We start from the raw sequence: 116208 nt of genomic DNA on the forward strand, positions 1-116208 counted from the left end.
GGACCCTCGTGCACTGTCGATGGGGACGCAGCCTGGTGCAGCCACTGTGGAAACCAGTATGGAGGGTCCTCAAAACTGAAAACTGAGACTGCCTATGACCCGGCTATTCCACTTCTTGGTATACACTCAAAGAAACCCAAAACACTAAATTCAAAAGAATAGATGTGCCCCTGTGTTCTCTGCAGCATTAGTTCCAATAGCCTAGCTATGAAAGCAACCCAAGTGCCCAGCTATAGATGAGTGGGTTAAAAGGCTGTGGTACATTTACACAAGGGGGATATTAGTAAAAATGAATGAAATCTTACCACTTGCCAACAGCATGGGTGCACCTAGAGGGTGTTATGCTATGAAGTCAGTCAGACCGAGAAAGACAAATACCATGTGATTTCACTTATATGTGGAAGCTGAAGAATAAAATAAACAAACAAAATAGAAATGGACTCACAGATACAGAGACCACACTGATGGCTGCCAGAGCGGAGGAGGCGTGGGGACTGGGAGAAAAAGGTAAAGGGACTAAGAAGTACTAATTGTAGTTTCAAAACAGTCAAAGGGACATAAAGTACAGCGTGGGGAACGTAGTCAACAATATTATAATAACTATGGTGCCAGGTGGGTAGTGGCAATATTGGGAGGATCACTTCATAAAGTACATGACTGTCCAACCAGTATGCCATGCACAAAATAATATTGAATGTAAATTGTAATTGAAAAACAAAAATTTAAAAAGAAAATAAATACTGTCTTAACTACTGTATCAAAGCTCAAAACCAGTAAGAAAGATCCTGAAGCAAACAACAGGCATTTGTTTACTTAAACTTAATTCTAAAAATTACAGTTTCAACACAAAGTATTTATTTGATGTCATTTAATTCTAGGTAATGAATTGCAACTTGAAATTTCAACACAAAATATTTCTTTTATAGCATTTATTCTACGTAGTTCCCTATCACTCTTTATTCTCTGGGTTTAAAAACTTTATGGTTAAACATCTGAATTTTAGAGAAAACACACACAGTGACAGGTAGTTTGACGCGCGGGCGCAATAATTCCTTAAAATCATGACACTGCTCAAACAGCAGCAAAAGTAGAGAAAATGGTGACTTTCTAAGGATAAAGGTATACCTTACGTTTATAAGAAAATGTCACATTATTATCCTATTATTATTGATCAACATTCACACATTTATATGTATATATATCCACATACATTATGTATACACAGTTATAGATTCATATATCTAGGTGTGTGATAGGTATTTGCATATTCATGTGAACACCTATGCGTATTTATTTGATTTGCTCTCACCATCAAGAGAGATTTTTAAATGGAGATGAAAAGAATACTGTATCATGAGCAATTCAAATCTGAAACGTTAGAGATGTCAGGAAGTTGTAGATCGCTAGGTAACGTATGAATCATAGGAAGGGGAGACTGATACTTTTAGATCAAAAAGTGACCCACGCAGTTCACCATGTCTTTAACTTCATGCTCTTAATTCCACTACATAAAAGAATTTAAGGCTGCATTTTTCAAACCCATTCAATTCATGGTCACAGACACTTAAAATCATAGAGGGGCAGGGACCTGAGAAGTCACTGTGCCCTAACCCTCTGATGTTATGGATCAGGAAACTGAGACCCACAGTACAGGTAGTTTGTTCTGTGCTGGAAGTACGTGCATAGCTGGCGAAAGCAAACCGTTTCTCCTGTTCCAATCAGGGATCTACGTCACCAGACAGACCCAGTCAGTGGATTCTCCACTCTGACTCCCTCTCCTGTGATGCAGGTCACTGGATGTGCTGCATCTACTTGGGGGCCTTTTGGGGCACGTTTGTGGGGCCTGAGAACAAGAGGAACAGACACAAATGTGATGATGCTCAGTCTGCCTGCTCTCTGTGGGTAATGAAGTCATTTGTCTCTGATTCAGGAGTCTCATGTCTTCTGCCAGACTCTCTGAACCAGTAACAAGCTATCTTATTAGCTTGTAAGGAGGATAAAATCAAATGCCAGGCCTGATATACACCTCACAGGAAAAAAAGGGGGGGAGGGATTGTGACCTCTTCTATTTTAAGTAAAAATGTCTGAAGCACTTGCATTATTTCTTTGGTAAATGTTGGTAGAATTCACCAATAAAGCTACTTGAGACTCAAGTTTTACTCATGGGAAGATTTTAATGATAAATTCAACTCCATTTGTGTGGGACTATATTCAGATTTTCTATTATGTCAATTGTGGTAATTTGTGTTTTTCAAGGAATTTGTCCATTTCATCAAAAGTGTCATATATATTGGCATAAAGTTATTCATAATATTACCTTATTATCCCTTTAATATCCATAATATATAATTTAAAAACCAAACTCTCCTTTTATTCCTGAAAGTGATATTTTTGGTTTTCTTTCCCATTTCAATCTAGCTAGAGTTTGACCGATTTTATTAACCTTTCCAGGTAACTTTTGGTTTTGTTGATTTTTATCCATTACGTGCTTTATATTTCTTGATTTCCACTCATATTTATAACTTTTGTCCTTTTATAGATCCTTGTCTTTTCCTAGTTTCTTAAGATGTAAATGGAGAGTAATCTTAAATCTTTTCTTTCTTAATTTGGGAATTTGCCTTTAAGTACTGCTTTAGCAACATCCCACAATTTCCATTGCCTACATTTTCATTACAATTCTACTCAAAGTAGGTTTTCATTTTCTTCGAGATTTTTTTCCTTTGTCCTGTTTGTTATGCAGAAAGGAGTTTTTAAACTTTCAAGTGTTCGGGCTTGTCTAGTTATGTTATTGATTTCTAATTTAAGTCTGCTTTTATCAGTTATGCTTTCAAACATCAAACCTCTGAAAGTTATTAACTAGGTTTCACTTCCCATCGCCTGGCTTACCTTGGACATTTCACCACCTGCCCTTGGTAAGGATATTGAAGCGCAGCTGCATTGGTCTGTTTTTCCTGTTTGTTCTACCAGTGCTGGCGCTGGGCTCTTTGGTATCAGCATAGTTTATTCTTCAGGGTTCAGTTCTCGGGGCTACCACATGAAGAGCGATGTCGGGTTGCTTTTAACTTTGTACCCAGATTTTGCAGCCGAACGTATCTAGCCTTTCTGCACGCAGCAATAATTGGGTGGCGCGGCTGTCATTGTTGTTTTGAGAAGTGTGGAGAAATGAGCTCTTGGGGTGTCATTATTCCTGGAAAACACCGATTCTATTCTGAACAAATCTGCTAACGAAGCAGAAGGCCCGAAGGCGTGGTGTTCCTGAGAACTGCCTTGTCGTGCACAGGACTCCGTGGGGACGGCCCCGTGGGGACGGCCCCGTGGGCACTGCCCCGGGAGGCGCTGTCGTGGTAACCAGAAGTCCTCCAAGTCTGTTTTCTCTCTTTGAAATATCGCTACTTGGACCAAAATGAAACATTAAGCCAGGCTCTACCGAGGAAGAATGCTGACTGTCCTTCTGTAACACAATCAACTTCCTACGCGGTTCGAAAGCCACTACCAGGTGAAATGTGTGCACAAGTATTCCCCTGTCTGGAATGTGCCATGAGCTTCCGCCGCGCCTCTGCCTCTCCTGTCGGAGTGAAGTCATGCGCACCCCCTTTCTGTGGGGGAGTCTCGGTTCCAACGTGCAGTGCTAATCCCTTTGCATTAGCATCCAACTCAGAAGCAAGTTCCAACAGGCAAGTGCAGAGGAATTAAAACCATGTATAATCAGGCGGTCACATAAAGGTCTGCTGAGGCTAACTTCCACCTCGAAAACGGACGAATCCACCTAGGAGACGGCCCAGGAAGCCCTGGCCCAGTTCACACACGAATACGGTGCAGAGTTTCTCTGCTCTGCTCATTTGAGTTAGAATATTCTGTGAAGGTGAGTGCATGAGTGTGCGAGTGCATGGGTGTGTACACACACACTAGCAGTTTCCAACTGCTTCATAAATGCAGTCAGAGGAATAGAAAGCCCCCAGGTTTCAGTATTTAGCAAGTAAGGGAAAAGTCCAGAATTTTAAACGTTTAATAGCTTTGGGTCTGATAAACCTTTCAAGTCCAAGAGATTAATAACAGAAAGTAAAGCTTATTATGGCTTAATCACTAGTCCAAACTGGGTCCAAGCCAATAATAATTAGATCCGAAATGCCAAAGAATCCTTTTTGAGGCTTAACAGATACACTCTGAACCTTGTCTGCATAAAATGAACAATATCAAAATCCCGTCCTTGTTTTTATTCTTGGGTTTCAAGACATTTACAAATTACCTAAGACTGAGATTTTCTGTTGGCTTCAGTCACTGATTAAAATTATCTGCCAAAATTTGGGGCAAGAAACAATCTTATGTTTGGCTGATGAAACAGACCCTTCTGCTCTGTTAGCAAATCCATTTTAGTGTATTATAACCACTGTGTCCTCATTAAGACATTACATACAATAGATGGGCCTCAATTACCTCCTCGATGCCTACTGGTCTGTTGCGTAGGGATGGACACACACAAAGCTGCCAAGTTATCTCCCAGGTATGTAAATGTGACTGAGAAGGCCAGACCATGCCCAGCTGTCTTAAACAAGCTCCCTGTATTTATATCTGACCTTTGGCTAATGAGTTAACCTGCTTCTATACGGTCTGTCAAGCCCAGGATTGAGGAGCTCTGCTACTCTGCACACCTTTGATTGCTTCCTGCTGGCAAGGCCCATCTGTGGCTGTCACTCACAGCTATCAAGTCCACTGTGGCCTACCCAAATCACGCCTGGACACGACCAAGCCCAGCCTGGAAAGTCCGCAGAGTAGATAACATGACATAATGACATAATTCATCCACTTCTGTTTTAAACTCCAGGTCCAGGCTCAGGCTCAAGACCCGTCCTGCGAGCCAAAAGGAGTCGGCCTGGTCTCTGCTGTTCTTGGCAGGCCCTGCCTGCCGCCCTGCCCCTGGCTTCCACTTCCCCAATGCCTTGCTGGCCCTAAAACAAGCACACAGCATTAATGTCTTGAGAGTGGGCCAGTTACTCATTATGTGAAACCAGCAATCATTAAAAATAACGACGAGTCTGCAAGTAAAAAGATTTCAAACCTCTTCTAGTCTTGGTCTTGGTCTAAAATGACTAAGTCCCTGCCTGAGACGACAGCTGAAAGCTATTAAGATTTCTGTTCTCAGCTTTTATTTCTTAAGGGGATCTCCTCACTAAACTACCCCCAACGCCCACCCCCATTCTGACCCAATCAAGGCAGGTAATAGTTGCTCCTTTGCCTCAGATGGGAATTCTGCATTTTTAAAATTATGTTTTTTATTGATTTTTTAGAGAGAGAGGAAGGGAGAGAGAGATAGAAACATTGATGTGAGAGAGAGACATCAATAGGCTGCCTCCTGCACATCCCCTCCTGGGGGTGGAGCCTGAAACCTGGGCATGTGCCCTGACCAGGAATCAAACCAGGACCTCTCAGTCCATGGGGTGACACTCAGCCCACTGAGCCACACCAGCTGGGCAGGAAGTCTGCATTTTTTTTTTTTAACATTACGTGTTTTTTCTTAACATTTTTTTAAATTGATTTTAGAGAGAGAGGAAGGGAGAGAGAGATAGAAACATTGAGGACAGAGAACATCAATGGCTGCCTCTTGCATGCCCCCAATGGGGACCGGGCCCACAACCTGGGCATGTGCCCTGACCAGGAATCAAACCAGCGACCTCTTGGTGCAGGGTCGATGCTCAACCACTGAGCCACACTGGCTGGGCAGTTCTGCATTTCTGAAGAATGATCACGGTGCTGCATCTTCTTGCTGGAACACATGTGGTCCCCACCAGCAACCTAATGTGTATAGTGACTGCCTTCTGAGACCCAATTCCTTTTTGCCTTTCCATGTGCCCAATAAAGATTGTTCATGCTGACATATTTTGATTCTTTCCATGAATAATCTGACAGGAATTGTGAGGGAAACTGTCTTCGACATGGTTGGCAACCAAAATGACAAGGCCACATAAACAAAAACACAAAGCAAATACACAAAAGCACCAGTGTTCTGAATCCTTTCCGAAATTGCCAAATACTAGGAATTTCAAAAGTCTGCTGTGAAACTTGAGAGCTCACTTATCTTATGATGAATTGTGGAAAATATTTAACTGACTCAGCTTCCTCTAGAAAATACCATCACACAGCTTTGTGATCCCTCCTTTTCTTCCTTGCTGACTAAATACCTCAGTCAGTGAAAACAGGGTCCTTTCAGGTTGATAAGCGAGATTCTAACAGGTAGATAACTACCTATAAAAACGTTTCCAGAAAAAACAGGAATGTACAAGCCATTTTATGAGCTTAATATCTTGACATTAAAATTGGATAAGGACAATATTAAAAAAAAGGAATATAAATAGGTTTAGTCCATATTGAATAGGTGAGAAAATGCTAATTAAAATATTAACCAAATGAATTCAAAATCTGTTCAGAATTATACTGAATAAATTGGTAGGAATTATCTCAGGAATGCTACAATGATTTATGGATCATAGCTCCATCAGTGCAATTCATCATAATATTGGACTAAAAAAATATTATCTTAGTAGATGGAGCAAAAGTATTTAATACATTTTACACTTATTTAGTGAAAGAACAAAAGAAACAGTAAGAAAACAGGAAGCAATCTTTAAGGTGATAAAACATTTTAAAAGGCTCAGCTAGATAGTGTTTATTCAAGAAATGTTGAACTAAACAAGGCAGAGATGTCTTATATCACACTATTATTTATTACAGTACTGAAGGCCTAGCCAACACAATATGACAAGGAAAATAATTAGCGATGATGAGAATTGGAAAGGAAGAGATAAAACTGTCATTATTTATAAATGATAACACTATCTCCATAGAAAACCCAAGAGAATGAACAAATTAGCGTAAATTAGTGTATCTAATAAAAGTGTTAAGTGAAATTGCCTGATACAGATAAACTTTAAAGACTAACACTACTAGTCTCAAAATATAGGTTCCTCTGACAGTTGATAAATAAGAATTTAAAACACATGTAATACTTATTGTTGAAAAGCAAGACAACTTATTTTATGAGCCTAGTATAACCCCAATATTTATTTATAAACTGCAATTATGTATGTTAAATGCAACATAGTGCAAAATTTCCTGGGGTCCAAATCTCAGTTATCTGAATACCTGTGTGAATTTAGGCAGGTTACATAACTGCTCTGCCTCATGTTCCTTATCTGTAAAATGATGACGATGAAGAAGATGATGATGATAATGATGATGATACTTACCACTTAGGATGTTGTGAGGTTTAAGTGACTACTTAAAAAGCATTGAATAGCAACTAGCACAAGGTTAGTGTCTCATAAAAATTGGCAGCTATTCTCCTTCTTATAGAACTGATATAGTAATACATTAGGTGTTATCTGCTTAAAATTTTAAAAGGCATATGTAGAAGTGCTAATATCTTCTTCTCTTCCCTGATTGGGTGTACACACTTCGCACTGGAGTCCAGTGCCTTACACAGTAAAAAAACTACAGATATAATAGAAGATAATATACCACTCGAAATTTCAACCCAAACTAATTGTTAATAAATTTTTTATTAATTTTTTAGAGAGAGAGATAGAAACATCGATGTGAGAGAGAAATATCAGTTGGCTGCCTCCTGCACACCCCCTACTGGACATCTAGCCTGCAACCTGGTATGTGGCCTGACCAGGAATCAAACTCAGACCTCTCAGGCCATGGGAGGACGCTGAATCCACTGAGCCACACCCACCAGGCCCAAACTAATAGTTGATAAATAAATAAACTAATAGAAAAAAATGCAGGAGGATTTTCATGACATTGAGATAATCTTGGATTTGGGGAGGAATACAAATCATAATGTAAAATATAGATAAATTTAAATAAATCAAAAGTGAAACGTTCAAGAGAGAACAAGTTAGCTGGTGTATGACAAACTGGGAAAGAAAATTAGCATTATACAAGGGATTATTGTCTGGAATATAACAAGAACTCATACAAATCAATACATTAATTATCAATTTCAAGGGAACATGATATTTAAAAAAAAATTTTTCTTCTGTGATCGCTGTTGTATCTCTGTGTATCTCTGTATTATCTGTGGTCAGATAAGGGCCTGGACCATTGACACCTCCTTACTGTTATTCTGCCTTAAGATTAACTTCCCATCTTTCGCATCCTCCAAAACAGATATTATTAACTTCCTACTGCCGCTGTGACAAATGACCACACATTTAGTGGCCTCCAACTACACACATTTACTCTCTGAGTGTTCTGGAGGTCAGGGTCCAAAACCAGGCTGACTGGCCTGAAGTGAAGGTGTCCGCAGGCGGGCTCCTCCTGGAGCTTCGAGGTTCTGGGCCACCCCCACTCCGTGGCTCATGGCTCCCTCTTCATCACGGGTGTCAACGTAGCTTCACTGCATCTGCTTCATGACTCTGCTTCTGTCTCTGACCCTCCTGCCTCTGTCCTATCGGGAACCTTGTGACTACACTGAGCCCATCTGGATAATCCAGAATAGTGTCCTCTGCTAGTAATCCTTAACACAGTCATACCTGCGGTGTCCCTTTGGCCACGTAAGGTAACATATTCATAAGTTCCGGGGATCAGAGTGCACACATATTTTTTTGGGGGGGTGGCATTATCCAGACCACCACACCTGGGTTTCTCAGCCTCAGCACGACCGGCACTTTTATCTGGGCAACTGTTTGCTACAGTGGCACGTGCTGTACGCTGTAAGACATTTAGAAGGACAGGTGCCCATCCGATGCCACTAGCGCCTCTTCTCCTAGTTGTGACCAAATGTCACCAAGAGGTTGAGAAACACTGCTTTATACTTTCTGTTGGTCATTTAATAAAGGAAATTATGTCACTGCCCCGCACAGAATTCTTTGTTTCCCCCATCACTTTCAACATAACATCGAAGCTCAGCGCATCATCTTGGACTTGCCATGACCTCTTGGCCCCCTCTGCCCTCCCCCCTGGCCTCCTGGCCTCCAGATGTTCTTACATTTCCCCAGAAGCGGGAGTTCTCCCACACCTCCTCACGTTGTAAATACTTCCCCCATCTTCCAGAAAACCCTCTTCTGTTCTACACGTGGTGAACTTTTACTCTCTCTTCAAAGTTCAGCTGAGATGTCTGAGAGCCCAGATCACCTCCCGGGTCTGCTCGGAGGACCGTGAGCTACCTCTGTCAGAGTGCCGGTGTCTACTTCCTCTTCCCGTGAGCCACCCCTGTCGGAGTGCCGGTGTCTACTTCCTCCTTCCCGTGAGCCACCCCTGTCGGAGTGCCGGTGTCTACTTCCTCCTTCCCGTGAGCCACCCCTGTCGGAGTGCCGGTGTCTACTTCCTCCTTCCCGTGAGCCACCCCTGTCGGAGTGCCGGTGTCTACTTCCTCTTCCCGTGAGCCACCCCTGTCGGAGTGCCGGTGTCTACTTCCTCCTTCCCCTGAGCCACCCCTGTCGGAGTGCCGGTGTCTACTTCCTCCTTCCCGTGAGCCACCCCTGTCGGAGTGCCGGTGTCTATTTCCTCTTCCCGTGAGCCACCCCTGTCGGAGTGCCGGTGTCTACTTCCTCCTTCCCCTGAGCCACCCCTGTCGGAGTGCCGGTGTCTACTTCCTCTTCCCGTGAGCCACCCCTGTCGGAGTGCCGGTGTCTACTTCCTCCTTCCCCTGAGCCACCCCTGTCGGAGTGCCGGTGTCTACTTCCTCCTTCCCCTGAGCGACCCCTGTCGGAGTGCCGGTGTCTACTTCCTCCTTCCCCTGAGCCACCCCTGTCGGAGTGCCGGTGTCTACTTCCTCCTTCCCCTGAGCCACCCCTGTCGGAGTGCCGGTGTCTATTTCCTCTTCCCCTGAGCCACCCCTGTCGGAGTGCCGGTGTCTACTTCCTTCTTCCCCTGAGCCACCCCTGTCGGAGTGCCGGTGTCTACTTCCTCCTTCCCGTGAGCCACCCCTGTCGGAGTGCCGGTGTCTACTTCCTCCTTCCCGTGAGCCACCCCTGTCGGAGTGCCTGTGTCTATTTCCTCTTCCTGTGAGCCACCCCTGTCGGAGTGCCGGTGTCTACTTCCTCCTTCCCCTGAGCGACCCCTGTCGGAGTGCCGGTGTCTACTTCCTCCTTCCCCTGAGCCACCCCTGTCGGAGTGCCGGTGTGTACTTCCTCCTTCCCGTGAGCCACCCCTGTCGGAGTGCCGGTGTGTACTTCCTCCTTCCCGTGAGCCACCCCTGTCGGAGTGCCGGTGTCTACTTCCTCCTTCCCCTGAGCCACCCCTGTCGGAGTGCCGGTGTCTACTTCCTCCTTCCCCTGAGCCACCCCTGTCGGAGTGCCGGTGTCTACTTCCTCTTCCCGTGAGCCACCCCTGTCGGAGTGCCGGTGTCTACTTCCTCTTCCCGTGAGCCACCCCTGTCGGAGTGCCGGTGTCTACTTCCTCTTCCCGTGAGCCACCCCTGTCGGAGTGCCGGTGTCTACTTCCTCCTTCCCCTGAGCCACCCCTGTCGGAGTGCCGGTGTCTACTTCCTCCTTCCCGTGAGCCACCCCTGTCGGAGTGCCGGTGTCTACTTCCTCCTTCCCCTGAGCCACCCCTGTCGGAGTGCCGGTGTCTACTTCCTCCTTCCCCTGAGCCACCCCTGTCGAGTGCCGGTGTCTACTTCCTCTTCCCGTGAGCCACCCCTGTCGGAGTGCCGGTGTCTACTTCCTCCTTCCCCTGAGCCACCCCTGTCGGAGTGCCGGTGTCTACTTCCTCCTTCCCCTGAGCCACCCCTGTCGGAGTGCCGGTGTCTACTTCCTCCTTCCCCTGAGCCACCCTGTCGGAGTGCCGGTGTCTACTTCCTCTTCCCGTGAGCCACCCCTGTCGGAGTGCCGGTGTCTACTTCCTCTTCCCGTGAGCCACCCCTGTCGGAGTGCCGGTGTCTACTTCCTCTTCCCGTGAGCCACCCCTGTCGGAGTGCCGGTGTCTACTTCCTCTTCCCGTGAGCCACCCCCTGTCGGAGTGCCGGTGTCTACTTCCTCTTCCCGTGAGCCACCCCTGTCGGAGTGCCGGCGTCTACTTCCTCCTTCCCGTGAGCCACCCCTGTCGGAGTGCCGGCGTCTACTTCCTCCTTCCCCTGAGCCACCCCTGTCGGAGTGCCGGCGTCTACTTCCTCCTTCCCGTGAGCCACCCCTGTCGGAGTGCCGGTGTCTACTTCCTCCTTCCCCTGAGCCACCCCTGTCGGAGTGCCGGTGTCTACTTCCTCTTCCCCTGAGCCACCCCTGTCGGAGTGCCGGTGTCTACTTCCTCCTTCCCGTGAGCCACCCCTGTCGGAGTGCCGGTGTCTACTTCCTCCTTCCCCTGAGCCACCCCTGTCGGAGTGCCGGTGTCTACTTCCTCCTTCCCGTGAGCCACCCCTGTCGGAGTGCCGGTGTCTACTTCCTCCTTCCCGTGAGCCACCCCTGTCGGAGTGCCGGTGTCTACTTCCTCTCCCGTGAGCCACCCCTGTCGGAGTGCCGGTGTCTACTTCCTCTTCCCGTGAGCCACCCCTGTCGGAGTGCCGGTGTCTACTTCCTCCTTCCCCTGAGCCACCCCTGTCGGAGTGCCGGTGTCTACTTCCTCCTTCCCCTGAGCGACCCCTGTCGGAGTGCCGGTGTGTACTTCCTCCTTCCCGTGAGCCACCCCTGTCGGAGTGCCGGTGTCTACTTCCTCCTTCCCCTGAGCCACCCCTGTCGGAGTGCCGGTGTCTACTTCCTCCTTCCCGTGAGCCACCCCTGTCGGAGTGCCGGTGTCTACTTCCTCTTCCCGTGAGCCACCCCTGTCGGAGTGCCGGTGTCTACTTCTTCCTTCCCCTGAGCCACCCCTGTCGGAGTGCCGGTGTCTACTTCCTCCTTCCCCTGAGCGACCCCTGTCGGAGTGCCGGTGTCTACTTCCTCCTTCCCCTGAGCCACCCCTGTCGGAGTGCCGGTGTCTACTTCCTCCTTCCCCTGAGCCACCCCTGTCGGAGTGCCGGTGTCTATTTCCTCTTCCCCTGAGCCACCCCTGTCGGAGTGCCAGTGTCTACTTCCTCCTTCCCCTGAGCCACCCCTGTCGGAGTGCCGGTGTCTATTTCCTCTTCCCCTGAGCCACCCCTGTCGGAGTGCCGGTGTCTACTTCCTCCTTCCCGTGAGCCACCCCTGTCGGAGTGCCGGTGTCTACTTCCTCCTTCCCGTGAGCCACCCCTGTCGGAGTGCCGGTGTCTACTTCCTCCTTCCCCTGAGCCACCCCTGTCGGAGTGCCGGTGTTTATTTCCTCCTTCCCCTGAGCTACCTCTGTCGGAGTGCCGGTGTCTATTTCCTCTTCCCGTGAGCTACTTTCTCTCTTTCATCCGTATCCACGGACCTAGCGCTCTTCCTGCAACATATCAGTTGCTCAGATCGTTTTTTGAATGAATGTGCAATGGTGGATGTCATGCCTTGACTTGAATGAGACAGATGAAAATGTTACTTCAAGATATTAACCAAAAATAACTTGCTTTTCTATTTCAAAATAGAAAAAAAAAAAAATACAAGAATTCTTCCATCCTCTCTGATGGAGAGAACTCCTCACAAAAAGAATATTTTGGATCTTCTGTGAGTGTCTAATAACTATTTAGTTATTATTTTCCCCAAAATTAAGTTCATGCTCAGATACTACCTTTACTTACTTACTATGTTTAAATTAAAATCTGAATTAGAGCCCGGACAGTGTAGCTCAGTGGATTGAGCATTGCCCCATGGACTGAGAGGTCCTGGTTCAATTCCTGGTCAGGGCACAAGCCTGGGTTGCAGGCTCGATCCCCAGAAGGGGGCGTGCAGGAGGCAGCTGATGGATGTTTCTATCGCTCTCTTTTCCTCTCTCTCAAAATATATTAAAAAAAAAACATTTAAAGAATGAACTCCCTTCCACATAGGATCTGGCCAGAGCCAGCTGGGACGAAAGCCTGGCCACCTATGCCACAGCTCTCCGAAGGGCTGGGCACGTCGGGGCAGCAGTCTGCCACCTAGGAGGCCCGGGCTGACGCGGCCATTGGGATTTTGACTTTGCAGGCAGCAAACTGTGACCTGGCTCTTCCAGCCTTCACAATGAACTAATGCTACTGCTTTGCAAAGTCTCAACATCTGGCATATGCTTCCAACAACCCAAGTGTCCAAACGGATTCTGTTGCTGTGCATTATATTCTTCTTCGGGTAGGCTATCATGAAGCTTCTCTTCATGGGTAGAAGCTGGAGACTAGTAACCACCACCGAAAACACCTGCATGTAGGGTTCACTCCCGACTGTCTCCTCTACTCAGAGCTCAAGTTCAGAGGGTGCTGGGGGACAACGTATGCATGTTCTCTCTCTCCTTGTTAAATATATTCAGGCAATGCATGCAAAACACAGAAATGAAAGAATTTCCCCCTGTGACATTTTTATCATTCCAGCTTTAAAAAATCTGTCTACAGACCTTTTAAGGAGAAGGGTTAAAACAAAGTATCATTATCCAAAATATGTGAACACTTAATATACTAAAGGGAGGTTTCTAGATTGTCTCTGATTCCCTGCAAGGCTGCCTGAAAGGTCGTTTTCCCTCGAAACCACCATTTCTTAAGTTGTTGCTAAAAATACTTGGTTGGTAACATAATTGATGTTGCTGAAAATATTTGGCTAAGACCATAGCATGCCTGATTGAATCAGAACCCCATGACCCTGAGCAAGTTACCTAACCTCTCCCTGCCCCAGTTCCTTCATTTGTACAACAAAGATAAGAATAGGACTAACCTCAGAGGACTGTTGTAAGGATGAAAAGAGTCTGTATTTCAAAACACTTTAAACGTTGCCTGGCACATGGAAGCACTAAATAAGTATCTGGGATTATTATTAGTGAGAACAGAAATTGTGAACTCAGGACTCTTCGAAGTATTAAAAATTCAACATGGTGTAAGAAACTCCTCACATACCACGAGCAACTGTGATCCAGCTATTTCTTAATGAAGAATGAGCAAATAACAGATTCCACCTGCAGAGGAGGTTCCTAATGTGAATGATGTTCTGAATTTCAGTTTTAGTAAATAAGTATCATGAGCTCTGGGGCTCGGGGTCCCTACACGAGCTCAAAAGTTGCACTGGCTGCCTATCATGCCAGGAAAATGAAGTCTAGTCTTCCTTATCCTGTTCTCCACGGTGTGGTCCTCAGGAACCTTTCCAATGGTATGCTCCCCTGCTGACATCTTTGCTTTTATCATCACGTCTCAAGTACATCACATATTTTCCTGTGTTCCTCTTGGTTTAGAATATCCTCAGCTGACCTTCCTACGTGCCTAGGGCCCCCACTTCCTTCAGGATTCGCTCAGTTCCCACCTCTTCTCTGAGCCTCTCAATTCATAAGAATTATATTAAAGATGTGAGAAAAAGGTATTTGGAGACAGAAAGGTCCATTTTTTTTTCAATCTTAACAATCATAATCAACAAGTATTTTTCGAACATGTATTATGTGCGGTCTCCTGGCTGCTACGAGAAGTGTAAAGATGAACAGGACACTCTTCCGCCTTCAAGGAACGAGAATCTAGTCCAATGGGAGACAAGTATGTGACACTTACTCTAAAACAGACTAATTCTGACTGTATCTGAAAGGCTACTTAGATGATGTGCATTCAATTAGGAATTAAAAATTGGGAGAACTGCCCGGCTGGCGGGGCTCAGTGGTTGAGTGTCGACTCCTGCACCAAGAGGTCTCTGGTTTGATTCCCAGTCAGGGCACATGCCCAGGTTGTGGGCCCGATCTCCAGTGGGGGGCATGCAGGAGGCAGCCAGTCGATGTTCTCTCTCATCGATGCTTCTCTCTCTCTCCTTCTCCCTTCCTCTCTCTAAAAATTAATAAATAAATAAATAAATAAATAAATAAATAAAAATTGGGAGAATTTCAGTGAACTGGGACGAAGAGGAGGTTTTAAAAAGGTGGTAATTTTTGTTTCTTGGTCTAAGCCTAGCTGAAAATACCAAGAGTTCACACCAAGGTAGGATTGCTTGCTGTGGTGAGGCAACTCTTTTTACAGACACTAGAGAAGCACAATGCATGTGATTCTGCTCGTAATTGGATGTAAGGAAGGATAAGAAAGAGACGTATCAAAAAAACTCAGAGGCTTGTCCCATATAAACAAAATCTGGCTTGACCTTTCGGACACATCAGTGATATCTCTTAATGTCTCCAATGCTACTCCCCAACTCTTCCTCAGCTCTTTGGGGAGTGGTAAATCTAATTCTACTTAAAGATTATATTTGATCCAAATGCAACACTACACGACACTTAAAGAGAAATGAGAAGTCCATGATGAATCAGATTAATGAAGATTGTGGTGGTTTTAAAATACATTCACAAGTAATTTGACACTCCTCCCCTCAAGGGGTCAAGCTTGATTCTCCACCCCCTTTATGGATTCTACTGAACGGAGTCCTGAAGGTGTGGGTGTGTCATTTCTGAGACTAGGTAATTAAGGAAACAACAGCTTTCTCCTTGCCTTTTTCTTGAATCACACACTCTGGGGGGAGTCAGCAGCCACTTCATAACAACAGCCAAGTAAGCCAGTAGAGAGACCCTCAGATGAGAAACCGCGGCCTCCTGCCAACAGCTACACGGGTGCGCCATCTTACAAGTGGATGTTGTAGGGTTAGATGCCAGCAGCCAGGCTAACATCTGACTGCCACTGCCTGAGAACCTGAGCCACCCAGCCCAACCCCTGCCGAGCTCCTGCCCTGCAGAAACCTAGAAATAACAAATGAGATCGTGCTAAGTAGCAAAATATAATCAAAAAGTAGAAGTGAATAAGGTGTAGGGGGCTTTTTTCCATCAAAGCACAGAGATTATGACTGAATTTGGGTTGGAGGGAGAAGGATTGTTTCTTGATTATTTAGTCAGTGGATCTAGAAGAGTACATGACAGTTGAACAAGGGAATAAAGTACACAGAGCCCTAAACCAGATCCAGCTAACTTTAACCATTAACTTCTTGCCACAGAGGAAGACTTAATACTTTTCAAATTTTTAAATGCAAGTCTTTAGTATATTCTAATTCAAGTCTCAGGTTTAACTACAGCACTGTGATATGTTCATTAAATCACTGATAAATTGGCATTCTGGCCCTGGTCGGTTTGGCTAAGCAGTTAGAGCGTCCGGCCTGCGGTCCAGAGAGGCCTGGGTTCGGTTCCCATTAAGGGCATGTGCCTCGGTGCAGTTTGTCCCCGGTCCTGGTTGGGTCTTGCGGGTGGTAACCACTCGATGTGTCCCTTTCACATCGATGTTTCTCTCTCTCTCTCTCATTTCTTCTCTCTCCTTCCCACTCTATCTGAACAAAAAACGAAAAAATGTCCTCGGGTGAGGATAAAAAATAAATAAATAAATACATTGGCATTCTGTTTTAATGTGCTATATTTACTTTTCAAAAAGGAACAGATTTTTCATTATTTACCAAGTTGTATGGGGTCACTAGCTGCATACATTTATATGTATGCATCTTTGTGAAAATGTAAATAGGTATGCATTGCCCTCAAATTTACATAGAGCCCTGCATTTTACAAAGCAACTTCAAAGCACAGTCACCTCGGACATCCTGTAACAGGACAGCTGCCCGAATCTGGGCAGGGCTCACGTAGCTATGTAGAAATAAAGAGGTTTTAATATAGACACTAAAATATATTTGGTATATAAAGCCATCTTTTCTAAGTCATGCTGAACCACCAGGAGAAAAAACAAACGCTGAGTGTCCTAAAAACCCTCCTCTGAGTCCCCCTCCTCCCTGCCGGTCCTGATAGGGCAAAGGGAAACCAGAGGCCTGCCATTCTGGACAAGCTTGGATTTCAGGGCAGAGGAGGGGACCAGGTCACAAAATGTGCATGTACTGAGTGGCTCAAGGATAAGGGCAAAACTCAGAGCGAAGAAAATAAAGTTCATGCGTCTGAGGTCCCAGTTGTCTCAGTTTTTACACTTTAGTCCTGTTGTTTGGTTTCTACTCACCGGTCTGTCCTGTATCTGCCATTATAAGCCCACATCCTGAGCCTAAGAGGCGACTCAATGCGCTTGCGCTGCAGGGGCCCCGCCCACATCCGCGAGCAGCCTACCGGGCGAGGCCTGGGCGGAGTCTGGGAGTGCGGGGGCGGAGCCAGGCGGGGCCTGGGCGGGGTCGGGCTGGGGCTTGGGCGGGTCTGAGCGTGCGGGGGCGGAGCCAGGCGGGGCCTGGGCGAGGCCGGGCTGGGGCTTGGGCGGGGTCTGGGGCGGGGCGGGGTCTGGGGCGGGGCGGGGCGGGGCGGAGCCTGGGGCGCGGGAGATTCGAACTTCTCTCTGCGGAGCCCGTACCCGCTCAAAGCTTAAACTGTGCAGCAGTTCTCCCCTGAGTCCTCGCGCTGGGGCCCAGTGCAGGCTGGAGAGATGGTGGAAGGACCGGGCTGTACTCTGTACGGAGAGAAGATTCGGGCGCGCTTGCGCCGGGGCCAGGCGGTGATGGACGTGCGGGGCAGCGCCCTGCCGAGCCTGGTGGGCCCCGGCCTGCCGCACGCTGCCTCGGGGGCGGCGGAGCCCTCCCAGGTGAGCTGCTCCTGTAACTTGCTGTGGGGTCAGAGGGGAAAATGGGGTAGAGACCTCGCCAGGTTTCCAGGGCCCACAGGGTCATCTCTTCGCCCTGGGCCTGGCTCCCTAGATTCTCCCCCACCCCTCCCCGTTTCCCAGTTTATCTAACTTTATGGGAGGGAGGAGTAGGTGCTGGCGCACCTGCGTAGTAGCGAACTACTGAGGGCTAAGGCTGCCAGGGGTGCCCAGTCAGGAGTTACTCCATGCCACCTTGTCACCTTGCTTAATTCCTTTACAACCCAGCAAAAGAGGGCTTCCCTTTGTCTGCAGCTGCATTTTCTGTCCTCAACGTCATCAGATTTCTGCAACCTGTGACACTTTTTCATCATTGTTTTAATGTAATTTTATTGTTGAAAGTATTACAGATGTCCCCCTTTTTTCCCCATTGACCCCTTCCTTCCCGCTCCCACCCTCTCCTGCCATCCCCTGCCTAGTGTCCATGTTGTGCATATATGCATATATGTTCTTTGGCTTCTCTCTTCCCTCCCCTCCCACCCCCATCCCTCTGAGGTTTGTCCGTCTGTCCCCTACATCCATGATTCTGGATCTATTTGGTCCCACAACTGAGATCATGTGATACTTGTCTTTCTCCGACTGACTTATTTCACTCAGCATAATACTCTCCAGGTCCCTCCACGTCGTCTCAAAGGGTAAGAGATCCCTCTTTCTTACAGCTGCATGGTGTTCCATTGTGTACATGTACCACAGCTTTTTTATCCACTCATCTACTGATGGACACTTGGGCTGTTTCCAGATCATCACATTTTCAAGACAACCTTTTAGCACAAAATTGTAGCTTCTCGAATGTCTAAAATGCTGCAATTGGTAAATGTATCACAACTAATTGATCATTTAAAACAGCACAGAGAAAATACAGCACTAACCTTCCACTCAGTGTCATCACCTGATTTGTAGCACAGCTTCTTGCCACTCAGGCACTCGTTGCCGTCGGTGCAGTGTGCGTTTGGAGAGTTGAGAACTTGCACTGAAACATTCTGATTAAGCCGTCACGCTGTAAAAGCCACGTGGGTGTCCAGACGATTCCGTTTCACGGATGCATGCAGCATTGTGCTGGACTTCACTTTTCCTGCAAAGCTTCCGCGTAGCCTTTGGTCCTGCAAGAAAACCTTGCCTGCTATGAAATTAGCCTATGCATACAACTTGAAAGACATGAGGTGCTAAGTCTGAGAAAATACATTTTTCAAACTTGGAAAAATAATGTTTCTCATCTTCCAGTTGCCCTTGTATTTTATTTATTTTGACTTTATGTGTCAATAAGTAGTCTTTAGCTAGTCTCTTATTACAGTGCTTCTCAAAATCTTTTCAGGGTGTCACGTCGATGGATCTTGTGTGGTCTCTTAAACATATTAAAATTTTCTTATAAGAAATTACTCATTCAACAAAATTTTGAATATTTAAGGCACTGGGGGAACCGAAGCCAGCTCTTACCCTCGTGAGGCCTATACTTTAGTTGGGAAGATACACAGACATACATTAAATAAGAACATAAGTATACATTGGTAAATTTTCTGAAGGACAGAAACATGGTTCTTCTGTAAGGAGTTATAGGAAAGTCAGGGAAGGCTTTGCTGAGAAAGTAACAAGCTGGGGGCCGGGGCGGATATGTACACCTGAGTTGGAGGGTGGCCCGCAGGAGAACATTCAGGCAGAATGATAGCAAAGGAAGAGAGCTTTGAATACAGTATACAAGGGAATGAACAAAAACCAGTGCGGCTGGAAAAGGGAGAATGCGATGGAAGGAAAGTGATATAAAATAAGACAGGATTGGGGTGGGTAGGTAGGAGCCAGACGCCAGAGATCTTTGTAGATCTGGGTGGGGACTTTGTATTTTTCTTGGACCTAGTGGAGTCTTTGAAGTGTGGTAAGATCCACTTATACTTGGAAGAGATCCCTGGACCTGGGAAAGAAAAATAAAAGACTAGAGGAAACCTCAGTAGATACTGTTCCCTTAGTAGTCAAGGGCTGCAGGAATCTGGACAAGAGTGCTGGAGGTGGAAAGGAAGAGCGGGGAACAGAATCATGTCTCAGAGTAAAGGCAATAAGACTAGGCAACGGACGTGGCATGAATATATTGATGGACACCATGGTTTACATTATCTAACAGCAATGCAGTTTGTGTAAGGTTTTATGCCAGTCCCTGCTGTGAGAATCCAACTTAATGTATTAAAGAGAGATCACCTCATTGGTATTTGGGCCACAATAACATGAACATTTTCTCTAAGGGTGTTTTGACTGTCTCTAGTGGCAAGGCATAGAGAGAGTGCTTTTCAAGAACGCTTCTATTTTCTTTGGTTGATGAGAAATAATAAACCTGTGATAGAGGATTAACCTGATTCTACAGATAAGGAAAGTGAGGCTCTGAGTGAATTTAAGGACGTTGCCCAAGATCACATGCCTAGTGAGGGGTTGACCGTGGTTTTTGCTTTCCTTTCTTTTATGCTCCAAAGCCGACACTCTTACCCACAGCTTCTCTCAGTTCAAAAAGATTCGGTAGGAAAACGGCTCATTCAATGGCAGGAACATCACGTTGGTCGGTATGTAGTGGTGATTATTTATTAACTAGAGAAATGAGACCTTGGGTTTTTGGCTGTGTCTGCCACCATTTTTAGTTTGCTTCCATGTAGTTAATTCTCTTATCTACTTTGCTAATTCTCTTCTGATGCCTTCCATTCCTGTGCCCCGGTTGGGCAATCATTAACATCACTTGGGAGCAGTACAAATCAGCTGCACCCCCTTCTGTGAAGAGCCCTGCACTTAAAGCTGTTATGTTTCATACCTTGGCATAAAGAGGTAAACACTGGGGTAAGTCTATTGGAACCACAGACCTATTTAATGCCAGTTATATGGGAAATTAATTTGAAAATCATAGGAATTTATGTGATTTGTGGTTATTTGGAAAGTTCTAAAAGCATAGGTTGCCATGGTTTCACTTTCTGTGCCTTTGGTCTAAAGAAATAATAATCTTTGTGCTCTGGCTGGTGTCGCTCAGTTGGTTGAGTGCCATCCAGTGCACCAAAAAAGGTTACGGGTTCGATTCCCTGCCGGCACAATTGTGGGTTCAATTGTGGGTTCAGTCCCTGGTCGGGGTGCATACAGGAGGCAGCCATCGATGTTTCTCTTTCCCTCTCCATTCCTCTCTCTTTAAAATCAATAAAAACAGCCTGGCTGGTGTGGCTAAGTGGTTGAGTGTTCTCTCTCGTCAATGTTCCCCTCTCTAAAATTGATAAAGGAGAAAAAATTTAAATCAATAAAATTATATTTAAAAAAATTTTTTAAATAATAATCTTTGTAGCCCTGGCCGGTTTGGCTCAGCGGTTAGAGCGTCCGCCTGCGGTCCCGAGAGACCCAGGTTCGGTTCCCGCTAAGGGCATGTACCTCGGTTGCAGTTTGTCCCCGGTTCTGGTCAGTCGTGTGGATGGCAGCCACTCGATGTGTCCCTTCACGTCAATGTTTCTCTCTCTCTCTGTTCCTCTTTCCCCCTCCTACTCTACCTGAACAAAAAATGGAAAAATGTCCTTGGGTAAGGATAAAATAAATAAATAAATAAATAATAATAATCTTTGTAAACATGAAGGGTCTTTTGCATTTTAGAGGGTTGTTGGGTTCATAGCAAATTTCACCAAAATACGGTGGGTTGGCACAGGCTTCCGACGTGATCATCACTGTCACTGTGATCTCAGATCTCCTTGGCATTTATATCAGAGAGCTAAAGCTATTTTACTATTTCTGCTACTGGCTTGTGATCTTTAGTTTTACAAGACAGTATTTAAAAATAAGTTTATAAGTGCATAGTATATCCTTCCCATTGCAGTAAACATGAAAGCAATACCAAGGAGAGTTAAAGAAATATAAATAAGTGATTCAAACTTCAGATAGTCATTGTACCAAAAAAAAAACACCCCACACTTACTGCCTCTTTGCTCTGTCCTTGGCTCCAGTTTGAAGTTCATAGAGCACACGCTTTCATGTGTGTCTCCTCGGGACAATGATCCTGCTTTTGAAGAAGAGAGCCTAGCTGTGGAGGGCCCCAGCATCTGCTGGCCGTGCAGGCGCTGTGTGAGTTCCCCGAGTGTGGTCCACTGTCTTGTCAGCATACAAGTGTGCTCCTGTGTAAACACGTTGCATAACGCTCTGTGGGAGCTCGTGGGCCTCATGCTGAGAAGCCATATTAGGATCTAAATGAACCTGTCTGGTTAATAAGGTGTGAAGAGTCAACCCTTCCATTTTAATTTGTTGGGTAGATACAATGTTTTAGTGATTCAGTGTGTAATCTGCGTATGTTTTCAGTCTCATTTCACGAAACAGGATGTACAACAGTGTTTATGGACAAGACGTCATTTCATTTGAAACAGTATCCTCTGGCCATTGTCAGTCAGGAAGATTTCATACCCGTGTTTGATACACTAGCTAGTCATATTTACGTTTACATGTCCTTTACAGTTTCATGAGCAGAGTAGGCACTTACTAAACCTTTGAGTGGATGGCGGAGAGCAAAGGTCCGAATCGTGCCAAGTGGTTAAGGAGTGAGAAACAAGTTCAGTTCGGAATCTGTCCTTGTGAGTCTGCGTCATTGTTATGTGTGTTACAGGGAAATTCCTGCCACAACAAAATGAAGATGCCACATAGTCTCCTCCTTCCTTCCCCTTTTTCATAGTGGGGGGGGTGGTCATAGCTCATGTTATTGCCGTTATATGAAGGAATGAACTCATCCACAGAGATTCATTTTCCAGCTGAATGAAATGTATTCCTTTACATCCAAGGGGGTTTTAAAATTGTAGAGAACATGCATGATATACTCCCTCACCTTCTTAAACGGCCACTGATGATTGCTTTCCCTTAATGACTGGGGTCCATTAAGATCGGCATTTAGCATTCGTTATATAGAATCAGGGAACGAGGTCAGCTCACAGATGAAACCGGGAGGTGATTTCCCGGGCCGGTTGAGCTTCCGTCTAACAGGACACAGTCCGTATGATGTCGAGAAGAGAACATCTGATCATCTGGTTTTTGAATCCCAGCCCCCTGGTTACTTCCTTATCCGGAGGTGCCTATGCTCGCATCTTTGCTTATCTACTCAGGATCAGATGGGGGCATCGGAGACTGTCAGCTCAGTGCCCAGGAAAGGACCCCTCCTGGCGGTTCCTTTTCCTCCCATATCTGGGCTTTCTCTGGAGCCGGCTGCCTGAGGGGCACCCTGTTCCGTTGGGCCGTTGGTGATCATTGGGCCGTTGGTGATCAGTGATGGGTTCTGCTCTCACACTGAGCACGAAGCATCTGCCCGGGGTAAGCGTGTCAGGCTCCCTCCCGCAAAGCTGCACGCCCCCTTCATGAATGAGCCGCAGGCCCTCTATTTTGTGGTTAGAGACTTTTTAACACATTAGACTCTGATGGTTTAAATAGGTAGGTAAGTGACCTCTGATTAAGAGGAGTGTTGTGTTGGACATTCTTTTCTAAGTAGGAAGAAAGGAGAAGAAGCTGGGAAGGCAAACGTGGTCTGTTGTTCCCTCTGTGGGGACGAGATGCCCTGGCGCCGAGATGCTTGTCCATGGCAAAGCTGCCCTGAAGTTGGGTCCTGAAGCCTTCCTGTTCCCTCCACCGTGGGTGGGCCGGGCAGGCGGTTCCCAGCGCAGTGAGGCGCTGTCTCTGAAGATCCACGTGGGTTTGACGGTTTCATAGGACCGAGCCACTTGAAAATGGGGAGGCGACCCCTTCTCAATCAAACTTAAAATTGTGGCAAAGGAAATTTTTGCCTCTATTTCCGGAAAGAAAGAAAAAAAGATGAAATGTTGAAATACTATAGTAACAGGACTGCGAGGGTCGACGTGAGAAAGTCAGGTGTGTATCGGGCTACTCTGTGCGGTCACCGCACAGACGACAGGCTTGTGGGCGGTCACTCCTGAACGGGGCGGCGGAGCTTCTACCAGGAGGCGATTCTACCCAGCGCCAGTGGGTGTGAATCTCAGGCTTACTGTAAACCTTGCCTGCTTCGGACAGAACCAGCGGAATAAACCACCGCTGCTGTGCCAGATTTCCCCTAAAATGGAGTTTTTAAAAGTAAAAAACAGTTAAAAATATATGCAGGTGCCCGACATGGTCAGCCATAAACTGAACATGTTGTTTTGTCCAAGGCATGTTACGCAGAGCCCATGATTTTAGCTCATGTGCTGGGAGTCAGGTGACCGGTCCGGGGCCAGTGTGACAGACAGCTGAGTACGATCTCTATGCACCGATTCCTCAACACCAAAGTGAAGTGCTGGGACAGATGTGTTTAAAGTGACCATTTTAATGCTAAGTAAACATCTCATTAAAACCAGGACGTGCTGCCCTGGCCCCTGTGGCTCAGTGGTTAGAGTGTCGGCCTGCACACAGAAGGGTTGCAGGTTCAATTCTTGGTCGAGGGCAGGTACCTGGGTGGCATGTTCCGTCCCCAGCCCCAATAGGGGCACGTGCAGAAGGCAACCTATCAATGTGTCTCTCTCACACTGATGTTTCTCTCTCTTTGTCCCTCCCCTCCACACCGCCGTTCTATTCTCTCTCTAAGAAGAAAAAAAAAACTGAATGGAAAAAATATCCTCGGGTGAGGATTAACCAAAAAAAAAAAAAAAATCCAGAGCATGCTGGGACTGATTGCTGAAAATGCATCAGTGCCTTCCTAAACCTTCCCACAAAGTTCTCTTTACTCTACGGGAAATTCTGGTAAATAGAATAGTTTACTTCCATCCAGCTTTTGATAGTCAGGAGAATGTGTTCCTCTTGTATTTAAACCGCACTGCACTGCAGGTAGTTAGAAGACAAGAGACCTGGCCGTTCATACTTTTCAAAGCAGATACAGCAGATGGTACAGTAGACGTTTTCGCCAATAAATCTTGGGTTGGTGAAGGGAGACAGATGGTGGCAGGGAGACAGCAGGCCTGTGTTTATTTTATTTTATTTTATTTTATTTTAATCCTCACCTGAAGACATTTTTGCATTCATCTTCAGATGGAGCGAGAGGGAGGAAGAGAGGGAGAGAAACATCGATGTGAGAGAGACACATGAACTGGCTGCCACCCACACGACCCCAACCGGGGCTGGGGACAAACCGCAACTGAGGTCCGTGCCCTTAGCGGGAACCGAACGCGGGGCTCTCTGGACCGCAGGCTGACACTCTAACCGCTGAGCCAAACCGGCCAGGGTTTTAAAGCCACACTAGGATTTAGGAGTGACAGGAGGAGGGATCTGATTACTGACCTGCAGGCACTGAGGGGGGCTCTTGGTCCTTTTCATCATTACTGCCCCAAGGGGCTTATGGGCACAGGAGGGGGAAGCGAGTCACAGACAGCGTCATTCAGCAGGTAAGGACTGTGTCAGGGCTTGTGATAAACCCTGAGCCAGAAGGGAAACCTCCAGACCATTCTGCTGCCCAGGTGGGGACTTTCTACCACCACGAGAATCACAGACTGTGAGTAAGCAAGAGGTTATTAAATGCTAAAATTTCATTTGAATTCCCAAGCACCTCACTGGGTGTTGAGAAACTCGTTCAAACCACGGTCACCCAGCATCTGTAGCTGGAACAGCTTCGGCTGCACTGAAGTCGCTGATAATGTCAGGTCTCTAGGTTTCCAGACTATTTCTCTACCTGTGACGGTTCCTCCACTTACCCTTCTGCCGGCATCTGAGTTGAAGGTAGAAGTCACCTGCATCAGGCCATAAACATCTCTTTCCAGTATCGTGCAGCCTTTAATTCCACAGCCATTTCAACATTTCTTGTTTTGATGGCGTAATGCACATTATTTTTAATTGTGGAGAATAGGGTAACACACCAATAAAAGAAGTAAGACGTGTATTACACCTTGAAGGATTTGGTTTTCGGTTCCTTGGAGGCTCTGTCAGCCAGGACAATGCATTTCATTTTTCACTGACAGCTGTGCAGAGACTCAGCGATCTCATGCATTTTGAGTCTACTGACCTTTGTGTGTTTGGATTCTTCCCGCGTCGCACCACAGAATTTATGTACAAGGGCAGGCGCCCAGCTCCGTTAACACGCGGTCCAGTGACTGAAGTTTTGGAGGGCTGGCCTCTGAGACTCTTATTCTAAGTAGCCACATTGTTCGGGTAGAGCCACTCGACTTTCTAAAATCTTTGACAGCTGACAATATGGAGAGTGTATAGGTGTTTGCTCCAGGACAATTCTGATGCCTGGAGGGAGGAACCCTGGGTGTAAACACTGTTCCCTAACGTACCGCTCAGCACGTTACAGAGGCTGATAGTCTGTGCCCGTCAGATGTGGAGCCCAGGTTCCCACTGCGGGTTCTGGGTTCTGCGCAGTTCTGAGGCAGGGTCTGGGGGCCTGGTTCAGCGCATGGAGACCCCCGGAGAAAGTCCAGGTGCGTGCAGGGTTGGCTGGACTTGAATTTCTTCCTGATAGACACTCTTAGGAGCCCAGAACACTTAACTTTTTGGACAAGGAAAAGGTAGAGGTTTTCATTAAGGACGCTTTTTTTTTTTTTACTGTTTTTTTTTCTGTTTCTTTCCATTCATTGTTCTCTTCTGAAACGTACGTCGTGTGTTGATTTAAGGAAGAGGGGCACAGGGAAATTTGATGCGCATTGTCCTGTTAAATATTTTGTTTAGCCCGTGAAAACGAAATCCCGTGTTGTATGGCTGCTGAGTTCAATGTGGGTGTCTGGGTAACAGGGTAGCTTTAAGTGGTCCAGTCCAGTTGCCGAGTGGTGAGTACGCGTCCGTATGGAACGGAAACTTCCACCCCCAGTGATCTGGGTTTCAGAACCTAGAATACAATACAGAGTCGAGAATGTTGGCCCTCGTGAGCACAAGGTCGTGTGGGCAAGTCCAGAGGGCACTGCCTTCAGGGAGGTGAACACTGAGCTGTGGGCCTCGGGCTGAGGTGAGGGACCCGGACGCCCAGCGTGGTCCTGCGCAGAGAGTTTGGGCAGAGCCTCTGACACCCTGTGTGAGAGGCCGTCGGTCTCACTTGGGAAGGATGAGTCTGGAGGTGCGGTGTCGGAGTCTGGCAAAGCTGAGCCCTGTTTTATATGCTACATAGAACCTTAGGTAATCTGGGGTCCCATGGCCACCTTGCTCTTAGTTGATGACCTTCATTTACTTTACGGAGAAAATCTAGTGAACCGCAGGAGAATTTGCACAGCCAACCTGCCTGCCTACCAGCCCCTGTCCCTGTACACTCTGCCTTCCTCCCTGATACTCGGGATGGACTGTCCGCATTCCCATCAAGCCCCACAGGCCACGCGGTCCCGGCACCGTCTCTTCCTGCCTGTCAAAGACATGCTCCAGCTGTTCCCCTTCCGCGTGATTAACGCTTTCCTCTCTGCGAATGTTTCCCATCAAGGTAGAGCTGTATCCCATCTTACTATTATTTTTTAAAAATATTTTTTCTTTATTGATTTTAGAGAGAGAGGAAAGGAGAGGGAGAGAGAGATAGTAACACTGATGAGAGAGAACATCGACTGGCCGCCTCCTGCACGCCCCCCACTGGGGATCAGGCCCTCAACCTGGGCGTGTGCCCTGACCAGGAATCGAACCGGCGACCTCTTGGTGCAGGGTGGATGCTCCACCACTGAGCCACACTGGCCGGGCTGGACGTATCCCATCCTAAAGCAACAGCAGCACTCTGGGCTCCACTTCCCCTCAGGTGCTGCCCATTCTGTGTGGTGCTTGACAGCACCCGTGTTCACCCTGCCTCGCTGACTGACCTCTTGTTGCCTCTAACCCACCCAGGAAGGCTTTGCCTGCTCACTTCTCCATAACTCTTACCATAAATCCCCTCTGCTTGGCGACCCCCAGCGTCGGGTCTCCGTCTTCCTCCTCTCTGGGTATCTGTAGTACTTGCCACGTCTGTTCCCTGACTGTGTTTCCTTGGCTTCTAGGACACCGCTCGTCCTTGGATTTGCTCCGACCTTGCTGGCTGCCTCCTTTGTTGGTTCCTCCCTCCCTCTCGTCTCCCCAACACCGTAAGACTGTGTCCTAGACCAGTTCTTGGGCTCCTTCTCTTCTTTATCGGTAGTAACTCTTGCCGATTTCATCCAAAAGCGCTGGAAGCCATTTGCATGCTGATCGATAGACAGATGTGTATCTCCAGCCTAGATCTCTCTCCTGGTCTCCAGGTACGTTCAGCTGCCTCCTCAACGTCTCCGCCTCCATGTCCACAGACATCTCAGCCTAAACTGGTCTAAAACCAAATCCCAGCCCTGGCCGGTTGCTCAGTGGCTAGATCATCGACCTGTGGTCCAGAGAGACCCGGGTTCGGTTCCCGCTAAGGGCATGGGCCTTGGTTGCGGTTTGTCCCCGGCCCTGGTTGGTCATGCGGGTGGCAGCCACTCGATGTGTCCCTTTCACGTCGATGTTTCTCTCTCTCTCTTTCTCCCTCCCTCTCTGTCTGAACAAAGAATGGAAAAATGTCCTTGGGGGAGGATAAAAAAAAATCAAATCAAATAAAACCGAATCCCAAACCTTCCTCTCCCTCCCCGTCCCCCCCGTTCTGCCCGAATCGTCTTCATCTCGTCGACACCACAGCTGCCTTTCCCGTTGTTCAGGACTAACATCTGTTCGCGCACCAGCTGACCTTCCTCGGTCCAGTTCCCGAACTCATCCGGAGCCTGGCCTCCTTCACCTTGTCCGCCAGCAGCCTCTGCCGCTGCGATCCTGGCCCAGACCTTCTCCTCTTGTCTGATGCTCAGAGGCTTCGAGTTCTTTTCCTGCTTCTGCCCTTGACCCCTGAGCCAGAATTCTGCCCCGCAGCGAGAAGGGCGCTCACAGAAGTAACGTCGAGTTCTTTTCCTGCTTCTGCCCTTGACCCCTGAGCCAGAATTCTGCCCCGCAGCGAGAAGGGCGCTCACAGAAGTAACGTGGATCGTATCTCTTCTCCACCTCATTTCTGCCCGAGGAAAAGCCAGTCCTTAGAGTGGACCTACTTGGGCACGTGATCTGATTCTTTCTACGTCAGACTTCACCTGTCTGCCGTCTTCCCGGTCCTGAGTGTCCCGGCCGCCCTGCCTGCTCGGTCCTCAGTGCACAGGAGACTCCGCCCGGAGGCTGTGCACGGATGGCCCTTCCCGGTGCCCGGAGGGGCTCAGGGCTCCTCCCAGTCTTGCTCAGGTATCGCTTTCCCAGTGCGGTTAGCGCTGCCCCGCGACAGTGCAGCCTGCTGCGCCCTCATCTCCACCTTGCTCCTCCCAGGCTCTTTCCCAAACATCCTGTCACTGTTTACTGTTTCCGCTCTCCCCGGTGGGACACAAACTTTCCGAAGCAGCAGAGTTTCGCTGTCTGTCTTTTCTAGCACAAGGCCTCAGACACCGTGGAAGGGCAGACATTGTGGCCGGTCGGTGAGCTGGTTGAACAGTGGAGCGAATGCAATTCGACAGCCATGGATGGTGCATGTTTAACCAGCAGGGGTGTCTTTCCAGATGGCTCACAGCACCTCTGCCGTTGGAGAGCTGTCGCCTGTGAGAGTCTTAAGCTCGGTGGTGTGGGTTCTTGTCGAAGGTAATCATGGAGCCTGTGAGCAGACTCCACATGAGACAGCAGGGACCCCTTGACTGTGCTGCTAGGTGTTGCGACAGCACCGTTGATTTCAAAGTCACCTTGTCTGCCTCTGCCAGGAGCCATCGTAAAACACAACAAGCCGGAATTTAGTGGAGGAAAAGAAGTCAGAGCCGGGAACAGAAGTAGTGCAGGGGGACAGTCCAGTCACGAGGTTTCCCACTGGGGGGCCCAGCAAGGGGGCAGCTGGATCTAGGGCCAGTACAGTGAGGAACAGTGAGCAGCAGCCAACAGAGGTTTACATTGGCCCATTAGATCCTGCATTGCAGTGTTCGCTGGGTGGACGGCTGTGACGGTCACAGTGTGACCCGAGTGTTCTGTTCCGTAGCATGTGTAACATAGCAGGTTAAGGCAGGTCAGTGCCCTGGAAGGAAGCAGGGCCAGGTTCCAAGGCGCTGAGAAAAGACAGCTCGCACACCAGGTTCTCCCGTGCACAGTGTAGGAGAGAGCACACCAGGTTCTCCTGTGCACACCAGGTTCTCCCGTGCACAGCGAAGGAGAGAGCACACCAGGTTCTCCCGTGCACAGCGAAGGAGAGAGCACACCAGGTTCTCCCGTGCACAGCGAAGGAGAGAGCACGCCAGGTTCTCCCGTGCACAGCGAAGGAGAGAGCGCGCCAGGTTCTCCCGTGCACAGCGAAGGAGAGAGCACACCAGGTTCTCCTGTGCACAGTGTAGGAGAGAACGCGCCAGGTTCTCCCGTGCACAGCGAAGGAGAGAGCGCGCCAGGTTCTCCCGTGCACAGCGAAGGAGAGAGCGCGCCAGGTTCTCCCGTGCACAGCGAAGGAGAGAGCACACCAGGTTCTCCTGTGCACAGTGTAGGAGAGAGCACACCAGGTTCTCCCGTGCACAGTGTAGGAGAGAGCACGCCAGGTTCTCCCGTGCACAGCGAAGGAGAGAGCACGCCAGGTTCTCCCGTGCACAGCGAAGGAGAGAGCACACCAGGTTCTCCCGTGCACAGAGCACACCAGGTTCTCCCGTGCACAGCGAAGGAGAGAGCACACCAGGTTCTCCCGTGCACAGAGCACACCAGGTTCTCCCGTGCACAGCGAAGGAGAGAGCACACCAGGTTCTCCCGTGCACACAGCACACCAGGTTCTCCCGTGCACAGCGAAGGAGAGAGCACGCCAGGTTCTCCCGTGCACAGCGAAGGAGAGAGCACGCCAGGTTCTCCCGTGCACAGTGTAGGAGAGAGCACGCCAGGTTCTCCCGTGCACAGCGAAGGAGAGAGCACACCAGGTTCTCCCGTGCACAGCGAAGGAGAGAGCACACCAGGTTCTCCCGTGCACAGTGTAGGAGAGAGCACGCCAGGTTCTCCCGTGCACAGCGAAGGAGAGAGCACGCCAGGCTCTCCCGTGCACAGCGAAGGAGAGAGCACGCCAGGCTCTCCCGTGCACAGCGAAGGAGAGAGCACGCCAGGCTCTCCCGTGCACAGCGAAGGAGAGAGCACACCAGGTTCTCCCGTGCACAGAGCACGCCAGGTTCTCCCGTGCACAGCGAAGGAGAGAGCACACCAGATTCTCCCGTGCACAGCGAAGGAGAGAGCACACCAGGTTCTCCCGTGCACAGCGAAGGAGAGAGCACACCAGGTTCTCCCGTGCACAGTGTAGGAGAGAGCACACCAGGTTCTCCCGTGCACAGTGTAGGAGAGAGCACGCCAGGTTCTCCCGTGCACAGCGAAGGAGAGAGCACGCCAGGTTCTCCCGTGCACAGTGTAGGAGAGAGCACGCCAGGCTCTCCCGTGCACAGCGAAGGAGAGAGCTCGCCAGGTTCTCCCGTGCACAGCGAAGGAGAGAACACACCAGGCTCTCCCGTGCACAGCGAAGGAGAGAGCACGCCAGGTTCTCCCGTGCACAGCGAAGGAGAGAGCACGCCAGGTTCTCCCGTGTACAGCGAAGGAGAGAGCACGCCAGGTTCTCCCGTGCACAGCGAAGGAGAGAGCACACCAGGTTCTCCCGTGCACAGAGCACGCCAGGTTCTCCCGTGCACAGCGAAGGAGAGAGCACACCAGGTTCTCCCGTGCACAGTGTAGGAGAGAGCACACCAGGCTCTCCCGTGCACAGCGAAGGAGAGAGCACGCCAGGCTCTCCCGTGCACAGTGTAGGAGAGAGCACACCAGGTTCTCCCGTGCACAGCGAAGGAGAGAGCACACCAGGTTCTCCCGTGCCAGCGAAGGAGAGAGCACGCCAGGTTCTCCCGTGCACAGCGAAGGGAGAGCACGCCAGGCTCTCCCGTGCACGCGAAGGAGAGAGCACACCAGGTTCTCCCGTGCACAGAGCACGCCAGGTTCTCCCGTGCACAGCGAAGGAGAGAGCACACCAGGTTCTCCCGTGCACAGCGAAGGAGAGAGCACGCCAGGCTCTCCCGTGCACAGCGAAGGAGAGAGCACACCAGGTTCTCCCCGTGCACAGAGCACGCCAGGTTGTCTCCCGTGCACAGCGAAGGAGAGAGCACACCATATTCTCCCGTGCACAGCGAAGGAGAGAGCACACCAGGTTTCTCCCGTGCACAGCGAAGGAGAGAGCACACCAGGTTCTCCCGTGCACAGTGTAGAGAGAGCACACCAGGTTCTCCCGTGCACGTGTAGGAGAGAGCACGCCAGGTTCTCCCGTGCACAGCAAAGGAGAGAGCACGCCAGGTTCTCCCGTGCAACAGGCTCTCCCGTGCACAGCGAGGAGAGCTCGCCAGGTTCTCCCGTGCACAGGTAGGAGAGAGCACGCCAGGTTCTCCCGTGCACAGCGAAGGAGAGAGCACGCCAGGCTCTCCCGTGCACAGCGAAGGAGAGAGCACGCCAGGTTCTCCCGTGCACAGCGAAGGAGAGAGCACGCCAGGCTCTCCCGTGCACAGCGAAGGAGGAGAGCACACCAGGTTCTCCCGTGCACAGAGCACGCCAGGTTCTCCGTGCACAGCGAAGGAGAGAGCACACCAGGTTTCTCCCGTGCACAGTGTAGGAGAGAGCACACAGGTCTCTCCCGTGCACAGCGAAGGAGGAGAGCACGCCAGGTTCTCCCGTGCACAGTGTAGGAGAGAGCACCCAGGTTCTCCCGTGCCCAGCGAAGGAGAGAGCACGCCAGGCTCTCCACGTGCACAGCGAAGAGAGAGCACACCAGTTCTCCCGTGCACAGCGAAGGAGAGAGCACGCCAGGTTCTCCGGCACAGCGAAGGAGAGAGCACGCCAGGTTCTCCCGTGCACAGTGAAGGAGAGAGCACACCAGGTTCTCCCGTGCACAGCGAAGGAGAGAGCACGCCAGGTTCTCCCGTGCACAGCGAAGGAGAGAGCACGCCAGGTTCTCCCGTGCACAGTGAAGGAGAGAGCACGCCAGGTTCTCCCGTGCACAGTGTAGGAGAGAGCACGCCAGGTTCTCCCGTGCACAGCGTAGGAGAGAGCACCAGGTTCTCCCGTGCACAGCGAAGGAGAGAGCACGACCAGGTTCTCCCGTGCACAGCGAAGGAGAGAGCACGCCAGGTTCTCCCGTGCACAGCGAAGGAGAGAGCACACCAGGTTCTCCCGTGCACAGCGAAGGAGAGAGCACACCAGGTTCTCCTGTGCACACCGTCTCGTGAAGAGAGCGCACGCCAGGTTCTCCGTGCACAGCGAAGGAGCGAGCACGCCAGGTTCTCCCGTGCACAGCGAAGGAGAGAGCACGCCAGGTTCTCCCGTGCACAGCGAAGGAGGAGAGCACGCCATGGTTCTCCCGTGCACAGCGAAGGAGAGAGCACGCCAGGTTCTCCCGTGCACAGCGAAGGAGAGAGCACGCCAGGTTCTCCCGTGCACAGCGAAGGAGAGAGCACGCCAGGCTCTCCCGTGCACAGCGAAGGAGAGAGCACGCCAGCTCTCCCGTGCACAGCGAAGGAGAGAGCACGCCAGGCCTCTCCCGTGCACAGCGAAGGAGAGAGCACGCCAGGTTCTCCCGTGCACAGCGAAGGAGAGAGCACGCCAGGCTCTCCCGTGCACAGCGAAGGAGAGAGCGCGCCAGGTTCTCCCCTGCACACCAGGTTCTCCTGTGCACAGCGAAGGAGAGAGCACACCAGGTTCTCCCGTGCACAGCGAAGGAGAGAGCACACCAGGCTCTCCCGTGCACAGCGAAGGAGAGAGCACGCCAGGTTCTCCCGTGCACAGCGAAGGAGAGAGCACGCCAGGTTCTCCCGTGCACAGTGTAGGAGAGAGCACACCAGGTTCTCCCGTGCACAGTGTAGGAGAGAGCACGCCAGGTTCTCCCGTGCACAGCGAAGGAGAGAGCACATCAGGTTCTCCCGTGCACAGCGGAGAGAGCACGCCAGGTTCTCCCGTGCACAGCGAAGGAGAGAGCACACCAGGTTCTCCCATGCACAGCGAAGGAGAGAGCACACCAGGTTCTCCCTTGCACATTGAAGGAGAGAGCACACCAGGTTCTCCCATGCACAGCGGAGAGAGCATGCCAGGTTCTCCCGTGCACAGCGAAGGAGAGAGCACGCCAGGTTCTCCCGTGCACAGCGAAGGAGAGAGCACACCAGGTTCTCCCGTGCACAGCAAAGGAGAGAGCACACCAGGTTCTCCCATGCACAGCGGAGAGAGCATGCCAGGTTCTCCCGTGCACAGCGAAGGAGAGAGCACGCCAGGTTCTCCCGTGCACAGCGAAGGAGAGAGCACACCAGGTTCTCCCGTGCACAGCAAAGGAGAGAGCACACCAGGTTCTCCTGTGCACAGCAAAGGAGAGAGCGCGCCAGGTTCTTCCCTGCACACCAGGTTCTCCTGTGCACAGCGAAGGAGAGAGCACACCAGGTTCTCCCGTGCACAGCAAAGGAGAGAGCACACCAGGTTCTCCTGTGCACAGCGAAGGAGAGAGCGCGCCAGGTTCTCCCGTGCACAGCAAAGGAGAGAGCACACCAGGTTCTCCCGTGCACAGCAAAGGAGAGAGCACACCAGGTTCTCCTGTGCACAGCGAAGGAGAGAGCACACCAGGTTCTCCCGTGCACAGCGAAGGAGAGAGCGCGCCAGGTTCTCCCCTGCACACCAGGTTCTCCTGTGCACAGCGAAGGAGAGAGCACACCAGGTTCTCCCATGCACAGCGAAGGAGAGAGCACACCAGGTTCTCCCGTGCACAGTGAAGGAGAGAGCACACCAGGTTCTCCCGTGCACAGCGAAGGAGAGAGCACGCCAGGTTCTCCCGTGCACAGCGAAGGAGAGCACACCAGGTTCTCCCATGCACAGCGGAGAGAGCATGCCAGGTTCTCCCGTGCACAGCGAAGGAGAGAGCACGCCAGGTTCTCCCGTGCACAGCGAAGGAGAGAGCACACCAGGTTCTCCCGTGCACAGTGTAGGAGAGAGCACACCAGGTTCTCCCGTGCACAGTGTAGGAGAGAGCACACCAGGTTCTCCCGTGCACAGTGTAGGAGAGAGCACACCAGGTTCTCCCGTGCACAGTGTAGGAGAGAGCACGCCAGGTTCTCCCGTGCACAGCGGAGAGAGCACGCCAGGTTCAGGCCCTGCATGCACCGTTAGCAGTGGCCTGATCCACACCCCCGGGCACTGTCACGCACGGACCCACCTGTGCTGCCATGGAAGGACCCCTCCCCATCCCTCCCCCTGGGTCTGAAATACAGAAAGCAGAGGGCATTCCCCGGGCCACTGACACTCAGGTGCTTAAACAGGACCTGGGAATAGACATCAAGCCCGGAGCAGGGGTCAGTATCCCCTCACAGGCCATAAACCCAGCCCAGGCGGCGAGGGTTCTTCATCTCCCAGAAGGGGCCGTTCTGGGTGCAGGGAGGGTGGAGGGGGTGACAGACTTTTCCGACATCCTGGGTGGGTGCTGAGTTTTAGATTTCACTTGGGAAATTGAAAAATGTAAGAGATGAAAGCACCAAATGACCATAGTAGTGAATACCCTCCCCACCAAGAAGCAGAAGCAGCTACCGTGGTGTGTGAGAGGGGGTGAGATTCCCCCCCCACCCCAGCCTCTGCTGGGGACCCTGGCAGAGCGGACTTCCCGGCACAGGCTTCAGCAGCTGCTGGGAAAGAGATGGGGAGAGATGGGGAGAAGCGGAAGTGATGGTTGACTGCGGAGCGGTGGGAGGAGGCAGCCAGCCATTCATTTGGAAATGGAGATTCGGTCACTGTTACAAACACCTTACCTTCAGGATCCTAAAAATATAAAACCTAACCTACGTTGAGGCAAAGTTTACTCATAACAGATCGATACCTGCTCTGTATATCATCATCTTCAAAGTACCCTGGCTAGTTTATAAGAACTTTTTCCTACTGGTTGGTCGCCATGGAAACCTGCATTGACATCTGCTGCCTTAATCTGCACTTGGCTTGAAGTGGCAGTCGGGTCTTTTGTTGGGCGGACACACATCAGGACGGTGGGTGCTTCTGGATTCAGGGCGCTGACAGATTGCTTTGTAGGAGCCAGGCAGATGGCAAAGCATTTTTAAATCACTGAGGACTCCGTTGCACCACGCCAGCGCTTGGCAATCATTGCCAGGCCCTGGAGTCTTCGAGGGAGATGAGAGAGGTCAGAGGCAGACCCTCTGAGGTCAGGGTGACGTCTGTGTCCGCCGTTCCCGATGCCGGAATCGCTCAGGTTCTGTCTGTGCTTTGTGCAGACAGGGACGGCTGCCGCTGTTATTTTTTATTTTTATTTTTTTTCTTTATTGATTTTAGAGAAGAAGTCAGAGGGAGAGAGAGAGATACGTCCATGAGCGAGACCATCGATCGGCCGCCTCCTGCACGCCCCCCACTGGGGATCGGGCCCACAACCTGGGCATGTGCCCTGACCGGGAATCGAACCGGCGACCTCTTGGTCGATGCTCAACCATTGAGCCACACCAGCCGGGCCAGGCTGCTGCTTTTAAGCTTCCCTGTGCATGTGTTCATTGGCCACGAGGAGCCTGTGGTGGACTCCCCAGTTCTCACGTGGAAAGCAAGGACATAGCCCCCGTAACCCGAACCCGGGCAGGGGGAGTAATGGCTGTAGCCATTCCCTCTGAGCAGATTTAGTGGAAGAATAGCGTCTATTCTTGTCTTCGTCTGCTTGGGCCCCCACAACAGAAGACCAAAGACTGGGTGGCTTAACCACACATTTATTTTCTCACAGTCTGGAAGCTAGAAATCCAGGGACGGGGTTCTAGCCGATTTGGTTTCTGGGGCGCCCCCTCTTCCTGGTCGGCAGGGGTCCCCCTTCTGCCCACGTGGTCTTCCCCCCCCCCCCCAGCAGAGCGCACTGGTATCTCTGCCGAGAACACGAATCCTCCTGGACCGGGGCCGCCCTGGGGCCTCATCGAACCGTAATGACCTCTTAACGGCCCCATTTCAGAGACAGTCACGTGGAAGTTAGTGCTTCCACATATGAATAGTTGAGGGGATGCCAGTCAGTCCCTGGGATGTCTCAATTAAAAAAAAAAAAAAAATACCTATTATCACTTCATTCCTTTGAATTGGATACTAGAGTTGTGTCTTTTATTTTTTTTAACAAGGGCAAATTTAGTAAACCAAAGAATAGAGTGGACACGTTATCTTAAATATCTAGAATGACAGGTATCTGTAAATCAAAAGTTTGTGAGTCACTGAGAAAAACCATCCCACTGTAAGGGGAGGGAAGCTGTGATGTCCTCCTGGGCTGTATCGAGGCTGATTTACAGTTATTCCCTGGCCGCCTCCTCCCCCAAGATTTCCTCCTGGATCTTCTGAGAATCCTTTGGTCCATTTGAGAAAAATATACGTTGGAATTATGTGTGGATATCACCTATTGTGTCTAGTATAATAGTTATGCATGTGTACTGGTTTACAAAACTGATCTCAAGAATAAAAGGTGATAGAAATAACGTCCGCGTACTTGCCAGGAGCTGGAGGAGGGGAGCGTTACTGGTATCCAGACCCAATCCGTGCCCCTGCCTCGCCCCCAGCACCGAGGTTGATGGTCAGTTTCCGTGGTCTTCTTGACAGTCCACTGCCTTGACCACGTGCGCCTTGGTGTTACGTGGGGGTGGGGGGAGGGGGGTGGGTGTCATTTCCTTTATTGTGAACATTGTGGGGAGGGAGCGACGCAGGCCTCATGTCCGAGGCCTGTACCCAGGGCGCCCAGGTTTGTCTCTGGTCCCTGCGCCGCACGAACTCGGAAGCGCTCATTCCTCACTCAGTTCTGGCAAATGTTGCTCTGGTAGGAGCCGGCTTCGGGGTGCTGCCTACCCTCGGGATCCTCTCCCCCTTCCACTTGCTTTTGGACCTATATTTCTTGCTTGCTTCCGAGTTCATCACCGCAGGTCGGAATACTTTTATCATATTTCCTCCATCATCTTCGGCTGTGTTGATCTCAGGGTTCTTTCGGAACCTTGGTTATACCCCTGGAAACGGAAGGCTGGATCCGAGCTGGTTTAAGATGTTCACGTCATTTTTCTCTTTCCTTTCCCTCTGCGCAGAGCTGTGTCATCCTCGACAAGCCTCATTTTGATTGTGTGCAAATACTTTTTTCCCTCACCTAATTTTTTTGGCCTCTCTTTTATCTTTAATTGACTGCATAGTAATTGGACAAAATGTATGTAAACAGCTGATGACATGGGCTTGTTGGAGATAATTCTTCTCATTGGGATGTCCCTGGGCAGGAAGTAATGGAAATACGTGTAAGAATTAAATGACGATTGTGTTTACACCCTGTCCGCCAGGCCGCCCCACTGGACAAGAACCACGGTCCCAGCCAGCGCTCCGTGAGACTGTTTAACGGACACGCCTACAGCGGTGTGGACACTCTGGGGAAGGAGCTCTTTCTGTACTTCGGGCCCAAAGCTTTGCGGTAAGATAGACCCGTACAGTACCTCTCACGTCTGTGTTCAAAGGGGGGCGGGAGGTTTGTGCAGCTGCAGGGGTCCCATTATTCAAGCAGAACGCACTCCATTTCTAAGAGTGCGCTGACGGGAGAAGAGAGAGGCTTCCGTGGAAACAGCAGCAGCGGCAGCAGAGGTGTGATGTCCTCGTCACTTGGAGGCTGGGCAATTTATTCCTTTTTTGTAAACAGTCCGTGGGCTCGGCGGGCTTCCCGAGAGACGTTAGCCCAGCACGGCCCCCAGCTCCCCGCACAGCTCTGCCCCGCGGAGTGCTTATTGCCGTCACGCGTCCGTTTCTTGGTGTTTACGGCAGCTCCTAGCTCGGTTTACATGGATCTCTAGATTTTTATATCTTTCTACCTTATTTCTTTCTCTGGAGTCTCTGATGGCATCGGACACTGATTGTAGGATTCAGAACCTTCCCGGGAAGCCGCGGGCTTGCGGCAAGTCCCCGCCGCGTTGTCGCCAGGGGCCTCGCGATCCGCTCCGGGGCTGACTTAGGGAGGAAAACGTTGCCATGTATGGAGTTGCCCGAGCATGAGCACCTGTTCCTTTTTTTCAGAAAAATGAGAAAGGCTCACGGGTGAATATGCCTATCAAGTTCCAGTCTGCTCCGAGGCTAGCCCAGGCCATGGCAAGCCATGAAGATTGGCACTGCTTCCTCGCGTGTTTTTATTTATTTTTAAACTTTTTTCTGTATTGATTTTAGAGAGAGAGAGGCAGTGAGAGGGAGAGAGAGATAGAAACATCGATGAGAGAGAACATCGATTGGCCGCCTCCCGCATGCCCCCCACTGGGGATCGGGCCCACAACCTGGGCATGTGCCCTGACCGGGAATTGAACTGGCGACCTCTTGACACTCAACCACTGAGCCACACCGGCCGGGTCCTTGCGTGTTTTTAATGTTTCTTTAAGCTACTGAACCGTTTTTATCTTAAGAGAAGTGTCCTCGGACTGGGCTCTGTGCCACCAGCCGAGGCGAAATGGGCCCAAGGGGACGATGTGGGCTCTCCCAGAGGCCCCGGGGACATGAGACTGTTACTGTGTCATCTGCCGCACCTGTGGAGGGCCCCAGAGTTTATGTCCCTGCGTGTCCTTGGAGTGTGCTCCGTCGTCAGCAGCTGCTGTCCGTGGACGACAGGGTCACATCCCATGTGGAGTCGCCCACAGCAGCACGCACCCCGCTTCTGCAGCGCTGAGCTGCTGCAGGCTGGCTGTTGGCACCGGCTGCTGTGACTGTGGGCTCGGCTCTGGACAGAGTGGGCACCGTGGAGTCCATGTACGAGCGGCTGCGGGCACGCGTGTGCTCTTGGCTCTCTGGTGTCGGTGCGGATTCGTTTCTGGAGGGAGAGAGGCAGGCAGGTGTCATCAAGGCCCCCCCCCCAGGCTGATGGGGGAATCGTTTCTCAGCGCAGGGCTGTCAGGAAGTGGACAAGGCAGCCGCCCCTTCAGATCAGGCCAACGGGTGCCATCCCTGGAGAGGGCGTGTCTCTGGGTCAGCCGGGGAGACCTGCGGGCGGCTTCCTTTCGCTTCCCCGCAGTCTCCAGGACTGTTTGATGTGACTGTTCAAGGTCAAGGGCACATCAGGTGTTTGACTAGGAACTGAGCTTCCCCAAATCAACTGAAGGTAAAAGATGCACCCCAGCCCATGCCTCTTGGGAGAATGCATGACTCTGTCACAGAAATGTGATCGTTGTGAGGCTGCGGGTCCATGAGCAGGAGACAGAGATGCCGTCTTCACCTCTCACTCCTGCCTCTACCCACCGGGCTGGCCTGCGGTTTAGTGGGTTTATAGCCAGAACCGCGCTTAACGATCACTCAGTTTTCCCTGAAGGCGCAGCTCTGCACGGTTGAAGTTGCCCGTGGATCTGAGGGCATCTGATGGGGCACCGAGCCTCTTCCCCGGTTCCTCTGTGCTGAGACTGGGGTGAGACGTAGCCCCTGGAAGACTGTGCCATGTGGTGTCCACGCTTCAGAAAGACACACTAGCGAGCGACCGCTTCTCTCACTCAGAGATGTACCGTAGGAACACCATAGAAACTGCAGGGTATTTGCTACATGTACACTTGCTTTGGGTGTGCAGCTGTGGTACGTGTGAGTATACCTGTGCTTCTGAACGCTTCACAGGGGCTCTTCATCTATAGCAAACACAGATTGTTTTTAATTTTGGTGTTATATACGTAACAAATACTCATTAGAGCAAACTGAGAATTAAGAACAAACAAGAATGAATGGACACATTCGCCATCTCTCTACCAACTATAATCCCCCCGAACTGTGGGTGCATATCTTCCCAGTGTTGAGTGTGCACACATCTATAAATCTGTTCACCCAGACACACCCACCCTGCAAACTGCCATTTGCAATTAAAGTGAACACAGCTGTTACATCTTGCACTAGCATTTACAAGATATATTTTTTTAATGAATCTCTCTTTCCAAAACACTTTGCTATTTTCAGTTTGTGATGTATATGACTCTGATTGTTTGCAATTACCACACATGCTCAGAAACTAGGTCTGAAATATTTGAGAGGCTTTGCCATTCTAGAGAAGCTTCATACATTATCGATTTTATAATTTATTTCAGTTTAAGTGATATGATCCTCTAGACAGCTATGCAAGAGATAATGTGACAGTTCTTCTCAGCTTGCTAAAGTTTTTATGGAATCTGTCAGATGCTACTTAAAGTGTTTTACAGTTTAGAGTCTGACTAAAGTCTTTACAGTAGTAAGTACCTAGTGTAGTCTTCCCAGCATGCCCACTCACCTTTCGGGGACATTATTCGTCCTGGACACTAGTCTTCGGCTACAGTAACCACAGAGTTCAGGCTGAATTCAGTGCCACCTTACCAACCTCTCTCAGGCAGCCCAGTGGGTCAGGCTGACGTTTTTCTGAGACTTTCTGATCTGGCCGAGCAAGGTCTCTGTGATGTAGGAAGCTGGGGTGTGGGGCCTCAGCATAGGGAGTTGGCCTTGTTACGGGGCTTGTCATGAAGGACCGTGTGAGGTGCAGGGGGGTAAAGCCAGCCACAGAAAGGAGAGAGAGTCCCATGGGCGCTGTGGTCCTTATTCCAGCCGTTCCTGAGATCCAGCTACTTTCTGCCTTTTCTGCCGTGGCTGCTTCAACCCTCCCTGAGGTTCCGTGAGCTACGGAATGTCCCTCAGTGCCTAAAAGGTTTCGAGTTGGGTCTCTGTCGCTTGCGGTTAGGGAAGCTGGCCCTTATCAAAAGGCGCGGACTTCCAGTTATAAAATGAGTCCGTCATGGGGTGTAAGGGACAGCGTGGGGTCTCCAGTTAGTAATGCCACGTTGCGTATTTGAAAGTTGCTAAGTGAGTGGGTCCTAACAGTTTTCAGCACAAGAAAAACATATTTTTTTGTGACTGTGTAAAGTAAGGGATGTTACCTAGACTTAGTGTGGTGATTATTTTGCAACATATACAAATACCAAATCATTATGTCATACAACTGAAACTGGTAGAATGTGATACATGCCACCTGTACCTCAATTTCAAATAAATGATTGAATGAATGAATGAATGAATGAATGAATGAAAAAAAATTGAAAATTAATCTCAGGCATAAAATTGAACTTTTTTTTTTTAATCCTCACTCGAGGACACCTTTCCATTGATTTTCAGATAGAGTGGGAGGGAGGGAGAGAGAGAGAAACATTGATGTGAGAGAGACACACCGATTGGATGCCTCCTGCATCACCCTAACCAGGGCTGGGGATCGAACTGCAACCAAGGTCTGTGCCCTTGGCAGGGATCAAACCCATGACCACTTGGTCTGCGGGCTGACACTCTAACCCCCGAGCCAAACTGGCCAGGGCAGAAAATGAAACATTTTTAGTTTTAGAAATGGTAACTTTCCTTTCCTATTTCAGTCACCATGTGCTTCTGTGTGGAACTGGAGGGAATATGGAAACCTTTACCTCGTTCCCGTACCTTGTTCAGCACCTGGCGGCCACAGGGTCGCTGCTGCTGCTGCCTGGCTTTCCTTCTTCCTTTACATAAGACACGTTGTTTATTCTAACCCCCCATTTTAACAGGTATTTACAAGTCAACTGTGAACATTAAGATAGTTCCAAACAGTCTCAAGGGAAAAGTAAATACCACCCTGTGGGGATGGGGGCTGGAAGATGGACTTCTTTTGACCTTGTGTTAAGCACTCTCAACCTTGTGTTACTGCATTCTCGGAATCCTAGCTGGGGAGGGGGGCGGACCTGGCCCAGGTGTACTGGGTGCTTCATTTGCATGTGAATAAGGGTTTGTTATCTTTGGGCTTCAAGGTCTCTTCAGCTAAAAAGCAAGAGACAAAGCTAGGGTGTATGCAGTAATGCCATCTCAGGGATATAATTTACTTAAATCCACTTGTGACCTGGGGGTACGAGCCTGCAAATAAATGGGACTCTGTCCAGAGAACTGGAGCATTTGCTCCCTTGCAAAGCTCCCCCTCACTCCAAGCAGCATGTGCTTGCAGTTTCATTGCGTTGCACCGATCCCGCAGGCCAAGAGACGGCACCACCCTTAATTACTACCACCAAAAAACGTGCTCTGAACAGTTTTTGGAAATACCTTAGATGAAATGTAAGTTGTATATATCCACCATCTATTCATACATAGCATGGGTTGTAATATGATACGGTATAGTCTAATTGTATGTAAATGGGATTTCAAATTTATATTTGGCTTTTAAGTAACATGCCGATTGCATTGGTCGGTGTCAAAATAGACATGTACGTTATTATTTTTAACGTGAGCAAAGCTTGCTAGAATAGGGATCTACCTGCCGCCAGTTTTTAATCAACCACTACTGTTTAGCCTTTTCCCTTATTTTTCACTTGAATAAATAACTTTGAAATTAACATCTTTACGCACATATATTTTATCATTTTAATGTTTTCTTAGGATAGATTCCTAGATATGGGTTTGCCAGGTCTTTGAGAGTATATAGAAATCTATCATGAATGGGAAACAAAGGAACCTGGGACTGGTTACACACTAGAGAATGACTTTGCATGACCTGCCTGGGCTCTGATTATGTATATGTATTCACACTGCTATGCAAAGTTAAAAAAGCCCAGAAATATGTTAAATTAAAAATCTATGCACAGCACGATAACCCTTGTGGAGAGGTGAGTACCTTATCACAGCCGACTCACTTGGCATAGATTTCTCAAGTAATCATTTCAATTTTTAAATTGACTTTAAGTTTCCTGCCTCTGTTCCCACCTCTGGGACATCCTGGGGTCTGGCTCTGTTGGCTGCTTTATCTCTTGACATTGGGTTGTATGTCTTTATCTTATGTTTTTCTGTGTTGTAATTTTGTTTTGAACCCTAGGTATCACATTTAGAAGAACAATAACATTGAAGCCCAGAAAGAGTAAAGCCTCTCCTGTAAGGTCATTAGGGTAGGGGGTTGAGAGAGTCTAAGACGCCCCTGGTTTTGATTTTGCTGTGTTGTGGCTGCCTTCACTGAGTCAGTGGCATCCACATCTCCAGTTGCTCCTTTGTGGCTCAAGTGTGGCCTGGAGTGGCAGGGACGGTCTCTCTGTGTCTGCCGCACCCTCAGCTTTCAGCAGACCCTGCACGTTTGTGTCATGAGGTGTCTTCCCACACCCTCCGTGCCTCTCTCCACAGTGGTGGAGGGCTGTTGCCTGCTCCTCCCGGAGAGGCTCGTGATGGGTAATGGAGGTTCTCGTCTCCCTCCACAGCCTGACTCTCAGGCAGAACTGTGCATGTGGACCTCAGCCTGCAGCCTGCAGTTGCCCAGGGCTCCTGCCCCCCTTCTTCCCTAGGCACCCACACTCTTCCAGGTTGGAGAGCGGTTCCTTCCTGTCTCCAGCGGGTGGGCGTCTCCTCCATCGTTGCAGGATTCTGTGTCAGCCGGTTCCCTGCCTCACGCCCGGGGGCAGGTGGCCTTTGATTCCGCTCATCCTCGCAGGGGCGCACGCGGCCAGGCCTGGGGGCTAAGGGCTTCACTCCCTGCCCTCCCCGGACAGACGGCTTCTGCTTGTTCTCTGTGCAAGACTTACTGCGCAGGCAGGAACTCCTCCCGCTCCTTCAGGGACAGAGGTTTCTGCCCACCTCTCCCTCGGCCACAGCAGCTTAAGGCTTTTGCTTCACTCGAGTATTCGAGAAGCAGGCTGGGTTTCCTGCAGGCGCTGCTGAGCCCGCGGGGGTGGCTCTTTCGGGTCCGCTGCTGTGGCATCTTTCTCGTGTGCCACCGACTGGCGGGCGCCCGGGGGCAGGGCTGGGGGCTCCAGGGCCTCTGACCTGTCCTCCCAGTCACACACAGTACATAAAAGTTTGTTGAGATGCTGTGTCTCTCTCTAAAAATAAAATTAAATTAAAAAAATTTTTTTTTAAAGTTTGTTGAAAATTATAGCTGTTTTCTTCTCACTCATTGTTATGGTGGCTGTCTCTTCTCCCTGAACTCTGCCACAGACGGGACAGTGTGTGTCTGTCCTTCCACGGGGGGCTTGTCACTCACTGGAATGTAGCTCCCCTGGCTGCGTACAACCTCGTGTCTCGGATAGGCTCAAGAACATTTGTGATTTTTAAATAATGTAATTTTTTTTTTCCTCCTTGTTAGGGTGGAGGCTATAGTCATCTTGGGCTTCTATATCCTAAGTAGAAGCAGACCTTCCTTTTTCCTTTTTAACATGGTTAAGACCATATCTTTTAAATTTTTATTTATTTATTTTATTTTTAATAGGTTTTAGAGAGAGAGGAAGGATGAGGAGGGGGGACATCAATGTGAGAGAGAAACATCAACCGGCTGCCTCCCACATGCACCCCAACCGGGGGTCAAACCCGCACCCTGGCTATGTGCTCTGATCTGGAATCGAACCCACCGCCTTTTGGTGTACGGAAAGATACGCCAACCAGCCGAGCCACACTGGCAGGGCAAGACCAAACCTTTTTATAAGCTCTTTCTTTGCATAAATTGTAATCAGTATATTCAAGTGCTTATTTTACACCCTTTCTTATACCTAGGACACTTTTGACCACTTGTTAGTTTTCTTTTTTTTTAATTTTGTTTTTTTCTTTATTGATATATTAGAGAGACAGAGGAAGGGAGAGGGAGAGACCGAAACATTGATGAGCGAGATCATCGACTGGCCACCTCCTGCACGCCCCCCACTGGGGACCGGGCCCACAACCTGGACATGTGCCCTGACCGGGAATCGAACCGACGACCTCTGGGTGCGGGGTCGATGCTCAACCACTGAGCCGCGCCAGCCGGGCCCACTGGCTGGTTTTCATAAACACTCGTCTCATGAGCAGTGTGTCGTCGTCGCCCGCGAGCTGTCACGGTGGGGGTTCAGGTCTGTGCCGCCCTCGGGGCTCAGGTCGCCCCACGGTGGCCGGGAGGAGTGAGGCTCACGTTTCGAAGTTACCTACCAGGTCTTCAGCGGTTCGTTTTCGGAAGTCACTTCTAACTCGAGGGTGTTTCTCAACATCACTTCAATTTTTAGTTTGCACATAATTTTTATATCAGAACTTTGGTCGCAAGTGACAGACACCCAACTCCCACAAGACCGTCGTTGTTTATTATAAGAATCGGGGGTGTCTCGTGACCCCTGAAGGTAACGCGTCAGGCTTCGGGGGGACCTGGAAGCAAAGGCTGAAGGCGCCGAGGGCTCCAGCTCCCGACTGGCCCTCACTGGCGCCCGCCACCGCCCCCTCTCTGCAGCCAGGCCTCCCGGGCTCTGTGGTGTCCACTGCGAACATCTCCGTCGACAGCTCCCCTCTGACCTCTCCCCAAACCAGCAGAAGCGGGTCACTGTGTCCCCAGTCCATAAGTTCCTCAGGAGAACTCTGATGAATCCCACTCGGATACCGATGGGTCAGGGTGACCAGGGTGTCCACTCCTGAGCCAGCTGTGTCAGCGGAGGGACCGAGACCGCTCCGGGTTGGCAGGCAGTCATGCTGTGCACTGAGCCATCTCAGGTACAGCCGGTTGGACTCGGGGGTGGTGGGAGCTTGAGGGGATCAGCAGGTAGAAGTGAGGCTCTAATACAGTTTTCCTAGACTAGGTTATTAACATGAGGAATCTTGAAAAGCAAATTTAACACTTGAATGTAAATGGAATACGAGCCTATGTCCTGGTCTGGAAAAGATCAGTGTGGATTGTTACAACAGATCAGGCCTTACTGTGCCTGGACTCTTGTCACGGTCTGGCTCTTTTTCAGTTTACATTGACAATAAACACAAAACTTATTGGCTTATTGGGGCTCAGTTATTACCACATTTAGCTATTTAATAAACATTTTTTTATTTTTCCTTTATTGATTTTAGAGAGAGAGGAAGGGAGAGGGTGTGAGAGAGAGAGAAAGAGAGAAACATTGATGAGAGAGAACATCAATCGCCGCCTCCCACACGCCCCCCCACTGGGGATCGGGCCCACAACCTGGGCATGTGCCCTGACCGGGAATCAAACTGACGACTTCTTGGTGCAGGGTCGACACTCAACCACTGAGCCACACTGGCTGGACAATAAACATTTTTTAAAAGTTAGTTATTTTATGCATATTTCCCCCTAAATTGAATAGATTTATTTAGAAGACTTAAAAAGACATACTTGCTTGATTCAGGGTTCTTGTTAGGGTAACTCCTGCATTTGAATTGCGTCTCACCCTGTGAGAGTTTTTCTTATGCGCTGCAGTTTCATTATAGAAAGTGATTGAGAACCCTCTTTATGAGCCGTGCCGCTGGAAAGACCTAGACAGTGACTTTTGGGCATGATCGTCGCACACCTTTCGCTGGGGTTGAACCTCCATAAACTGAATTATGGAGTACTTACAGGCACACATTTTTCCTGTCAAGAACTATGGGCATGTAAAATGCATTTCTGATTGATAGTAGGGCACACAGAGTTTAAAACCCACATTTTAAAAGTTAGACTGGTTAACCTTGTACAATACTATAACATAGCGCTTTGGAATTAGAAGCTCAGAGCAGTAACATTTGCTGCCAAAAGAGCCATATTTATTAACTCACTGAAGCTATCAGGAGAAGGGTTGGAGAGGCGGAACACTGTATTTCATCTTGAGAATGATTTTTATCTTCATCATCAGAGGTCTCAAAAACCACTTTCCTTTTTTCTTTTCTTTTTTTTACTGGACATGCTAATCAATCCTATAAAAACTGAAAGGTTATGAATTTTTTATCACCACATTGTGGCTTTCAAGTTCACTGTAAATATTTATAAATCCCCTCTTCCCAATACATATAAAAGTAGAAGAATTGAAGACAATATCCTTTTGACTTGTCTTTTTTTTCCTTTCTTCTTTTAATGCCTAAGAGTTTGCAAAACATCGTTTCATTGTGCATCTCAAAGTAGGGGGGAGGAGAAAAGTATGTGTCTCAAACTGTAGGTAGCATTGGGAGTGGGTAAACATTTCTAATCCACTGTGGCTAGAAATAAGGACTTTGAATGTTATCAGCTTTGTAGAATTTATAAAAACACAAACAATAGGCAATTTAAATTTAGCCTCATCTCATCCCAAGCCTTTGAATCTGAGGAAAAGCTGAGAGATGCTAGACTGTTCCGTGAATAAAAGATGTTTCATCTGACAAGAAGGGTAGAACAAGGTGTGTTCCCTTGGGCTTACTTTCCGTGCTGCCGTCTCTCTTTAAGAATTTCTTTCATTTGCGGATTGAAAAGCTGATTGTCACATCTAGTGTTTATGAAGACACAAAGCCGTACCAGCCGAGCGGGTAGTGTTAGCGACCATTGTGTGCCCTTCAGAGTACCCATGTGACTGTCGCTGGTTGGCTCGCAGTCCCGAAAGTGAAGAGAAGGAACACACGTCTGATACCCGGTCTACTTTCTGCCACTCACAGATGGCTTTGATTTCGTTCCAGGATTCATTTTGGAATGAAAGGCTCCATCTCGATTAATCCACTTGAGTCTCAGAACAAGAGTGGAGTTTCTCCTGTGTTGGAGTTGCAGCTCAGCAAGGATTTGATTCGTTTCTTTGACTCATCGGTAGAACTCAGGTGAAAACTGAAATAAAAGCCCTTCAGCTACACGATTCTTTGGGTTGGGTCATAGTTTGGTTCGGGGTGTCACATGTGGACATAAAGAAATAAATGAAATTGTTTAAAGACTGGCTTATAATTGATAAAACTTCATTTTAAAAGAGCCTTAAAATAATATTATAGTTTGTTAGGGTCTTCCTTGCTCGGCTGTGGAATTCTTATATCCTGATTGACAGGAAGTGTTGATATTCGATGAAAGCTTCTTTTACATGACACTCGGTGACGTTGCAACCATATTTGTGATCAGTGTGTGTCTCGTGTTCCTTCCCATAGAAACTCAGCGGAAAGCCAACAGAGAATAAGAATGATGGAAGAACTGGATGTATGTTCACCTAAATTTAGTGTCTCCCGAGCAGAAAGGGCAGTGGAGAGGCAGCAGGGACGGATGCTCTGTGATGTGTTAATGGACCAGAGAGTACTGCCCGGGGTCGGCAACATCATCAAAAACGAGGCTCTCTTTGACAGTGGTCTCCACCCAGCTGTTAAAGTAGGTTAGACGTGTTTTTAAAATGATGCCTATATTTTTAAACCCTGTTAAGGGGCCGACACAGCACACTGGAATCTGTGATGTGGTGACATGCTCCCCAAACAGATCTCAGGAGTCTTAGCTCACATCAACCTCTCTGAGGCCAACCCTGACCACACTATTTAACATCGATGCCATATCCTCTCCCAAATTACATTCTCTGCCTTCCGTAATTATCTCCTTCATACCACTGATCACTTTCAAACATCATGTAATCTTTACTTGTTATCGTCACCGTTTAAAATCAATCTCTGCTGGAACGCAGGCTCAGAGAAGGAAGGTGTGTCTGTTCATTGGTGATGTGTCCACGCCTGTAGGATACACTGTCGGGCGCATGGTTGGGATTGAAAAAATCTTTGTTGACTGTATGAATGAACTCAGCTCACAACTTTCTTCTTGTTTCTGGCATATGAAATTCACACTCAACACATTCCAGGAATCCTATTTATTAGAAAAGGCAGTTTCCACCCGGCTGGTGTGGCTCACTGGTTGAGCGTCGACCCTGCACCAAGAGGTCGCTGGTTCGATTCCCAGTCAGGGCACATGCCCAGGTTGTGGGCCTGATCCCCAGTGGGGGGCATGCAGGAGGCAGCCAATCGATGTTTCTGTTTCTCTCTCCCTCTCTCTAAAATCAATAAAGAAAAAAAAATTGAAAAAGAAAAGGCAGTTTCTGTGGAATGATAAGAACAGGAGTAAGTAATGAGTGATTAGTGAATGTTTGGAAACAAAAGTCGAAACACTTGTTAAAACAGCTCCATTTGGAGTGAAGGGGAAATACTAGACTTCTAGAGGAAGGTGTCAGGACAGGGACTGGGTTTGTTTTCCTCGTTCTTCAGCTGGAGAGACATGAACTCATATGTTGAGAGAGAAATTCTGGTAGAGGGAGAGGGTAAAGCTGTAGAGAAGAGGGTGGTGAGTAGCAGGAGAGTTGTGGGGAGGGCGGAGAGGTTAGAACTGAAGCCAAGTGGAGGGAGACATATATTTTAGTTTCCAGGCAATAAATCTTCAGTAGGCCTTCCATTCTGACCCAAGTAGTCTCTATTACTAAGTCTTTATTTTACTTTTTTACATGAATCCAAATATACCTTTTTATTTTGTGTAATTATTTCTTGGACAGTTTTCATAAAATCCAAATCAGGAGGAAATAAAATTTATGTATTTATTTTTTTATTTCTTTCACCCTTACTCAAGGACATTTTTCCATTTTTTGTTCAGATAGAGTGGGAGGGAGAGAGAGGAATTGAGAGAGAGAGAAACATCGACGTGAAAGGGACACATCGAGTGGCTGCCACCCGCACGACCCAACCAGGGCCAGGGGCAGACTGCAACCGAAGTACGTGCCCTTAGCGGGAACCAAACCCGGGTCTCTCTGGACCACAGGCCAACGCTCTAACCACTGAGCAAAACCAGTCAGGGCAGGAAGAAATAAGTTTTAAAAGAAACCAGTTAATAATAGTTCTAGATTACGTTCTGCCTTTTTTTTTAATCCTCACCTGAGGACATTTTCATTGATTTTTAGAGAGAGGGGATGGGAGAGACAGAAAAAGAGAAACATCGATGTGAGAGAGAAACATAGATCGGTTGCCTCCTGCACATGCCCCAATCCGGGGATCAAACCCGAAACCTAGGCACGTGCCCTGATCAGGAACCGAACCCATGGCCTGCCGGTGTTCGGGCTGACACTCCTACCAACTGAGCCACACCAGCCAAGGAGATTCTACTTTTTAACACTTGAAACAAACTAGTCGAATTTCTGTGACATGGGAGTAATGACGGAATCTTAACAGCAGGCTTTTAAAATCATCTAGATCTCTATGGGAAATGTTTTTGAAGGGAAAAAAAAAGGAACCCAGGATATTGTTACCTAGAGTATCATTATTATCTGTGATAAACTGATACATCATTTTTTATCTGTACATCCAGCCAGCTGTTCATCTAGTAAAAGATCATTTGCCCATAATGTCTGAGGGTTTAAAAAGTAATGCTATTTCTGAAGCTTAGCTATTAGCCCCCTCAAAGCACATGCTTAATTATTGAAAAAGTAGTTTAACGTTTCTGGGTGTAACGGAATATAGTATATAAGACACAGTAAGAAAAACATGAGTTTTAGCAGTTGCATACATGTTAAAATTTAAGTAGATAATTGAAAATGTATAAAATATTTTTAGAATGATTTTGTTGATGAGATGACTTGAGAGTTCACAGTCATTGATAAATTAATTTCCAAATTGCATATAGAGGTAGATATATTTATATACGTACCACAAGGGTAAGTCATCAGATAGAATTTCTTCCAAAATTACCATGGAAACCACATGTGCTAAGTGATGGTTAATTCTGCGAGGGTAGCACAGATCTATGCCGGGCTGGTCACAAGGAAATTCTGCAGCAAGGTCTGTTTCTGCATTCGTCCATGTTGACAAGCACTTTGATATTAATGCTCGGATATAAATTCATGTAGTTTTAAAGCTTAATTGTGACCTTGATGGTCATCTACTCCTGTGCCTATTTTTTCCTCCTTTCCTTCAATTTTTTTTTTATTTCTGTCTCTTTTCTTTCCTTTTTCTCTATTTTTTCTTTCTGAAAACCCAGCAAGACTTTTTAAGGTGGCTGACAGTCAGTGTTGGGACTTTGATGATGTCTTATACAGAAGAGATGTTCAATGAACACTTGACTTTAGAGTTAAAATTTATAAATAAGAATTTTTTATGTGTAGTAATATCACTTAAAAACAAAACCACTGTGAGTGACACTAAATCGTAGGAGAACTAGAGCTCTAGAAGATGTATGCATTTTAAATCTATTTACAGTTCTTAGAACTGGTATTTTTCTATGATGAACAAATTATGAAATGATCCTCCATCGTTTTGCTCTTTTCAGGCTTGTCAGTTGACAGAGGAACAAACCCATCACCTAGTGAAAATGATACGTGATTTCAGCCTTCTTTTCTACAGGGTAAGAGTGAATATTTTTCCATTATGTACACTGTCAATTGTTTCCCTTTGGATTATACCAAAAATGTTAAAGCTGTGTATAGCCATCTAGTGGTGAGAGTGTGGAAGTACAATACCAGAGAGTGCCGTGTTTTGGGCCTAATTTAACATCTTGAAATTTTAGGTTACAGGTCAGTCCAAACTTGTCTAACTATAATTACATCAAAGTATCTTTATACTAAGTTTGGGAATATCTATGTTAGCATTTGATTTGAACATCATATAAAAGTAAAACATAGGAAGCCTAGAGAGAGAGAGACTTAATTTTTTTTAAATAGACTTCAGATCAATCAGATTTTGCCACTGTTATCTGTGTGGTTGAGATATTTGGATACCTCTAAGTTTAGTTTCTTCATCTGTAAATTGGGACAGTATTTACCTACCACAAAGACTGTTTTGAGAATGAAATAAATACTTGCTAAAGTATAAATTTTGCAAGTTACAGCTATGCATACAGACATATATATGTATATAGAGAGTTCAATAAATGCATTTCATCTTTTAAACATGCCCTGGCCAGTTTGACTTAGCAGTTAGAGTGTCGGCCCATGGACCAATGAGTCGCAGGTCAATTCTGGCCAAGAGCACGTACCTTGGTTGCGGATTGTCGCTGGCCCTGGTCAGGTCGTGCAGTAGGCAACCAGTCAATGTGTCTCTGTCATGTCAATGTTTCTCTCTCTCTCCCTCCCATTCTATCTGAAGATAAGTAGAAAAATATCCTCGTGTAAGGATTTAAAAAAAAAAAAGGTATCACACATTTTCTCTCTGCAGTCCATTCGCTGTATTCAGAACGTTTATTTTCACTTGTTCAGAAAGGCAGGAGTTGTGGAATTCTTCATTAACTGGCCCAAAGCACTAATGGACCTTTTGCCTCACATACCCGCCTTGAGTACCTGCGGCTACTCTAATGTTACACGTGCACACTTAGTCTTCCAAGGAAAGATAATCACAGACAACACCCGTTTTCTGCCCAGCTTCAGTAGGATATTTCAATACTGTGCCTAAATTAATGTAAGCTGTGTGTGTAATTTTCAGCGTTTACATGGTGAGCCACATTTCTGAGCTTTTAAAATTCCACACTGCTGATGTAAACCCAAAATATTCTTTTTGTCCGAGTTTTAAATGCATGTGAGCAGAATAAAAAGTGACAGAGAATAGCAAATGTCCTTTGAAATAAAACTTATACCAGAATGGAACGTGTTCTTTGCTAGGATGGCATTTGAATTTTTATTTTCTTTTCCAGTGAATCTGGAAGATTACAAACTAAAAACTCTCCTTTGTCAGGTCAACAAAGAAGGTGATCTGGTTACATTTTCTATTGGCTGTTGGAACAAAGTGGACAGCTTCCGTGTTCCAAAAATGATCAGATTTAACGCTAATCTACTTTTAACTACATAATTATGTTTAATTTTTTTAAAAAACCTTAAAACCATGAAAGCCATGTTAAATTACAGAACTGTTATATCCCATTTAGATAAGAGGGTAAATCTATTCAAAGAATAGTTTTGAATACTAATAAGTAATAAAATAATGACTTAATTATTTCACACAAATCTTACCTGACAGATACTGCTGAATCTGTCAGCACCTTTTTCTCGGATGAAAGGAAAAGATTATACAGACACACATATAAACATGTGTGAATGCATAAGAATTATTTTCAGAAATGACTTTCAAGAATTTATCTTTGGCTGCTCGCAACGCCGCTGTATAGATCCCATTCTGATGTTGTTTGTTTGTTTGTTCCTAGTGCCGTAAAGCAGGGCTGGCTCTCTCTCAACACTATAAGGTTTACAAGCGTCCTTACTGCGGTCACTGTGGCTGCAAAGTAACAGTGTGTCGCTTGGGGGAGAATAACAGGATGACGTACTTCTGCCCCCGCTGTCAGGAGGCAGATCCGCGGCGTGTTGACATAAGGTGAGAGGTCTCATTTTCGGGTCTACTCTTCGCCCCAGTTCTGTAAAAGGGCCATCACTGAGAGAACACACGGGACGAGCTATCGGGATATCAAGAAGAACACATAACTCAGAAGTATTTGAACCTTGGAAGTAAATGACATCATCCAACAACCAGAATGAGGCAGAGGTGGTTTTCGGACCACTTCTCAGTTCAGCGGAAACTTCCTAGCTCAGATGTTAAGATCCAGCCTTTGGCTTTAATCTTGTTTATAAAGTGATTAAGAGAGACAGATAGATATGTCAGTAACCAGAAAAATGTAACTAACTGCGGAAGTTCTTGCTTTATTTAGAAATAGCCTTATAAAACATGAATAAGATCTCATTACAAAGCGAATGTCTTGGTGAAACAGCCACTACTTCATCAAACACCTGCGTGGGGATTGCCGGTAGCTGAATGAGTCTGTTCCAGCTATGCTTTTGAGAACAGGGGAAATGTCCACAGGCTGGGTTCAGGGACCCGCTGGACCCACCGTGGGAGGAACGTGACCTAAAACTCCCTGGATCACCTGACCTGCACAGCCCCTCTGACCGGGGGCCACAGTGATGTCGGTTCACAATCCATCTGGGTGTCTGTACACACTCACCTGGCGGACACCGCGGGTCCCTGGGGAGGAAGGGAGAAGGCGAGTGGACAGCCGGGGGCCTGTGGTGACTGTACACACTCACCTGGTGGACACCGCGGGTCCCTGGGGAGGAAGGGAGAAGGCGAGTGGACAGCCGGGGGTGCGTGGTCACTGTACACACTCACCTGGTGGACACCGCGGGTCCCTGGGGAGGAAGGGAGAAGGCGAGTGGACAGCCGGGGGCCTGCGGTGACTGTACACACTCACCTGGTGGACACCGCGGGTCCCTGGGGAGGAAGGGAGAAGGCGAGTGGACAGCCGGGGGCCTGCGGTGACTGTACACACTCACCTGGTGGACACCGCGGGTCCCTGGGGAGGAAGGGAGAAGGCGAGTGGACAGCCGGGGGCCTGCGGTGTCTGTACACACTCACCTGGTGGACACCGCGGGTCCCTGGGGAGGAAGGGAGAAGGCGAGTAGACAGCCGGGGGCCTGCGGTGACTGTACACACTCACCTGGTGGACACCGCGGGTCCCTGGGGAGGAAGGGAGAAGGCGAGTGGACAGCCGGGGGCCTGCGGTGACTGTACACACTCACCTGGTGGACACCGCGGGTCCCTGGGGAGGAAGGGAGAAGGCGAGTAGACAGCCGGGGGCCTGCGGTGACTGTACACACTCACCTGGTGGACACCGCGGGTCCCTGGGGAGGAAGGGAGAAGGCGAGTGGACAGCCGGGGGCGCGTGGTCACTGTACACACTCACCTGGTGGACACGGAGGGTCCCTGGGGAGGAAGGGAGAAGGCGAGTGGACAGCCGGGGGCCTGCGGTGACTGTACACACTCACCTGGTGGACACCGCGGGTCCCTGGGGAGGAAGGGAGAAGGCGAGTAGACAGCCGGGGGCCTGCGGTGACTGTACACACTCACCTGGTGGACACCGCGGGTCCCTGGGGAGGAAGGGAGAAGGCGAGTGGACAGCCGGGGGCCTGCGGTGACTGTACACACTCACCTGGTGGACACCGCGGGTCCCTGGGGAGGAAGGGAGAAGGCGAGTGGACAGCCGGGGGCCTGCGGTGACTGTACACACTCACCTGGTGGACACCGCGGGTCCCTGGGGAGGAAGGGAGAAGGCGAGTGGACAGCCGGGGGCCTGTGGTGTCTGTACACACTCACCTGGTGGACACCGCGGGTCCCTGGGGAGGAAGGGAGAAGGCGAGTGGACAGCCGGGGGCGCGTGGTCACTGTCCCCACGCAAAGCCAGTGCTGCCAGAGCAGAGGGCTGTCAGAGGTCGGCGTGGACTCCCAAGTTGGGAAGACCTCATAGAAAAAGTGTCACTTGAAGCTTACTTGAAGAAGAGAGTTAGAATTCTGGTTAAGGCGAAGACTGATGTTGGTTATGCATCAGGAATACGCGTGGCATGTTGGGGGATGAAGACGACCCGCGCCGAGCCGATCGAAGGCGTGACCCGTGGCACAGACAGAGCGGGGTTACGGGCGGGGCATCCAGCAGGAGGACTCGGCGGTAGCACCTGCGTCCATGGGCGGGAGTCCCGTGGCCGGGAGTCCCGTGGCCGTCGCACAGCTAAGGTGGGGAACGAAGAGGGACACACCCCTGAGGAAGCTAGTGCAGTGTACCTGATGGATGGGAGGTGGGTACCGGTCCTGAGGGCGAGGCGCCGGAGTGGAGAAGAGAAGAGGCCCCTGCATGTTACCGTGAAAACGACAAGAATTCTGACAGATCCGATCGATAGGGGATGCCCAAAGTTTCAGACCCAAATCAGAGAGAGCAATTTCACATTATGGGCCTGGGGAAGTTGAGATAGAGTGGGAAAGACAGATTGAGCTTTGGAAATGTGATGTAACAGAGGAGTATCCTCTTTTTTATTATGATTATTTTTTTTAATCTTCACCCGAGGAGGTTTTTTCGAGTTTTGTTCAGATAGAGTGGGAAGGAGAGAGAGGGAGAAACATCGATGTGAGAGAGACACGTCGACTGGTTGCCTCCCACAGGACCCCAACCAGGGCCAGGGACCAACCCTTGACTGGAATCGAACCCAAGACTCTTTGGTCTGTGGGCCGACGCTCTAACTGCTGAACACAACCGGCCAGGGCAAGTGTCTCCTAATAGAATAATGTTTACAGGTTCCAGGGTCCTGGCCTGGCACCTCTGGGAGGCCACATTCAGGCCGCTGCAGGCATGTCACGTTTGAAATTCCTCTTCCCCATCCAGGGCCAGATCGGAAAGAACTGATCTGTAGGTGATTAAGAAATGGAGAAGTAAGGGGGGAAAGGCTTCCAACGCTCCTCTCTGGAACAATGAGTGTCCCTTGGTTAGGGAAATCTGTCGGGTAGAAGACGGGAATGTGAGACAGTGGAGCACACTGAACACGCGGCGTTTAATTGTATGTACTTCGTTATGAGTCTGCATCGTGCTGCCCCTCAGAGTGAGTGACAGGACAGCTGCTTAGCTCAGGTAAGCAGACCTGTGGGGAGTGCGGTTCCGTGGGAACGAGAGACGCTGAGCACCGTTCAGCAGCAAGGGAAGGAAAGATAGCAGGACCGTGATGACTGGAATCTCACTCTCAGATCTTCTGATGCTATTTATTACTTGACCAGACAAGCCTGGATTTTAAAACGGGTGTAGTTACATATAAGGAGCAAAATGTTATGCCCGGCCGGTGTGGCTCAGTGGTTGAGCGTCGACCCAGGCACCAAGAGGTCGCAGGTTCGATTCCCGGTCAGGGCACAGGCCCAGGTTGTGGGCCCGGTCCCCAGTGGGGGGCCTGCAGGAGGCGGCCAATCGATGTTCTTTCTCATCGATGTTTCTTTCTCTCTCTCCCTCTCCCTTCCTCTTTCTCTAAATTCAATAAAGAAAAAAAAAATTAATAAAAAAGAATGCCAAGTAGGGCATCAAGATTTACAGTTGTGGCCGGAAATCAGGGTAGGTTTTATTGTTTCCTTACTAACCCGTTAACTGGGTATTCAACATGAAGAGCGCTAACACGAGGATGGATGACCTCGTCACCCTTATAGACCAGCTCGTTGACACCATGCTTAGTGGAGACCACGGAGAGATTGTCGAGGCCCGGGAAGTAGACGTAAAACTTTCTCCTTGTATGTTCAGTGCTTCAATGTCCGGCGACTCTTCTCTCCCCTGATTTGTCTGAGTAAAGATGTTTTAGTTTTGCTTTGGGAAGAGAGCCGCTTAGTTAAAACATTAATTGAGAAATGCCTCTTAGTGCTTATGTCAAATAATTTAAGTTGGCTTTTAAAAAAGTAACACAACCACAGCTCTTTGACGTTGAATAAGACCTTTCGTGTGGTGTTTCTCTCTTGACCAGCAATCGGCAGGGCCCAAGTGAAAACATCTTCTTAAGATGGTTCGAACTGGGAGGAGATAATAAACGTGTAGCATTTGGGGACACCGATTGTTCTGTATTCGGTTCTGAAGTACCCGGAATGTACGCGAACAAGGCAATAGTGACGGCGTTAATGACTAACTGTAAAAATTCTGCGCAGCAAGCTGCCGGCTAGAAACAGCGCCGTCAGCGGGACGCCCCGTGGACGGGACCCCCTTCTGGACCCAGGGGCTGGGGACCGTGCCGAGCACTGGACCTGTGGGGTCTGCACGCTGGTGAACAAGCCTCCTTCTCGGGCGTGTGATGCCTGCCTGGCTGCAAGGCCTCCCGGTAAGACGGAATTGGGACATGGAATCCGTTCCTTTTCAGTTATGCCAAATCAGGGGCGTCCCTGGTGCTGGCCTGCCCTCTCCCAGCGAGGGGCACCACTGTCTCTGAGAGGGACCCCGGGCCCCACGACCATGCTGATGTTCCGAGCAGAGGGAGGGAGGCATGTTTGTGCTAAAAAAGCATGTGCCTTTGTATCTCAAGAAACTGACATGGTCACATCTGTTCCCCACTGTTCCTGATGAATTATTCAATAAAGCTTTGTATTATGCAGATTTCAGCAACTTCGGAGGCTGTTATTCAGTGCAAGTGTTTCATAATTTGAAAGGGAGGGTCTCTGTAAGAATATCTTTGCAGGTGGAATAGAAAAACGCTGATTTTTTTTTTCTCTTCTTTATCCTCCCTACCCCTTGTTATTAAAATCTTTACCCAGACAATTGTGCTGATTTCTTTGAAATCCTACAAAATAACTCTTTGTGGCTCACAATTTCACGCGTTCAGAGAATCGAAACTTCTGAGGAAACCTGTGATTAGGATCCCTGGCGTTGACGCGGCCTCTATTGTACTCCGGAGTGTTGCTTCTTTCTTCAATTAGAGGAGGAAGGGGTGTTGTTGACTTAGGCCCCGGCATGGTGGGAGCTGCCGGATGGTGGTGTGTTCTCTGGGCCAGAGGCCTGCTGCCCTCACCCGGAGCGGGAGGGACGGGCGCCCGTGTCTGTCCTGCCTCGTCGTGTCCTTCCACAGAGAGCCCCGAGGAACCAGCCCCGGGTTTCCTCGCGTATTTCAGCACTCTGCAATGCCTTTGCGTCTCGCTGTGTTCTTGCTATTTTTTTCCTGAGTATGATAGATCTATATCGTAACTGCGATTCAGAATATATCACAGCTCAGACTCCAGAACCCTAGGATGCTTCGTTGAAACATTTTGAGTAAATGTTAGATCTTTGGGTTCATCTTGTTGTGTTTTTTTTTTAATCCTCAGCCGAGGATATTTTCCCATTTATCTTCAGAGTGGGAGGGAGAGAGAGAAACATGGACAGGAGAGAGACACATCGATAGGTTGCCTCCTGCACAGCCCCCACCAGGGTCGGGATGAACTGCAACCAAGGCACGTGCCCTAGACCGGGATCGAACCCGCAGCTCTTTGGTCCGCAGGCCGACGCCCTAACCGCTGAGCCCAACCGGCCAGGGCTAATTCTTCTTGTTTTTAGTACGCCTTCCACTTGGTCTCGTCATTCACAGAAACATCCCGACCACCGGGCCACAGGCCCTACCTCTCGGTTAGCCTGCCTGCGCCCTGCACCATCAGAGCCAGTGCCCACACAGCAGGAGGGAAGCGAGTCTGGGACCCAGTGAGTCCCTCCCCCTGCGTCACCAACACCGCACCGCGCGTCCTTCCCGAGCCAGGAGACCACACGAACTGCCGAGCCCACGCTGTGTTATTAGTGCTGCGCGTGAGTTCACTGTAGTACGTGCACCGAATGTTTTAACCAAATGGAAAGGAGTTTCAAATACTTGGTAGTGTGTGTTGGGAGTACTGCAGAATCACCTGTCTCTCCTTCCAGATGCACAACTCAAGAATGGAGGAAATTCTGCTGCCTTCGGCAGCTTAGTGAAGTACCCCTGCAACAGCTTTGGGAAGCCAAGCTCACAAGTGAAGGTCAACAGGAAAACTGTGTTCGGAGCCACAACCCTCGTCCTGACTGACTTCAGCAATAAATCCAGTCCTCGGGAAAGAAAGAAAAGCCCAAACTGGATGCCAGGTGGGGCATCTCAGAACCCTGCTCCCACGGACGGCTGTCCCCGTGGTACACCTCACCCCTCCCCGGAGGGCGCGCGCAGTACAACCCAGCGACCCACGCTCTGCTCTCCATCTACACTGCTTGGTCCAGCACGCGAAACACCGACCCCAGCCCCGTGCTCATCACCGGGTCCCGGAAGTCACAGCCCTGGACGTCCTAAAAGGTACGATGCTTCTCACCTGGATCTTTAAGGCATTTGCATTAAGTTCCAAGAAGGGGGGAGTCGTCCGTGGAGAAGGGAGTTGAATTGGTTGTGGTCGCGGGAGTCCAGCGCTGAGAGACATGACAGTCGCGGTCTCCTTGCCTTCTCCAGCTTGTAACGCAAGAAGGGAAGGGATGAAAAACAGAATCTCCTCCGTCGTTACAGAGTTATTCTTTTCTGCCTGTGATCATATGCATGCTCAGTATAGGCTATTTGGGAAGAAAAGAGAAATGTTTAAATCACCCATAAGTTTACCTGGTTATCAATCACCCCTGTTCGCATTTTTTTGGTTGTGTTGTATTTCTGTCCAATGAGAGAGAGATTTTCTAAATGGGGGATGGGGGACTACCATTGATAACAGGTTAGTAAGTGTCTTCTATGCTAAAGAGAGGGATCTGAGATTTTTTTTTTTTTATTCTCATCCAAAGACATTTTTTGATAGAGCGGGAGGGAGAGAGGGGGAAAGAGAGAGAGAGAAACATCAATGCGAGAGAGACACGTCGACTGGTCGCCACCCACACGACCCCAACTGGGGCTGGGGACAAACTATAACTGAGGTACGTGCCCTTAGCAGGAACCGAACTGAACCCAGGACTCTGGTCTGTGGTCCGACACTCTGACCGCTGAGCCCAATTGGCCAGGGCGGGATCTGAGATTCTTTTAGCGACATTTCTGCTAGAGAAAGTGGCTGTATCTCAGTCAGCCATGGGATGGTGTTTTCTGTTTCAACCAAAAAGGCCGGAAGAGCAGGTGTGTCTGAAATGAAAGAGTTGTACTTCCAATTAGTAAATATGCCCAACCAGGTATGTTTTAGGAGAAGGCCCCAGTTGCTGTCGCCAAGATACAGAAATTTTGATGACAGTGTTGTCCCTTGTTCCTTAATGCTTGCTGGCAGCTGCTGACACTGTCCACGCTCCTTCCCCACCTTGTTTAGCCTTCACCTGGGCGTCCCTACCTTCCCCGCCTGCTGTTAGCCTCCGTCAGAGACACAGAGACACTCTCCACAACGTTCTTTTCCAAGCTGTTTGTTTGGGGGGAAGGGGTCCTTCAGAAAGGAGATGCTGTATATTCAGCACTGTTTTTATTGTTGACACTATTACAGATGTCCCCCATTTTCCCCTCTTTGCCCCTCCTCTCAGCCCCTACCCCCAACCACCAGCACAGCACTGTCCGTGTCCATGGCTAGGCATAGATGCACGTATGTTCTGTGGTTAATCTTTTCCTGTCCCCTCCACCCTGCCCGCCCCGAGATCTGTCAGCCTGGTCCCTGCGTCCCTGCCTCTGCAGTGTGTCGGTTTGTTTTGTTCATTAGATTCCCAATGAAGTGAAGGGGAACAGTCTTCCTTCCACGCCTCCTGTCTTCCACAGGGAGACGAGCAGAGAGTTGGCGTGGATGGGATCTGAAGCAAGCTCGGGGGTTCTGGTTCTAGTGTCTGCTGAGCTGTGCCTGGGGGGATGGCACAGGTTCTTCCTCTGGGCAGCGGGATAAGGGGCCACGTGGTGTACACTCCTAGACTGACCTCTGGGAATCCTTAAAGCTGAACAGATTTCTGAGACTGTTGTGGCCAATAGATGCTTCTATCTCAACTCTCAATTGACCATCAGTTAATCGTGATGATTTATCCTTGGCTGATTTTTAAAAAAAATGTTTGTCTATAATCGTCTATAGTAACTGGCTTAACTTTTGTTCATAATACTCTCAAGTGACAGAAGTAAAGTATGGGGGACAGACGGACTGCATCAGTATGCCACCTTCTCATTCCGACCCTCAGCGATGGCTCCTGACGGAAGTGCTGAAGGAGCCGGTTTAGATCTGGGGCGGGAGCAGTTCTGTAAGAAAACCACTGCTGAGCCACCTTTTCTGTTCTGCAGCTGAAGTGGGAGCAGTAGATGCGATCATTTAAAAAACATCGTGGCATTCGCTCTACCCGGATGAAATATCTTGGCACATTTTTATTTCCTCCGTGCTTTGTAGCAAATCTCAGACAATTTAACTAATGAATTATGGATTTAAAAAACCATTAACGGAAACTTAGATTTAAATCGTTTCTTCATAAGCCATTAGTAACAGGGCCCATGGTTGGCACAGCACACAGCCCTCCTCAGAGATGCTGTGCATGTGCGTGTGCGGGGTGGAGAGCCCAGCATGGGGCCGCTAGCACCAGTCAAGATCCACTAGCGAAAGAAATGTCCGGTGACGAAATGCATCTACCCAGCAGCCCCTCTGCACCCAGCTAAGTCACCAGGAATAAATGACAGAGTGCGGTCATTGGTTTCATTCTCCCCCTTGTCTGCAGCCACAGTGATCAAGATGCCCCTAGGAGCTCATCACCACATAGTACGACTAAAGCAGGTGGTCCACTCAGAGAATTCATAGCCAGTTTCGTGTCTCTTTAATAATTGTATGGTAATCAATTCGCCTTTTGTTCTCTTAATTACTGATCTCATCAACACATGAGGAGGCATATTTTCGGATTGGTCTTTCGATGTCCTTGAATGTTACCCAGCGACAGGATTCTAAATTAGGCAGTTGAACCAATTTGTAAGCCGTTAAGAATAACTGCTAGATACAGTTTTCAGTCTTTATTCATTTATTATAAATACAGAGCAAAGCACAGTGATGTTTCCCCAAGAGCCACGTGTGTTCAGGTGAGCTTTCTCCCGGGCTGACGCAAAGGCTCACGTGAGAAATGCCGCAAAGGGCATTTCTGACGGTTTTCCGGCTGCCCGCAGGGTTGCCAGAATCCCAGCCCTGCCGCCAGGGAGCACGGGCCCTTTCCACCTGCTTCCGGTCGCCCGTTAGAATTTTCCGCCCCCAAGCATTTCAGGACCGCCTGGGTCCACCCAGGGGGAGTCATTTAACCTCTGTTTGTGTGTTTAAATCTTGAAATACCACTGAACTATAAAATCTACATTCCGTGAGACTGATTTATTCAAACAAAATTTAGACAATGTAACATCAGTTAAACCATGGTAAGTTGATCACTGAAAAAAATAATATCCATTTTTAAATTGCAAACCCGTGCTTGAGATGATCTCTGTTTAATGTGACTTGTTTCTGTATTGATTAATAAGTACTGAGGATCTGTTCTGCATCACGCATCGCTCTGGGTTCTCATGACCTCTCTCCAGGCAAACGGCAGCGGGGCCAAAGCCAGCCCACCACCTCTTCTTGTAAATCAAGTTTTATTGGACACATCCCATTCCCCTTGGCTGCCATGATTTTTATGGCTGCTTTTCCTGCTACAGCAGCAGAGTTGTGTAGTTGCACCAGAAACCATAAGACCCACAAACCTAAAATATGTGTTATCTGAACAGATTGGCCACCCCTGATCCATTATGTTAATAGACCACCTACAATCCAGTATTCACGCTTAAGATGATGGCCCTAGTTGTCAAAATAAGAGTTTACCTAAGTAAATGCTCTGCGACAGTTTAGGACTTTAAAAAATAATGACTGAAACAAAGAGGGACCAAGATGTCCTCTGTTAATCAGAACATTTATATATCTTGGATAATGTTTTCTATCATAAACTTAAGATGGGCTGTGCATGCTCAGAGCTGATGTGATCACAGGTGGCCTCAGTATCTCGGTTACATTAACTCAGTTCAGTGCAACTTTATGTGCCTGTGAATTACCTGGGAATCATGTTCACATGCGATTCTAATTCTGCCAGGGACCTAGGGTAGGGCTGATAATTCTGCATGTCTGAGGAGCTCCGTCCTGTCGCTGGTGCCTCTGGTCAGTGGCCCACACTCTGAGTACCGGGACAGGTAGCATTCGGCTTTGTCTCTTCAACTTTATACAGAGGAGGAAACGGATACGGAAGTGACCCACCGACCGGAGATGTCAGGCCTTTCCTCTCGCCTCCAGCCTCCCTCCCACCTGCCCCGCCCCCAAGAGCTTTCCCAGTAGGAGAATCCCAGCCTCCCCTGGACTCTCCCTGGGCATGTGGACCCCTGGAGGTTTCCAGGTTGGAGCAAATGGATTCGAAAAGGTTTAAATAATTATCTCAGCGACTTCAGAATAACATATACAGCCAATTTTGCATGTGTCCATTTTTTTAATGAGAACAGCATTTTATTCCTTTCTGTTCATATTTTTAACCTCTTTTTTCCTCCTTTAAAAAAATGTAAAAGCACAGTTGAGGACCCACTTTCTCCAGTTGAAATCTCTTGATTTCTCTACAACCATGCAGGTGTTTAGCGTCTCTTAAAGTTTTCATATGGCCTCTTTTGGGGGTGGGGGGACACGGAGGAGGTTGTAGGAAGGCAGAGCCTGTTGCACCTCAGCTTCCCTGTTCCTGGTTGGTATCACCCCTGATTCTAAAATATGAGCCACCACCCCCCACCCTGAGAAACTTGCTAACACAATAGTTGTGGGCAAAATCGCTCCGTCACCATTTCCTGGGCGATGCAGAGGCCTGCTCTCACCGTACCAAAGGCAACCCCCGCAGAACTTGGGCGTCCCGCAGGTACCTGTGGTCCTGATCCCGGGGAGAGCAGGGTTCCCCACCGCTTCCCAGCAGGCTGGGTCCCGCTCCCTGCCCAGCACACCTGCAACCGTTGCAGCGCCCCCGCCAGACAGTGGTCCGGAAGCGCACAGAGGACGGAGCCACTCGGTGATGAGTCAGAGCCCTTGCTGAGTTCACCGCCAGCGAGGAAACAGTTCTGAAGGCTGTCTGGTCACGTGGCAGGGTGCAGGGGCGGCAGGACTGGAAATCCGAGGCCACACCACTGTTTCAGTGGACATAAGAGAGGCCACACCACTGTTTCAGTGGACATAAGAGAGGCCACACCACTGTTTCAGCAGACATAAGAGAGGCCACACCACTGTTTTAGTGGACCTAAGAGAGGCCACACCACTGTGTTAATGGACATAAGAGAGGCCACACCACTGTTTCGGCGGAAATAAGAGAGGCCACACCACTGTTTTAGTGGACATAAGAGAGGCCACACCACTGTGTTGGCGGACCTAAGAGAGGCCACACCACTGTGTTGGCGGACATAAGAGAGGCCACACCACTGTTTTAGTGGACATAAGAGAGGCCACACCACTGTTTTAGTGGACATAAGAGAGGCCACACCACTGTGTTGGCGGACATGAGAGAGGCCACACCACTGTGTTGGCGGACATAAGAGAGGCCACACCACTGTTGGGTAAGAACACTAACCGTGAGGCTAGATTGCACACCCCGTTCAGCTGTGTTTTCCTCCTTCACCAACTTAAAGGACACACGTTAGGCGCACAGATCGCTTTGGAAGTCAACGAGACCTGCCCCGGCCAAGCAAGAATGAAGGCGCAGCGGTTCGTGTCATTACCTAGAGTTGACCACGGCCCACTTCGGGGCACGATTGGATGTACGGGCGGGCGGGACTCCACCTGGGCAGGAGCTGAGAGCATCCCCTGACATCCGTGCTGTGGTTGAGGGTCCCCTGTCGTTGCAGGGAGCTGCGGGTACCCGGCGCGGAGGGCGCGGGGGCGCGGCCAGCTGGCCCCCCTCGCTGCCGCGGGCATGGCCGGCCCTGCGCTCTGCGCGTGGTGAGCAAGGACGGCGAGAACAAGGGCCGGCGCTTCTTCGCGTGTCCTCTGCCCCGAGGGGCGCAGTGCGGGTTCTTCGAGGTGAGTGAGACGGGCCGGCCACGGCAGCGGGCGCTCGGCCGTTCAGATGGACAAAAGCAGTCCTTTTCCGGGCTCACCTTGCACTTTTCAATGGCCAGGTAGACTCCGTCTAAAGCCTGAATGTTGAGTAAATTAGAATTCCAGGAGGTTCACCCAAAACAAAAACAGAAACAAAAAAAAAATCAAAGAATAGCTATTGTCTTAGCAGAGTGTCTCCTATCCGTGACCACAGTGTAGAAGTGTCGCCCCCGGTTTATAAAGATAGGGAGGTGTTGAGTAATTTCACATGGGGCTAAATAATCCAAGCGAGGGGTTCGCTCTCCCTCATCTCCGTGCTATTCGCAGACGCTCGGCGTGTGCCCTGCATAGAGGTACACCAGAAGGCGCGTACATGCTTGGATTTACAATCAGCTTAGCGACTCCTGCCTCTCGAGCTCGACTTAACGGAAGCCGGGGCAGTTACAGTGTGGATGTGCACGATTGCTCAGCCCTTTGGATCTGTGCGTGTGCCCCTGAGACGGGTGGAGACACCAGTGTGCACAGTGGTTAGAGCGTCGTCCGGGAACTGCACGATTGCAGATCTGACTTCCAGCCAAAGGCATGTACTTGGGTTGCAGATTCGACCCCTGGCCCCACTCCCCTCGTGGGGTGTGCAAGGGAGGCAACCAATCAGTGTTTCCCTTCCTCTTTCTCTCCTTCCTCCCCACTTCCACTCTCTTTAAAAATCAATGGAAACAATATCCTCGGATGAGGATTGACAACAAGAACAAAAGAACCGGGTCCTTCGGGTCATCCTCACTCTGCGATCCTCAGAGTGAGCATCCCTCTGGCTGAGGGTGACTCGTGTGTAAAGATACGTGTTTTTCAACTGCGTCACCTGGCGCATAACTGAAAAAGAAAACACAGACCTGTTTCAGTACTGGAGCAAAATGTTCTCACTGAGAGAGAAATACCTGTTTCCAACGTGGTATCTTCCAATGGAATTCCCAGGGAAAATGGGATGGTGATTGTAGATCTTAACCCCTGTGCAGGATTGACTAGCCCGCTGCACAGAGTGGCTCCGTGGGAAGCTTTTAGAGATGTTAAGGAGAAAATATTATTAGCAATATTAATATCACAGTCTGCTTTATGCCCGTCTTGAGGCCAAAATTAGTGAGAATAAGAGTAATACAGTGGATCTGCCTAAATGAGTTCAACTAATTCTATATTGGATGTGTTCTTTTCTTAAGAAACTAAGGAAGTTTAGTATTAGAATCTCGACAACTCTTTGATCTTAATGGTGTCAACTAAAACAGACCTCTGACAGGAACATGGGTATTGGCTTTATAGCAAGACTAAAGGAAGGTCAGGATTATGGCAATTTTCTGTGTGACCCAAGCAAAATTATGAGATGCTTCTGATAGGATATAAGTGTGATTAAGGGCAACGGCTGATGACATGTGTTTTTATGACGTCAAATGAATAGTAACAGCAATGAGGACAATATGGCAGTAACCTAAGGTGCCCAGGCTTGGCCCCGGTCATTCATTCTCTCTTCCGTCTAAACTCTTCGATCTTTCTGTTTGTCCCCCATAGTGGGCCGACCTGTCCTTCCCATTCTGCGGCCATGGCAGACGCTCCATCATGAGAACGGTGTTGAAGATGGGACCCAACAATGGGAAGAACTTTTTTGTATGTCCTCTTGGTAAGGAAAAGCAGTGCAATTTTTTCCAGTGGGCAGACAAGGAGCCGGGAATAAACACCACTCCGGGATGCTAGTATTTTCTCCCTCCGCAGAATCTCTGGCTTTTCATCTCTTCAAACTGCATGTGTTTAGTTCCCTTTAGTTTACCAGAAAGGTTGCAGAATATCTATGGCACATTGTAAAGTTATCGCAACCTTGGAAAACTGTTCATTATTTTTTTATGTGGGCCATCTTTCCATTCTGTGGCTGTGTATATTCTTTACTTTGATGAATGCTATTTTGTTTCATCAGATGTACAGTATATTACATTCAGTGTGTATGTTTAATGTTTTTATTAATGACAATAAAGTATTTTTAGTGTGCTCTTGGTCTCTTGTAACTTCTTTGGAGAGGATTATGCAAGACAATAAAATAATAGACTGTTCTGTCTGAAATGAATTAATTTTCTCAGGTATCTCCACTGTTCATAATATGCGATTAAAGATACTTTGATTTCATATATATAATTTAAGAAATGAGATCTCCTTTATGGAAAAGAATGTTGTTTCTTTTTTCTTTTTTATAATTCCATTCAATAAACACCAAATTCCTGTTAGATGCTAGAGGTAAGCTAAACACTTGTGTAACTTCAAATACATTTTTGTAGAAAGCTATAGTGATTCAGAATATAAGTGTAACATTTAAGAACAGAAGTTGTGCCCTGGCTGGTTTGGCTCAGTGGTTGGAGTGTCGGCCTGTGGAATGACAGGTTTCAGGTTTGATTCCTGGTCAAGAGCTCATGCATGAGTTGCAGATTCGATCCCTGGCCCTGGTTGGGGTTGTGCAGGAGGCAACCCATGTGTCTCTCTCACATCGATGTTTCTCTCTCCCTCTCTCCCTCTCTCTCCCTTCCTCTCCTTCCCTCCCTCCCTTCCACTCTCTAAAAATCAATGGAAAAAATATCCTTGGGTGAGGATTAAAAAAAAAAAAAAAGAACAGAAGTTGTCTGTATATATTTAGGAGAGAAATTGATTTCTATTTTTCTGATCTTGATTTTAATATCTATTAATTTTTAAAAATAAGTCAATTTCAAGCCCTGGCTGGGTGGCTCAGTTGACTGAAGCATTGTCCCATGCACCAAAAGGTTGTGGGTTTGATTCCTGGTCAGGGCACATATCTGGGTTGCAGGCTCAGTCCCTGGTGGGCGTGGAAAGGCAACCAATCGGCGTTTCTCACATCGCTGTTTCTCTCTGTCTCTCTCAAATCAATAAACATATCATCCTTGGGTGAGGATTTAAAAAATCAATCTCTAAAGCTCAATAATGAATGAACATAACAGTTTGAGGACAATCCCCTAAGGAGTGGGGAGCTGAGAGAGGGATGAACAACAGAATTTATATGCATGTAGGCATGAACAGTGGACATGGACAACAATCGGGGGAAGGGGCAGGGAGGGAAGGGGGAGGGGGGAATCACTGGGGGGGAAAAAGGAGAATCATTTGTAACAAAAATTAATCAAAAAAAAAAAAAAAAAAAAGCTCAATAATGTGTTGTTATATTCTCTTTCTAAGTTTTATCTTAATTCTCTCCTTTTTTTTCAAATTTAGTTTGGGTAACTATATGATTATTTCCCCCAAAGAAAAGAAAAGACTCAATCTTAAGGTATCTGCGCATAGTTGGGGAAAATTCCATTCAGAGCTGTTGGATCTATTTAAAGGAGAGAGAGAGAACAGCGTGGAAGGGGGCTTGAACCCTTGCCGGGTTGTCGCGCAGAGCTGTCAGAGTGAACAGCATGAGGTCACCAGCGAGAGCAGAGTTGGAGCCACAGTCTCGTGTGTTTCACTCCGCCGAGGAGACAGCTACACCCAACCTAAGCCCGGGAACTCAAGCCAAAGAGCTCGGCAGGGCAGTGACCCTACAGGGCAGAGCAGGAGCGAGACTGGACCATTGATGCTCTTAGTGCCACGATGTGACATTCACCGTGTACCTGCAGAAGGAAACTGCAAATTGATTGTGACAAGGAGGGGAAAGGCCTTTTGCAACTCTGGCTGCCGTAAATCCCACTCTCCAAAGTCAGCAAAGCAATGACAAGGAAATATAGGCCAATGAAACAGTCGATTTCAATATGATAAACCTAGATGCTTCTCTAATAAGAAATGGGCAACCTGGCCGGTGTGCTCAGTGGATTGAGCATCCTCCCATGGGCTGAGAGGTCCTGGTTCGATTCCTGGTCGGGGCACATGCCTGGGTTGCAGGCTTGATTTGCCTTTAAGTTCACTGACTATTCTCTATCATCTTTACCATTGGGACCACCCACCAAGTTTTTATTTTTATTTTGATGATTATATTTTTCATCCCTGTCATGAACACCTGGTTCTTTATGACAACTTCTGTTACTTTGTTGAGATTTTTTCCACGGGTTTCAAGAGACTTTAGAGTTGATTCTGGAAGTGCTTCTGTGATGATCGCTTTGAAGTCCTGTCAGATAATTCTCCTGTCTGATGGAGCTCAGCACTGTCATCAGCTGACGTGTCTTCATCGTTGTGGTTTCCCGGTCTGGGCCATGACGGCTGATTCTTTAGGAAATGCTGGATGTTTGGTTATTGTGTTAGGGGACGAGATCCTGTTGAGACCGCTGCTTTATTGGCCACCCTCCTGCTCCGGTGGAGCGTGTGGGTCTGACCTACACTGTGGGCGTTAGTCCCAGTGACAGCTGAGTTTCAGGGCCTGGCAGTGGGGTTCTGTCTGCTTCACTGCAGTCTCGCTGTGGCTCCTGCAATCCCCTGCAGCTGCGAGCGAGCACTCGCTGGTTCCCGGGCCGCCACGTGCAGGAGGGTGTGGGCAGAGGCCCCGGTGCCACCAGACGAAGGAAAGCAGGTGTCACTGTCCCACGGCAGCGGCACCAGGACCTGCTGTCATCTGCCCATCGTTGTGCTGAGCGTCTGGGAGATGCTGTGTGGTCTGCTGCTCCTCACCGCTTTGGCGGATCTGCCTGTTTCTTGGTGTTTCAAACCAATACCGTGTGAACGTGCGGAGAGGCGTTGATCACGGGCGAACACGGAGAAGGGGGTCCAAGGTGCAATCAGCGAGTGAATGATCTTTAAGAGCCACTGTTTCTTGAGCCTTTATTTTTGGACACCTGCTGACACCTGTCATGTATTATTAAATTTAGTCCCTTGAGAACCCGTGAAATTGGCCTTTTCTTGTGGTCTGTATTTCTAATTCTCCAGTTCAGGAGACCTGGCTTGCTTGATGTCGGTCAGGCGAGAAGCTCGGCCTGGGGTTTGAATGCGGCCGGCATGCAGAGCCTGAAGCCACACGCCGAACAGGTCCTCCCACCCTGTGGCAGAGAAAAGGGCTGTCCCCAAATCCCAGGCATGTGATATGTATACATATCTAACGTGCACACGAAAACCGTTGTGGGGTGATGATAAAATTACGATAACTCCCACTCTAAATTTTGTCATGTGTAATTTTAAATGTCCTTCTCAATTACAGCTGACATACAATATTGCATTAGTTTCAGGGGTACAACATAGTAGTTAGACCTTGATGTAATTACAAAGAAATCTCCCGTAAGTCTAGTCCCCATCTGACACCCTACAGTTATTCAGTGTGAAAACTTCTCTGAACTTATTTTAACTTCCCATTACTTTCTACTGCTTTTATTTATTTAACTTCCATTGAAATGTTCATGTACTTTCTAGCAGTACCTGTCATTTGCATATTTCAGGTCATCATTACCAGCAAGTTACTGTGCGAAATGAAGGAATAAGTGTTCTTACGAGTTTCACAAAAGGTGTAGCCTCTTTTCTGAACCTTGTATCTTTCCAGCACTTTATATAAAGTCTCTTCTAGAGCATGTACTACAGTGGGCCTCTGTACCCTGATGTTCCCCTCCTTAAGGTATTGTGTGGGACCTTTTTTGCTCTTCCCAGAATCTTACCAGGTATTGTGCCTTGCACACAGCAGCAACTTGGTAAACATGTTGAACTTACTAGGTGAAGGTTTAATGTAATGTAAGCCTCGTGAACATTTTTGATCTTGTTACCACTATTCAGACATGAATGCACTTAAATGTAATAGAAAAGAGTGTTGCTGGTTTATTATAAAAGAGAAAGAACGTGCTCCATGGCTAAAAGCTCTTAAATATTTCTAGTAATTAAAATTCAAGTCTCCTTTTTGGCCTCTTACAGAAAATTGCTTACAAACGCACTGGTCCAAACGGATCAGATCAAAGGGTTTGCATTCGTGGGGAGGAAAGAAGCTATCAAAGTCACTGCCTGGCTGCTACCCTGAACTTGACAACAAAGAGAAGAGACAATGTAACTGTTCCTCACAGTGCCCATGAGTTCGGAAACCAAGTCAATTGGTTCCAGTAACTTCTTAGTTTTTAAATCAGTTAATCACTACTGAGCACCTACTAGATGAAAAATTCAATGATAGGTATTTTTAAAGAAGATCTTGCCAGTACATAAATGAGGTAGGAAATGATCCGGGACAGTAGCCCTGTTAGCGAAGTGTGGAAGGTGACAGGGAAGGAGACCTCACTCTGATTCATGAGTAGAGGAGATTCAGGGAGGAGGTAGCAGCGGGATTTCACCTTGGTGCAGATTTGCATATGTAGAGGGCATTTCAGGCAGGAGGCACAGCCCAAGTGAAGCCCTCTAAGAGAACAGCACAGGGAATGTGTGGGGAATAGCAAATACTCCTGCGTGGCTAGATCATAGGGTGTTTCAAGGAAAATAGAGGAAGAAAAATCTGTAAAGAAAATCAATTCCATTTCGCTGCTACAAATGGAGCTCCTGAGCAGGGCCAGTTCTTTGTTCTGAGCCTATAAAAATAAATAAGTCCCTCCCCTTAAGGAGCCTGTGGGCAGAGAAGCAAGCCAAAGCACAGGGGTACCCCGTGCTATTAATGATGCAAGCAGAGGGCCTTTGAACAACTGGAGAAAGGAATGTATTCTGCCAGTGTGATGGGAGAGGGCCTTGTATAGGGTTTACTTCCTCAGATGCGAGAATCAGATTGAGTTCTGGAGTCAGAGGGCTAGTTCAAGGACCTGCCTGACTCCTTGCCTTGACCTTGATCGTGTGACCTTGGACAGGCTATTTTATTAAGCTTTGGCCACTGTGTGCCAGGTCTTCGTTTCGTCATCAGTTAGATGGTGATAAAAATGGTACCATCTCTCAGCTACAGTGTTCGTGTAAAGGATCTAGCCCCGTCCCATCAGTTCAAACACTTGAGTTCACGTTAGTGTCTGTTATTCCTGGTACTCCGCCTCCTCCCATCACAGCTATTAGCATGGGGGGTTTCAGAGAAGAGAGGGCAATGGCGGGAGCTTTAAAGAAGGACTTGAGCCTGGCCGGTGTGGCTCAGCGGATGGAGTGTTGTCCCATGGGCTGAGAGGTCCGGGTTCAATTCCTGGTCAGGGCACATGCCTGGGTTTCGGGCTCCCTCCCCAGTGAGGGGTGTGCAGGAGGCAGCTGGTCGATGTTTTTCTCTCTCACCCATGTTTCTGTCTCTCCCTACAAAATAAAAATAAATCAATAAGAAGGACTTGAATTTCACCGCAGACAGAGGGGACAAAGGGTAGAGGGAGCGACAGGAAGAAAGTGTGGGGCATGAGGAAGTACCTGGTGTGTCTGGGAAAACAGAGAGCCCCGAACATTAAGAAAGGAGGTATTTGGAAGAAGATGCCAAGGTGAGTTTTATGTTTCAGTGACACATCAAACATTTGGAAATAGGAACCATGAAAGAACTACAAAAAGACTTAATTCGTGAAGAATTGAGTGATGCAAAGAGTCAGCCTGATCCGGGTCCGCGTTACATGCTAGAGAGAGATCGTGCCTCCCAACAGTGAGTGTGAATGAGCATGAATAGCAGTTCCTGGGATCCTGCGCTCTCCCTGTGTCCTTGATGGGGAAGGGATTATGGCCCTAAGTGATGGGAACACTGCTCATATAGTGTTTCCAGGGAAACAGTTCTTAGGGTCACACACTTCCACCCAGAGGGATGGGCCCAAGCAGTCCACAGGGTCCCATTCATTGACATCTACTTAATTTTTTTTTTCCTTTATTGATTTTAGAGAGAGAGGAAGGGAGAGGGAGAGAGACATAGAAACATCGATGAGAGAGAACATCGATTGGCCGCCTCCTGCATGCCCCCCACTGGGGATCGGGCCCACAACCTGGGCATGTGCCCTGACCGGGAATCGAACCAGCGACCTCTTGGTGCAGGGGTCAACGCTCAGCCACTGAGCCAGACCAGCCGGACTATTGACATCTACTTGATTTCTAATGTATTTTTAAGTACATGTATTAAGGTGTCATTGGTTAGTGAGAATATATAGGCTTCATGTGTACATGTCTGTGATCCATGATCTGTGTATTGCACTGTGTGCCCACCTCCCAGAGTCACTTCATTGTCCATCTGAGACAAACCAAGGCCTGGAGCGCACAGAGAATGCAGGAGCCCCCCTGTGTCTTGAAAGTGGAAGAATAAGCCCTGGCCGGTTTGGCTCAGCGGTTAGAGCGTCGGCCTGCGGTCCGGAGAGACCCGGGTTCGGTTCCCGCTAAGGGCATGTACCTGGGCTGCAGTTTGTCCCCGGCCCTGGTTGGTCGTACGGGTGGCAGCCACTCGATGTGTCCCTTCACGTCGATGTTTCTGTCTCTCTCTCTCTTCCTCTCTCTCCCTCCCACTCTATCAGTACAAAAAATGGAAAAATATCCTCGGGTGAGGATAAAAAAAAAAAAAGAAAGTGGAAGAATGAGAGCCAAGCGTTTTGTGGGGGGAACTGGGAGTCAAACTACCTTCTGTTGATTATCTGATTCCTATTGGCTTCTCTAAGAAAAGAGTAGTGAGGGAGGAGAACTTTGGAAATTGGATGGAACAGGATAAGAGAGATGAAGAAATGAAAAAGGGATGTTAGAAAAAATAGACCTTGTTAGAGGGAAAGACAGGAGAACCACCCGAAGCTTCTACAGGGGCGCGTTCTTACGCTTTGGCCATCAGAAACACAAGCATATGGGTAGCCCATCAGAACGAAGCCTTCTAAATTTTTAAAACTATGCACTCGCTCTGGGGACTAAATGCTGTCATCAAATCCAAAACTGCAAAGCAAATTAGTCTCATTACAGCAGTTCCCTACCCAGCCTTCCATGGTCACATGTCCATCACTCCCAGCCACCAGCTTTGGCATCTTGGTTTCCATATTAATAAATACTTGTCTGCTTTTAATATGCATATGTTTTTGTCATTATTATGTTATTACATTCAGCATTGAAAAAGAATGTATTCCACTCTCAATGGCAGAAAACAATTCAGGAAACTGTATGGAGCAGGAGAAATGTTAAATCTAAGTATCTGGGTTGGTTATGGGCTCATTCATTTGATAACTTGTTTTCTCCAAACTTGAATAATTTAAATGCATTAGAAATGATGCAGCATTAAAAAGTGCATTCTTAAAATGGCAAAGCCTGGATCTAGGATCTGAGCTGGTAGTTATTACTTATTTAAAATAAACAAGCAAATTCCGTTGAGAAATGGTCTCATTTTCAGGAATGGTCTATTATCAGACAGCCGGGAGACAGCCGTTAACCGTATCAGCGCATTAAAGACTAATGTGTAGACTCCACGCAGCAGCAAACACACATCCTACATGGCCTATTAAGTAATCAGAAATGATTGCAGATAATTAGCTCTGGAACAGCTGCATGAACTCAAGTATTCCACTTTTTGTCAGACATGGAGACTTCGAGTCGGAAGGGCGGTTCATCAGCTATGTCTTGATCTGAGTGGGGGTGTCACCATGAAACAAATGGGCAGAGTCCAGCGTGTACTGTCATTTTACATTTTCTCCTGGCAACCCTCCTAATGTTCACAAGAATATAGTTCTATAAGGGAAAATTAGCCCAGCTGGTGTGGCTCAGTGGATGAGCGTCGACCCCATGCACTAAAAGGTCGCCAGTTCGATTCCCGGTCAGGGCACATGCCCAGGTTGTGGGCCCGATCCCCAGTGGGGGGCATGCGGGAGGCGGCCAGTCGATGTTCTCTCTCATCGATGTTTCTATCTCTCTCTCCCTTCTTCTCTCTCTAATGTCAATGAAGAAAAGAAAAATTTAATAAGGGAAAATTAAGAAAGCAAGGATATTACCAAATGAACAAAAATATCATCAACTTGGAACTTGACTGAAGTAGGAAAATACAGCAATCGGTTACTAAAACTCCTGCAATGAGTGTGTAGCACTCATATTTGTTTGTATTCTTAGTTCAGATCTGATTTGCGCATGTCCCGAACATCCCTTCTGAGTGAGACTGTGCTCAGACACGTCTCTGAATGAGCATATATACAGTAAATGTGTAGTCGCACTTGAATTAGTAAGTGTACTTGATAAAAATTTCTGAAATTAAAACATGCAGTCTTCTTTTTTCTATTCCTTCTTTGCAAAAGAAGACACGCTGGACAGAACACGATGAACACCGTTAGAATTCTGAAGGGCTGGTAGGAAAGAGAAAGAATTATGTTTATTTCATACAGGTCCAGAGAAACAGAATTAAGAGACCTAGGTTAAATTTTTTTTTTTTTAATTCTAAAATTAGAGTTCTTAAAGTTGAAATGGGTCCAGTGCCAGGTGTTTGAGTGCTGCTCGGGCTGTCAGCAGACAGAATCAGTGACCAGCCTACTCCAGCGGGGGACATGGTTAGAAGAACCCCGGGTTCTATCACAGGTTCCCCCAGGGTGAGAGTCCGGGAACCCGCTAAAGGAGATGATTCAGCAAAAAAATAACTGTATGGTCACTGATGGTGCTGAACTTTTGGCGGTATCTTCTGAATACTTGCATGGAAGATTTCGTTTCATGTGAAATTACATTTTGTGCATGTTCTTTGGTCTTTCACAGAAGTTAGTTTCCATTTCATGTTCAGGGCTACCAAGGCTGAAATGGATAAATGGGGAGGTCGGGAGGATGGTGAAAGGGTGGGTTTATGGATGGACAGATGGATGGATGGGTGGATGAGTGGATAGATGATAACAAATATATAGTTAAGAACCATGAATTTCACTCCCAGAGAATTAGTTCTGTTGCATGTATTTCATATTTGTCTCTTTCTGGTTATCATTTTTATTAGCACTCGCTCAGGAAATATTTACGTGCCGGTTGCCATGTGAGGCTGAGCGTACAGGTGAACACCAGTGCCTCAGGTTTAAAGTCCTGGGGGGCAACGTGCGTGCAGAGCAACAAGCGCAGTCACAGCTCAGTGTGACAAGAGCAGGGTGGAGGGACACAGGGCGCAGGGGGAAAGGAGGAAAAGGGACTTCGTAGCAACCTGGAGGACACCAGGGAGGCGCACAAAGGAGGCAGCTGGAGGTGCTTTGCCGGGAGAGTCTGGGGGGAGCTGGCCACAGACAGAGGAGGCTGGAAAGGGCTCTTTGGCTGGAAGGAAGCCGGTGCTTATGCCTGCGGGAGATCACGGGCTGCCGTCAACCAGCCCTGGGGATGTCTCCTGCCGCTTGTGCGTGGTCTGTTGATGGCTGGTGCCCAGCCTTCCCGGAGTGGGCTTCCCACAACCAGATCTGTGTCCTGCAGCGGGGCTCGTGGAGCGGTAACAAAACGTGGGCTCGCAGTACCAGCCTGGCCTCGGGCCCCGTGGGCTGCACAGCACTGAGGCCCGGGAATGCCGCGGAGCACGCCCTGGGGTCACCCGTCTGCACGCGAGTCTGTGGGCCGGATGCCGCGGAGCACGCCCTGGGGTCGCCCGTCTGCACGCGAGTCTGTGGGCCGGATGCCGCGGAGCACGCCCTGGGGTCACCCGTCTGCACGCGAGTCTGTGGGCCGGATGCCGCGGAGCACGCCCTGGGGTCGCCCGTCTGCGCGCGAGTCCGTGGGCCGGGTGCTGGAGCGAGCGCGCGCCTGTGCTTTAGAAAACAGCTTCATCTTCCCTTAGAATGAACACGCGATTCTTTTCTCTGTGTCGTGATCATTAGGTAAGTCCTGGAGGGGAAGGGGATGAGGTTGGGAAGAGGGCGGGGAGTGGGCTGGGAGTCAGGGGCCTGGTCCCAGCTCTGCCAGGGAGTCAGAGATGACGGCTGCCCCGTGGCTGCCCTGCTGCCCCGACGCTGCACGTGCCGAGTCTTCAGCCATAAAGCGGGGAGGGTGTATTGGAAGGTTTCTGAAACCTCCGCGAATGTAACTGCTGCGGTTCTGAACGGGGTTCCGCATTGAGCATTTGCATTGACCCGTTTTCCTGGGGCCGGCACCGTCAGCTGTTGGGCTTTGGCGTCGGTGGAAGCAGCCCTGCCCTTGCCCTGGGCTGTGCCCTCTGCCCTCCGCCTTCCTTTCTGCCTGCCCCCTTTTGGGTCGTGGTTGGCTCACCACTCGGGTGTTGACGAGACACTCTTGTTTTATACTTGTTACTTCCCATGAAGAATCCTCGATTAAACTCCGCAATAGACTTTCAGACCAAAACAAAACAAACAGCACCCTTCTCGGGGTGTGAAACATCCTGTCTTGAATGTGAAATGAACCATTCACTGGGGGTGGAGTAAGAGGAAAACGAGGGTTCCTGAAGTTTAGATTTCAGGAGCTAGACACCCAGGGAAAGAGGGTAGCCCTTCCCTCCCCTCCTGCATTCCCCTCCCCCCTTCTTTCTTTCCTTCCTTCCTTCCTTCCTTCCTTCCTTCCTTCCTCCCTCCCTCCCTCCTTCCTTCCCTCCTTCCTTCCTTCCCTCCTTCCTTCCTTCCACCCTTCCTCCCTCCCTCCCTCCCTCCCTCCCTCCCTCCCTCCCTCCCTCCACTTTCTTCCTTTTTTTCTCCTTCCTTCCTTCCTTCCTTCCTTCCTTCCTTCCTCCCTCCCTCCCTCCCTCCCTCCCTCCCTCCCTCCCTTCCTTCCTTCCTCCCTCCCTCCCTCCCTCCCTCACCATCTTCTCAGGTTTTCAGGTGCTGATTTTTTTTCCCTATTGAATTGCTTTATCACCAAATGTTTTGTAAACTATGAACTTCTTAAAGGAAGTATTTGGCAACACCCCCCCACCCCATATTTACCATAACTCTGCAAACAAAGAATTGCTTGAAGAATTCGTGCTTAATGCCTCATATATAACCCGGGTCCCAGTCAGCAAATCAGCTTACTTACCATGACTGGAGCTTCTTCCCACAGTACTTCACCTGTAACTTGCAGCAGGTGCAGACTTTCCATTCTCCTGTCCCTGCTTCATCCTCCCCGTGCCCTGTCTGCTAGGATCTGACCAGGAGGCTACGGCGTGGGGCACTTTGCTTGTGTCCCACGGTGCGGAGTTCCGACACTATCCCCCGCCCTGGCATCTTCTCCTCGTGCCTGTGTGATGCAGCTTCTGCCCAGCGCCCTGGAGACCCACTCAGAGCCTGGGCGTGCTGGTCTCACACTGTCCTCCGACCTCGGCCCCGACAGGAAATTACAGGAGAACGCCCTGTTTCAGCGCCACCTCCTGCCTTGCAGCCTGGCGTCCCCAAGTCGGCCCGATCTGCTGTAGCTCCCTGTCAGGTGCTTGTGGCCAGGCTGTGGCCACAGCTGGTGTCCAGCACTGTCATTTCATTTCAGGAGCAAACAGAGATCATTTCGAGCCGCGGTCAAGTTCAGTGGCGTAAGGTCTTCGAAGCTGTTACTGTGCTCAAAATACTGGAAGGAGTTTATTTCCACAGAGTGCATCATCTTTGGAAGATGGATTTCCATGGAAACCTCTCTGGGTGCTCCCTCTCCAGGAGGATTAACGGTCATCTTCCTAAATAGTCTCTATGTGGCCAGTTGTCTCATCACAGGTCATTTCTGAGCCCTTCCTTCACAGTATTAGTCTAATTTTACTCCTTCAACTTGCACTTATTCTTGGCTTTCTCCCTCGCTTTCCCCTTTGTAAGACATGCATGAAGATCAACCCAAGGAAGCCTCATCGAAGCTCTCTAAACCTCAAGTCAGTTCAGGGACATCGATGATTTGTTTTTCCTGTTCAAGTAAATCCTGTATATTTTCTTCCTAGGACAAATCAAAATTGTAACAAGATAACGTATTGTATACTCTATTGTTTAACACATGTCTGTCTTCCGATTTTAAATGAATGCCGCATGCGGACATGGATTTATGGCACTGCGCTCTGACTCCCCAGCTCCGAGGCCGGTGGCTTGAATACAGCAGGCATTCCGGAGATGGTGGGTGAGTTAATGTCCAATTCCCTGATTTCCCTGACTGCTCTGTGGCTGTTATTATAATTCGGGAGATGCAATCCTGTAGCCTCGAAACTGCTAGGGCGCCTGCACCGCAGACAGGTGTGCTATCTCGGAGGCCAATCGGCGTGAGTCAGCCTTTGGTCCACATTACCATGGAAACAGCCCTGGTTCCACCTGCTTGCTGAGCGGAGCAGCGAGGCTGTGCCTCTTTCACTGTGTGTGTGTGTGTGGGGGGGGCTGGAGCCCCAGATGAATGCTGGCTTCCAGATTCCTCGTCTGCAGACTTGACTTAGTGCATTTTTTCTTCAGGTAGGTCACAATACACTTGATTGTGATTAGAGCACTTAATCTATTCACTATAACTGATCAAGTTACTGATTGATCGTGTTACAGCTTCATCCATTTACCTTGATGAGATTGTTGCTGGAAATATATGGATACAATCAAGCTTCGGCTATTGTCAAATTCCTCAGGGTGTTTCTAAATTTCTCCACATAATCTTTTTGGCTATTCCTTCAGGTATGTCATTTCGGCAGATAACTGATCTCGTCCATTACGCTTGAATGTTCCTGATTGTATGCTCGCAGGGCAACCTGGTCTCAGAATCCGGGGTGGGGTGACTCACCTGCCCTCCTGGTGCTGCACAGGCCTGGCACGGACCCCGGAGGTCGTAGGGCAGCATCCGTTTCTGCTTTCTCGTCCTCTCCTGGTGTCTGTTCCTTTGTCAGGGAGCGGTGGTGGCGGGGACTTGGGCACGACTCCCTACAAAGAGTAAGAGCTTCCGTGAATTCTTCACGGGGCCTGGATCTCATGTATGTCAATGTCTCCTTACACACGAGGAGCAGAGCAGTCGGGACCACGGTTTGTTAAAACAGCAATAACAATTTCTGACAGCTCAGTGCACATTTTATTGTTTTTTTTGTTTGTTTGTTTTGTCTTTTTATCCTCACCCGAGGATATTTTTGCATGTATCTTCCGATAGAGTGGGAGGGAGAGAGGGAAGGAGAGAGAGAGAGAAACACCGACGTGAGAAAGACACATCAACTGGCCGCCACCTACACGACCCCAACCAGGGCTGGGGACAAACTGTAACAGAGGCACGTGCCCTTAGTGGGAACCGAACCTGGGACCCTCAGGTCCGCGGGCCGACGCTCCAACCGCTGAGCCAAACCGGCCAGGGCCATGCACATTTTAAAAAACACACCATTTAGTTTATACCCAGCCCCTGACATAGAGGCTCAGTTTCTCCAAAGTGAAGTGGGGTCAGTAGTTCTAAGTACTCCCCCTGCAGCTCCCTGGCCCCGGGACAGCAGCTGAGAGACAGCCCCCCCCCCCCCCCCGGCGTCTGGCCAGCAGCCCCCTGGCTTCTTCTTTCTGAACGTCAGCTCAGCAGCGGCGTCGGTTGTGTTCATTCGTACATCTGACTTCATAGAAACTTCTCCCGTGGATGAATAGTAGAAAGACTTCTCTGGGTATTCACAGAAACCAAATACCAGAGACTCCCCCACAGCTCCTCCGGAAATATTATCGTCTAGCTAGGCATTGTCTAAAAAACACCTTCCCCCGAAGATTCAGTTGAACATGAAGGATCTCGTGGTAGCTGAGTGACAAACTCCTGCGGTCTGAGAAGGCGTGCGTTGGCCCCGCGCTGCCGGCATCCCTGAGCTCAGACCTGCTTTGAGCATCTGTCATCGCTCATTTGTACAGCTGACCCCCATGCCTGTGTCCAGCCCTCCCTCAGGTTGCCCTCGAGACACAAAAGAGCCTCGGCTCAGCTGGCTGGGGTGTCATCCCTGCACCAGGAGGTGGTGGGATCCATTCCTGCTCAGGGCACACCCCCAGGTTGCGGGTTCGAACCTCCGGCGCCTGGGGCCCTTGCAGGAGACAACCGGTCCATACTGCTCTCGCATCAATGTTTCTCTCTCCCTTTCTCCCCCTTCCTCTCTCTGGAATCAATTTAAAAAAAGATACGCCCTGGCCAGTTTGGTTCAACTGTTAGAGCGTCAGCCCGCAGACCAAGGAGTCTTGGGTTCAATTCCAGCCAAGGGCGTGTCCCTCGGTTGCGGTTCATCCCTGGCCCTGGCCAGGATCATGCGGGAGGCAGCTAATTGATGTGTCCCTCCCACGTCCATGTTTCTCTCTCCCTTTCTCCCCCTCCCTCCCCCTCCCACTGTGTCTGAAGATAAACAGAAAAATATCCTCGGGTGAAGATTAAAAAAAAAAAAAGGTACAAAAAGGAGATGCCAGTTTACAAAGTTAAATATATACAAACACATTTTCGTTTTATTTCCTCCTATGTCCCTAACCAGTAGGAAATATAATCTCTTGACACATAACCTAAAGAACTTGACTTGAAAGGGAAAAACAAATACAGTAAATTTCTCTGTATTTTTTTTTTTTTTAATTTAAAAAATAACGTTTCTGATATGGAACATCATCCTTCCCCAGAAGCTTCAAGACATTCCCTTCATCACAGAGCATGGTCGTGTTCCCTGCCCTTGGGGCGGAGGAGGCTCCGGCACACCCTCAGCCACCTCGCTGACAGGTGCACTAACAGCGTGTTCTGCGCCCATGGACCCTACAGTCACATGTAAGTAGACCATGGGAAGGATGGCATCCCGGCCCCAAGTCCAGGCGCAGTTTCTAGGACTTACTCCCGGGATGAACTCCTTCCTCCTTGGATAGGTCTGAGCCTATTCCCACGGTGTGCACTGTTTTCTCAGCTGACTTTTACTCCAGACCTCAGGAGACAAACACAGAACTAGGAGGTGGGGTGGCGCTGCTCATTGGTGTCCATACTGATAAAAGCAAGAGAACACAGAGAGATGCAGGAAACTACAACAAGCAGAGATCAAGAACTCAAATGTGAGGGACCTTCCTATCGTGTCCAGCTTTAATGTCCTCCCTTTACGGTACAGAAGAGTAATGCACGTTCTTAATGATCACCGTGAGTCTTCACTCTAGTGAACCTTGAATGATAGATGCCCTGTAGGCAGTACAATGTCTACATTCAGGGCCCAGCACAGTTCCTGGCACAGGCTACGGGAGGAGTTCAGCGGCTGTGTGTTCCATGAGACTGAAAATGAACTCCCTGGGAACACGCTGTGAATTACACACACTATGTTGTGGCTTTTTAATGGGACTATTTCAAGAGAAGGGTATGACAAAGTTAAAAAGATAAAGAATAAAGCCAGGGATCTGGTAACTGAGCGCTTAAAAAAAATAGATGATGAAGCCATCAAGGATTATAGAAAAAGATCAAGAATAGAGAGCTTTGAAAAATGCAGACGTAACACAGAGTAGCTGCAGAATTCTAGATCTTCTGAAACTTGGTGATTAAAGATTTAAGAAGGCCATAAAGGAGATAGAAGTGGTATTTGAGACAGAAGATGATTAAGATATAAATAAGAATCTCAGCGTAGGCCAGACTGGGAAGGGCAGACATTAGAAATGTTCAGGAGTGGATGGAGGATGAGGAAATGGCCAATTTAGGTGCTGGGTACTTGACACTTGGGAGCCTTGGGAGAATGTGGAGGATAAAGAGCAAAGCAAATGACTGTCTAGCAAAGCTGGAAGGCAGATGGCGTGTTTTTTTTTTTTTTTAGCCAACATTTATTGTTTAGTTGTTTTTTTAAATTAATTTTTGTTACAGATGTTTCTCCTCCCCCCCCCACTGATTCCCCCCTCCCTCTCCCTCCCTGCCCTGTCCCCAGCTTTGTTGTCCATGTCCATTGTTCATGCACGCATGCATATAAGTTCTGTGGTTTATCTCTCCCCCACCACCCCCTCTTCTGGGGATTGTCAGTCTGTACTCCACTTCCACGTCTCTGGGACTACTCCATTCCTCAGACTGTTATGTTCATTATATTCCACAGATAAGTGGGATCATATGATACTTGTCTTTCTCTGTTTGGCTTGTTTTGCTTAGGATAATACTTTCCAGGTCCCTCCATGTAGTCTCAAAGGATAAGAGATCTTTCTTTCTTACAGCTGCATAGTACTCCATTGTGTACATGTACCACTGCTTTTTTATCCATTCGTCTACTGATGGACACTTGGGCTGTTTCCAGATCTTAGCTATTGTAAATAGTGCTGCTACAAACATGGGGGTACATATATTCTTTCTGATTGGTGTTTCAGGCTTCTTAGGGTATATTCCTATAAGTGGGATCACTGGGTCACATGGCAGTTCAATTTTTAATTTTTTGAGGTAACACCATAGTGTTTTCCATAGTGTCTGTGTGTGTATGTGTGTCACATTTTCTTTTGATTTAATGATACTCTTTATATCAACGTAATTATGACATGCTGCGGTTTGGGGTTAGAAAATTTTCTCCAATTTTATGTCTCTGTCTTTTGTCATTGCATATAATGCTTTTGCAGGGCAAGAATTTTCCATTTTATTGTGTTTAAATATAACTCTTATTAATGTTATGGCCTTTATTTTTGTGTCATATTTAGAAAAGCTTGAATTGAGATTATTTATTCTGATATGGTTTCATTACTTATATGTCCATAGCTTTATCAATTTGGAATCTATTCAGATATAGCTCAGTTGGTATGATGTTCTTCAAGGGCCATCAGTTATCGGTTATTACATTTTGGTTCTTCCAGATAAATCACACAATTATTTTATTAAGTACTTTTGTCCAAGAAAAGAAGCATTTAGGATTTTCACTCCATCGCATTGACATTCCAGATGAATTTACAAATAATTAACACATTTACAATTCAGAGATTTTCTTTAAGGACTTGGTACTTCTTATGTGTTTTATTTAATCAAATTTACATTTTTTCTTCCGTTGCATTTTGTAGTTTTATTCACAAGTACACAGTAGTAAAAGTTGCTAAGTAAGTGATAGTTTTGACCACAAATAAAAGGCCAAGCCACTTTCTCCTTTTCTCAATATGTATGTCATGTTTTTTTCTCTTTCAAGAACACTTAGGATATCTCTGAATGGAATAAAGGAGAATAAGGAAAAATTATCTATTTAGATGAAAAAACACTGAACCTTTTTGTTACTCCTTTTGCCACATGAAATCCAAACTGGACCAAAGATTTTAAACCTTGAGAAATAAAGGTATCAAATTAGATTTTTAAAATATGCCCAATTGTTTTTATAAACTTGAAATGGAAAGATCTCTGTCACCATAATAATAATCCAGAAAAGAAATATTGATTTACAGGAAACATATCTATCCTCTATGCAAGAACATCTTGGGAAAGGCAAGAGCCAATGGCACGCTGAGAAAAGTTACAGTTCTCCCTATCTGTCCAGATGACTCCCTTAGTTCCTCGATTCCAACAACGTTTCTAGTCAACCAAGACCTAGAATTAATCGGACCTCCTCCCTTTTCACTCATCACCACCTGCCCCACACTGCTCTTCTTACCGGACTTAAGCCCCTGGCCATTCCCAGTCGTCATGCCTGCTCGGCTGAATCATAATTCTGGTTAAATCCATCTCTCAGTCATGTGGCGGCGTCTCCAAACCTGGATTTCAATCACACTTGGAATGACTAGTGTCCAGCGGGCTCTTCGCGCCGCAGGCGGTCCCGGTCCATTCTCTTCGGACTCTGTGATGCTGCGTCCCCTCCCCTCTTCCCTCTTCAAACACCCAAGCTGCAAACACCTCCTTCCACACCTCACTTCCATCTAATTACCTTCCTGCCTGTCACCACAGCAACAGAAGGAGCAGAAGAGAACTTCCACAAGCTTCCTTTGCCCACGCAGGCACCTACCTGCCTGGAGCAGGTTAAACCTCATCAGTGTGCTTCTTGCAGAGAGATTCTTCTTTAGTGCCAATTAACTAACAGGATTTTTTCATTGTGTGGAGAAGTCATAATTGATCATCAGAGAAATTCTTACAACCAATAAGTTGAAAAAAAAACAAAAAACCTTATGTTGATCATTTCACAAAATTGTATTATTCCACTAAAAGTGCTGTTAATTCAGATATTTGAGACACTGGTAAATTAATTAACCCTACTAGGACATTACGAAGTTAGAGTTAGTAGCTTTCTGGGTTGTGGTACCGCCTTGCTCCGAAGAGTTCTGAATGGCCAGCATGGACCTCATGGAGCCCACGCGTCTCCCACGTGACTTCTGGGTGCGTCTGTCCGAAACCAGTGGGAAAGGATTTCGCCCCAAATGGGATCACAGGAGGAAGCCAGTATTAAGGAAGCTATGCCATTTAGTGAATTTCTTGAAAACTGACTTTGTATGTGCGTCCCTCACAAAGTGAAATACAGTCCCCTGCGTGGCGGCCACCACCGCCACCTGAACTATCCCGTGGCGTGTGACCACACGGCTCCTGCATGCGACCATCATGAGCACAGAGGGTCAGCGCCGGGTTTGAGTGGCCAGGGAAAGGGGCCCTCGTCTGAGGCCAGCGGAGGAGGCTTCAGCTGCAGCCGGAGCCCGCAGACACTGCTGCTGGGTCAAGCCGTGTTCGCTCAGGGACGGGGGTGTTTGGTTTTGTGGGGCTCCTTTGCACACTCTCCTTGGTCTCAGCAGGCTCGCTTCATTTTCAAGAACAGTCCCTGGTCGTTTTCTTTGACACTCTCGCAAGGAGAGCAAAAGTTCAGAGCAGGGTCCAGCTGGCTGCCCACTGCTCCTCTGCGGGGACCTGCCCTGTCCAGTCCCTCACGGCCACGCGGCAGCCGTGGCCTGGGAGGCGCATGCAGCGTGGCCATTGGGTTCCCAAGCAGCACCCCCTGGAAAGCGTGGCTAAGCAGGCGCGTGCCGTGGGCTCCCGTGAACGCGCTCTGCCCCGCCCGCCCACGGAGGGCGCACAGAACAAAGCCTCAGCTTTCTGAAAGGCGCACCCCAAAGCTCCACACTGGCTCGTCCCCCGCCACCTTCGCTCCGACCCTCGCGCTTTGCCCTGCTTTCTCCCAGGGTGGTTTCCTGTTCTCGACCCCTCGTGGAGGACGGCTCTGCCTTGGCCACAGGACATCACGGCGTGTCCTGCTACTCCTGCGAACGTGTGCCGAGTAGCACACTCCGACCAGCGGGGAGCAGAGCGGACGGGTGTGTTCAGAGATGGCCGTAGCTGCGAGATGATACTGAGAGCCCAGTGGGCGCGTTATCACAGAGAATCAGGCCACGAATCAACCTGACCAGAGCAAAGCAAGATGCAGGGTTTTTGTTGTTGTTGTTGTTCCTTTTATTTCTTGTTAAATTAATGGGGGTGACACTGCTTCAAATTATATGGGTTTCGAGTGTGCAGTTCTGTGATCCATCCTCTGGACGTAGCATTGTGGGTTCACCACCCCAGGTCACATCTTCCTCCGCCGCCTCTGATGCTCCTCCTAGAGGCCGGGCCTCTTCTCGGCCCGTTGATACCACGGGGCCCAGGACTCCGTGCACCCACCCAAAGATGTGTTGTTAGAGGCCGTGCCGGCTTCGTGCCTTGAAAATCAGAACTGTTTCCACCAGGGCTGTCTGAGTATTTGCATCTTTCTTTCCGTAGATCAGAGGCACGTCTCTGTGCAGGTCTCGGTCTCCTCAGGCCTGGACCACTGTCCTCTTCGCCCCGGTGAAGACCACCTCCGGTCGGCCAGTGCTCGGCCGCATCCCTTGTTCCTCTGAACTTCCCGGCTCCCTTCCCCGCTCCGCCTGCTCAGCTGCAGCACCACGTTGGCCTGACCTTGTTCCTTACAGCCTCTGGTTTAGTGCGGCACTTCTCAAACGTTTGTCTCAGGTCCCTGTACAACCCCCCCCTTTTTTTTTTTTTTGCATTAAGATTTGTTGTTGTTGTTAATTCTCACCCGAGGATATTTTTCCGTTGCTCTTTAGATAGACTGAAAGAGAGGGAGAGAGAGGGAAAGAAACCTCGACGTGAGAGAGACACAATGAGCCATTGCCTCCTACAAGGTCCTGACTGGGGCCAGCGATCAAACCTGCAGCGCAGGTGCATGCCCTTGACTGGGAATCAAACCCATGACCCTTCCATTCTTGAGCCAATGCTCTAACTGCTGCGCCAAACCTGCCAGGGCTATTACATTGCTTTAATGTTGACATTATTGCAGGTGTCCCCCCATCTCCTTCCATTTGTAACTTCCTCCCACCCCCACCCCGGGCACCAGCCAGTTTGTTCCATGGGTCCATGCTTCTGGCTCCACTTTTCTCATCCGTTCGGTTTGCTCATTACATTCCACAGATTAGTGAGATCATATGTATTTGTCTTTCTTCGACTGGCTTATTTCACTTATCATAATATTCTCTGGGTCCATCCACAGTGTCCCAAAGGGTAAGCATTCCTTCCTTTTTACAGCCGCATAGTATTCCATTGTGTAAATGTACCACAGCTCTTTTTATCCACTTGTCTGCTGATGGGCACGTGGGCTGTACACGCTTAGAAGTCACTGAGAACCACATGCTGATGTGTGTTAATTAGCTCTATCAATATTTACCATGGTAAAAATTAAAATGCAGACATTTTAAACATCTATTTATTAATTTAAAAACCTGCCCTGGCCAGGTGGCTCAGCTGGGTGCAGCATCCCTAACACCAAAAAGTTGTGGGTTCAATTCCTGATTACGGCACATACGTAGGTGGTATCCAGGGTGGGTGGGTGCTGGAAGCGATCCATGGATGTCTTTCTCTCACATTGATTTTTTTTTTTTCCTCTCTCTCTCCCTTCTCTCTCTCAAATCAATAAAAACATATTCCTGGGTGAGGATTTTTTAAAAATGAAGAAATCTTACAAGTTAACATAAAATACTTTGTGAAAAATAACTATTTTGCCCTGGCAAGGTTTGGGTCAGTGGTTAGAGCGTCGGCCTGCGGACCAGAGAGTCCCGGGTTCGGTTCCCACTAAGGGCATGTACCTCTGTTGCAGTTTGTCCTCGGCCCCAATTGGGGTCATGTGGGTGGCAACCACTCGATGTGTCTCTCTCATCTTGATGTTTCTCTCTCTCTCTTCCTCACTCTCTCCCTTCCACTATATCTGAAGATAAACGCAAAAATGTCCTCGGGTTAGGGTAAAAAAAATGAACTATTTTTCCAGAACAAAAACAAATGTAGTGGGAAAGATGATCTCGTTTTACAGTTTTGCAAGTGTCTCTAGTGCATGGCTTCAAGGAAGAGGGCTGGGCTCTCCCTTCTGTTTCTGTATTCAGTCTTGTAATATATTGTGTTAACGGAAGTTCCAAGACAGAATGTGGCCTCACACACTTGCTATGTTATCGGGAAAGGAAAGCATGTTCTTTTTAATTACTTTTTTAAATATGTTTTTATTGATTTATTTTTTTTTTTTTATTTTTTATTTTTTTTTGAGAGAGAGGAAGGGAAAGAGAGATAGAAACATGGATGTGAGGGAGAAAAACACCGATCGGCTGCCTCCTGCACGCCCTGCCCTGGGAATCGAGCCCCACACCGACATGTGCCCTGACTGGGAATCGAACCAGGGCCTCTCAGTCCATGGGGCATTTTTTGTTCAGGTAGAGTGGGAGGGAGAGAGAGGAAGAGAGAGAGAGAGAGAGAGAGAGAGAGAAACATCGATGTGAAAGGGACACATCAAGTGGCTGCCACCCGCACGACCAACCAGGGCCGGGGACAAACTGCAACCAAGGTACATGCCCTTAGCGGGAACCGAACCCGGGTCTCTCAGGACCGCAGGCTGATGCTCTACTTTGATACAATGCCAATTCTTCACAATTGGTAATTTCTTAAAGGCTTTGTGCAACTTATTAGCGGAAACCATATCAATAATTTTTTTTTTTACTCTGTTAAAGTGAATTCCCTGGTTCATCTTGTACCCATGCGTAATATTGTAACATCATGCATTGGTCATTGGGAAAATACTAAGTAACTGATTTGTATGGTTGTTACAAAAGTTGATAAAGTCGTCATATAATAATCAAAAATAATGTTATTACGACTAGTGATCTCCTAAGAAAAGTCTTTAAGTAGTGGAATGCTATTCCAAAATTAAATTATCACATGAAAACTCAAATATTATCATGGATAATGCATACTGACAGTCGTTTTCTTTTGTAGTATCAGGCTTACTTTGTTCATTTTCAGTAAAACGTCTTCCAAGGACCCACATCTCTCCAGCCATTCTTTCTAATGAGCAGTGCTTTAGAGGAACAGGCTAATTCCAGCTCGCAGCTCAGTCACGGAGTTTTCCCGGGCCCTCGTACGTCAGTGTGCGCCAGACACACTCCAGCGTCGCTCCACTCTGTCCCGCAGAATGTTAACAAGACACAGTCAAGGGTTGACACTTTATAAAATCATTACCATTTTCTGCTTCATCAAGGACTTTTGTAAGAGAAACTGGCTTTTTTTTTTTTTTTAATCCTCACCCAAGGATATTTTTCCATTTTTTGTACGGAGGGAGAGAGAGCGAGAGAAACATCGACGTGAAGGGACACATCGAGTGGCTGCCACCCGCACGACCAACCAGGGCCGGGGACAAACTGCAACCGAAGTACGTGCCCTTAGCGGGAACCGAACCCGGGTCTCTCCGGACTGCAGGCCGACGCTCTAACCGCTGAGCCAAACTGGCCAGGGCAAAACTGGCTTTTTTTTTTTAATCACAAGTGTGTGATGGTGAGAAGTGAGAGATGATTAGTGTAGCTCGGGGCCGGCATCTTGATTTATGCTAATGCGGTCGCTGTTTCACCCATCGGTGCTGTTACACCATCTCCGGCAACGTCAACACAGGGATAAAGGAAAGGATGCCTTCCTTTGCTGTGACAAACGTCAGGACGTCATGGACCGTGTCCTGCGTCTCAGGGACCCCAGGCCCATGCACCACACTCGAAGTGCTGGACTATCCCAGGGATTCCCAACCCTGATGATATATTTAAAAATGTGCAGAGTATTTTTAAAATGCCTGTGCTCAGGTCCCAAGCCAGACCAACTAACTTAGAACCATTGAGAAAATAGTGTTTAAAGATTCCAGGTGTTTCTACTGTCAGCAAAGTTGAGAATCTTGATTTGAGTCTGGCCACTGGTATTTGAACATGTTTTCAAATCCATGTTCCTTCTGGCTTTTCCCGAGTTCTTTAATGTGCTAAGAACACTTACCTGTCACTCATTTAACTCACTCAAATCTTATATTCTATAAGAAAACTTTTCAGACTTCAACTAAAGAAGGATAAAAATATGGCATTAATGATCTATCACCTAGCTTGTACAATTAATTTTTCACTGTATTTCATTGCTTTTTTTTTTTATTAAAAGACAAATATTAAAATAAAAAGCTCACCTCAGTTTTTTTGTTTTTGTTTTTCTTTAAAATAAGCAAAGAGACTGGCTTGGAGTAAGTATTGATTTAACTCATCCTCTCATAATGGAAACAGTGTTCAAAGTCTCAGAGTAAAAGTATCAGAATCACAAAGATTACATACTGCTTTCTACACCAGTGCCCAGTCACAGAAGTACTTGTGGAGTTTAAACATATGTCTCACACTGGATACATTAAAACATGTTTTCTTCTTAGTTCATCACAATACTTGATCTTGAAGCCATTGGGTTTATTGAGTAATTATTCTATTCTTAATAATGGTTTTCAAAAATGACTATTGATTCCTACATGACTTTCTTCTTGGGAAGGTATCCACCATTTTTTTTTTTTTTATTTGCTAATAAGCAAACAAAACAAATTACATGGCAATTGATGAAATTTCTTATACAAATCACCTTGCTTAGTTTTGAACTTCACTGGACAAGATGTTCTGGCCTCGTGTAGACAAAGAGTTAGCTTGTTGATATAAATTACATAGTAACTCTTTATAAGTGACAGAATTCCCTAATAAAGATTAAACCATCATATAAAGGTTAACAGCATTATAAAAATAAAGTTTTCTGTTTATGAATTCTTTTCCTGTGAAAAATATAAAATGTATTTAAAGACAACCTATCTTTTTTTATGCTTCCCTCTCACATCTCGCCTGGCTGGTGTGGCTCTGTGGCTGAGCATCGACCCCACACCAAGAGTTCAGGGTACGATTCCCGGTCAGGGCACATGCCGGGTCGTGGGCCTGATCCCCAGTGGGGGGCGTGCTGGGGGCAGCCAATCGATGTTCTCTCTCATCGATGTTTCTATCTCTCTCTCCATCTCTCTTCCTGTCTCTTTCTAACATAAATAAAGAAAAAAAATTTTCAAAAATTAGAAAGGCTGAGAGTCTCCGATGACCAATGACACTAGGAGCCGATGTCAAAAATCCTCCTGTCCAGCTTACGGGCCACCGGGCACAAGGCCGCTGGCGTGGTTGGTAAACTGTTCCCAGTGATAAAACTATTCACAAAATATCGTTTGAACACTTAACCACGTGGAACTTAAGGTGGACACTGCGGGGAGGGTGCCTCGTTCTCCCACCGTGGAGACCTACGCCTGGACTGTTACCGACGTGTCTGCTAGGACACCAGAAGGTGACTGCTGTGCAGAGTCCGAAAGAGAAAGTGGGGCTTCCTCCAGGTCAGAAGAGGATAATTTTTTTCTTAAGAGCATATCAGGAGATTGATGAAATGAAGGAGGATTTCAGGCAGGCTAAGGACATGGCTGGGAATAAACGTCTCAGCGTTCAAGGGTCTTCCCGGTTGTCCTGGGGCTGCCATGACCATGACAGGGACCGTTTTCATCGCCGTCCGCTACATGGGCTCTCTGGGTGCTTTGGGACAAACAGGAAACGGTCAGGCCTGAGGCCTCACTGACTTAAGAATACCTGCCCTTCTTTTCTATAGTATCGTCACTCTTCTGTTTCTATCACTGTTTCACATACATTATTTAATCTCTCAGTACATCCAGCTTTTGTGAAAGAAGGAGGCCGTCCCTTCACAGACCGTCTCTGTGTTCCCCGCGGTCCTCGGCTTCCTGCTCCCTGCTGGGCCGGCTGGAGCCTCGACGTGCAGGAGTCCGAGCTCCCTGCACTTGTCTGCCGGGACCTGGTGCCCTTTGGGGAATATCTGGGGGAGGGGTTACATCTGTATATACTTTTGTATTCTGACGTCTTTTCTTCCTTGCAGATGGTTACTTAATGATTTATTAACATGAACTTGTCAGAATATTTGTATGCCAGGTGTCCCAGTCATTTCTACTAATGTAATCTTTGCATCTACTTTTTATGTTAACTGAGCCATTTTGGTGTTCAGTTTATTTGACTTTATTACACTGCATGTTTCTTATTTGAAATATCCTGGCTTGTTTCCATTTTAAACATTCCTCTTCCCCCTCTCTGTTTTCCCTTCCCCTTCCCCTCCCCCTCTCCTTTCCCTTTCCTCCTTCCTACCTACTTACCTTCTGCCTTTCATGTTCCCTGGCTGGCTTCCTTATCTCAGAATCCTAGGGAAGGGTCACATGTTTACAACCATTATTCAATACTTACATGTCCTAAGAATGTTTTATGTGCATCATCACCATTACACCCCGGGGCAGTGTCCCGAGTGAAATGGATACTTGTGGCGTCCCGAGAAAGGAACTCCTAAGGGACACGTGGGGAGAAGTGTCAGTGTGGTGGCATTTCCCGGGGAAGGGAACCAACACGCCCGCAGAGACACAGGGTGGGGAGGCTCCCGAAAACCCTCCACACACCTCTGTCTGGGGAACAAGCAGGCGACTTTCCAACTGTCACCGCCTCCTAACGCTTCCCAGGCGGTGCCACCCAGCGCCTTCCCTGGACCGGCTGGGGTTCTGCACCCTCACCCACCTGGTTCTGTTCCCAGGCTCCGCCCCGCAGGGCCCCGCTGTGGCTCCTGCTGCGCATGCCCGGGCGTTCTGCCAGGCCTCTGGTGTCACTGCGCAGGCGCGGCAGAGGGCTTGCCCGGCTGCTCCATCCCTGGATGGTGACATAAGTCCCCTCCGGCCAAGGGAACGACTGCGGCTCATTGGGGGGCCTGTGAATGCTGTGGCTCCCTGGGGAACGAGGCTTCGGGTCCATTCAGCTCCCTGGTTTATTAGGCTCCACGTCTGATTCCTTCTCCCTTTGTTGGTGACGAGCTGCCTGTGCTAAGAGTCCGCACGATCATTCCCCCCATTCCGCAGACATGACCCTCAGGCCTAGACAGGCAGGTGCGCTGACCAAGTCCGTGAGTGGCAGAGTCACCGGGATCAAGCCACCTTCCCTGTGGAGTGAGATTCTCAGCCATTCTGGCCGTGATTCCTTCTGTAACCAGAGCCGCAGTCTTCCTTCCTTCCTTCCTTCCTTCCTTCCTTCCTTCCTTCCTTCCTTCCTTCCTTCCTTCCTCCCTCCCTCCCTCCCTCCCTCCCTCCCCTCCCTCCCTCCCTCCCTTCCTTCCTCCCTTCCTTCCTTCCTCCCTCCCTTCCTTCCTTCCTCCCTTCCTTCCTTCCTTCGAGAGAGAGATAGAAACACCGATGAGACAGAACATTGACAGGCGCTCCTGCATGCCCCGCACTGGGGATCTGGCCCACAACCTGGGCATGCGCCCTGACCGGGAATCGAACCAGTGACCTCTTGGAGCAGGGGTCGACGCTCAACCAGTGAGCCACACTGGTGGGGCCTCAGAGTGTTCTTTAAAGAGGAAGAATAACTGTCCTGATCTTAACCTGATCTTAAAGGACCTCCCTTAATGGTCCTTTACCAGGCTATTATCTGTGGATTTATTCGAAACCATCTTGAAGTAATTTGTTTTTTTTACACTTAGCATCTCATGGTGGCAATTTCCAGAAGTTTATTATTCACTCTGTTGCACAGCTCTTCCTTCCTGTGGTCCTCAACCTTCCTTATGCCGTGACCCTCTAACGCAGTTCCCCATGTTGTGGTGACCCCAGCCATACAATTATTTTGTTGGTACTTCATAACTGTAATTTTCCTACTGTTATGTCTTAGGCGACCCCTGTGAAAGGGTCTTTCAACCCCCAAAGGGGCGGCGACCCACAGGTTGAGAATTTAGACCTTTGAAAGCCCCCCAGTCAGCAGCTTTCTGCTCGGGCACCCCTGCCTGGCCGCCCCGTCGGTGCACTGCCTTCTCCCCGGTGTGTGGCATCCGTCATCCCTCAGCGTTGGCTTGTCAGGTCCTGATTCCGTTTCTCTTTATTACACAGTGGTCCCTCCTGCCTCGATTCCTTTAATTGCCCTCCTTCCGACCCTTTCTCCTTTCGTGGAATTCTTCTGAACGTACAAGCGGAACAGATTGCACACATTATTTCTCATATAACAGCTTTGCTTGGGAAAGTTATTTTGGAACTACAGCGGATAAGTTGGAAGCAGGAGCTGAGTCTCAAAGTCTCAAAGCTCCTGCAGTAAAGTTAAGGAAGAGGTGATGAGGCTGGGGGGGGGGGGGAGGGGGCAGACGAAAGGAGGTTCAGCTACTGAAAGGACTTGCCAGCCCTGTGGGTTTGGGGAATTCACTGAAGGTCTCTGAGCTTGAGCAGTTTCCTCCCACGATACAGCTTGTAAAGTCTACCTTACTCGTTGTTTTGAGCATTGGAGGAAATATGGTCACTTTTATTTATAGGAAGTGCTGCAAATATAGTAGTTATTACCGTCTAAATTTGGGGCAATTAGGTTGAAAAGGGAGATACAGGGAATGAAGGGGGAAAGAATAATCACGAACCCAGCAGCCGAAGTGACGGGGTTGATATTGACGCCCCCTGAATTATTTCTGGCCTCGGGATTTCTAGTTTGTCTCCAACCCACCCACAACATGTGGGTTTGGGGTTCTCATTTGGAATAACTTACAACCTTTGAAAAGATCTACTTTGACAATGCCAGGTAACTTGTTATCTGCGAGCTGCTATGTGTGGAAAGTTAGGGGGAGGGGTGGTGGGAGAAGCAAAGAGGCGGAGGAAGGAGGGAGGTGGGCAGAGAAGGGAAGGGAGTGGATGGAGTGGGGGCGAGGAATCACACAATCCTTCTTCCGGATTTTACATTTTTCCCGGGTTTGCTCTAGGGTGTCTTTAACTAGTGTGCAGATTTCCTGCTGATTATCGACTCCTCTTTACAATACCTGTATTTTATCATAGTTTGTTCCTGAAGCGGAGTAATGTTCACTCTGCGAGAAGACACTGATTCCGATCGCGGAGTGGCTCGCCGCAGGATATTCCAGCAAGGGTGTTTCCGTGGCGCAGTCACAGTCCAAGTCTGGTGCCGTTTGTCCTGCCCTGAATGATCCTCGCCCCAAAGAGAGATTTCACCAACACAGTATGGGGGGAAGCGTATGTTACAAACCCATATAATCCACTTTTCACCACCTGCTTGCGCAAGATCACCAGAAGTAAACAGTCAAGCAAACCTCACAAGTAAGCAGTTAGGAAGTACTGCTTGTATTCTGACATCCTCACGATCCCCGGGTTCTCTACATCATCCTCTTCCTAAAGGCTAGATTGTAGGAATCAATCTAGTTTAACGACACTGAAAAACAGCAGTATACCCCTCAGGGCCCGGACAGCCAACTGGTATCTACTTTACGTACCATTTCACACTTGTATAAGTTCACATATTTGCAATTCTATTTTGTAGACTGATCCATTTCTTTCTCAAAGCCTGTGAGTGTTCACGTAGCAGTAATCCTCCAAACTTGAGAATGACTGAGAGAAGATACTGATTAATTAGATCCAGAGAATTCTGGAGGGAAAATAAGGGTGGCTTGTTCATCGTATGCAACACAGAGAAGCTTCCAGGACTGTAAAACCTGTCACCGGCAATTTGCATGCTCCTCAATTCCCGGACGGACGCTCTCCTCTCTTTTTTTTCACTGTTACGTGTTTTCTTTCCTGAAACACCTTGGGTTCTCCAAATAGCCTGGGCTTTTGAAAAAGCTCAGTCCTATTCTGGCCAAATAACCAAACCAGCAAAATCCCCCTTTCTCGCAGTCCCTGTTTCTCCTCCTCTGTTAAATGGGTGGACAGAGTCCTGGAAGAATCAGGCCCCAGTTCCAGTCCCACCTGCATCCACTGGTAGGAGCTCTGTGGGCTAGTCACTTGGCCTTTACAAACCTCGTGTAGTTTCCATTAAAATGTGAATGCAACCACTGTTCCCGGCTACCTTACAAGGCTGTTGTGGGGATCAAAAGTGGGGGAACACTTCGAAAACTTGAACACAGCCCTGGCCAGTTTGGCTCAGCGAGTAGTGTCGGCCCCCTGTACTGAAGGGTGGTGGGTTTGATTCCGGTCAAGGGCACATAACCCAGGTTCTATCTCTGGCCCCGGTCAGGGTCACTGGGAGGCACCAATTGATGTGTCTCTCTCACATCGATGTTTCTCTCTCTCCCTCCCACCTCCCTCCCTCCCTTTCATTCTCTCTAAAAATCAGTGGACCCAAAGCAATCTATAGATTCAATGCAATCCCCATCAAAATACCAATGACATATTTCACAGAACTAGAACAAATACTTCAAAAGTTCATATGGAACCAAAAAAGACCCCGAATAGCCACAGCAATTTTGAAAAAGAAGGACAAAGTAGGTGGGATCACAATACCAGATATCAGGTTATACTACAAAGCGACTGTAATCAAAACAGCCTGGTACTGTCATAAGAACAGGCATATAGATCAATGGAACAGAATAGAGAACCCAGAAATGGACCCAAGGCAATATGCTCAATTAATATTTGACAAAGGTGGCAAGAGCATACAGTGGAGTAAAGACAGCCTCTTTAATAGATGGTATTGGGAAAATTGGACAGCTACATGCAAAAAAATGAAACTAGACCATCAACTTACAACATATACAAGAATAAACTCAAAATGGATAAAAGACTTAAATGTGAGCCGTGAATCCATAAAAATTCTAGAAGAAAATGTAGACAACAAAATTTTGGACATCATACGCAGCAGAATTTTTACTGATACATCACCTAAGGCAACAGAAACAAAGGAAAAAAATGAACACATGGGACTACTTCAAACTCAAAAGCTTCTGCACAACAAAAGAAACAACCATCAAAATGGAAAGGCAACCCACTGTATGGGAGAACACCATTGCCAATGATACATCAAATAAAGGGTCAATTTCCAAAATACATAGAGTACTCATACAACTCAACAAAAGGAAGACAAAGAACCCAATTAAAAAATAGGCAGAGGAGCTGAATAGATACCTCTCCAAACAGGACATACAAATGGCCAAGAGACACATGAAGAAATGCTCAACATCACTAATCATCAGAGAGATGCAAATTAAAACAACAATGAGGTATCACCTCACACCTGTCAGAATGGCCGCCATCAACAAATCATCAAACACAAATGTTGTCAAGGGTGTGGAGAAGGGGACTCTAGTACACTGCTGGTGGGAATGCAGACTAGTGCAGCCACTATGGAAAACACTATGGTGTTACCTCAAAAAATTAAAAATTGAACTTCCATTTGACCCAGTGATCCCACTTCTAGGAATATACCCTAAGAAGCCTGAAACACCAATCAGAAAGAATATATGTACCCCCATGTTCGTAGCAGCACTATTTACAATAGCTAAGATCTGGAAACAGCCCAAGTGTCCAACAGTAGATGAATGGATCAAAAAGCTGTGGTACATATGCACAATGGAGTACTATGCAGTTGTAAGAAAAAATGATCTCGTATCCTTTGAGACGACATGGAGGGACCTGGAAAGTATTATCCTAAGTGAAATAAGCCGAGCAGAAAAAGACAAATACCACATGATCTCACTTAATTCTGGAATATAATGAACATAACAGTCTGAGGAATAGGGTAGACCCAAAGACGTGGAAGTAGTGTACAGATTGACAACCCTCAGAAGAGGCATGGTGGGGGATGGGAAGAGGTAAACCACAGAACTTATATGCGTGTGTGCATAACCAATGGACATGGACAACAAAGCCAGGAACGGGGTGGTGGGTGGGATCAGGAGAAGGGTGTCAATGGGGTAAAAAAGGAGAAACATCTGCAAGAAAAATAAAAGTAAAAGAAATATCAATGGAAAAATATCCTTGGGTGAGGATTAACAAAACAAAACAAAAACCCCAAACTTGAACACAAAGCACACATATCAACTATTGCGCAGGACAGAATGGCATATCTTACCTTGAATTGTGCTGCTTTTCCCATCTATCATTGCCAAGCAGCTTACCTGAATTTAAGAAATAACTGCTACATGGAGTGCCCCGTTGTGTGTGTATACCCGGTCAGGAAAACATTGAAATAGCTCCAGAGGCACTGAGACAGGCGACATTGTCATTCCCTGCACAGGACCAGTTGTTACAGGGAATGCTTTAAATCCACCTGGCGGAGCTACTTTCTTTCTACCCAGTTTTAGAAAATGGTGCTCAACTGTCCTTAAGGAAAAATGACAACTGTTATGTGAACATCCTGCAAGTGCGTACTCTGTTACCTTTTTGTCGTTGATGCAGAAGGCTCACGTCGCTCACAGCAAAGCGCCGAGTGTCTTACTGCGCAACACGGATCACGAAGAGCGCGTGTTGTGGTCCTGTCTCCTCCGTTTGGGGAATGATCACTTCCTTCTGTGGTCCCTCTGTGTGGAGCTGACTGATTTTACAGCGGCAGCGTCTCCCTCAAAATTGTTTTATTTTGAACATAAAAGCAAAATAAGCACGTCTTTTATCTTAAAACTCCTTGATGGATTCACCTGGAATTTATCGTCCCTCCAAAGGAATGGATTGGCTTAGTGCTTTTGCTTAGTTTATTAGAAAATGTATCACACACTTAGGTGAGAGATATGTGATTGGAATGAAATCAGAGGGAACATGGGACTTTGGATACTGGTGGTTACAAATAAAGGTCACGGACTGCTTCACATTCCCGACATTGGGAAGAGCCTGGGATGCTTATCGGACAGAGTGCAATAGAAGACACGCCCTGTGATTTCCCAGGCGGATCGTAAAAGGGTGTGCCTTCTGCGCGTTCTTCTGAGATGCTGTTTTGGAGGGAAGTAGCACATCATGGAGGAGGTCCTACCACCCTGAGCACAATACTGGATGGAGAAGCTTTTTTTGGGGGGGGGGGTTCAGAGAGAGCCCCAGCTGAGTCCCCAGCCAATAGTCAGTGTCCAGTGCAGCCGCAGGAGCCTGGCCCAGCTGGGCTCCCGATGACAGCAGGTCCAGCTGACATCTGGACCACAGCTGCATGGGAGACCTTCAGGGAGACCTGCTCAGCCCAGCCCTTCCCAGACCCTGACCCGCAAAGTCATGATTGAAATGCGATAACACACCTTCAAGATTGGGGACCAGTTTTCACACAATATTAATGGGACAGTAGCTTCAGGGTTAATTTATGGAAATCTTAGGAAGGCTAATGTATAATTTTCAAACAACCGAAGTTCCTATTCCTGGTTTTCTCATCACTAACCCGTGGGCTAGCTGGGGAGCCATTAAAATGTGTTGGTCCCTTTGTCTACAACGTGGGATTATCTATTATCTAGAGTTGTTACAAAGTTTAAGTGAGAATACATGTACAAAAAGCTTTGCCATTATACTCGAGTACCAAGTAAACGTTTTAATATAAATATCTTCTCATAGACATGTTCTATTCATTTTTTTTACAAGTCTATTTTTTCAAAGGGATATTTAAGATATTTTCTTATTTTCTATAATCATACTTATTGTTGGATTGAGGGCACAGGTAGAAATCATACGAATTCAAGTCAAAGTACAGGAAAGCATGTGCCTCGTTAAAGTTTCCTTTGTTTCTCCGTCCTTATTGTGATACCACTCGGCGTGATGTATTATGGGTTTTAGGGGTGATTTGTATTCATCGTAAAATTTTCCTTCAGTGTTATTAGAGCCCATCGCGGGATGTTTAGGACTGTCTGAAAGTCGTTTATCACTCAGGATTTATGATAAAACCGCCGCTGGGCAGCCTCGAGGCACTTCGTCATATTTACACTTCTGGAAAGCGACTCAGCGAGGGAACATTTGGGAAGCGACCTTGAGGCTGTCAGCGGGCGCCATTGTGATAAATATCATTAATGCCAGCACTCTTTAACATCAATCCTATCAAGAAGCAACTGCTAAGACGTCTTAAACGCTACACTCCCACATTTTACTTCCAGCTGGGCCCCTCGGAGTACACGTGAGCTGTCCCTAGGAAGCAGGGTCCTTGGCGTGGCTTTGTGTGTCCCTTTCACCTCGTGGGCATTCACGGAGGTCCTTCCGGATGAAGGCGGCATTCTTCAGACCAACGTCTGGGAGTTTGCAGATGGGGCCCAGCCTTCCTTGCTGTGCACGGCCTTTGCAGATGGGGCCCAGCCTTCCTTGCTGTGCACGGCCTTTGCAGATGGGGCCCAGCCTTCCTTGCTGTGCACGGCCTTTGCAGATGGGGCCCAGCCTTCCTTGCTGTGCACGGCCTTTGCAGATGGGGCCCAGCCTTCCTTGCTGTGCACGGCCTGTGCAGATGGAGTCCAGCCTTCCTTGCCTGTGCACGGCCTTTGCAGATGGGGCCCAGCCTTCCTTGCCTGTGCACGGCCTTTGCAGATGGGGCCCAGCCTTCCTTGCCTGTGCACGGCCTGTGCAGATGGGGCCCAGCCTTCCTTGCTGTGCACGGCCTGTGCAGATGGAGTCCAGCCTTCCTTGCTGTGCACGGCCTTTGCAGATGGGGCCCAGCCTTCCTTGCCTGTGCACGGCCTTTGCAGATGGGGCCCAGCCTTCCTTGCCTGTGCACGGCCTTTGCAGATGGGGCCCAGCCTTCCTTGCTGTGCAAGGCGGGGCCCTGGCCGTGCAGAGACACCCGGCTGCCCGGGCAGGAGCCTCCCTGGTTGAAAGGCTGCTTGGGAGGCGAAGTTGTGTTTCTCCGACCTGACGGGTCGTTAGCATTTTCTAGAGTGAAATCAAGTAGCATACTTTACTGACTAACTCCATTTGCGTCTTTTCTAAAAACAAAACTTGGCATTTGCATGGTGATCTTTCAGCACATGGGGCTGGAAAAAAAAAAAAGACATCCAACTCAGATATCTCAAAAGAACTCCACCTGTCTTTTCAGAAAAAGTTCTGGGAGACTCATCAATGACAAGAGATGCCTTTCAAGCCCTCCCGCAAACACTGTCACATCCACCAGGTGACATGTTCTTCCACTTCCCCGGATTTATCCGACACAGTCGCGTATCAGCAATATACCACCAGGAAGATAATTGGAATCAAGAAAGCTAACCCACCTTTCTGCTTCAACTGTCAGAAGGGGAAAAAAAGTGAAGTCACAGCAAATATTTTTTAAACGCACAACAGTCGAATGGCAGTTTCCTGACTCAGCAGCCCAGACAGCGGTGGCAAGTCTCACAGGAAGCTGCCGTGTCCGGTGTCCGGCGGCATAACGTGCGCTCACGGGGAACTGGGATGGAAGCCATGGGAAGGAAGGCGGTGGCCCAGCCCCTGCTCCAACACCCAAGGAAGGATGCGCTGCCGGAGGAGCGTTGGCCACCCCGTTGGTCCAGCCGACGGCCAGCACCTGCCTGCGCACTGACCATCTAACAGAGCAGAAGTTTCAGGGGAGTTATTTCAAGTGCGACCGAGGAAAACGATTCCCAAGTAAACCTTGCAGGAAGCAATGTCGCTTGGCGACAGAGTTAATCAGGGAGCAAAATGGACCCAGGCAAAATTTTAACACAGTGATATTCACAGACCCAGCTCTTCCTTATGCCGGAAGCATACAACTTTGTCTAATTCTTATGCATTTAAAAAACAACAACAACACATGCTGATTATAGAAATTTCCATGTGTGGAAGACCCAAAAACAAAACACTTGCCCTAGCCAGTTTGGCTCAGCGGTTGAGCATCAGACTGCGGACCAGAGAGTCCCCGGGTGGTTCAGTTCCCACTAGGGGCACATACCACAAAAACAAAGAAACAAACGAAAAAAACCACTTCATGAATATATTCCCATTTATGTCATGTCTAGAAGTGAATTAAGGTATAATTATTTTGCTGAGGACAGTTCCCACAAGGTGTTTTTTCTCCCTCTATCTCTCCCTCTGGTTTAGGAACATCTACACACCTTACCAAGATGTAGGGCGTGCTATTTCAAAGGTTGAAGGATAGTCTCCCAAAGGAAAGACAATAGCTAAATACCCCCAGGATAGCCACCACGGTGTGAAGAAAGTCCTCTCCTGAAGGGGGGCAGAAAGCTGCAGAGTGGGGTGCTCGGCAGCCCCTCCCCTTCACGCTCTCCCAGGACCCTGCCTGGCCAGGAGGGGATGTCGTAGGATTCTGGTTGTTCATCGAAGTCCAGATGTTCAATAAAAAAGAATATTCAAATTCTTTCTTTTCTTTTCTACTTTGATGCTAAAGTCCTTAAAGGGAAATGTCTGGGGACAAGATTTCTACGTGGAAACTTGAAATTTAATATTTTATAGGCTGGGTGTAGAATCCTTCCTACTGTCAAGGTGGCATGTTATCACACTGTGCAAAACACTGAGTGCGTGGATTATTGCAGCTGAATTCACAGCCTGCCACAGCTCACTACTTAACTGTCATATCCTGATGCAAACCGAGGCCACTTTTTCTTGCTAATAAATATGTTTTTATTATGAAAATTTAATTTAATTAATTCTACCTCTACCTTCGAGTTCAAGAAAGCAAGATCGATTTGCCTACAGGTACCAGAGATAGTAGACAGGTCATCCCGCCGTTAACCTCGAAACCACCGTCCTCAGTCGGACCTGCTGTAGCACCCTTCACTGTTGCAGAATTCCCTGATGACCAATTCCTTCATTACTCCATAGAAGAGTTTTATTGCGTCTTTCCATCTTTGATATGAAAATATCTATTGATTTTCTACTAAGGTCAAGGCATTATGCTTGCAACTGGGGAGACAGTATTCAACACAGGAAGAGTTCTCTGTGTCATCTAGTAAAGACAATGACCGGTGGTAACAAATTAGTGTGATAAATGTTATGACGAGTGAGGCCAAAGGAGAGACCGGATCTGCATTAAGGGGGTGAGGAATCACCAGAGGCGTGGTGGAGTGTACGGTGGAAGGTGGGGAGGTACAGGAGAGATCCTGGCAAGAAGGGGGTAGGGGTGGAGTTGGAGAGTGTGTGAGGGGTGGGGGTCTGTGGAAGTAGGTCTGGTGAGGTCAGCAGGGACCACATCATAACACATATTGAAGACAAGCCCTCTGTGCTTGTGCCCATGTGTTTGCAAAATCATGTTCCATTTGTTGTCACATCTGGACCACAATAAGATTGCTCTGGCTGAGATTTAGAGAGTAGATCAGAGAAGCTCCATGAATAGAGTTAGAAGATCGGTTAAGTGGCTACGGGAATAATTTCCATGGGAGAAAATGATGACTCGTCTATGGGTGGCTAGCGAGGATGGGGAACACATATGGCTTCAAAACACTTGGGAGGCAGGGTAGCCTCTGAGACTGATTTTACGTCTGTTGGCAGACGAGAGAGCGCCCAGGTCTTGAACCCCTGAATGGGTGGTGCTGCCATCCTCTGAGACAGGAAACGTGGGGGAAGGAACATTTCATGAGGAGATATGTTTCATTCGCATCTGATGAGTTTGGGGTGATTGTGGGATGGCCCGGTGGACCAGCAGGGGCACTGGTCTAAGTCCAAGTTAGAGGGAAAGAAGCAAGAGAGAGAGGGAGAGAGATCATTACTTTGTAGCTAACACTCAGAGCCTTGGAGCAGCTGAGACAGTGTGTGTGTGTGGGGGGGTACTAGGGCCCAGGACGGAGCTGGCGGAGGGAGGAGGAGGGCGAGAGGGCCCAGGACGGAGCTGGGGGGAGGGAGGAGGAGGGCGAGAGGGCCCAGGACGGAGCTGGGGGGAGGGGGGAGGAGGGCGAGAGGGCCCAGGACGGAGCCGGGGGAGGGAGGAGGAGGGCGAGAGGGCCCAGGACGGAGCTGGGGGGAGGGGGGAGGAGGGCGAGAGGGCCCAGGACGGAGCTGGGGGGAGGGAGGAGGGGGGCGAGAGGGCCCAGGACGGAGCCGGGGGAGGGGGGAGGAGGGCGAAAGGGCCCAGGACGGAGCCGGGGGAGGCAGACATTCCGTGCAGAGGCCCCAGGAGAGAAACCTGAGAAGCATCACAGGAGCAACAACAAAACCAAGGAGGCATCAGGGCGGAGGCATCGGGTCTCCCACATTCTCTCTGCCCTGCGTCTTCATGTTCCCCCCAGGAGACAGATACACAGTTCAAGTAAATTCAAGACTAAAGACATAGTAAGAGCACATCTATTCAGTTGTACCCCAGCCCGCCCCCTTCTGCTGTACTGAGCTCTGTGCCCCGAGGCCGGGGAGCCCTGGCCTCCACTCCCCTCCTCCCCCGCTGCGGGCCTGCCCTGGGAAAGAGGGGCCGGAGCTGGGCAGGGGTGTCACTCCGGGTGCCACCCCCGACTCTGTTCCTCCAGGGGCGGTGGTCCTGGCGAGTTTACCGCCCCCACCAGCCCCCACCCCTCCACACACACTTCAGGACATGGACCCCGTGTCCCTGGTGGACACGGTGTTTGTTCCCTAGGATCCCAGCTGTTGGACTCGCCTTGTTGTGCTGTCTTCAGTGCGGTCTGGGAGCAGCTCCTCCGCCCCAGGCTGGCGGTGGGTTAAAGGCCATCTCCTGGGGGTCAGGACCCACGCAGTCGCCTGGGCATGGACCGAAGTCCTTGTCTCTCCCCAACCTTGCTCAGCACAGTCCAGCGCTCCGGAGACTTGGACCCCACCCTTCCTCACCTTGCTCCCTTGCTCAGGGATCTCACGGGTCCATGACTGCTCCTCCACCCGAGACCTGCCCTTCTCCTTCCCACGGGAGCTGGCCTTGGCCGTCCCCTCTCCAGGAGGCAGCTCTGCCTCCCCCCAGGCCCCGTGTCGCCTGTCCCCTCCTCACAGCACCCTCATGAAAACCGCTGACGTTCCCTTCACTTCCTCTGCCCCTTCCCTCCCCAAGGTCGTCCTTAGCTCGCTCCACCGCCTCTGCTCCAGACCAGCGAGTGCGAGTCCCCAGGACAGTCACCGGGGACAGCTGCGACCGAAATTCCTTGCTGAGCACTCCGTCCTTTCTGAACTACATTCCGTCCCCCTCGGACAGGTGTCAGGAGAAAAACCAATTAAAAGTAAGAGGCTTACTTCTCCCTGTGGAAAACGAGATCCCTCCCTTGTCTTTCTCAGAACATTTGCTTTAGAAAACTTGTAAGCACGTTCTCCCCTCTTTGAAATGTATTTACAGCTTTCTGAAGAACTTCATAGACTCTCGGTCAGCTTACTGACCAAGGAGTGTCTTTCTCGGGAACCGACTCTTTGACATGCCGACATCTGGAGAGAGCACCGTCTCCCAGTGTCTGTGGGAGTCAGGGCCGGGCTTCAGGGTGCACCGTGCTCCGGGTTGCAAGATGTGCGAGTTAGTTTTCCCTCTGGATGAAGCCAGTTAGCAGTTAGCTAGCACAGATGGTCTCCCCGACTACCAGCTAAGTTAGGGTGACCTCTGTGTGACCAATGGTGCCGTCGAGTCCTTTGGAGGACTAGTTATTTGCCTTGAGAGCATGTGTGTAAGGGGTTATCTGCTTGGCTACTGTTGGGCAAGAGTCTCATGGAGAATTTGTGCCCTCACTTGGCAGCATGAGAATGTCACCCAGAGAGAGAGTGCCCACACAGACTGTGCTGGACGCATCGCCTCGTGTGGGACACCTTCCCTCGGTCTCCACTCAGAGAATGTTTTTCTGTGTTTACTTGAAGTGTGTGCATCACATGGCGCCTGGCCACCCCCCTGGACAGGCTCCTTCCTCTGCATCACCAGGCGGTGCAGGTCGGCGAGGTCCCGTGCTGGCCACCACTGGGATACAGTGGACAAGAGTGTGTGGGCGTCTCTTCCTGGTGGCTGGTGGTAGTTGTTCCAATAGCGGAGCCTCCCCTGGGATTGGTGAACCGTGTGTGGTGGCCCTGTTCTCTCGGGATTGGTGGCCGGTGCACGGCAGTCCGCTGGACAGCTGGACACAGGGGTGAGGTCTCCTCTGTCTCTGCAGTTCCTTAGCGGCGGTTGTGAGATGCATCACACTCAGGTTTAATGCTTATTCCATGATAAAGGATCGGGGTCTCTGCTACCTGCGTAGGGGGCTCCTGGATTGGGAGACGCTTTGGTTCTGGTTTCCCGACATTGGTTGTCACCCACCCTCCTCTTCCGTTCTGTATAATGTCATCTGCTGTCCACCAGTCTTGTGTCCCACACTGCAAAGTGATTTTCACAATGGGACTCTGATGACATCCTTCCCTTTCCCCATGCTGCCTACTTAAATTACTTCACTGACTCTTAGAGCGGAAACTGAGACCATTTACCAAGGTCCGCAGTCTCAGGCTTCATCTTGCACCATCCGCAGGGTCTCCGGCCATCCCGACCTTCCAGTCTCTCCAATGGACCACACCCCCGAACTCTGACGCGTTCCTCCCTTCAGCACTCCACCCGATTTTGCCTAATTTATCTGAGTCACCAGGGCCTTATCGACGTCAGTGTCAGGTCTTTGAGGACCTCAGCTGTCACCAAGGCCAGTTAGACTTTCCCGGTTCAATGCTCAGAGCACTTGCAGATGGTGCTGGGGAGTCACGTGGTCACTGTCGTCTTCTCCCTTGGACTGTGAGCTCCGAGAGCGCAGACGCAGTGTCTGCTTTACATTCTGTGGCGTCCATGGCCGAGGACGAAGCTCAAGCCAGGGGCAGTCGTCCTGCTGCCCCAGGGCAGCGTGTTGCCGTCTGTGAGCAGTGCCTGCGAACCCCCGCAGGCAGCCCAGCGTCAGCGTTTTCCAGTTGTTGGCGCCCCCTTGAGTTCTACCCCTCAAGGTGTGTGGCTGAGAAATCGAGGTTCCACTACCGTATTTCTCAGGTATTCCATTCCCAGAATCGCGTTGGCTTTCGATGTAGATGGCCGTTGCTCATCTATTGCTGCGTAACAAACACAGAACTTAGTGGCTTCAAACAGAAGTTCAACTTCTTCTGTAAAGGGTCACATGGTGAAGATTTGCGGGATCTCTGTTGCCGTCGGCCCCCTCCACTGTGTTCCCACACATCTTGATGGGTGGACACTGACACTTGAACTGCATAGGATTTTACTGCATCAAGAAACATGAGTGTTGTTTTGATTTTCTTCAGCCATTGAATAATGTAAGGTGTAGTCTTTGCTCCCAGCCAGACGGGTGTGGGCCCCAGGTTGCCAAGAACAGGATTTTATTACCTTTACTTGGCGGGGCGGGGGTGGGGAGGGTTAAGAGGTGAGGCAGAGCTTAGCAGGGTGCTGGGTCTGCATCCCTTGCGGCTGGATGAGGTTCACTCGGAAGCACTTCCTTTGGATGCGCTGGGATCACAGGGGTTTCGTCCACGTCTGGCATCTTGGCGGCGATGCCTGCAGGCTGGGCCCCCGGGGACCGTGCCTGCACTTGCTGAACTGACTGTCAGAGGTTTGAAGTGACCTGTACACAGGCTGGCAGAGGCTGAGGCGTTGTCCTCATGGGAGCAGTCTGGGTTTGCGGGCAGACAGGATGCCTGTCTGCAGGGACAGCGGGGCGGTGGCGGTGTCTCAGCTTCCGCCATTGAAGGTCTTGTGCTGTACACGTGGTTCACCTCCCGCCCGATCAGTTCTCTTCTTCGACCTCCTTTCGCCGACCCTCCTTCTCAGTTCAGAACAAGCCTGTGGAGGGAAAGCTCAGCCTGGTCCTGATTCACGCACGGGCTGCGGTGTGGCTCACGGGAAGTACGAGGCACTGGCCCCACCGAACCCCAGTCGCTGTCCAGCCAGAGGTGACACATGTCCGGAGAGGGCTGGATGCATGGAGTCGGGAGGAGGCGCGCGCCACCTGCCCAGCGAGCGGCCGGAACGTCCAAGCCGAGGTCAGTCCCGTTCAGCCTCTGGGAGGCTCACCGTGGTGTCTCCTGCGCGCCGCGGAGACCTTCTGAGCAGGCTTATGAAATGTCCCCTGGGGGAAAGAGGAACCTAAGCACCGTTCCCTGTGCAGGTGCTTTCATCCCCCTCTGCCCAGAAGCAGGAAAGGGCCCTGTGTTCAGAATGGCCCGCCGGCCCCTTCCCTGAGAAAGGGTCTCTGATGTGGCAGAGCGGGGAAGCCCTCCCCACCCACCGCCCTCCGGGGGCGGCCGGAATAGAGCAGGACCGATGAACCTCCTGAATATGTGTGACCGGGAATGAGTTTTCTAAAACCGAAGAATAGGTATAAGGATGTCTTCAAATACACTGCAAATTCAAAATTGGTGGATACCGACATTTGAACAGAATAATAATATCATCATTGAGTTCAGTTCGGATGAGCCATTATGCCAATGCAAACCAACTTCTCCAAGCTGGCAAAGTGTTTACGTGGTTCCTACACAACAGAGGATGTTACAGCCGACAGAAGGGTGAAGAGAGATGGAAGAATACACTAACAAAAACGACAATCAGAACATTGCGAGTGCAGTGGGGGGGGGGGGCACGTGCCCCCCTGGGAAACGGGCAGAAAAGTGTCTTCTCAGCCTGCTTCCCCTGAAATCAACTCACTTTCGGAGCCGTGCGGAATACTGCCCACGTGGAGATGTTTACTTGAATCTTGAGTTTGAACGCTGATTTTACATTTTAAATGATTTATAAAGCCATCTAAAGTAGCTCCATGAACGCATCAGTGTCATGGTATAGAAATTGTAGAATCAAAAGAAACACATTGACTCGAGTACCACTTCTAAGTTTAGTGCTGTATTTAGAAATACTTTTAATTACAAATGTAGTGAGAGTCCTATTAGCCAGCGGGGCCGCCGCAAACGTATACGGCCAAACCCAGGACAGGTCCGTGCCTGTTGTGATGGGAGCAGGTAAGGACTGGGAAGATATCCACGGGTTTGGGGTAGTAATGGAAGGAAGAGGGTGAGGGAAGATTTTGAGCAGGGTCGATAAATAGTCAAGCATGAATTCTCGGGGTTAGGGGAGAACCCAGAAGGAGGTGGAGGGACTGGTCCCTGTAACAGGTGGGTGTGTATGTGCCCTTTACACTGGATAATGAAACTATTGTCTAGATTTGCAAGAAGACAGGCAAGCCTTCAGAGGTTTTGCATTTGATCGCTTCTGTTAGTCTTCATGAAAGAGTAGCTACGGGGATATTTTATTAGCCAAGATCCCCGAACCCCTTCCGTCTTTCAAGCAGTTTTGTCAGAGTCAGAACACAAACAATTCGGTTTTAGAAAACAAAGCTGTTCTAGAATATGACTGCTAATGGAGCACTTGAAAGCCTTCCTTGTTTTGACAGGTCAGGTTCAAGTAGTATTTGTGGGCATAAGAGAGTGGTTTGTTTTCATCTTCCTCTCGACATCTCATCCCAGGGAAAGTTTGGCGCCGTGATTTTTTTCAAAGAAGTACTGTCTGGAGTTTTGACAGTGTTCTCTGTTGATAATCCTTAACCAATTAAAGAGGAGCTACCGGAAGCCTTGTTCATGAAAGATTTACGGAAAAGTCACGAAGCCGTGGAATTCAAAACGAGGGGTGTAAAGATAAGTGAGCATTTTTGAATAATAACTTATTCAGTAAAAGACAAAACTTATCACCTCAAAATACAATGCAACAGCATTAAAAGAATATATCTTGGGAGACAGTTCTCTCCCCTAACAACTCTTCAGAATAAACAAATTTCTTCAGGGTTACTTTGAAAGATTGAAAAGACACTTGATAAGTAATTGGGTCGACAGAAGCCCTGTTTTGAGACAACACTCCGGGGATATACACACTTCTTGCCCACAAGCAACGGCATCGTTTTGATAATTTGTAAAACAAAAACATTAGCTTGTCTCTAGTTCAACTGACACATGTGTAGAGAAAGAAGCCAGTTCGTTAATTTCTAAGTGATACTGGGTGTCAAGGGCTGTATTAATTCTCTTCACTGCCACCTGATAACGACTAGTTTTTGGTATATGATGTTACTTTTGCAAGATTTGATTCTTTATGTTTATTTTCTTCTTAAGTTGAGGGCCAGGGCGGCAGGAGGTGAGGCCCCAGGCTGGAGGAGACCCCCTGCACGAGAGGGCTCCTTCTGCAGGAGAGACGGGCGAGGGGGAGGGATTCCCACACATCCCACTCCCACGTGTGCCCGGCACTGTGGTGGGGGACTCGTGGTTTCTAGTCCACAGCAGCCCTAGACAGCATGCATCCGGATGGTGTTGGACAGATGTGGAAGAGGCTCGGAGAGGTGGGGAGCCGTCTCCAGAGCATGGACCGCGTGGTGGCAGAACTCGCCCTGAGGGCTGTGGCATCCAGCTTCACGCTCTTCCCTGCGCACCAGGCTGATTCCGGGGGCGGCCGGGCAGCGTCTGTCTCTGGGCTGCTTGGACTCTAAGCGCCTCTGACTCCGCCGAGGGGCCTGTGCAAGTGCAGATTCTGACCAGCGGGTCTGGAGTCCTGCTTTGGAGCCGGCTCCCGATGGTGCGGATGCGGGCGGGCTGGGGGATGCACTCGGAGGAGCCGGTCTCCGGTCCGCCCTCTTGCCTTCCGCTGTGGAGAGGAGGGGTGGGAGGTTAGGAGGCAGAACGGCAGCAGAGCTGAGTCTGCGTTAGTGCCAACAGCAAAGATGGTTTGGGAGAAGCCCCTTCCTGTCGCGCATCAGCCCCCAGAGTGGCCGCATAGAAAGACTGTGTGCTGACTGTGGACACTCCGTGCACGCACTCTGTCCCCTCTGTTAATCAGATTGCTGTCCTCCCTCCTCCAAGGGGTTCTGGAGTGGCCACCGCTGCCAACCCTTGTGTTCCAACGTCCTCGTGTAACTCGACTATAACATCGGGAAGTGTGATGCACAGATGAGGTGCGGAAGGACGCCATCGCAACCCCTGTCCCGCAGGGATCAGAAACCCAAAGGCCCACGGCAAGCAAAGGAGTGGGCAGGCTTCGCAGGGTGCCCACAGCTCCCGGGAAGGACAGGAGGACGCAGGGCTGGGCTGAGATGCACAGTCACCCAAGGTCTCAAGCACCCCATGGTGACCTCTGAAGCCAGCATTATAGCAGAAGAGCTTGGTTTCCAAGAGATCCTAATTAGTTCAGAAAGGTTATTTGAGCCTAAAGTCATTTACAGCTAGATCTCACCTAACGACCCTGCTTGCATCTTTGGATGATTGAGTCTTCTGAGAACATCTAGGATCTTCCAGTGGTGTGTGTGGGTGTATGTGTGTGTGGGGGGGCACCACCATGTAATTCTGGGCCATCTGATAATCACGTGTTTCTCCTCTTCACATACATTCATCCATGGTGATATCAGTGACAACCTTTCCTCCCATTTTATGCTCACCATAGACCTTCCAATCATCTTCTGTAATTTGGCTTCAAAATGCTCACTGAACAGGGGTCCGTCTTGTTGGCAGGAGATTGCTAGAGAATCTTATTAAATAATATCAGCTAGTGGCTCTCTTCCTATACCGACATCTGGCATCTGGGTGATTCACATCTACTTACATGATTTCCTAAAATGAATCAAATCTTGGGAAAGAGTTTGGTGTTTTCATGGATTTTGTACATTATTTGAACTGTCAAGGATTATCAGATGATTCAAACAAACGATCTTAACAAAATATGTTTTTAAATTGTCCTAGCCATAATAAGCCTTACTAAATGGCCATTGGTTCTAGAGCCACAGTTTACATTATGGATCTGTCCTCAGAATATCAAATCACGAATTCAGTTCATGTATTCCCTGTATTTATAGTTTTGTGCACAGGTTACATTTTGAGAAGCCCAGTGTTATGTGTTATGGACTGTTTGTACCCCACACGTGCTATCTATATGTTGAAATCGAATCCCCAGTGTGATGGTATTCGGAGCGAGGACCATTGAGGTGATTAGGGTTAGATGAGGTCATGAGGGTGGAGTCCTCATGAAAAGGTTTGGTGCCCTTATTAGAGTCAAAAGAGAGCTTGCTTCCACTCTGCTGTGTCATGAGAGGACACCATCTGCAAATCTCTCTCGCTTTTTTCTAAACAACTTTATTTGAGCCTCAGATTTTTTTTTTTCTCCAAATGCAGTTAGCGGGCCAGGCCTGCTATACAACTGGTGTCACGTAACTCCTGAACGGAAGCCCCCGTTTTCCTTGGACCCACACCTCCCTCTGTGGGAAGCAAAATCTGTGACCCTTACATTTGTACAGGTCTTCATTTTAGCCCTTACTCTTGCTTGACGATGTAACATTTCTGATCATTTTTTTCTGATAGAATAAAAAAGGTCGGCAGCTTCATTGTTTCGCAGCAGAGTGTTTTGTAAATGGAAGGTCTGACAGCACCAGCCTGATCCTCAGTTCCTCCGTGCAGATGCGATCTTTCTGTTCCGGAGGTTCCGGAAACTTTGGTCTGACTTCCTGCTGCAGCCTAGATCGCAGTATTAGCAGCATTTCCGAGCCCTTCGTGTGTGTGGACCGGTGCACCTGAGACAGGTCTCCACCGCAACCCTAAAGGTAGGCACTGTCATGACCGCCATCCCGTGTTATAGGGAACAGCACCAAGAAGGGGGTTACTGGCTCAAGGGCACACAGCTCAGCGGCAGAGCCGGGGTGTGAACCAAACAGATTCAGTCCCAGAGTTCCTCTACGAGTGTGTGCCTGTGTGCAATATACATGCTACAGTATCGCAAAGCACTCTCAGTCAGTGCTGTGCTGGTAAACTGTCTCTCCAGGAGGAAAAACAAGCGCTAATTAGCAGTGTTTGCTGACATGTGAGGTATAAATACTCCCACCCCGGCTACCTCCAAGCTATTAACAATTTAGCAGTGGGCCCCGCTGGTTAAAGCAGGCTCCACACAGCACCGCTTGAGCCTCATTAGAACTAAACTGAGTGAACCTGGAACTTGGATGGTCTGATACTGCTCTTATTCGGAATTTGTCTTTGGTTTAATTTTCTATTGGCCTTAATTACAATGAGCAAAACAAGAAAGAAAGACAAATGGTAGGGGTTTTATTTAGGAATGGAAAGAAGTATTTTGACATTTATGGTGCTGAAGGATTTTGCACAAGTTAGAAAAAGATAGATGGCTAGCAACTAGAAGAGACTTGGTTTTTCCCCATCTCCTCTAATATAATTTTCTTACAAATATTACACGTCAACATCCACTTTACAGAAAGCAAATTTTAATTAAAGAAAATAAATGAGCGACCCCATCTAGTGCACAGCATAGAAAGTTCACAAGTTTAAATCACCAATTCTTGAGTATACTGCCCATGCTTTAGAACTACGGATGACTTCCTGTCCCTATAACTCAGAAGCAAATAGGTTGATCATAGCAACGTTAACTTCCATTATATCCATTTTATATGTGACAATTAGTTTATCCTTCCAATGGGCTTGCTCTCTCCAAACACTGAGATACAGCTTTCCTTTACGGCTGACCCTGGGTTGCACAGGAAAATCGATTATAGAGCACATAGGACCCACAAACAGACAGTTGTTATTCTTTATAGACCTCATTATCTCATCTTTTTAACTTCCTAAGTCAGGGGTTGAAAGTATACTCAGTAACACATAAATAGCATTAACACTCAAGAAAACCAGCAAAAAATTTACGCCTTTTTGGAAGCTTTCTCAAGAGTCTAGGAATCGTACAAAATGACAGCAGTACAAGGACATACATGGGTCTCAATTTATCTTCATAATTAGCATCCATTTAGGACATATATTTATGTCACCGCATTTTTTCCCAAATGAATTTAATTAAACAGTTAACCTACTAAATGAATTCAATTATATGCATACCTCCAAATTCAGTCACCAAGCATCGGGTATAATGACACTTTAAAAAGTTTAACAATTGAAAACTATGGCATCTAATAGTATGTGACAGTCCGTGTATAATATCTTAATTAAGAATATATAGTCCATTATTTGCCTTCTGTAACCAAAGGAATCACTTGCTGATATTGGAAATAGGTATTTTTGTTGTTGTTTATGTGTATATAGCACACATATATATTTCTAAAAACTTCAGTTCAGCATTTTTCTTTATAAAATTTTTTTTTCTTTATTGATTTTAGTTAGAGAGGAAGGGAGGGAGAGATAGAAACATTGATGAGAGAGAACATTGATTGGCCGCCTCCTGCATGCCCCCTGCTGGGGATCAGGCCCACAACCTGGGCATGTGCCCTGACCGGGAATCGAACTGGTGACCTTCTGGTGCATGGGTCGATGCTCAACCACTGAGCCACACTGGCCGGGCCAGGTCAACATTCTTTAAGAGTAAATCAAGACCTGCTAAGAAGAGTTTGAGCAAGGGGAGGAAACCAAGCATCGTTTGAGATTCTCTCCATTACTTGGTGTGCACTATTTAGTAGTGCAACCTGATAAAATCTAAATTATATTCGTTGCTATTTCATTCAAAGGAATGAGATTGTGTCGGTGTTTTAGATGGGATTCTTGGACAGGGCAATGGATGGCTGGGAAGTTTTATCACAATTAATTCAATGTTCATTGTGTGAACACTCCCAGAGGGTCCCCCTTGGCCTTTGTTAAACCATTCTTTAGGGTTTGCACTGCAGTATCTGTTCTGACTTTCAACTTACCTGCAGGTCTACAAGGTTTTACCCCACATGTAAGGTACAGTGAATGATAGCAAAATCGGGGATTCCTTATGAATTGCTGTTGACAGTGTCAAGGACCAAGAAGAGCCAGAGACTTTACCGTCCTCATCCGCTAACAAGACGCTGGCAGAAGACAGGAGGTACCTGGGTCGGAGACAGAGGACTTTCGGCACAGCAAGCAGCATGATCTTCATTTCACATTCAGGCTCCCACTAGGCCCCAAGGGACAGAGAGGGGACCTCGGTGAGTCCTGCACATGGTAAGTCCTCATCAGTGCTGAGGAAGCTCAGGCTTAAGAAACCAAATATGTTATAAGAAGACTGCCAATAAGTCTCCGCCTCAAAAGGAGACATTCTCTTTATTATACTGACAGCAAATGAATTGTCCCTTGCCCAGGAGGGTGATGCTCTCTCAGATCTCAATCTTCAAGGCATCCGCTATAGAAACATTCTTTTTTTGTTGTTGTTACAGATGTTTCTTTTTTCCCCCATTGACACCCTCCTCCCAGCCCCCCACCCCCAGCATTGTTTTCTATGTCCTTGTTTACACACACATGCGTTTAAGTTCTGTAGTTTCTCTCCCCCCCCCCCCCCACATCCACCTCCTCTGAGGGTTTTCAGTCTGCACCCCACTTCCATGTCTCTGGGTCTGTTTTGTTCCTCAGCTTATGTTCATTATATTCCACAAATAAGTGACATCATGTGATACTTGTCTTTCTCAGCTTGGCTTATTTCACTTAGGATAATACTTTCCAGGTCCCTCCATGTTGTCTCAAAGGATAAAAGATCTTTCTTACAGCTGCATAGTATTCCATTGTGCACACATGTACCACACTTTTTTTATCCACTCATCTACTAATGGACACTTGGGCTGTTTCCTGATCTTAGCAATTGTAAATAGTGCTGCTATGAACATAGGGGTACATATATTCTGATTGGTGTTTCAGGTTTCTTAGGATATATTCCTAGAAGTGGGATCATTGGGTCAAATGGCAGATCAATTTTTAAATTTTTGAGGAAATATCATAGTGTTTTCCATAGTGGCTGCACCAGTCTGCATTCCCACCAGGAGTGTACCAGAGTCCCCTTTTCTCCACACCCTCGCCAGCACTTGTTTGATGATCGGAAAGATGGTCCAGAAAGCTAGCTGGCACCATGCTCCTGCACAGCACTGCAGCAACAATGCGTGATCTAAACTGAGATGCTATTACCCTCCTCACTGGCCAAATAATTAATTTTAAAATTTGTCCTAGGGATTAATCAATGCAAATGAATGAAGAACAGGAAAGGACCAAATTCTTATTACATAATTTGTGGGGAAGGTTCTTCCTCTTTCCTATTGGGCTAAAAATAACAAACCCTTGGGTGAAATCGGCTCTGGAGGTACTGATCGAGACATGTTGATATTGCCGATACCAGAGTCACTTCCTTTTTCTAAGTGTGGTTGTTAGACGGACCTAAGCGAATGCTGAAGTCGAAGCCGCTCCGCCCCGGGGCCCGTGTGCAGGAAACGCACCAGGAGGTGGAAGGCGCGAGCTGGAAGGTGAGGACGCGATCGGGTGGCAAGCCCCGCGGGTACATGTATCCAAGGGACAAAGTGAGCGCGGTAAGAACCACTCAAAGTTGATTAACCCA

General features: G+C 48.5%; 1 protein-coding gene across 1 annotated transcript; it reads left to right on the forward strand.

Annotated features, from left to right (window-relative positions):
• The first annotated feature begins 17359 nt into the window (after positions 1-17359).
• Positions 17360-67170, forward strand: NEIL3 (nei like DNA glycosylase 3). Its single transcript, XM_036250565.1, has 10 exons — positions 17360-17515; positions 37780-37907; positions 47816-47950; positions 48266-48479; positions 51399-51473; positions 53262-53428; positions 57548-57717; positions 59277-59676; positions 65164-65338; positions 66914-67170. Exons 1-10 carry the CDS (start codon positions 17360-17362, stop codon positions 67094-67096), a joined length of 1803 nt encoding a protein of 600 aa, XP_036106458.1. The 3' UTR covers positions 67097-67170.
• Positions 67171-116208: the final 49038 nt, after the last annotated feature.

The sequence above is a fragment of the Molossus molossus genome, unplaced genomic scaffold (assembly GCF_014108415.1).
Source record: "Molossus molossus isolate mMolMol1 unplaced genomic scaffold, mMolMol1.p scaffold_m16_p_9, whole genome shotgun sequence".
Taxonomy (NCBI): domain Eukaryota; kingdom Metazoa; phylum Chordata; class Mammalia; order Chiroptera; family Molossidae; genus Molossus; species Molossus molossus.

Excerpts from the sequence above, each read along its gene's own strand:
- NEIL3 (XM_036250565.1), top strand. The coding sequence starts at position 17,360 with ATGGTGGAAGGACCGGGCTGTACTCTGTACGGAGAGAAGATTCGGGCG. Across the intron at positions 47,951-48,265 it reads GACTCATCGGTAGAACTCAG|AAACTCAGCGGAAAGCCAAC; the intron begins GTGAAAACTGAA and ends TCCTTCCCATAG. Across the intron at positions 57,718-59,276 it reads CCTGGCTGCAAGGCCTCCCG|ATGCACAACTCAAGAATGGA; the intron begins GTAAGACGGAAT and ends CTCTCCTTCCAG.